Source organism: Strix aluco, chromosome 5, assembly GCF_031877795.1.
Source record: "Strix aluco isolate bStrAlu1 chromosome 5, bStrAlu1.hap1, whole genome shotgun sequence".
NCBI classification, from domain to species: domain Eukaryota; kingdom Metazoa; phylum Chordata; class Aves; order Strigiformes; family Strigidae; genus Strix; species Strix aluco.
Window position 1 is genome coordinate 59,849,240 of NC_133935.1, and position 144,179 is coordinate 59,993,418.

The 144,179-nt window shown below is 36.8% G+C and overlaps 1 protein-coding gene and 3 long non-coding RNA genes across 9 annotated transcripts; 3 read left to right on the forward strand and 1 right to left on the reverse strand.

Annotated features, from left to right (window-relative positions):
* Positions 1 to 28,377: 28,377 nt before the first annotated feature.
* LOC141924659 (uncharacterized) lies at positions 28,378 to 51,584 on the reverse strand. Of its 3 annotated transcripts, XR_012623625.1 has the most exons (5): positions 50,886 to 51,584; positions 46,166 to 46,256; positions 38,409 to 38,531; positions 35,312 to 35,389; positions 28,378 to 33,271 (listed from the first exon to the last, which is right to left on the reverse strand). It is a non-coding gene; the product is annotated as an uncharacterized LOC141924659 (long non-coding RNA). The 3 variants fall into 3 exon arrangements; XR_012623624.1 differs by lacking the exon at positions 28,378 to 33,271 and having other exon boundaries at positions 33,292 to 35,389; XR_012623626.1 differs by lacking the exons at positions 28,378 to 33,271; positions 50,886 to 51,584 and adding an exon at positions 49,411 to 49,647 and having other exon boundaries at positions 33,292 to 35,389.
* Positions 49,725 to 100,761, forward strand: MDFIC (MyoD family inhibitor domain containing). Of its 4 annotated transcripts, XM_074827539.1 has the most exons (7): positions 49,737 to 49,819; positions 50,116 to 50,270; positions 51,915 to 52,070; positions 61,276 to 61,371; positions 63,825 to 63,956; positions 84,091 to 84,366; positions 97,159 to 100,761. In XM_074827539.1, the coding sequence occupies exons 3-7, from the start codon at positions 51,980 to 51,982 to the stop codon at positions 97,404 to 97,406; spliced, it is 843 nt and encodes a 280-aa protein (XP_074683640.1). In that variant the 5' UTR covers positions 49,737 to 49,819; positions 50,116 to 50,270; positions 51,915 to 51,979; the 3' UTR covers positions 97,407 to 100,761. The 4 variants fall into 4 exon arrangements, with proteins under 4 accessions (XP_074683639.1, XP_074683642.1, XP_074683640.1 ...); XM_074827538.1 differs by lacking the exon at positions 50,116 to 50,270 and having other exon boundaries at positions 49,725 to 49,819; XM_074827540.1 differs by lacking the exons at positions 49,737 to 49,819; positions 50,116 to 50,270 and adding an exon at positions 53,755 to 53,794 and having other exon boundaries at positions 52,032 to 52,070.
* Positions 68,270 to 79,698, forward strand: LOC141924660 (uncharacterized). The gene is made up of 2 exons (XR_012623627.1): positions 68,270 to 74,442; positions 79,583 to 79,698. It is a non-coding gene; the product is annotated as an uncharacterized LOC141924660 (long non-coding RNA).
* Positions 100,762 to 113,701: 12,940 nt separating the features above from the next.
* Positions 113,702 to 125,330, forward strand: LOC141923827 (uncharacterized). The gene is made up of 3 exons (XR_012623406.1): positions 113,702 to 113,905; positions 124,130 to 124,276; positions 124,900 to 125,330. It is a non-coding gene; the product is annotated as an uncharacterized LOC141923827 (long non-coding RNA).
* The last annotated feature ends 18,849 nt before the right edge of the window (positions 125,331 to 144,179 follow it).

The following is a 144,179-nucleotide window of genomic DNA, read 5'->3' on the forward strand; positions in this document are numbered from 1 at the left end:
CTGTAGTCTGAAAATATTTTTGGGGAGTTATGTCCAAGGCAGTGGACATTTACCTGGGCTGTTTGTAGCAGTGGGCAGAGCTGCGTGGTGGCTGGGAATGGACCGGACAGCCTGCAGAAGCTGTTGGTACTCACATATGCTGGAAGAGCAAGTGGGATGAGGAACAGCAGCCAAAAAGCTGCAGGGTAGATATCCCTGACACAATTGCACAGCAAACTCATAAATCAAACTTATCTCAGAGCTCATACAAAATGTACTTAGTTCACAGTTTTCAAGATAAATTATTTCAGCTGTTTAATTTTGGTTTTGTTATTTCAAATTAATTTAAGCAAAGGTTTTCATCTGAGGAGCATGCATCATCAAATGAAAGCAAAACTTTAGCTAGGTGGTTCCAGAGGAGATTGAATGTTTTCTATTTTAGAAAAGTACAGTGCTAAAAATGTTTATTTCTTAATACTCTGTTGCCCATAAAGTAACAAATACAACTATGGTATTTCAAAGTTTATTACTCTGGGTAGGCTCGGATAAAAGGCCATATGTTTCTAGCAGGGTCTCTTCAGACCAATAAATCTAGTGTCGCTTTGCTCATTCAGAGCAGTGAGATTCAACTGTATAACCATTTCAGTTTACTACAGAAGCTTTACTACAAAAGCCTTTACTGTAGAAACACACCTTTATCCATGGGGGTACTTGCTTTGTTTCCATAATGCTAATAGTGTCTTCCTTCTTTCTTGGAGTGTTTAAAGATTATTATTACAGCTGTCTGGCACTGCTTCTGAATGCCAAAGCCTTCTCAGCCTTCTTAAAAATTCTGCATTGGGTATTATTCGTTTAGTTTTTAATTATTAGCATTTATATCTGTTTTTATATCTTTTGCATATCACTCAACCATTCAAAGGGAGTATTCCCATGCTGCCAGTCTGAAGAGCTTCTGTTTGAAGACACCAGCAGCCCGGGGAATCCTCCCATACACTGTCTGTGGCCAATCCAAAGAGCTGACGATTGGGTTCTGCCAGTACACATTAAACTGATACCATTTTGGAGTCACTTTATCTGTGATCTTAAAATAATGAGCTCAAAAAGATTATTTCAATGTCTTTCTAACAAATTATGCTTGCTTTGGTCTCTCTGCTGTTTCTTTTTACTCATATATGCTTTATTTTCCATTACATATTTACACTTTATAGCCTGATATTCTATTTTCTAAATAAGCTGAAGGCTGTTGTGATTGCTGTGGCTGAGAAACTCCTGCAGAGGCTGCTAGAGAGATAAAGTGCAATTACCAGCATTAGCTGGATAACATAAGAACTGTGTCAGATGATATCTAGAACATTTTTCAAATAAATTGCTCAGCATTTCCACTACTCCCTCCTCCAGTTTCTTTGTACTTGGAGAAGTAATTTCATCCATAGCTTAAATGGGATGTAAACAAAATGTTTGTGACTTTCTCTTGCTTCCTTGGTTTCAGGGTCAAAATCAAATTCCATTTTTTAAAACTGGCTTTTTGATATACATGTATGCATTTTTAAATCTCCAAGGATAATCACTTTGCCATCTTGATTTCCACTGTTCTAGCGTATGCTACCTTCTTTTGTTCTCATTTTCATATTGTTTTCTAAAGAGTCTGTTTACATTGTACATGTTCATGCAATGTGTATAGCAGATCCTGGAACTTTAAAACCTACTGAACTATTTCAGTGTATATCTGTAAATGCCTACCATCCTCACCAAAATACTTAAGACAGATCCTGGTAATTTCTCTACTGCAGGAACAGTTGCAGTGTTACTTTGTTTTAAACACCAGAGAATCAACTTTTAAGCTGTGGGGAAGAGGGGGAGAACTTCTAAAAATTACTGACTTCTATAAATCTGAAGTTTGCACTGTATTACAAATCAAACAATCAGATCTTCAGTTAGGTTCCTGTCCTGTGTATTTTTTTATTGGAGATCATCTCTTGACTTACATTTTTTTCTATGATTAGGTCTTTTTGTTGTTTTCTCCCCTATGGATTATTTGATATCTAGGCTTGGCTTACACTGCAGCCTTAATATAATTAAGTAAAAAATGTCAACCAACAGAATTTCTTTTGAAAGCAATCTGTCTTAGTTCCACTGTTTACAAATCCTTAGTTCCTTCCATTTGGTTTCCAATTTCCTCTAGCCCAAGAATTGTCTAGCCCTTGGGTATCTTCATATCCTATTATCATCTGCAGACAGAAAACCCTTTCTTTATGATAAATATTTTGTTCTAGATAAGCTATTTGACTTGAAAAGTTGAATAGCTTGTCTGATGTTTAACACAAGGTAAATTTATGCATGGGTGTTAGTTCAGAGGAGTTAATGAACCATAAATGTACACACCTGTATACCAAGTACTCATGTGAACTGAACTTATTCTACCTTGCCCCACTGATTCTGTCTGCACACTTCCCATCCCTCTTCATAATGAAATATATTCAAAACTTAACTTTACATGATTTTTTTTTAAATGTCTTTGTCTTGTCTGGTAGAAAATTTTTTACGAGCTACAACTAGTGACTGAACTTGCAGAATAACATACTGCCTGTGTTTTGCTTCTTGCTTTCTTATAGCTTTTTTACCTAATGATAGAGTGTTCTGTGGGACAGAATAGTACTCTGTGATTTCAGAATTTTTTTTGTGGGTCTTAGTGCCTGCTGCAGTTGCTGTGCCTGCATAATGAACTGCAAAAGCCCTGCTGTGTGGGTGCAGCATAGGTCAGCAGAATTTGATTTTCTGTTGCTGAAGCTTCACCATTTTCCTGAAAATAAGTTGAACTCACTTCAAATCATAAGGCTCTGTCAGCTGTGGGATTTCATTTTACGGATATTTTTACCCCAAGCACACCTGTAACACCAGTATATTCATGTAGTCTTGCCCTTTTTATTTTCCATCATTTAAGTGGATCTATTTATAAAAAGTAAACCTGGCTAGAGTAAACATCAGCCATGGCCAATCTTTGGTGCATTCCTCTGTATTCACAAAGGAAAAATCATTAGAAATGCTTGTAAGACCAAAACTTGAAGTCTTTGTATTCTGTTACAGATATCTCAGGTGGTTTCATGTTGCTCAGAAAATTCACAGGGGTGTTGTGTAGACACAATCCACTTGCTGGGTTGCAGTGAAAGATGCTTGAGTATCTGGCACATGCCAATGAAATGGTGTAGAACCCCATTCTTTCTTTCTTGAGCGACCAAGTGCTATTTTTGTCTTCACAACAGGTAGCTCTGGTTTTTTATATGTCATGGAGATAATTTTTCAAAAGAAAGATCCTAGTCAGATGTTAATTTCATTAATTCCATTTATCATCCTATGACATTTCAATATCAATTTGAAATGTTTTGTAACCTTGAGAGAAGTGACACTGTGTAGTATCTTTCAAAAGAGACAAATTGAAAATTAAGTGTAAGCATTAATTTTGTAAAAATTACTTTGTAAAAATGACATGATATGTTGTTTTAATAGTTTTGGGTACATCCAGTTGTTTTCACCTGGCTGCTTTCAGTGGCTGCAATGTTAAAAAGGGAAAAAATGTTGAAGCCTTTTTTACAAGTCCTTGAAATCTTTGGTAGTCATGCCAAATCAAATGCTATAGCAAAAAAAATGCACATGTATTGCTCTGTATGTTATCTCTGGTACATATAGACATCTAGATATAGTAGAAAAGAATGTACACTTCAAATCCATACAGCAATGGTTTCCTGAATGGGAGAAATGGTACCTACAGAAGCATATGGTACTTTCAAATTTCAACTCTATAACTAATGCCCTTGTGGACATTGATAGAGAGGAAGATGAGGAAAGACAAACTTACATACCACTCAGGGTAGGATATGAAGAATACTGGTATATTGGAGTTTAAGAGAGTGTTTGAGTTCAGGATACTCTAACATGAAAAAGTAGGAGATGTGGTACAAAGTTGGTAGAAAAGTGAAAGCCGGCAACATGTAGAAAAAAAAAAATTCTCTTTAAGGTGAACTGGTTCAGAAACATCATTGACTGCGCCCAGTTAACTTACTAGTGCTTTGAAAATTTGAAACATGTGTGATGCACACCATCAAATAGGGGATTTCTTAAATTACAGTTGTATGCTAATTACTCACTTTAGGCAGTGGTTTGTCTGAAGCAGTAAATGATCCTAGACTTTTTGTCTTAACAAGAAAAAAATCTTACCACTAAAGTGTTGGGGACTGTTAGTCACCAGTGCAGGAACTGCCACTTTTCTAAACCTCAAATAGAAATGAATTCAATAAAAAGAGACATAATGACAGATTTATAAAAGCAACGTTCCTTTACAAAATGGATTTTCTATTCTAATGTTTCTTTGCTGTAATCTTTTAAAATTATGCAAAAAATTTATTATTTAAGTGATAGTAAAGAATTCATTAAAAGATTAATAGTTCTGGTTTACCAATTCGCTTACCAGGTCACTTAATTATTTAGTTCATTAATTCTGTAAATGTCAGACTTACCATGAACTCTCGTGATTTGCATAAGTAAGGTTATAGTTCTATGAGCAATTGTCGTCTAACAACTTCAAACAAGAATTTGGCATTATTTTTACATTTCAAATGAAAGAAGGTGTCTGTGTCTACACACACGCTCATACATATAAAAACGGGAAAACCAATCTAGCTAATTGATCTATCAGCATTTAGAATGGCTTGGAGTGGTGGAGGGGAATATTTTTTTCCAAAGCATCAAGAAGATAGTCTCCAAATTAGACTATATGAGAGGGACTTCTTTTAGGAGCCACATTTCCCATTTTAAAAAAAAAAAAAAAAATCAGTCTTTGAAGGAAATATGAAGTCTTCTAAAGCTTCATTTATTTATTTATTTATTTATTATAAAGTATTATTCACTGAAATGGTGAGATGTGAGATGATAGTTCATTGCAATTATCAAAAGGATTCTAGTACTGAGGTGACATTTCAGACAAAATAAACATTTACACTATGCTAATGTGATCCCAACACTAATACTTACATGTATAGATTTGTATGTATACACACACATATATATATATGTGTAAACAGGCCTAGAGGTACAGAAAAAATACTTGTAAGAACATTGGAATTAGTCTAAGTAGCCATTAGCTGTTATTTAATCTTTAGTAGTAGCCATCAAGGCAAGACACTGTACAGTATGGCACGATGAACCTTCTTTTTGCATACGTGAAGTTTTCCATTCACTTGGCAAGCCTGAGTGGAGAACATCAATAGCTGGTCATTATGCACCATGTAAAATAATTTGATGCCCTATGATGCATACAGGCTAAGTAAGGCCATCTTAAATAATTTTTATTGTGGAATGATTTCTTCCATTACAGATTCTATGCACTGTAAAATAGCATGGGGCTGTAACAGTCACAAGCCAGTGTGTGCCCATGTATCTTGCTGCAGTGAATGGTTAAATGTGAAAATGAATCCTTTCTGGCAGGCTAAACTCACGACCCTCTGTTTTAGTGGCATCTGCTCTGGTGTGTGAATCAGCCTTACTCTTAGTAGGTGCATGCCAAGCAAGTACAGGTTTCTAGGGGATAACACATAATCTGTTCAGACCCACTCCCACAACTTCCATGTATGGATCTATTAAGTAAAATTAGTCTTGTAATTAAGGGCCACAGTAGACCCTTCAAGCATTACTTTTTTTCCTTTTTGACAACACAGAATTAATCTTGTGACAGCTTCCCTGACATACAATCTTAGATCTTGATAAAAAAATGCAAGGATTATAGCTAAAATGATGTGAAAGCCAGTAAAGCATGAGGTGCTCTTACACAAATTAGACTCATTCAAATCTGTGGAGTAAATAGGTATAAATAGAAGGAGAATTGGTCAGTGGTATGTATATGCAAAGGAGGTCTATAGGTGTAAAAATGTAAGCTTTAGGGACAAGTATCTTTGGGTATTTTCACCTAAGGCAACTGCATGTGTTGGATATTTCCTGCTGGAATAAATGGCATCTTTTATAGTGTCAGTAATTTTGGAAGCAGCGATGTGAGTTTTTGTATGGTCTTGGGAAACACTCAGTAGTTGTACTACAAAGAAATGTAGAGTGGAAGTTTTGTGGATTAATCAGCTACTGTGTGTTTTCCTGGGATTGTGTGTGTGTTTATAGACAGAGAGGTAGGGACTGGGTTGATCTCAGTGACTTGGGGACACAAATGAGTCATAAAACTTCTATGTCCCTTAGAAAGTTTTATTACGTTAAAATGGGATCTTTAAAGGGAAATAGCTGAACAGAAAAAAATCAGTGTAATGTCATCTAATGTGAATCACCACAGAGCTGGCTCTGAATAGGACACTGAGTTTATAGACATTCAACAATGTTTGCGGACAACCAACAGTGATCCTCAAAAAATGGCAGATGTCCTATAATCTGATCCTGTTCTACTTCCACCTAAAAGGTCAGGTTTTTGTCTATTTGGTGGTGCACAATAGTTACTTAAATATTTTTCTAGCTCTGAAATTTTTTGAGGTGAATACAAACCCAACCATACTGAAAAGTATTTCAAAGTGTTCAAACATGGTTAGTTATAAAATACTGTAGCCAAAATAGTTTTAAATTTACTTCTATATTTAATAGTTTAATCAATACTTTTATTGCTTAATTGGGCACTTGCCCAGGTAATCCTGGAAACCCAAAGGTCTGATCCAATCCTACCTTAAATCATAGTATAACGAATCTGAAGATCCCATACAAATCGACCACAACAGCACTTTGTAAAAATCACCACAAAATCTGGTACAAGATGACAGCACTAGTGATCTTGCTTGAGCTTCTGGTGCTTCAATTCTTTGTATGCGTTGTACCTGTGTTAGCAAGGAGGCTCTTTATGTAATCATATGAACAGCAATAAAGCTGGTTAATAGGACTGAGTTTATTAATGCCTGATTTACAATTAAACCAGCTGCCTTTTCTCAGTTCCTCAATCATCAATGAAAAGGCAGGTAGAAAGATGGGCTGACAGCAACCTCCCCCATTTAGGTGAGAGGAAACAAGTTAGGTGGGAATGTTGCCTTACCCTACAAAAAGTACTGGCTGATAATCCCCACATGAGTTTATTGGTGAGTAGTGTCTCAGTCAAACTTTATGATTTGTCATTTTCCTATATGCTTTGAACAATGACATGAATACTCCAAACAGAATGACAGAATACAATGCCAAATCCTTTGCAGCTCAAACTAGTTGCTGTGATGTCCTATTGTTAATAAGCATTAATTTTCTGACTTTACAGAGCTCACACATGCAGAAATTCTCTAAATTTTCCTGACCCCTAGGGCACATAAGAACAGCAGTATTGTATTTAAATCTGTAACTGTTTGTGGTATATTGGTTTTAAGCACAGCAAGGACTGAGGCGATACTACACGTTCAAGAATAGAAAAAGTTCAGATACCAAGCTTGTAAGGCAGCCTCCTAGCTGCTTGCAGATGGGGCTGGTTTGGGCTAGAGACTGCAGCTGAAAATGAAGTGTGGCTGGATGCAGCTTCTAAATACTGGGCCAGAGTCCCAGCTGATGTATACTGGCACAGCTCTGCTGAAGTAGTTGTGGTAGTCTATGCCAAGAGCTTTTCTGATGTGCTAACTTGGTGTTGTTGGCATTTGTCATTATTACTCTTCTGATCTAGATAAGATAATCCTGATTTCTTAAAAATGTAGTATTAGCCTTCCCGATGCAGGAGCTGTTTGTACGTGTGACATCAAAGTAGAAAAAGCTGTCAAAACAAAAATGCTACTTCAATGCAGGAGAGAACTCATGCAGTCACTCTATGTTGAATTATCCAGCTGTGTTGCAAAAATAGTAGTGTTAGGATTAAGTGAACTGTCACTTGTAGGGTGCATTTTGAAATATGATGTATTTTGAAGGTAATGGACATCAACGGTTTATCAGCTTTATATTACTGAAAAATTTGGGGATTTCCTAACGACTGTTAATAGCCAATGGATATATATTCTTCACTCCCTACTGGTCAGTAGATTATTACTGAAATATCCTTCCATCTAGTTCAGGAAAATAGACCAGGTCAAAACTCTGTCTCCTCTGTTACTACAGTCAGTATTAGGTGTTTCTGATGAACAACTACTCAGGCTTCCTGATTTTAATACTGTTTTGAAATGTGAAGATTTAATAATGCTTGTAAATTATGCAGTGGACAAACTTCAATGTTATAAATTAAAAACTGACACCATTCACAGTTTTCTAAAGGTCTATATGCTAACTGTTTACCTTTTGTACTATATCGTGTAAAACATGTATTTCCCCATATGTGTTTCAGGTTGTTGGTTGGTATAAAAGGATTCACTTTTTTTTTTTTACTATGAAAACTGAAACTTGAAGCAAAAATATTTGTTCTGAAGAACTGGAAATATCTGAGATATTCAGTTCTATTTGGAATGATAGAGATACAGCATTACAAAATAATTGTAGGATTAGTATTCAGCCTGTGAGTACCCAGACTATTGCTCAAATAAAATGACAAAAACAAATGTGAAAGTTCTATGAAAGAAACATCCAAGGCTGTGAAAGTCTAAGTACAGGGGACATATTCTGTGGTATCTATTCCCCACCTTTCTATGGTTTAATCAAATACCATGTTAATAACTCTGATACTGTAAGACCTTTTACTAGCTTGCTCTGATGTTTTTCTGTCAAGGGCTAACTAATGGTTCTAGCTCTCCAAAGAACAACATAACAAAGATAAGGCAAATGCCAGGAAATGTATTCATTAAATAGTCAAGAGAATGCCAAGGACAAGCTCACTGTATAATGTGTTAGAAGAACATCAATATTTGAGAAAAGGAAGATGCTGCTTTGGTATAACATATTTGTGAAAACTGGAATAAGCATGTTTTAAGCAAGGCTTCTCTTTAATTATTGTCTGAGTTTCACATAAAGTCTGCTTCATCAACTGGATAAATATTTGACTGCTGTTCAGTAAATTGTATTAGTTTACTTTAACTGTATGCTCAGCCTTATTCAGGCATCCTACATTAGGCAATGTAGTGTGTAATGCATCTCTGCAGGTGACCAGAGCTATTCTCTGTATGAGGTAAATTAAAACTCATATTTTAAAAATTAAACATTCTTGCACTTCATGATTTCAATATTTAATTATAACCTGTGTCAGGGCCTAATCTCTGACTGAGTCAGGCATGAAATTAATCAAAAACGAGGCAAAAGCTTAGCAGTTCTACTGCACTGTAAAAATAATTTTTTCAGCGATTCTGTGATTCTTACAGAAGTTTTATGAGAAAGATGCTGGTGAACATGTAGTTAGGGCAGCAGTTAAGAGGTTAGTAAGTAGCCAGAATAATGATGATTTTTGTTAGTTACCTTGAAAAAAACCCAGTAGAACAGTTTACTCCTGAGATGTGAGTACACTGAGGATGTTGTAACATTACAGACGTGATTAGACAAGGAAAAAAATCTTTGACTCTTTCTAAATCTATTTGAGGAAGAAAACCCAACTACATGAACAAAGCACAGCTTTGACTTTCTCATGGAAATTGCATCAGGCTACTAAAATAGGAGTAGATTATTTTATGTGAAGTTAAGTATGCTGCAACTATAGAGAGTGCAACTATGTTTTACATTGCAAACTATATGTGCAAATTAATTTGATATAAAGCAACTATTTGTAGTTATATTTTTTTGACTGATGGAAAAAGCTGGTGCAGAGCAGTGAGCTTCTTTTTCAATGTGCATAATAACCTTATTCCCCCCCCCCCCCCCCTTTTTAATCTGCTCTTTTAAACTCAGTAAATTCAGCACTGAACTTTGTAGCTGAGAAACAAAGGAAATAGTGAGGTGCTGAAAAAGGCTGAAAACTCTTGAGATTTCACAAAGTTCAAGCTTTTATGCAAAGTCATGAGATTGTGCTTTGGTTTTACATGAAAAACATAGGTTTGGTCAGGTTTGGTTTATTTGGATGAATTTGTGTATTTTCTGTGGCCTCAGCACTTCCTGAAAAGAATCATCCATAAAAACAGGAAGTGCAGATGCGGCCAACAATAGTGGGAAAATTCCTAAACTGGCCCCTAATAGCTGACTGAACTACTTTTGGCATAACATTATGAAGTATATAAATATGTTTGAACTTCCAGTGTTAACGGTCACTTTCTCCCATCCCAGCACAAAGGTGACTGTCTTCTGCAGGCAGTCAGGTAGCAGGACTGGCAATTATTTTGTTTAGCTCTATATTCTGCTCAAACACAGGCTGCCTTTGTGGTTTTAGAGTAATCATGTGTAACCTCCTTAGCTTTACCTGTTGTAAAACAGTTCACATTGCTATTGATTTGTCTGAGAATTAGGAAGGTGTTTGGCATATGAAAAATTTCTCATAATTGTGAAGAGAGCAAGTCTAGCCCTTGGCGATTGTTCCAGAACCATAAACTTAAACCCACTTTGTTCTTTAGTTAAGGTTATCCCTTAGCCTTGGAATCACACTGGATCTTATCACCGAGAATATTTTACACCCATTAAAGTAACCTGGCTAGTTGCAACTAGAAATCTACCTGGTTTTGCCTAGCCAAGCTGGCGTTATCAAGGAAAGCTTCTTGCTCCCCAGACATACACAGTATGAGATAACTGGTGTTGGTATTGTGCCACTACCACTGCTTTAAATGCAGGTGGGATCACTGCTTTTGTTCCCCCCAAAATAAAGTGAGTAAATGCAGACTAAATAATTCCCTCCTGTATTCAAAAGCCACTCCAGTTGTCCTTGGGAAGACAAATCTTGAGGGCTGTCATGACTTACCAGGCCTAACTCTGCCTTGTTGCCTGGGCTTAACTGAAACACACCACCTAAACAGGATTTGCAGTCATTAATGTACCTTCTGGTGAATCTACCAATTATTTTAATGCCATGTGCTCATCTTTTATAAGTAATTTAACTTTATGATAACATTTCAAAAATATGCAGAAATACTGCATGAAAAACAACCTATGTCATCTAATGCACTGGCAAAATAAATTATTATAAAGTATATTTGTTTTTAATAATGTTGGACAGCTTCCATTATGTGACATGAATATTACATTTAGTCATTGAGCTGAAGCTGTTGAGAAAGGTTTAGCAGAGTTTCTGAGTATATATTTTTAGTAGACCGGAGTACAGTGTAGAAATTCAGAAGCTTGTTTTTCAGTTGATTTAAGAACATTTTGGTCACGTTAATATATTTTTCCTATTTCCTTCAGGCTTTTTTGGGTTCTCTGAGATCCGGAGTTCCTGTTGTACTTTTGGTTACAGGATAAAATATGGTTCTTTATAGGTTTCTAACATGTAGTGGATGAAAATGATTTAAAACAGTTTGATGAGATCATATTAGCCAGCGTAACTGTTGCTGTCACTCGAGCCTCCCCAGGTTTTCCTTGGAGATGCTTCAGCTGTTGATCAAGCAGAGTCAACAGAAACTCTTCAAAATCAGAGCCATGCATCATGCATGCTGCTCCCTTTTCCATGTGGGAGAGAAAGATTTAGACCCAGGTCTCATCTCAGAGAAAAGATATTTCTTCAACATATTGAATAAAATATCAGCTTAGATCAGGCCTTTTCACTTTTAAGTGAACTTAATTAGTTTATTCTTTTTAAAATAATATATGTTATAATCTGTCTTTAACTTCTTTAGAGTTGAGCTGATATGCTAAAGAGTTATTGCAGAGTGTGTGTGGTTGCATTTGGTGAACCTTACACAGTTACATTTGTTAAAACTTAGTTTAACTTTTTTCTGACTTTGAATAATATAAAATACACTGTACTCTGAATGATAGCTGCTTTGCTTACAAAACAAGATTTATGACAACAAGGATATTGTTGTACGTATTGTTATGTGGTAGAAGAAGATAGTTGAAAAAGTAACCACTTTCTTTTTCATGCAATTCAAAAAGGCTTTTCTTAGCAGCCTGAGGATTATTTGGTGTAACACTCTATTTACTGGGAAACTTCAATAATTTCCCAATATTTTCATTTCTAATAATGGCATAAAACAATTACAGTTTTAGGAGTTCTATAACCCTCACTGCTCTAGAGGTTTTCTAAATATTTTCATTATCCGATAGAGAATGGCTTTCTGCTCAGTATACCATACAAATCTGACCATGAAGTTACTTACTAGGGTAAGTGAAAGGTGTTGGTCTGTGCTTTTATTGCCCTATTTATGGAGCGATTGCTAAACCCAACAGTACCTTATAACCTCATGAATAAATCATGGAATCAGTCACTGTATTTATAAAAATGTCTGATACTTCTTTCCAGTTTCCAGCATTTGAACATCTTTGGGTGACTGAAATATATAATTACTAAATGGCAAGCAAATAAAGTTATCAGGGCTGGCTTTTGTGGCTCAAAATGCTTGCAAGCAAGGGCTCCCCTGAATTAAGGGGCTCTGAATGTCAAAGCTGATTCATCCATGTTTACACATACATACACACGTTCATATTTTTGTGCCTGTCTGGCTAGGAAGGAGTTTATGGTTCCTTTTGAATGCAGAGACAGCCTTGCACTGAGAGGCAAAAATGTGGCATTTGAAGCTGTGTCACAGTGCTGTGCCTCCTACCTAACTCTCCCCTTCCTGCACAGTCTTCTGGGCTGGAGGACGCGAAGCTTATACCCATGAGCAGAACAGGCAGCTCCCTAGGCAGACTGTTGGAGCAGCAAAGCAGTTCCACCATGGGGCAATGACAGAACTGCTGCACACCTGGTCCCACTGCATGCCAGCTCTGCCGCACTCCCCCAGCTCCATCCTGCCCTGTGGCATCAGGGGATGAGAACCAGCAGGGAAAGCAGTGTGGCTGCTGCACGGCAATGCTGCACTGAGTTCATGTTCCTCTTGTGCTGTTGAACCTCTAACCTGGCTCCCTCTGAGCCTCAAGTGAGCAGTGGGATTTTCCTAACATGTAAAGGCAGAATCAGAACCGTGGCATGTGTGTTGGGAAATCTAATGTTGCTGCCAGGTCCTGAAAGCTTTATCGTGCTTCCCTCAACACTTATATTGATATTGCCAGCTATTTCCCATTGTGTGGCTGAATACTGCAAGAAAATGACTACAGTAAGCAAATCTCATTAGATGCCATACAAACATAATGTTGCATTAATATCCCATAGACCCACACACGTGCTCTAAACTGTGTTTTGTGCCTTTCATTTAAAATTCCCTCATCCCTGTGGATGACTTTACTAGTAATCCAGGCAACTGTGGCAATGATTGACAATGTCTCAATTTAAACCAAACTGGCAGCCCTACCTCTTCCTAGAAGACAGCCCCTGAAGGTTCTGTCTTCTAGGAAGTGCTCCCAGTGGTCCTGGGGATCTCACTGAGCCTGAACTTGCTAGTGAGTCCTGCAGGTGGTTGGAAAGATGCTGTAAGTGGTGTCATTGGTACTTGCCCTCAGCACTAATTAAATAACCAGTGGGTCCTGCAGTAGGTATGACAAAGCTATGACCAAGGATCTTCCTCACAGATTGCATACTTCAGGCAATGAGAGCTTATGCTGTCTCTTTGACACCAAAATATGGGAATGTTGCTCCTGATTCAGCTCCTTCACACAACTGGGCCAAAACCCTGTTAACCCTCCTGTACTTAGCTGATTTTATTTATTGAAAGTAAGTAAAAAATCTCATAACAGGGACTATGTCTACATGTTGCTTTTAGTGCAACAGATTCTAGATGGTTAAGTCTTTATTATATCTATGTGTGGTACATACTTGGCTGTAAAAAGTCCAGTACCGTAAATAGCGAAATGATAAATTAGTTTTCATTTCAATGCAGTAAAAAGTAAGTTTAGATGATTTACCTTGAAGGAAGTGTAAACATTTCCATGCAAATTGGGTCAACCTGGGACTCATTTGAAAAGTATATGGGAATGTTGAAGACATCTAATCTAACAAAATGTAGATTCAGTGCTTCTGACAGGCACAAACTGTTCCTTGGAGATCTTGTGAACAGTTTGTGTCTGACTTGCCAAGTATAATTTCTTATCTATGTCCAGCACTTGCTGCATTGTTTCAGTCCTTGTGAAACACTTGCTCTGATCCTGTTTTGAATTGGTTTATGTCTTCTGTACTATTTTATTGTATATTTCAGATGCCTGAAAAGAAATCACCAGGATACATCTTTTAATATATGGAAGGCTGGACATATATATAGATATAAATACATATATAAAGTGCTAAATTAGATACACAGATAGGTAACTGAAACTTGGACTTTCACATCATGACACTTTTTGTGCAACTTCTGGCATATTTTCAGTCTTTTTCAGATCTGACCTTCTGTCTTTGTAAGTAAAACAGGTAGAAATTCAGTGAAAATTCCACATTTGCCAGCTTCTCCCCTGCTCTACACTCTAGTATTAAATGTGTACACTAATATTAAATCTAATGACTGATTGTTTTTGGAAGCATTGGTAGCATTCATCCTCCACCTGCCAGTATTCTTTCGGTGACAATTTTTGTGCCATAAGAATTTTTAAATAGTTCCTGGTACATGAGGACTGAACGGACTCAAAAAGTAGACAGTTTAAAATGTATGAAAAGGGAGTTGTCCTCATATGTAACATTCACTTATCAAAACATCAGGAAAATATAAAAGACACTTCTCAAGTAACTGTAGTAGTATATATAGGTAAAAGTATAATTTTCCATGTAAATGAGGAAAACAAACCTACTGGTAGTCTGAAACTTATTCTTGGATAACTAGAAATCCATTTTCATTTAGATAATTTCAATTACTTGTTAATATTCCATTAATATTTGGAGAGCAGAACAAGTATGAGGGGCAAATACATTTTTCTCAGGGTTCTTCATTATTACTGTCTTTCATCTCATATAAAATATCTGTTGACAAAGGGAAAGGATGATTCAGAAACCAAGAATGATTTATACTGCATTTATCTTAAAAGAAAGAACCATTGGGTGACTCTATGAAATGAATATCAATCTTTGTTATTAGTTTCTTCCTATGCTAGTGTCCACATCATGTGGGCACCCTATTACTGCTTTTTGTCTGATTGCCACCTATATCTGCAGTGTCAGTGCAAAGACATTAAATAGAATGAATTTAGGGGCTTAACAAGTTTCACTCCAGTTCAGATTTAAGGCATATTGGCAAGGTAATGTGGGTGAGCTCCCAGAGGCAAATAGACAGTATTTCTGTCATATCAGGAAAAGAACCCCAGAAATTCTGAGTTTCAGAGCAGCATTTGAGGCAATATTTGGACACTTAGGCATAGCATTGACATCTTTTAGGGGTAATTTTTTTCCCAATGGAAATATTCTCTTCTGAATGTGGATGTACAACTATGTGATTGCATTAGGCTATTAAGATTGTCCAAGACCTCTCAATCTTTCTGATGTTACCAGACATTTGGAATCTTGGATGAAGTAGGATGAATCCTGCCCAAGCAGAACTTATAGTAGGAAAATCACTAAGACCAGGAAAACCCATACAAAGTTGTTTTATCTTCAGAATGTTTCTGGTCAGATACTCTGATAAGAAAAAACATAATCTGAGAGATTAAGTTTGTGGATAACTTGTATTGTTTCAAACTTGTATTATTTAAAAAATCAAATACCTCTCTATACAAAGTTAACATGTGTTGCCTGTATTTTAAACTCCTCTTTATTAGCCATAATTGAAAAATTGTTTTCTCTCAGTTTAACTTTTTTCTCATACTTATGGTCAACAGAAAGCCAAAGTGTAGTTATTTTCCTGCTCTCAAAATTTATAATTCACATTAATTTTAAATAGCAAAAATTAAAGAAATATGCATTTATGTGACTGAAAGAACATTAAAAGTTCCATTACCCATGATTTCTGGGAGACATGGCAATCTACAAGACAAAGTTACTGTGATGTGATGTAGTACTTTATTTCACATATTGAGAACGTTCAATTAATAGCTTCATAAAGAATCACTTTTACATCTCTTCAGCTACATCCTCTTGCAATGAATTTTCATTAATATTTCTGTGGTGACTACAACAATCAAGTTTGAAAAAAAGGCTCTAAGGAAAAGCCTGTAAAGTATGTTTAGCTGTGTTAATGCAGTGACGCTGCAATACATGTGAAGAATGAGACTGGAAAAGTTGGCATGAAATAGTATTTAGCTGTCAATCATATTTGCTTCAATTTAACTTATATTTGGCCCATAATTATTTGAAAATCTCTGTAACTTGCTTGTCTGACACAAATAGTGTCTGGGTTAGAGCAATGAGCCTCTGCTGCTGGACCAGGTGTGGTGGCTGCTGGGGTGGGTGTTGGAGCTGGTGGGTGCTTCCATCCCTCAGCACTGCAGTGCTCACGCACGCAACTGCAGCTGCCCTCTTACCGTGGTGGCGGCTGCCTCCCTTTGCTGCATCATTGCTGGCAGTGGTCTATGCCTTTTATTTTTCTCTGACAAGTCAACAAAGACAGGTTTACAGACTGGACAAAACCTGACTCTACACATAAGACATGTAAAGCAGAATTAGACAGTTTCATCAGTGGCCTCTAACTGGCTCCATTTATCAGCCAAGTAGTAAGCAAGGAACATGCTGTGGGCAACATTTTGCTGTTGGCTTTGGTTTTAGCTTTTTTAATATACACTGGCATGAAGCACGCCAGAAGACCTTACAGGCTGCCAGACTGGGAATTAGTGATCTAATGGTTATAACAGACATTTCAGAAACAGGACATCTGGTGCTTCTTCCTACTATTTTCACTGGCTTTCTTATGACCTTAAGTAGATAATTTCTCTCCTCTCTGCCTTAATTAACTCACCATCTATATTATAAAGATATTCATTCCTATCCATCTTGGCCTAAATATCAATTATTATTATGCTGTGGCTTCATATGAATGTGCATTTAATAAATAAGGGATATTTCATAAATAAAATTATTTGACTGCCTTTCTTTTGTGCTGTGACAGTTAGATACTCTCTTCAAATCTAAAGATGGTTGATTGTCTCCTATATCTTAAATGATTCTTCTGTCTGACTTAATCAAAAAGAGTTGTTTCAATGATGATTAGAACTCCTTCATTTGTCTCTAATAGGACTGTTTTTAAGATTGAAAAAGCTGTTAGTCCCTCTTCTGTGCAATCAAACAACCTTTATCTGCCATTTGGTAGCAGTTTTCTTTATGCCCAGAATGTACCCAGTCTCTTTTGGTACAAGAAAGGAAATTTTATCCTTTTCCTCCATTTTCTGTGCATCATTTTCACTGAATGAATGGGTGGGATATGGCCTTGTTCTCACAGAATGGGATGTTATAATGTCTGAACTTTATTTATTCCTTGTATTTCCAAGTGATTGGATAATTTCTGGCATTCTAGTAAAATTGGACAGTGTACACAGGTTTTCATAATACCATGATACAGACTGGCAAATAAACCACAGGATGCTCCCCCCCCGCCCCCGGCTCCCCCCCCCCCCCCCCCCCGTTTCAAAGTGACAAGATCATCAGAAACTCAGTAAAGAGACTTTACAAGGGGGTTAAGAATATTTTTCAGACTGTTTCTTCAGGAAGATAAAAGTAACACCCATTTTTTTCATTTGACTGTGGGTGGCCAATTATGATGACCTGTCTTTGGATGAAAGAAATAGGGAGAGTGAGGTACCTGCCTACTTGAATCCACTTCATACAGAAATGTTTTGCACTATGTGGATCCTCAGCCCAGCTTTGCTGTTCGCTAGCTCTTCAAGTACCTAAGTCAGTGAGCAGGGTGTGGTGCTGATGCTCCTGAATCCAGACACTCACCACTTGCCTAAATACCAACAAAATTCTCTATCCTGAGTCCAAGACAGGTTCAAATCTCAGAAGTGTTCTCAGACCTTACAGGAATTGGACACTGTAACAGAAAATAGCTGGAAAGAGACACTGACTTGGCATGTGTCTCAACATACAGGGCAGGACCTCCTTAAGATGCTGCAATTAGTGTAATATGAAACAGGAATCTGAAGCCAAATCCTCCACATCTAATGTGGGAACATACTAATGACCAGGCTTCTTGAAAAGGAGGTAGAGCTTCCTCAATATTTCCTGTTAAGGCTATTAAATGTTGTATTAAATAACTAAATGTGAATTAGGAGAAAGGTTAAGGGGGGAGGAAGCAAAGACATTCTCCTGGGACACAGGAAACATATTCATGTACCTGTTCCAAGGAATGCTTAATTATTCATATGAAATGCAGGTCACATGGTAGAGAGATTAAGTTTCACCTAATAATTGTCAGATAAACACCCACTGCCCACTGAAAGTGAGAAGACTGAGCAGGAGACAAATATATTGCTGTTGTCACTTCAGCCCCTGCGATACTGCATCTGCTTGTTTGGTAGGCAATTTCCTTCTGATAAAATAAATGGTGAAAAATAAGTATTTTCATATTACCATTTAAGCTGGAAATTATTTTTCCCCACCCCCTTTTTGAAACAAAGTAGAATGTCATCCTGGTGTTGCATGGAGGGGCAGCAGGAGCTGTGATCTGGTTAACTAATTTCATTCCTCTAATTTAGGTTTAGTTGCAACCTCTTATTGCGGAATCGGCACTCCCAGTGAGTAATCAGGGAAAGATGGTTTACCTTTGAGTTTATACCAGTATGTCTTAGGCTGAGTAAATGCTAGGTGTGCAGAGCATCATCTAATTGTCTAGTTTTCCCTACAGGGGTCTATCCCTGTTAGGCAAACGCTGTGCCAGCCCAGCAATGGCTTGAACCTAACCTGGGTAATAAGTGCACATGAAATTTAGTAGCTCAGCAGAACCCAAAGCTTTTGACAATCAAATGGTTAACCCTTTCACAGATCTGTTTCTTGGGAATTGAATAAATGAGGGTATTGTAATGTAAAGAACATTTGTTGGCTGAAGGCCACCATGAGGGAGATTAGTGGGGGGTATTAAAGATGAAATTATAAAGTCTCAGTGAAAGAGATTCAGTTGAATTCAATGATAAATGACAGTGAAAGGAAGAGAGGGATATTTCTGAGATGAGCTGTATTTCCCTAAAGAAAAATACTTGTGAGATCAGATTTTTAAAGAAGGAGTATTCTTTTTTTATTATTGAAAAGGTTAGATTATATCATTTTTGAGAGCTCTGTTCTACTGAATGTAATAAAAATTGACATGAAGTGTTTTAAGTTTGTTGATAATTCCATACTATTCTGACCCACTTTATCTGAATATCTTAAAATTCAATTTCACTTGTAGAAGGTATTCTCATATTATCCTGCTATATAGGCTACAAAAGGCTGGTAAATCCATAGATGTTCACGACCACTCATGCAGAAATGAAATATTTAACTACAAGGGTATCTTGTATTTCAGAAGTTATTTGCTGACACTTCATTCTCTGATCCTTGTAGTCCATACAAAATGATTTGCACATAGGAAATATAAGTAAATGCTTTACAAATTGACTTTTTGAATATTTTGTTACTACTTCTAATAGATTTTATTAAGTGCTTTCTGCTCAGAAATGTTTCAAATGTTGTGGTTTTTTATCATTTAAAAGCACATTGCATGTATTAATCCTCTTAAAGGATTCCTCGTTTTTCCTCAACAAAAACAATAAGAGGATAGGGGTGTACATTCTCATGACAAGACATATGAAAGCTGATGTGTATTAATTATGCTTATTAATTTAACTTTTGTTAAAAGAAAGATTAATTATAATGCTTTTATATAGGAAAAAATCCTTCCATATTTCACCTAAGTCTGAACAGGTAGAAGTCACTGATTTTTTGCTTAGTTTGAGTGGTTATTAATATAGAAATCTAACTAATCTTCCTCCTTTAACATTTAGAACAAATTACAGTGCACATTTCATCGAGTAAAAATGCAGCCTCATGTCATTCTAAATCACATTAAGAATCAGTTGAAGTTGGGGAGGTGAATGTCGAACTGTCAGATTTTAGAAAGAGTGGAAAAACTTGAGATCAGATTTTCAGCCTACAAATTCAGATGGAAGAATTTAATCAGCCGCTTTCCGTGTGCTTCACTGACTATCAGAAGTTCTGTCTGTCACATACAGATGTGGATGTGAATGTCTGATGTGTGTTTCCCAACTCTACCTAATTGGATAACTACAGAACTGGTATTAGAATAGACAGTTAGTAGTCAGACCTGTAAACTGGACAACAGTCAAATTTGGAACAGGCAGATATATATTTTCAGTGTACCTTCTATGTCAATAAACTGGTAAAAAATATTAGCACTGAATCAGCCTTTTTATATTGGATTTTAGGATATGGTAAATTAGGATATTACAGAAAATAGGTTTCTGTTGTTTGTCTGAAAGCATAACTCTTCAATTTCCATGTGTATTAAAATAGCCCTTATTTTTATTTTGTGCAACCTGGAATGGAAGGAGACTAGAATGACCCTTAGCAAATGCTAAGAAATGCCTATGAACCACTTCACCCCAAAGATTTCCATTCTTAGTCACATGCCCTGGTAACCCATAGGGAATCCCAAAGTGTTACTTGCCACTGTCATGGATGGAAATGAGAACATTACAAATTTTACCACTGTAAGACACTTTCAGAGCCTGCCTCTTGTGCTATGCAAAGGCTATTACCCCATCCAACTTGGCAAACAGACTGTCCTTTATTATGTGTGCGATAGCATTAGCATCAGACAGTGTTCATTTTCTTGCCGTTCCCCACTACAGGACATGTAGAAAAAAGATTCATGATCGGGACAGACACTGTTCAGCAGGATTCAAGCGTTGACAGAGCATGTTGAATAGTAACATACGTTTCAAACATTATATTGTAAAATTCCTGTAACACATCTGGTCAGTGCTGTTGCTAGAAGTCATAGACTGACTCCACTGGGCACACTGTTTTGCCTCAGTTCAGTAACTTGCATTTAAATACAGCCTAGGCAGAATGGAAAGGCAATGAGATTTTTGAATAATTTGCTGGAGGGCTTAAAATATCTTAGTAGAACAAGACAACTATCTAAAAAAAAAAAATTCTCCTGGGTGGCACATTCATGGCTTCATGACTAATTTGAGATGGCATAATTTTAGAGATACTAAGAAATCCTATGACGAGGACAGAGCTGCTGCATCCTAAGATTTCAACCTACTGTCGGAATGTGAGGGTATAAGGACTCTAGAAAGGGCACAATACTTGTCAATTAAATTAAAAGTGCCAGGATGGTTGTCCAGATTGTTGAGTTCCTGAAATGGCAATGTGTCTTGTTTTGTTTCAGATGTTACTGAAATCCACACTTTCATCAGCTCAACTATGGAGCGTTTCAGAGTCTCTATGGGGAGACACACTTTAAATCAAATTCTTAATAAAGCAGGAGATTAACTGGTTTCCGGTTCCTGTTTGATTTTGGGTAGAATTTAAAAGTTTTGGGTTATGCAACATTGAATAGTTTGAAAACAAATTATCTGTGAGGATTTTACCTCTCTGTGAGATGCAGTGCCAAAACTGCAATTGGAAGGATGTTTAAAGTTAAGTTTGTTCATATGAGCAAGGGATCTGGTACGTGGTGTTCTCCAAAGTAGTTCTTCAAACTGGCTTGTTGCTTTGGTCTGAAATAGTCCAGATCAGTTTGCAGGAAACACAGGAAGGTAATCTTATTTAGGTTCTGAGGAAGGCAAATTATGATGTGGAACCACACTTTCATGTACAATACAAAACTGGTAGGATATTTTGGTGGGTTTTTTTCTCAATTTTTTAAAAGTATAGTATCATATATTGACTTCCTTATACCTGTTTTGGAGGAAGCACCTAAAGAATTTTTCTTTCAAGATCAAAACAAAAGAGATAGAGAGATGTCTAAGTTAGGTGAGGCCTTCAAGTTAACATATTTAAAGTGAGTTTATTAAGGGGGGAGGGAGTAAGCAGGTTGTAAGCCTTCTCCCCACATTTAGTGCTCTTAGGTATGACATGTATAGTGGCATGGCTGCTTTGCTGTGATGTCCCAGTGTGTCCCCTCCATCTATGCACTTCTCCTTGTCAAGCACACTCTGCCTGCATCTTGAATGCATTTGGATTTTACTAGTTGTAAAACTAGATAAACAAAGAATGAGGCTTTTTAGGAATTTCCTGGAAATTCAAAGTATTCCAGATACTTAATTGTAATATCATTCGAGAGTAGGGTGTGCCTTATTATACTACAGAGTGTGTCTGAAATCTTGATACTGAGGCCTTCCAAGATGCAGCTATATTTATACTGCATAATAATAATAATGATTTAAAAATAATATTCAGCAGCATTGAAATGCTCTTTCTCTGGCAAAAAAATATTGGGTTTCTGTTGGATTATTACTGTTGTTCTAGGGGCAAAATGGGTTGAATATATTCTTTTACTGTCTTACCAACCACCAGGACACAGCAATGCCAGATGGTTGGGGTTTATAGCCAGCACTTTATGTACATTAAAAAATATTTAATGACACTCTAATAATGCTCAAGAGTAGCCTGGATTTAGAAATAATGTCTCAGCCACCAATCACCTGCAAACAATGAATAACCCCTGAGAAAGAGTGCCAGAAAAAACAAGAGATTGTGTATACCTTCCTGGAATTATGAACAGATTTCTGACTTGATGGAAATTCAAGTAGTGTTGAAAGTTGTGGAAAGGAAAGATGTAGAAGGGCCATATATATAATAACCCAGAAACACAGCTATATTATTAGGACAGAAATGTTTAAGTTTAGCATGACAGGAAGTGTGAAGAAATTGAGTTGAAGTGTAGCTAGATATGGAGATAGTGTCTCATTGAAATTTTTCACCTCATGCCTGGAAAAGGTCTTTAGAAAGTTTAAATGAGAAGAAGATGACACAAATATTATAGTACTTGAATCATGCCAGATTTGAAGATGACATTTTCATGTCTTCTGAAAGTGTTAGAGATCTTGAAATTATAAATAAAGAACTGAGTGAAGAAAAATAAAGACAGTAGAATAAGGATAAGTATGTGTGATGTATAAAATGAGGCAAAGTCAGTTATTTTTAAAAAGTTATTCATGTACAACCTGTTTACATTCAAATAGAGAGAGCTCATCAGTCATTAAAATTGCTTCATGCTTCCCAAAATAAGAGCCTGTTTTCTTTACTTGTAATTTTGCCAAGCCTGAAACATCTGTTCTAAAATTTCCCATATAGACTGAATTTTTGGAAAATTTCAATCCCTATAGGTAAGTTTCTTCCAAGAACAAGATTAGACTGAAAAATGTAATGACTTATCCAGGGTCACAATGGAAAATTGAAAGAGATGAACTAAGACTTGCACCTTAGAAATTGTAGCATAGTGTCCCAGTCATGAGGTAGCTCTTCTTTACAAATCAACAAGATATATATGTTTCATAATTCAACGTGATTTACTAAAAATCTGTGTCTCTGGAGAGAAGCACTTGCCAAAGTTAATTTTTTTATATTAACCCCTCCACACTTTAAACACAGTAGTCATGTAAAATTGCAAGAACCAATTGCAAAAACACATCAAATTGCAAGAACATAGCTAAGTAGCTATGGCATCTCTTGGCTGCAATACATCGCTAGTTATCAGGATGTGATAATGTGGAAGCTAGAAAGGCTGGAATTGATCCTGAAGATTTTTTTCTTCATGTGTAAGTCATTGTTATTAATTACCATAAACAATACAAATGCATTTTTAATTGTACAGTGTTGGAAAAACAGAAACTATGTCAGAACATGATAGAAATGCAGAATTACTATAGGGGAAGGTTTTATTTTTCTCAAAAGAAAGTTAGTTACACCAAGAGATTTCAGTTCAGTTGTCAAAAGAGCCATCTAGAGTTCATTGTTAATAGAATTGGAGAGGAGCCTTATGCAAAAAACGAATTTAGCCCCCTCTATTAGGAGGAAACCTGGATCATGAGCCCAACTTCACACTTTGGGCCCATTTCCATAAATTCAGAGGGGTTCAGTTCAATATACACTGTTTAAGATGCATGTAATTCAAGTAGCCTTCTGTAGAGAATCTTCAGTTCATTCATCCTTCCACAAAGAGGTTCTCCATAAAAGCTCTTTCTTTCAAGCCATATAGCTCCTACACATGAATAACTTTCACCATAGGAACTCACTGAGGCAGCAAACCCTGATCTGAGTGTCTTTTCAGAAATAACAGGCTCTTGGAACAATATTCTCTTAGCTCCTTTCAGAAGCAATTAACTGCTTCAAGTACACCTGGAGCTTATTAAGTCTGGGAGAGGCCTTAAAGCTACAGTTCACATTTCACTTCACTCTGGTAAGAAATCAAATAAAAGGGTGATTTTAAGAAGTCAGGTAATGCTTATTCCATATTTCTGGCAAGCAAAATATTCTATAGAAGGTACTTGCTTCCTTTGGCAAGAGAAACCCTATTTCCAGCCTAGGAAGCTTCATATTGTATGAATATTTCATTTTCCTTCACTTTAACTGGAGAAAATGTACAGTAGGACATTTTAAATGCTTTTCTCAGTTTCCAGCTGTGTGATCTATACAGCCACATAAAGATCTATGGCATCTGCTAAGACTGACTGCTTTCAGAAATTACATAGGTGTAGCTATGGTCACTGGCTTGTCAGGACTCTGAGATGGCTGATTACAGGACCACAGTATCAAGCTATTAAGCGATAATGATACTTGATGATATACATTAATTGAAACTACTAAATTAATGACAGCTGTGTCTCTCTAAAGATTCCCCTTTTGGCTTTGATTCTATTCTCAGCATGAGGATGATTTGGAGAAAAATCTAATAAAATTATTTAGTAACCTCTGTTTGGAAAGTGCATGTGCATTCTCTGCTGAAATTTGTGTCCCTCAGACTATACCAATTCACAGAGGGTGGAATTACCTGGATGTGAATTTCCCCTTCTCTGAGATAGTGAATAAAACTAGAAAATTTTTTTTGAGAAATGAAAAGCAATTAAAGAACATCTAGGGCTCTGGCATTCTTTGAAAACTAGGATAAGATTTTTGGATGGTCCAAAATCCTGATGGTCGAAGAGGACAAGAAATGGCAGGAGTAAGCACATCTGAGTATCTGGCATCAACAGACAGATTTCATACGCTGATCACACCAATAACATCCCTGTCACATTTGATCATGCTCTAGGTAAAATCACAAAGATGTGGATCAGAGAACTCTGAAATAAACTTTTTGCCTTGGTAAAACTGCATAGATCTGAGACTGCTAGAATCAATATAATTGAGATCTAGCAGAAAGAGTAAAATACTGATTTCTGATATTAAAGGGCTAGACTTAAGTGTAGGCATAATGCACTTCAGAATGAATGTGCCAAATCAGTGTGGTTGGCTTTATTAGCCAATAGAGACTATAAACAGCAGATCAACCTCTTCCTGGACGATGGATGAGAACTGACCTGCATTTCACTCTTATTCCATAGCTTGCCTTGCAACAGGCAAGGAGTGTTTATACCTGTTTAAAGACAAGTGATTATTTGTTGGTGATCTAAAGGCTCCACTAAAGGTCCAGAAGTGGAAAATAACGTATGATTGAAGGGCCAAGGACATACAGACATATATGAAATTTGGGTAGATAGCCTTTCATTTGGCATTCCCTAATATGTGAATCTTGTCTGAAACACTGACTATTCAACTTTAATGTTCTTTGAACGTAAATAGGCACAATATAAATGATATTCCCTTCAACTGGCACTTCTCCTGGGACTTCCATGCCTTAGAGCATTTTTAATAACTTACAGACATTATATGAATGTAATGGAAAACTGTCTATTGTTCTTTCACTGGCCAAGAAGTATCTACCTTTATAAGAGTACCCAGATATTTTGTGATGATTTCTCTTCAAAAATCAGCTCCATCACGCTGAGAGCAGAAAGAAAGACTACGCTGACCATGGCATTCTTTTAACCTTAGGTAATCTATCGCTCTGGGCAAAGACAAAGGGACAGCTCACAATACACACATATATATAGACTAAATGAAAATATCAACCTAGCTCAACCTGTGTTCCTATTATCAGTAACTCTTTCAAGGTTGGCAAGGGATTGCTCTGTATGATTTCAGCACATTCAGGAGAAAACAGAGTCAGTTCGGGAACTGGTGAGAGTGAGGACATGGCTCTCAAAGAAAGCAATGGTAAAGTTGGGAGGTTATTCTCAGAGCATGACTGGTAGCTTGAAGAGTAGCATCAGACTTGTATTTAAATGTTTTCTGTTCTCATCTGTTTATCTGGTGTTTTGAAAAATAGGTGAGCACTGCCATAATGAAAGTATCCTGGATGTAGTGCTACACTGACTCTTCAATTCATTACTTCTCAATAGCTATTGCATCCTAAATTTAGAAAGGATTTTTTTTAGTTAACGTGTTTTTTAGAATTTTTTTAGTGGTGGTGGGTGTTGATTGCATTGATACTTGTTACTATTTTTTCTTATTTCAGTTGAATCACTTGTGGCATTAATGGGGGTAACAGTCTGAGGGTTTTTTGCTTGGCTGTATAGTACAGCACCCATTATAATTAGGTAAATTAAACCAAGGTAATAATAATAAGTACATAAAAATGGATAATAATTTCATAGATTTATTTTTTATGATATATGGGGTAGATAATTTTTGAGACTTACTATAGTCTTTTAAAAGTTCATTGTTATAACATAACAGGAAAACAGTCTAATACTTAAAAGTAGGATCTGAAAAGAGAAGTTGTATAGGAAAAAGAATACTATGTGAGTAGCACAAGAGAAATAAGATAAATTAGAAGTAAAATGTTAGAGGTCTGCAAATTAATTTCACTACGGCTTTGTGAAAAGTGTATACTTTTGTGAGATTCTGTATTTTGCAATTGAGGCAGAAAGTGAGAGCCTACATATTTGACAGTTAACTTTATTAACTGCATATATTTGCATTTGTAACTTTGAAGTGAACTTTTCCTTTTGGAAATGTTCAACTACAGTAATTCCCAGAAAGAAGTTGTGAAAGAACTTTATGTTCAACTATAACAATAAGTTTACATTTTCCATGTAATATGTTTATTTCTTTTTTTACTAGGTTTGCTGGAGTCCTCCTCCCCCATTCCCTTAGATTAGTTTATTTCTGTTTTTTAAAGAGACTTTAGCAGAAGAGAGGAAAGCAGTTTAGATCCAGTCTCTGTGAAAGCAGTTTCATTCAGTAAGTTATCTTCTTTTAGCTTGCATTTTTGTACTTATGCCAGGAAGGAAAAGGATGTGGTGTTAGGCTTTGAAGATTATTGCTTTCATTTTGTCTGCTTCATGCGATGTTTTGTAGCTATCTTGAAAAATCATACACAAAATAAAATTGTTTTAGCACTTATTCTGGATATTGGTTTTATATCCAAGAGTGTCTAGCAGACACTCTTTCAGTACCAATGGATTTTTCACCAGTATTAAGCTTTAATGCTTCTGTAAGATGCTCTCCAGATGTCTTTAGGCCCTGCTTCTGCAATTAGATCCAGTTGGCTGAAATCATGTCAAGGCCCATTCACTTCAAATAACTTGCAGGTGCCTAATTTCAGGTAAGTCTTCAAAGCCATTGCTCTACCACTGTTGTATGTGTCCAAGGTGCTGTCTATAAAATACTTGACACACTTTTCTGGATATCATAACCACAGTCCTGGTGGTGCCAAACAGGCCAATGGTTAAATAAATACCTGAAGATTTCACAAATTAATCTTATATCTAATCATGCTGATATCCTTGAATCATACTTACCATATAATTCCTTGCATGAAAGAGATCTATAAGAGGTTGGTTTTGTTCCCAGTCGCTCTAACAACTGCACCATGGGGAATGGTCTCCAAAGACCTGAGAGATGGGAGTTTAAATCCTCAGAGATGGGATTTGACTGTATGTCTCCTGCAGGTAAATGCTCTAGTTGGGTCTAGTGCATTACTTACACTCTCTAACTTACTGTTCCTGGATCTCTGCTGTGATCATGTGGATTAACCTGTCTTAAGTGCCTAAAACCTGAAGAGACTTCACATCTGAGAACCTCAGCAGGGGAAAGAGTCAATCAGTGTCCAGCCAGGAGATGGGTGGGTCCCTGCCTGGGAGTGCTGATAGATATCCTTATTCGCATTTCCTACTTTGGGTCATTTCCCTGTCTTCGGTGGACATTATTCTCACAAGCCTATTTCTTTGGGAGCTTCAAGGCAGCAGGAGCCTGTGTGCCTGTTGCGGGGTTACAGATTCCACCGAGCAGCAGGGTAATTAGGTTCAACATTGCAACAATTTACTTTGAAGTCCATTACGTGGACATAGCCTTGTTAGTTTATCTCTGAAGACTGGAGAATGGAATACAGGGATAATTATCAAGAATGGCAGAAAAGACAGCCCCAACAAATAATGTCAGGAAAATTAGGAGGTCTCAAAATAAAGGAACTGACCTTGTAGTGTATAAATAATGACAAACAGTGGGACAAAGGTTGCGCTTTTATTTTGAGAAATGAGACAAAGGACCTGACAATACTCACAGATAAATAGAAGCATAACATCCACAGCAACCCCAACTGTCAGAGGTCATTCTGGAGTCACATTTTACAAGTCACAGGCTTCAAGCCTTCTTTGGTAATATTTCAGCAAATAAAACAAAACTGAACTTCCAAGATTTCTCGCTAACCATAGCAGCTATTCATCATTCTAAATCTCTACCGGCATTTTTGGAGCTTTTCTGTCACAGTCACCAGAGTGGCAGGAAATTCCTGTACGGAGCTTGTCTTTTCACCCAGCAGTTCCAATTACTTCGGTCCTTGACTGCCGCCTTGACAGCATCACTTCTGAGCCATCCAGGCAGTGTGATAAAAATTAGGAAACAACAAAAACAACACGTGGCTTTTGAATAGGCTATTTCTTTAAAAGTATTTGAATATGTGTCAGTTAATTACCATGTTCTGTGGTCATAAACCAGAGTGGATTTCACCATTTGTATTTCTTTCATCTGTAGTCAAGCATGTCTTTTCCAGGACCTGTCACAATAACTGATGCAGTTTCCCTGTGTCTTCATTGTGAGGCAGAGTTGGCTTTTTTTAACTATTAGTAGAATTATCCTATACTTTATAATGAGTATAAATGGATTTTTAAAAATAACCCAGTATAGTCAGAAATTCCTTGAGGTTTTCATAGACGACACTCTTGTATTTTAAATGTGAACAACTTCAGGTACATTGTCACGTCTCTCACATATGTGTATAAAACTATTTTTAATGTATTAAAAATCTAAAGTAGAAAATAGTATAATTTTAATCAGAAAATACTGTTGCTCTTTCACCACACACTTGCCATTAACTAATAGTCTGTGTTTTGAGTATAGTCATAGCCTTGCTATTTGAAAAAATTCCTTGGGAACAGTTTTTACAATAATAAAATTTATTAACGTACTTGTATCCATTGGGCTTGTAAAGACCAATTTCTAGGAGAGTGAATAAAACAATGACAGTCCTGCTGAATTCTGTGAAGCCTTAAGACTGAGTTTCCCTTTGTTAAAAATCAAAATGTGTCAGAAATCTACTGACTCAGAATAAAATTGCAGGTTACAATTTCACCCTTGGGCTTAATCAAACATGTGGTGTAATATCAAATTTATTGTGTACTTTTGCTTTGAGCTTTGCTGACATTTCAATGCCATCAGCTGTAGAAATGTCGAAAAATGTGATTGTCTTTTTCTGCATTTGGATATGGTGCCACAGTTCACCTTGGCTTTAACAAGTTTCATGATATTGTCCATTTCTTAAGCTGATAGAGGCCATTTTAAAGATCATATTTGTGTATATAAAGAATCTCATATCACTAAGGTTATTATAATGAAAAACTCCTATACCACTTTTCAAATGCTACTATATCACTGATTTTAAAGTCCACAGTTCTTGATTACCATATTTATGAATGCAAAGATTATGTGATGGAATATGATAAATATATAAATAATTTACTGGCTACTTTTTTTCCTTTCAGATATTCGTAATTGTTGTATTTTAGACCCCAAAGCATACATATTTTTTTAATCTTAATCAAACAAAGAAATAAACCTGTACAAAATGTATGCATTCAGTATTGTATTGCAGATACACTTTGTTTTTCAAGCAGATAAAAAGCTTTCAAGTGGCTAGGACACATGCATTATGCCCACGCATGTGTTTAATGTATATATATTAGTGTATATGCATATAAAATGGCATAAAATAAAGTACAGGTCTGAATCTTATTTGCTCTCTGTATTGGTTATGTTGTGAAAAATCTGTTCATCTATATTTGGAATTAGTGTTGGGTTTTCTGCTATTAATTTCTTATTTCATTCAGGCATCTCAATTTTGTGAAAAAAAATTAATAGTGCTTAGAAGAATGCCATCTTTCTTACATTTGATACAAAAATAAAAAAGTAATTCTTACTCAACAACTCCCTTTCTTCAAGTACCTCATATACACTGGAAGTGAATGTTTGCGCACACTGGTGTAGTAGGTAATATTACTGTCTTTTAAAAATACAAAAGGGGAGACATAGGAGGACTACATGGTTAGACCACAGATCTAGGTGTCTAACTGCATCTCTATGCTGAAAGCCCTCTCAGCTCACATTCTCACATACGGAGGCTGTGGCAATAGCAGGTCTCCTCTGTATGGCAGACCCTGCTTGTCCCAGCTGCCACTGGGACAGGGGACACAGGGGTGGCAACTCCTTACATTGGTGGTGTCTATCAAGACCCATTGTCATGAAACCATTCCCTCATCTGCCATCTAATCAGGGTGGTGCTTATACTCTTTTTAATATAAGTTTTCACCTGCTAAGTTACCCAAGCACCTGTTTTCAAGTATGTCCAGATATGTTTGTCTCTATACTGTTGACCTAGTGGACACACATCTGCTCCAGTATCACAACTGAAAAATGTGTTCGAGCACAGCGTTAATATAGAACCGATGCAAAATTTGGTTAAGCTTGCACAGGGTCTTAAGCCATAACTGAGAAAAAGCAGCTCTCCTGAAAGCCAGTGCTAAAACTTCAAAGCTGTTTTCTTCATATTTTGTTCCTGATGCCCTTTAGGAAATCAATTTCTTTATTTTCTTTCTGTAACTATGAAGTCCATATGAAATGCTACTTATTCAGTGCCGTGTGAATATCAGTGATTACCTTTTAACATAAGTGCAACTCAAAAGATTATTACACTCTGATTAGTGCTTGTTATTATTGTTTGTTTCTAGGCTTCTGTTTTTCTGTAGACCCTCATCTGCTGCCTACAGAGAATGCTGGATAGCATATGAAACAGAAATGAGCTTTAAGTGACATTCACACCTCCTAATCTGAGCTATTTGCAATTATTTTATAATCTTACAGGAGAAGCCTTAACATCTGATTGAGACTACAAATGCTGCAGGTAACAGCCACAAGGGTAAATCATGGAGAGCCTACTGTTGCAGGTCTGACGTGATCCTTCAAATTTAAGCCAAACGTTAAACATGCTCCACGACTAAATTCTGAACTGCTCTGTGGCAGTCCTCCTAAATACAGTCACTTTGTGGCAGTGAATATTGAATGCTAGCACATTATCCAAACTTCTGTGTTCAAACTCTGTCTTATCTATTAGGCAAATAAAATTTACCACTCTGTCAACTACTGACCATTAGCATCCCTTACTTTTCTTTAACCATTCTGTACAAAAATCAGTTGCCATCTCTGTCCTATTTAATGTCACTACTGCCAGTGTTATCTCAATTTTCTCTTTCTATTCAGTGTCTCCTTTTGTATTTGATTTAATATTTTGGGCTTCTTCAAATAGTCCAATCTATGGGAGTCAGTCACAATCCCATCTGTGGAGGTCAGAGGCTACATACAGAAAGTTCTAGGCTGGAGGATCATCTTGACATCTGGACTGCAGGTTGGCTGCCATTAAGTACTCATGGAAGGCCCAATACAATGGTTGTGGCCCTAACATGCTGCCCTTTCTTTTTAATAGCCCTGTTTTCTGCACCATGTACAACCCATCACCTCAGAAAGCAGCTCCATACAGGGGTTCCGCCTGTCACTGCTCTTCACCACAGTGACCTGACTGCCTGAGTATACTGTGGCAATACAATACATATCAGAGAAAGGTGTTGGAAAGTGAAACTCTGGGAAAGAGGTGAATGTGTTGTCATGTAAGGCAATATTCCAGTGCTTGCTGTGAGAGCAATCATCTGTTCTGCCTGGGCTGGAGTACTGCAAACTGGTGCTGACAATGGTCCTCAATTCTGGAGCTGATGTCAGGTCCAGAACGTCAGTTTCACTGGGTCATGCTGTTTTTTGGCTACTATCATTCTCTATCTTTGGGATGATCAAGAACAATTTTAAATTCCAAGATGCTATCCTAATAGTCTTGTACCATGATCTACTACCATTTCTTTACTATGAGCATGTCCTTTTCTAGGTACATCAAGAGTTCATTTCATTTCCTCTACACTAAAATAAAAGGTGTTAATGTAAATGTTATTGCAAGCAGAGCTATAGCAGGTTTTAATTTTTTAATCTTGGTTTGCAATCAGCACAGGAAGCTTAGAATGACAGAGTGGCCATAATGTACTTAATTTCAAAATCATTGCCAGAAAAACAAAGCCAAAAATCCCATTAATTTTGAAAAAGGGAACTACAGCTGAATGAAGAAACTTCTTAAAGAAGAAACTGGAAAGGACACTCTTAATATAAATTAACAAGAGTTTATAGAGACATTAGATAATCAAAGTACGCAAAAAAGTTTTAGGGAAGATAAAGATGAAACTATAAGCATTTTTTCTGTATCTGTGTTAACTGTGGAGAAACTTGGGTCCCATGTCTGAAGGCCTTGAAAAACAGATTCTGACATCAGAGCATCTGTTTCAACAAAAGAATTCATGTAAAGAAGTTACAAATTTAAGATTAAAAGATAACTTACCATGTATGAAATCAAGAACTTTAGAGTAATTTAGGTATGAGGATGCCAGATTATTTACTACACCATGTAACCTTTTGCTTTAAACTGCTTTAACACGTATGGAATAGGTGCATATATGATGTTAATTTTTAAAAAGAATTCCCAAGGAGGATCAAGGAAACTCTTTCTTCCTATTTGAACTGGGTAAATATGAACAGAATAGAACAGCAGAATTAGTAGACATGGGAATAAATATGATATATTGTGTGAGGGGAAGCAGTGTGGCTTCTGTAAAGCAAAGTCACATCTAAAACCTTGAGTAGAGTTCACTGGAGGAGTCAGCACTCACACAGGCAAGAGTAATCCAGCTGCCAAAGTCGTCTTGCAATTCCGAAAGGCTTTTTTAAATGTTCCTTGTCCTTTTGACAATGTTCCTGTAAAACAGGATGCCACTGAATAAGAGGGAAGGTCTTTGAATGGATGAGTAATTGCTCAAAATGTAGAGTTTGTATAGTCAGTTTTCTCAGTTGAGGGAGGGTATTAGCAGAAACTTACAAAAGTGTCAGCTAGATCTGTTGTGCTTTTCAACATAGTAGAAAATGAGGTAGAAAGGTGGGTGAAAAGTGAGATGATAAAGTTTGCTGGTATTACAAAGTTATTCAGAACAAAAGGGATGAGGACCAACCAAGAAGAGCTGTAGAACATAATACTTGGTAATAAAAAGGCAAGTGAAATGAAATGTAAATAAATATTAAGTGACGTCCACAGGGAAAAATAACCTCAGCTTTAATTATATATAAATCCTAACTTAACATACACAGCCTGTCACTCAGGAATGTGATGTTGAAGTTATAAATAGTGGATAACTGTAGAGAAACAGTTCTATGAAAATGTCAGCTCAAAACAGAAAATATCATTACGCCTCTCTCTAACTCCACAGTGTGCCCTCATCCTGAACACTGTATATACTTCTGGTTCACTTTTCTGCCCTGCCTCCCCAAGTCAGAAAGATACAGAGAAGGCAACAAGGATGATCAAAAGTACTAAACGGTTTCAATATGATTTTTAATCAAACATCTTAAGACTCTTCAGGCTAGGAAAAAAAGACAAATTAAGAGGGATCTAACAGCAGTTTATAAAATCATCAAGGTTATGGAGGAATTAAACAAGGCATGATTGTGCAATGTTTCTTCTAGAGAGAAAAAGTAGCTATCAGATGAAATTAGAATATGGCAAGTTCAAAACAACAAAAAAACCTTCTCCACGTAATTAAGTTACTACAAGACATTTGTGGTGTTAAAAGTTGATAGAGGCTTGAAAAAGAATTGGAAGAAAAATCCATGAACTACTCAAAAAACCTATTGAATAATAATAAGTATCTAGTTCAGCTAGTTCTGAACTGCAAACATGTGTGGCCTAGAAGAGTAGACTCAGGAAATATAATTGTTCTTGCATAGGCATCTGCTGCACGCTAATGTCAGAGACAAGATAATAAGCTACTTTGAACTTGGTCTTACCTAGTGCAGAGACGAGTGGTCTATTTTTTATATTTCATTAAGCAAACATTCCTTTTCTTATTTCTGCTTCATGTTGTATTTGGTATAGTTTTCTTTGTGGACAAGTTTATTTAAGTTATTAAGACATGCAAATGTACCTCAATTTTCATGCTATGGATAGAGCACAGGACATTGCTACTGTAGACACGAAGAATAGTGACATTTTGGTTTTGAGATGTTCATTGTAAAAATATTATATTGCCATTAGAAATTAGCTTTTGTTGTGCTAATATCTTGCTTAAGACTGATCACGTTTGAGGAGCCAGGGATTTCTAAGCCTTCTTTTGTTTTAAGGAGTCCAGTAGCCCCAGAAATTAGAATTCAATAATCAAGTGGAACGTGATATATGGGCTACACCTATGTAGCCAAGCTGATCATCCCCTGTTTTGCTTGAGGGTAAATTTGTCTGATTAGCAACTCTGCATATATATTAAGCTCCAACCTCAGCTAAAAGCACTTTTGTCAGAGAAGCCCAGGCATGAATGAGAGAGAAATTTATGCAAGGCTCAACACCTGACCTGCTGTAAGGACACGGAAGCAGTCAGCACCAGCTTAGGCTGAGGGCCACAGAGCATTTTCCACTGTGGACTGGAAAGAAAAGCCAGTCACTAAGACCCCTTCCCCTTTCCGTCCTGATGTGTTCTCTGAGGAGTGACAGAGCAAGGAGCTTAAAGTCAACAAAGACAACCAGGCACTTTCTCCTGGACAGCGTGCTAGCAGCACTGTAACTGCCCTTTGCACTTCCACGGTTCAGAACTGTTTCCCAGCACATTTCATATTTCACATGGCATACAAATGAATTAATCTTCAGAGTGTTCCTACACAGTAGGTAGATGTTGCTCTTAAATAAAAACCCCCAACCACCCAACTTGTCAGAAGACAGGAGCCCGGCAGTGACAGGAAGACTTGTGAAATTACCCTGCGGCTGGGCTCAGAATTCAGGAATTCTTTTCATTCCGGCTATTGAGCTGAGGTCATCTTGCTCTTTGATGTGGCCTAGAAAATGAAATGAGCTATTAAAATCTGGATGCGTTTCCCCATTAAATTAGAAACATTTACAAGTCCAGCATTGCACATAAAACATAGATAGCACTTCTCATGATAAAACCATAACCAGATTTTGTTTCTTGTGATTATGTGGCTTGTAGTCTCTCTTTGTCTATTTGGCTTGTGGTTTACTTTGTTACATAATTGTTAAATTTACTTAAAGGTCAGCCAAAGTAAAATTTTATTTTGTTGGAGGCGAGATGTAAACAAATGTTTGATCTTGCCCTGCCATTTTTCTTAGGCCTTCTGCAGAGCTGGGTTACAATGTGCCAGTATTCATAAAAGGAGATATATTTTAGAATCTGTATTGTATTATTCATAAATATTTCAAGGTACCTGCAAACCTAGGTTAAGAGCTATCATGTCTCAGGAAGCTAAAAAGACAGCTATTGTATGCTCATTGAGTTCTGTATAATACAACCATGTTCATGAGCAACTGGACACATATGAATATTTATTTACAATGCCACCTTTCATGACTGCTTCCCCATCGTAGCTTGAAAGTAATCAACTAAACTAAGAAAAGAAAGCAAGGAATTCTTACAAACCTTGTTGCTCTATATCTAAAATCTAAACCCCAAATATAAATTATTGAATACTTTGTTTTAAGAACTTAAGCATTTGTTCACTGCATTTTTACTTTAAACAGATACTGTAGATACAGATGTAGTCTTTCTGCATTTACATAGGGCTGGTGTTATTAAGAATATCCACATGAGAAAAGGTTACAAAGATGATCCCTGTAAGAAGGTGAATCAGATAGCATATATTGTAATATAGAGTACTTTTTGCTGTAGCTGACTGACACGTTTAGAAAAGATGATACTTTGATGAGAAGATCAACTGCACAATATTCTCCCAGAATCTTCTCCAGAGTCTCAATGCAAACTAACATAAGGATGCAACTTACGTGTCAAGAGAAATAAACACACATTAAACCAGACATTCATTTTCCTCAAACTAAGCTCTGAAAGCATATGCAACAAAATACTGGGAAAAGGTATAAATGCCAACTTTACAGCAACAGTCACATTTCAGATAAAGAAAAGCTTTTATATGAAGTTGTATCCACAGTTCCTAGCATAAAATATTAATAGTACCAGCTATGCCACTTTATAACTGAGGAGGAAGTGTTCCTAGGAGAGAATAATTTGATTTAAAAAAACCTGCTGTTCAACAAGTATATAGTATTTGTAATTAAAAATGCTTATCTGTTGGCTAATACATAGGAACATTGGTGATATATGTTTGATGATTTTATTCAGGTGTGTGATCAGAGCATAACATAAAGCAGCCTCATATAAAATTGCAAAGGACTGTTGTTGAGCTTATATACTGAAGCATTAAATGATCCTATTTTTAATAACTTGATTAACCTAAAATGCTCTTCCTGTTTTTCATGTGAGAACAACTCTAGTTAAATGTTGTATTCATTTGGCCTCTTTTCTTAAAATAGCCTGGGAGGAACTGAACTGCATTGTACTTCCCCTCTCTATATGCTGGAGGTCAGGGATTTTTGTTTTGCACAGGGCACCTCTGCTTTACTCTGTCTCACCCCCCTACAATGTCCAGAAGAGGTGACAAGCTGCTTTTGACAATGTGAACCTCTCTACGTTCAATGTGAAAAGGGAGCTGGTTGTGGTCAGATGTGGGCAGCAAGTTGTCATTTAGAAAATAGTTCCCAACTAATGGATTAAGTATTTTTAAGCATGCTGGAATGGTTCCACAGCCAAGCTGTTATAAATGAATAGATCTCTTGTTGTGAGCCTTGATCTCTTCCCTCCTTCCTCCCTTTCTCTCTCCCCCCCCCCTTTGTCAGGATGAGTCAATATCCTTCTAATTGGGTGTCCTTTCTGGACTTTTTTTCCAGGTTTTAGGCATTAAGAAAGTTCAAATCCTTAAACATATAGCCCTGGTGCCCAGAAACCATTTTTACCTTTAACAGATTTATTGCTTCAAGAGGTATTCATTTCAGAAGGCTCAACAGTATTGTTATGGGTTTTTTTCTGCACACAGAAAATGTAAAAGGAACTCCGTTGTACTTCAGTGAAATGGCATTATCATCCCAAGAATGAACAAACTGATTTGTTATGTCCTTAACAAGAAGCCAGTCAACTTCTAAATAGTGTTGTGGGATTGTTCTGAAACCGTGGCCCAGTGTGCTTTCAGAGATAACTACCCTGCTATCCCGGTGGTAGCTCTTATTTTGTCATCACATCCTTTCTGACTGCCTGAGGAAAGCAAAAGCAGGTAAAGCCATCGCTGCCAATAATACCACAGGTGAGATAGGCCAAACTTGAATGCTGATAGTCGGGCAAGACTGAAAATCTGGTAATAGTACCTCCTAATGGAGCCTCCTAACATGACCCTCTGGAAGATGATTGACAGGTGTATTTTCTGATTTTCCAAATTCTTGTCTTGAGACTTTTAACAAATATTTACTGCTTGGAATTTATTAGCACCTGCCATCCCAGGTTCTCAGGTGAATATAACCTTCCTGGGAAGCCATTCTTATTTCATAGGTAATAAAAAGAAGGCATGCAAAGATCAAGGGTTTTACTTTTAGATACAATGAAAGTTTGTGGTAGATTTTAGAAGAGAGTTGAGGTTTCCTGCATAAAAAAAAAAAAAAAAAAAAGAGGCAACGGTAGATGCAGAAGAAAGAATTTAAAGAAACACATCTGGGACTCAAAATTTAGATGCACTGAGACCATATTCAGTTTGAGGCTTGAGTGATTTTTAGAGAAAAAAATGGAATCCCTCATCACATTAGAGTGAGATTTTATACATTTCTTCATGAAGAACAGAATGTAATTATTGAACTGTATAAACCATTTATGCGTAGGGATGGTCTCTTGAATGGCCAAAGTCTGATATCTGAGGTAAAGAAAAAGCAGTTCTTGCAAATTAGTGTAAGATCTCATTGTGTGTAGATGAGAAGAAATTATTCCACACTTTTATTACTCACTTCTTGCACTTTTCCTTGAAACGCCTGGTGTTGCCTGCTCGCTGTGACAGAGTGCTCTAGGAGAGTTTCTGTAGTAACTCAACATGGCAGTTCTTCGGTTCTGCCCTCTCACCACGTGAGACCCTGTGTGTAATGGGAGTTACAGAGCATCTATGAGCAAAGGGGAGTGAAAATCTGTGCCCATCTGCAATGCTGCATTCCTTGGTCTTCCTACCTCTTTCCTCTCTCCCTTTCGAAATTACCAAGGAAGAAGAAACTAGACATTGAAATTAGACATCTAGCAACTGTGAAAGAAGTACTCATGTATTTTACTGTGCAGTAATAGTCCATCTCCTGCCCTTGCTGGGATGCTGTTAAAAAAGACTATTAGGTATGTTCACCAACTCAGATTTCCTCCCTTTTATCTCTGTGAATCATTGCTAGTGGATATGAAGTGACAATGTCTGAAAGCTGAAGACAGAAAACTGTTGGGGCAAATGAGGCCTTCTTTTTTTCCGTAACTGTCAGTGAGGACAAACACATTGTACTTCTTTTCTGACTAACAGTTAAGGAAGTACCAGCTTGCTAGTGGAAGCAAAGTTACTTGCTTTCTGTGCAGTCTGCTTGGACAGACTCTCCAAACCTGACTGCCCAACTCTTCAGAATCTTCCTTCCACCTTCCTTCTTAACTTCCACTAAATGAAAAGAGAGTTGAATTTTATACAGCTTTAGACTGATGCATATGAGTTCAGAGGAATAGGACAAAGAAGAATGATGATCACAAATGTCACCAGGCATGTACAGATTGGTTCCCCCAGTTCTGGAAGTCATCAGATTACAGCCTAACGTTCTTGTGTTTAGTAGTTCAGCTGCAGAAGATGCTACCTCATTTTTACATGAGTACCAGTGATGTCTTCTTTGTAAAAAACTAAAATAACCAAACATGGCTATTTTGTGTATAGCAGACTACTGTATGGGATCTGTGAATGATTTGGGTCTCTTGGTATTCACTGTCTAAATAAATATGAAGTAGTATCCCTGCAATGGCCTTTTACTTGTGACTCATGGAATTAACTAAAAAAAAAGAAAGAAAAAAAAAATCCCCCAAATCCTCAATTCCAACTTCCTCTCCAAGCTCTTATGAGGGTTTTTCCACCACAACCTCCCTTCTCCTAATTCTGTAGTGGCCTCTTGCTAAGGCATCATTCCTTACTTCATTTATATTTTTGGAGGTATAAATGAAACAGGCCTGTTCCTATGAGACCAGAGAATTGAAGCCGCTCTGGACTTGTTTCCAACAGGCTAACAGGACAGTTTGGCAGATGATAATTGTTACTCATTTACAGTAGCAATATGAAAATGAGTCATAAAGCCTTACTCAAATCACATATGTTCACACTTCAGTCCCAGCCCTCAGTAACACAGGTAACTCCCTCCACAATTATTTGTCCTTAGCTCTGCTCTTAGGGAGAGGAACATATTCCTTCTGAATTCTATATATGCTTTACCTATACCTGCCCTTCACGGGACATGAGTGGGGGCTTTCAACTGCAGTTACATACAGAATTTCAAACCTTTATTTACCCAGAAAATCTGTCTTTTTAATATTGTTTGTTAAATGTGTTTCTCTTACCGTCTGATGGGAAAAAGTTCATGTGGCTGGAATATTCCAGCAATAAATAGCTCTTGTGATTATCAGCTGCCTCGGCTCCACTTCAGCATTTAATCACCCTCAAAAGCCATAAATTGCCTCATATACTCCTCCACTATGAACATTGTCTCTTAATCAAACTGGATTAATAAGTTTAAGAGACATTACCCATTTATATGTGAATTTTGGTAGGTCATGAGAATAATGAGTCAGATGTACAGGAGATGTAAAGAGCAATATAAGTTGCAAGTCCATAACTTAAAGCTTATACAACATGCAGACAGCAGAAATACATATTATTATCAGAGAAAGCTACCAACAGGTTCATGCTCACTTATACTTGACAATACATTTATTTATATTCAACATGAAGATGTTTACACTATTTCTTGTCCCTAATGCTGTCAAAGACAAGCTTAGACCTGTTGACAGGGGTAGTTCTCAGTACTGTCTGATATTCAGTACTGCCTGTATTTTTACTTGGAAAGGGTTTTGTGTCCCAAACCAGAGCTAGAAGTTTGCTCTAGCAACCCTTCATGTATTGATTGTATAATACTGTGAAGAAGATTGCTTAAATGGTTTCATTATTGTAATTTCTGAAGTTTAAATTTATGTATCAATTACCATCTATATGTTATCCATACTTAAATAGTCCAAATATTTGCTTATTCTAGGTGCTGTAAGCATTCTTGCTGATAGCTGTCCATAAATGTCTACTGTACACACACCTTACCACTGCTCATTAACTGTGTTAGAAATTAAAGTTTTTAACTGCTCACTTATCCCAAAGTACTAAAATTCAACTATGTGGGCTATCAGAAAGTACAACATAAGCAAACCCCATCTGTGCATGGCAGCATGGAGTGTGTGTTTGTGTTTTGAATCATAAAGTTGTAATGAAAATATTTTATGCTAGGATCCTCTCAGTCCCAGTTCAAGAGCTTCAGATCTGTGACACTAAATATCTAAATATAACACTGACTTGGTACAGTAGTGTATGTATTCACAACTGGAAATAAAAAAGCTAGGTTTTGCTAGGGGATTGCAGGTGTAGCCTATGGTTTGCAAAGATAAGTGAGATATCATAAATTGAGCAAATTTAATCTGATTTTCCACAGAGTATAGCACAGGTGACAATAGTGCAACTTTTCCAGTCTTAATAGATCCACGTTCCCTTTAATTGATTTAGTTATATTATCAATCTCCCAAATTGCACATGGCATTCAGAAAACTGATTATTTCCCAACAGTGATATTTTATGAGATTGACTGTGGATTTATAAATAGCCAGAATGTTTTAAAATGAAACCAAAATCCAAAGACTGAAAGGAAGACTTAAGTAGAAAGAACCTAGTCATAAATTAATGAAATTAAACATTCTTCATACATTAAAAAATAAATTGTAGTATTGATTAATGCAGTGAGCAGCACAATTCCATCCCATTGCTACCATATTATTGTCACTTCAACCTGAACTTGCAATTTTCACAAGTTTCAGCATTTATCTTTGGAACTGTCACCTGTCATGCTTAATGAAACTAAGTGACAATTGTATTTCTTTTAGTACATTAATATAATTAGGGTTTTTTAAAACCCACTTCAGGGTTAAAATAAATCATAAAACTTCATTAACTATCACAAGATAAGAAATCCAGCTTGCTGATATTTTTCTAAAGTACTGTAGGTTTGCCTTACCATTACTTTGTCTTCTTTAATAAATATTGATTAGGATTAAATACTTTATAACATATCTTTTTCCATTCATGAGTTCTAGGCATCCACCTTCACAAATGAGGATAAATGTATAATCTCATGGTCTACTGTAGCATATCCTTTACGCATGCACATCGTGAGTGCAGTTAACTACGGGTGTCTAGACAGATACTGTGACAAACATTAATGTGTATGTACAGAAATCTAAAACCTTCCCTGTATTTTATCAAATTCCCAAATTGTGAATTTCCCTGCAAACTGAAGAGCAAATTAATGCAATATTTTACAGACATGTATCCATGGATCATGGAGATTCTGATTTTGTTTGCATCAATGTGAGGCCAAAGTCACCCCATTGTTCCCAAGTTCGCTCATTTATGTTGAGAAAATGAGATCAAATATTTTCTGCTTTATTTTAAAAAGTATTATACTGCCTCCTTTGTCATGGGAGCTTGTTGGTGCTATTCACCACTTCTCATTCCATAACAAATCTCATAAAGCAGAAGAATGTAAAGTGTGACAAGATATTAGAAGCTGTGGATGTCATAAGAGAGAGTTCTTTTTTGCTATTAAAAAGGAAAAAATAACATACCTTTGTGTTTCTGCTTACCCTCATGTTTTGTCTTTTCCAGCTACAGTTTTATAAAAGGAAAATTAAATGGCTGATAACTTAGCTGTTTCTGAAGATTTAGGTTCTTTGACTAATTCTTCACATATGGCATGAAGATTTTACGGCATGACTTGCATAATTTTCATGTTCTCACAAATTTTTTTTTTTAATTCTTAGCATATCTGATCGCATTACAATGGCAGGCAGAAGGAGATACCTATTGAATATAGGCCTTGAGTGCTCCTTCACATAAATTTCCAGATGTAAATTGCATTTTTTTCCTCAAGAAAATAAGACCTTGGTGATGTTATGGTGTTTTGAGAGAGCACTTCAATAACCCTTTTCTAAATTTTATATGGTTCTTTTTCAGAATTACCCACAAATGGTAATACAAAGAGGCGAGATACAATTCTGGTGAGAAGTATTTATTGTTTTGGGCTGAGTGTGGGGTGACCATAGGAGGAGTGCTCCCATTCCAGCCTCAGAACAGACTGATGCTGAGATAGGGAAAAATGGAGAGGTCTGGGATGCCTCCTGTCTCCGCTGCAAGTGACAAATACATGAGAAAAAATGGCAGTAGCATTTGTGCTACTCCCTTGATTCAATTAATAAAATGAAATAAAATTAAAATAATAATGATAATAACAATGCTAATAATTACGATAATGATAATAATAGAATATACAAACGCATAATGCACAATGCAATTGCTCACCACCTGCTGAACAATGCCCAGCCCGTTCCCAGTGAGCAATCTTGGAAGAGAGAAAATCCTGAAACCACAATCCTGGAAGAGAGCCCCACTAGTTTTCCGGCCAACCCTTATCTATATACAGAGCATGACGTTGTATGGTATTGAATATTCCATTGGCCAATTTGGGTCTGTTGCCCTAGTTATGCTCCCTCCCAGCTTCTTGTGCACCTGCACACTAGCAAGACATGGGAAGTTGAAAAGTCCTTGATTTCCTAGCAACAACTAAAAACATCAGTATATTATCAACATTCTTCTCATACCAAATCCCATACTGAATCCAAAACACGGCATAATTCTAGCTGCTAAGAAGAAAAATTATCTCTATCCCAGCTGAAACCAGGACAACTCCTTAATTATATTTATGGGATAAACTAATTAGAAGTATACCTTTTACCCTAAAAGCCATGTGTAAAATCTTCTTGAAGCCCACAATAAAGGTGTGCTTGAAAGTTTAACTAGACTCTGGGAAGTACTGGATCAAGCTCAGGATTGGTTTATCACTATTACATTAAAAAATATGACTTTTAAAAAAAATTTATTTTATTAACTTAACAAAACTGGGAAAAAAATCAGGGAATTGGTCAGAGATCCAGGGCTGGAACACCAGAGATCTACAGTGAAAGCACCCATGCCACAGTTGCTTAAATTTTACTTGGCTGTAGATCATGGTTATCAGAATTTTACTTTTATTATAATAAAGCGTATTAAATTGAAAATCCAAATAATTTATTGAGATGTAAAGCTCAACTTGGAAAACCACAGAAAAGTATTTAACTTGTTTTTGTTGACCACTGATGATCAAGGTAATTTACAGACTACTGTCATTTATATCTTGAAAAAATCTCTGAGAGAGCAGCTAGTATGTTAGAATTATAAAATAATTGAGTACAAACTATCTTACTTTTATTTATGATCATAACAGAAAAAAAAAAACCAGCTCAGACCTCAAAATAACTGCTAGTATAACTTTACAGGAGCCTGTTTATAGCTCTTACAATGTAAAACAATGTTAAATAAAATTATACTTTGACGTTATGACTTTTACAGCATTTTCATTAATACTTTAAAATGTTTGAAATAAACCACAGGAAGAGGAAAAGAGAAATGAAGGAATATGTACACTGTAATAGGCTTTCTCACTAAACTAAAATGTAACCATTTCTTTTAAACAGAAAACACTAAAACTCCAGTGATTTTATGTCCACATAAACACACACTCTCCCTCTCTGATATGTGGCAGATATTACACATATTAATGGAGAATATCACTGTGTCCATCATTCAGTGGGCAGTACTGCAACCCCATATATGTGATCTAAAAGTACCAGTTATATGGGGGGACCCTTTGAATCTAATTTGTGTTTTCTGATTTTATTAATATTTTAGCTGAGATATTATTATAGTCATGCATAAATATTTGGTTCTTGTATGGTTGGTAGTTTATATTTGTCATTAATTGCCAGAGTGCTTATCTGCTTTTTGGAGTTAATGTCTCTGCGGTCATATCAGAACTATAAAATCCCTTTCAGTACTGCTTATTAAAATAATACAGCTGAAAGTATTTTAAAACCAATAGTTAGTATGGTCACTATGCAGTCCTGGAAATGGTATAGGTTATTTCCTCTTGTGTCTTTCTAGTTATTCCAGCAAGTCTATATGTTGAGGAAGGGAACTGGGCAAAAGCCAAGTTGTCCTTAGCTTTTCTTTTGCTTCCTGGGAAAATCCCCATCCCAGGAGTATAGATAGAATTATATCAGACCTGGACCCAAGATTTGCATAACTCCCATTTAGCTAAGCAAGAAACTGAGGCAGAAGATTATTTTTCTTTATTTCCCTCTTTTAGACAAGTAAGGGTGCTTTTTTCCATGTTTGCTTGCATGGGTTGCCAGGTTGCTCATCTGTCAATGTAGGAAAACAATAACTTTTTGATCCAAAGTTTTGTAATCATGTTATTTTGTAATGTTATTTTGTAATTTTATTTTGTAATGTTATTTTGTAACTTTAGTTCTGTCCAATCTAGAGAATTGTATGTTCCTGGCTGGCAAAACCCCCCATTATTTTAGGCAAATATACAAACAAAATCATGATAGTTAAAAATACTGGTAGAACTGACCGAGGTTTGGTTTTATGTTTGTTTCTCCTATGATCTGCATTTTACATGTAATATACAAATGAGCATTTCATGCTAAGACCTTAGTCCAGTCATTTATATGGATGTCAAAATGAAAAACAGGAGAATATAGTCAGGCAATTAAAGAAAATATTGATTATGAAATAGAACAAAGAGAGTAAAAAAATACCTCATGAAATATTTTATTTTAATTAAACTATAATTCACAGAATTGTTGCAGTACTGTATTTTTTTTTCTTTGTGAGTTGTAAAGATATGGGTGAGAAATGACTGCAAGATGGCACAGTTGTGACTGAGAAGCATGAGAAAATAACTTTTGCTTGTACATATAGCAATGACTTTTTATCAAAGATTTGATTGTGCCTTCAGTATTATGGACTCATAATATGCAAATGCATTCTGCTGTTAATACACATTCACAGCATACATGTTAGTTGTTCCAAAGGAGCTGTTACAATATATGCTCTGAATACGTATTAGGAATAATACACAATATGTAAGTAAGAGCATTCTATATTATGACAATATAGCATAGAATGCACATTATTGTTGATACTCACCCATAGTGTACTCTTGCAGCTCAAAAGGAGCAACTGTACTGTGTATGATGAACTTATATTGAAGATGCACAAAATTAACTAAATTTTTACAGATCTCCGGATGTGATACCATGAACTCACACAGCAATATAACATACAGGCTCTGTTCCACTGCATTATTTATTCTATTTGTAAAATATGCTTGTTTTAGTATTTTTCATTTTAACATTTTTGGGAAGGATTGACTAGGTATTCTTTTCATATGGAAATAGTTTTATTTTCGTGGAATTCTAGATACCGTATTTTTGCAAACACCATTTGATACTAGCAATTAGTTTGATACTGCTGAGAAAAGGTAATGTAAATTTCATGAATACTCACAATTGTAAGGAATGTGCATAAAATACTAATGTAGAATAATGCCAGATCCAGATACTGCTCAGGTTGCAGAAGCAAAAGGAGTCTTCTTAACCTGAAAAACAACAGAAAAGTTTGGCTTAGGGGTTTTTTTGTCTTGCTATAAATACAGCCTCTATGATTATTATGACTAAGTGATTCAGCTAAATTCATTAAGTTATTCTAAATTTACTAAGTCTCTATATAGTTCATGTTACAATATTTTGTGTTGTTAGCCACAATTTTTAATCAATATCCCCTTAAACTTCCTGTCCTGTTAGCTCAAAAGATGCTGCTGTTCATTGCTTATCTTTGCTGAGATGACCTTTAATGTCAAGACAAATTCCAAATAATCTTGAACACAATAAAAAATCAGTACACAGTTCGAAACATTCATTTTTGCTGAATTTCAAGTTTCTTCTGAAGTCCTAAATAAGTTTTTTATTAAGTCCAGTATTAACAGCAAAATGAAAAGCTGAATAACTGAAGGAAATATATGCAAATAAATTAACTCTTGCGATCCAGCACACTTAGTTGTAATTGAATACTGAATATTTCTCTTGACTTATTTGTAGGAATGTAATGAATTACTAGTTGACATTTTGTTGTGATGAAACGTCATTTTGCATGCCTCAATATATGATCTGTTACTTTTTCATGTGAGATCTATTACCTGCTTGAGTGAGCTACTTGCTTGAGCTTGCTAAGGAATAGCTGAAACTACCATAAACCATGCCATGTGATGTATTTCACCCTAAGTAGGATAAAGTTTGTTGAGCTGAATTCATCTTCATGCAAATCCTTGGACTTCATTGGAGTTACATCAGAAATAATTAATCTAAGAATATTTTATTTTGTTTTACATCATAATTTATCAATTTGAATGAAATCTTTGCCACCTGTGTTAGAAAATATTTTACAGAAACAAAATATTTCTTATACTATTATACTTACGATAAACAGAAAAATAAAATGGAGAAAAATATCTTTTCATATTTTAAATTCATGTTTACACTGAGTTTAATTCTCAATTGCCAGCTTGAGCCAGCACAAAGAGTCATTAAGCCTCATGCTCCTTTTCTCCCCACTGTGGAGTCCATCCTGTGTCAGAAAAACCTGGACAAGAATATGGTAGAAAGACTTCTTCTTGCTCCCAGGGCAATGCACAGCATTACTGGAAACAATGGCTTCTCTAAAAGAGAATGCATTTCTTTATTCCATTTCTGGTTATGGAAGGAGTTAATTTTGCATGTCTCTAATTTCATTTTAGGCATCCTGCTGTTTATTTTTTTCTATGTTTGTGCTCTTTAGAGGCAGGTTTCCTTGGACTAGAAGGAGTTGGTTGCCTTGTTAAGACCAGCTGGTGTCTAAAGCACTGTCAATCGCACAGCACTTCAGTGGTTATGTTTTATAGAGTACAAATCCTCATCTACAACACAGCTGCATCCAGCTCCATTCTGGCACATGACAATTTACATGACTTTAAACAGGATGTTTTGGAGAAGGGTAATATACAAGCTAGGCCGTGAACACCAGTAACCCAAAGTACTCCAAACCAGGCATGGTAGTGACCTTCAAATTCCTTTTTACTGTGTTTTTATGCATATACAGCATGTATTTCTGCTTTTGATCTAATTAAAACAAAACAAAACAAAACAAACAAACAACAAGTAGTAAGCTTCACTTGTAATACTCTTATTTTATAATATAATTTGGTTTTAACTCCAAGACTTTTATTTAGCCCTTTTAACTATAACAGTCTTCCCATTTCAGTGTTACCACACTATAAAATATTTAGGACAGTGATCCTGCCATGATCCTAATACTGAAAAGAGCTATGAAGTTTAGAGTAACACACATGTTAAAAAATGCATATTACAAAGTTGAAAATCATGTTCTTAGACATAGCGGAAGGATAACTTGAACTCACAGGTACTAAGGTGCAAGCAATCAATCACAAAAAGATTTACTATATATTTTTGTCCATCTCTCAGAACCATTTAAGTGATCCAGGGTGTTGAGAAAGATGTAAAATGTTTAGTTTCCTCTGTTCCTGCTGATGGAAGGAAGTCAGCATCAGTTAAAGAGTAGCCTTGAGAAGGGAAAGCTAAGTGTTAGGATGGGGAGAAAATTTGTGTACCTACACCTGCACTGGTCCATAAATAATAGCTACTGATCACTTTTTTTTTCACTGTGTAAGCTATAATATTTTTAATAAAATATTATTTATTTGAAGAGCTACGCATGAATTTTCTACAACCATTTTTGAGATGAGCAACTCTGCTCTCCAAAACTTCCTCCACAAGAAACTAACTGATATCCAAAAAACCTCAAAGACTAAAAGTCTGCTTTGGAAAATTCAAGCTAGAAATATATCTCGAGTTTTTAATAACGTAAGTAAATAACCTCTGCAGCAGTTAATTTCAGGGTATTGTGGGTTTACTTTAAATAAACAACTTGTGTCTTTCTAAAACACTTTCATTCAGACATGTCTGTTTTGGCTGGAGGCAATATCTATCATATGATTTGTGTAGGAGCTCAGACTAGAAAATGCTGATGACCAATTTTGTCCTGAAGACATATGATTACATTCTGCATTTTGTGCACTTTTAACAGAAATCTCTTTTACAGAAATTTTTAATCAGGAAAAAAACCTTGGAGTTTTGGGGTTTTTTTTCTTTTTTTTTTTTTTTTTAGGAAAATTTTACCTGCCTGTTTACAAGTGATTTGAGCTTCTATTCACATCCATCCCAAAATCTGCTATTAACTCTCTAGAAGACCATACCTGAATTTTATGATCTAGCAATGGAAGAGTATATTGGAATACATATGTGCAACAGCCTATAACTCAGTTGCTATAGTAAGATACAGCATATCTCATATTTCTAGCCTACTTGAAAGGTGGCTGATGTTACTGTCTGAACTGCCGACTTCCTGAGAATTCTCAATAACATTTTAGATTGATACATCTTTTAAAGGAAAGTAATGAAACAATTATTTTAGATTAGCTGTGTATCTGTTGGAACTATGTTGTACTGCAGGAAGTGCTGTATGGTTGGCTTATGCCAATGAACTTTGCCTACCTGTGGTATCTCATTAACAGTGACCACATCTAGAGCCATCTTTTTACAATCATCACAGTCTTTGGTTTGTAATGTATTATGTATTGCACAATATTTTGAATGTGCTATTTCAGTGAATTGTGCTTTTTTTATATTGAACTATCTTACCTTTTTTTTAATCTGATTTTGCCTAGTTGTAATATCATCTGAAGATCCTCTTCCATTCACTTAGTTGCTTTAAACTCTATATAGGCTGCCATACAGTTGAACCTTGGCAAGGTAGGCTCATCCCATCATCTTTTTTAGGAAGATAAACTGAGCGTCATGGAGTTTACCATGTGGGTTTCACAGATAAGGTTAAAAAAACCCAACCAGACACCAACCCTGGATGGTATCTGCTCTTCGTAGGCATTTATTATCCAATGAAATATTTTGAAGGCAGGGTGTGGTTAGCTAAATTATTGCTCCTCCCACTGTTCTCTGCTATGTTGCCAGTTTCAGAGGGGAAAACACAAGCTTGTACGTTGAGTATGAGTCATAACTTCTCTTCTGCTACTGACTCACTTGGGAGTTTGAGGTAAGTCATTCTACCTTATGTCTGAGTTGCTCTGACCCCAGGACAGCAAGGAGAGAAAGAACTGTGGAAAGTTATGCAATGTTTTCGTAGATAGGAAGTGTAGATATTGAGACCAATATTGTTATTATGCAGTATGATAATAATTTTGTGTGCCCAAGAAGGATTTTTTACAGAGTTTCTTCCCCACATAAAATATTTTTTTTCCATTTTGCCATGAAAAAGTTTAAAGAAAGATTATGTTGTACCAAAGAACATTTTAGGTTACTGAAATACTTAAAAATTATTGTATTTCTCAGAGGAAAGTATATGCATCTTTCATCACACTGTTGTCTTTTGCACCAATAATGACCAATAATAAAGCTATGCAGTGGTGCAAAATTATTGATGACTTCTGAACTACGAGGAGGGCCTGAAATGTGTGGAGTCTCACACAGAACTGGCTTATACTCAGGTACTTACACTCCATCCTGGTTGGTTTGCAAGCATTGCAGGGAAATGCTAAACTTTAAGAAGTGAACTTTTAATACCTGATCACATTCCTTAGCACTTATGATATCACAGTAAATCTCCATCAGTTATAGTCTCTTATGTTAGGATGTAGATAGTCTGTAACTTGGCTATTTTGTATTCTTACTTTTGTTTCCCAAAAAATACCTGGCTGTAAACTGTAATGAGACATACTAGTAAAGTGTATTTACTAAGCAATAATAAAAAATCTGCTTGTAAGTTTAAAGGAAATTACAGTTTAAACATGGACACACTACATGCAAGGTGAAGCATGTAGTTTATGGACACCGGCACATACATGAGCAATAATTGCAGTACTCCATGGTGTGGGCAAGAACAGCGTGTGTGGCCACTGATCAAATCAGTCTGTGCCATGGGAAAGAAATGTATTTCCTATATAGAGAAAGCACAGGTAACACTGCTTGGCAGATGATGGTGGAGGAAGTAGTTTGCACTCTAGGGTTTTACTTTTGAAAAATGCTTGTTCTATCCTTCATGTTCCTTTGAATATTTTTCTATGCCCGTTTTAAAGTCCTTTCTATACACATATCAGTATTACCTGTTAAGGTACACGAGAGGGTTAGGATGCGTTAGAACAGATCTTTCCGAGGGGTGGAAGGACCGGGCGGACCGGCGTGGCGGCCTCCGGCGCTTCACGTGCCCGCGCACCGCGCTGCTGAGGCGCAACTGGTTGAAGGCGCACGGTAACCGCAGCGGACAACTTCTGAGCCAGCGGTTGCGCCATTGAAAGTGCCCCTGCACCGCTGCCAAGCGCTACAGCTGCAAACCCTGTCCAGGCATGAAAGCCTCCCTTTCAGCTTTGCTTTTTTTTTTTTTTTTTTTTTTTTTTCCCCCTTCTTTCCTGTTTCTGCTTGACGGGTTTCGGCCTCCCGGGGGAATTTCGGTGGCTGGAGGCCCGGCTGGGGGCGGGGGGCAGCGGGGGGCAGCGAAGCGCCCCGGCCCCGGCCCCGGCCCAGCCCAGCCCGCGGGCCGGTCGCTGGCGGGCGGCAGGACCTGCACAACCGCCGCCCCGACCCACGGCCGCCGCCAGCCGGGGTGGGATGTTTCATTGTCCGGAAATGATGGAGCAGGAGTGACTGCGGCGGGGGGACCGCGGGTGTGAGTGCCACTGTGTGCGCGCCCCTGCCCGGGGGGAAGGCCCGCGGGCGCGGGGCGGGCGGCGGGAGAGGCGGCGGGCGGCGGGGGAGACGGAGTGGCGGCGGCAGCAGCAGTGGCACGGCGGTCCCGCGGCCCGGGCGCGGAGGGGGGCCGGGCGCCGCGGCGGAGCGGGAGGAAATGCAGAGGTAGGGCGCGCCGCGCTGCCGGCCGGCTCCGCCGCGGCGGACGCGGGGCCCCCCCCAGGCGCCCCCCGCGGCCACCCGGCTCACGGCCCGCGGCCGCCCCCGCCCCGCGGCCGCCGCCCCCCGGCTCCGCGGGTTCTCGCCACGGGGGGCGGGCGGCGCGCCCGCCGCCGCGCCGCGAAGTTGCCGCCGCTTCGTGGCTGTCCCTCCTCAGTCCCTCGCCCCCGAGCCGTGAGTTTCCTGCATAAAATACATTAACGAGCCCGCTCATTTGCTTGTTCCTTCAGGGTGGCGTGTTAGTTTTGTTGGAGGGGGGTGCAGGCTCTGTGTTACTGGGTGAGAGAGCTGGCAGATGTCCCAAGTGAGAGAACCTCTTCCTCCGGGGCCTGAAGGGCCAGAGCAAGCTCCGACTGAAAACCGCGCTTTGATCTCTCTCCCTCGAGGTAAGTTGCTTTAAAGTTTCTCTGTAATTGTTGCGCCTTTTATTTGAATGATACATTTGCTGACTTGTTTCGTGGGTTTTAACCCTTCTTCTCTTTCCCCTCCCCCCCGACCTCCCCTCTTTGGTGTAACTCTGTAACACTTTCACTTCCATCTCTTTATTGTTTTAACCAGAAATGCGAAAAAGAAAAAGGGGGGGGGGGGGGGGGGGAAGATCCACTGATGTCAGCACCGGTTCTCAGTACTTGAAAAACTGCAGTCATTCAGAGGCAGATGCTGGTCCTTAAAAATAGCTTTCTTGTTTCTCAGCTTTGTGTTTAGAATATCTTTCCAGGTCTTGCAATAAATTGAGAAAGGTTTATACAGGAGCAGCAGCGTTGTTCAGGTTGGAGGTCACTTTACTGTTTGTTTTCTTAGATTACTCTGTGATGCTGCAGCTAAAACCAGCTTCTGAGAGTATTAACTTGTTTCGTATCAGCTGAAGGTTGTTTAAAAGTACATTTATCTTAAAGATAAATTCTTTAAGTTATGTCCTTCTGTATTTGCACAAAATAAATTTACATTCTGATCACCTTCATTTAGAGAAGTTTGACAAGGTGCATTGCAGGTTATCCTCAAAATAGGGAGGTATGTTTGCCTCCTGAGTCCTGGTCTGTGAAGATGAGACTTAATTTTTTTTTTTTGTTTACAGCTACAGCTTTGTTTTCCAGAATTATGACAGGATTTTAAAAAGTCTCTGAAGAACAGACAAATAAGCTTGTTCAAAAACTGTAACTTTATTCATAACTGGTTAACTGGAGGAGAGCCTGGTAACAGTTGTGCAACTGTGGATTAAAGATGCAGTCTTGTTTTTGTAACTTGGAAAATCAATAGCTATGTGAAATCAAAGTTGAAGACTCATTTGAGAAACCAGAAAGTATCCGTAGCTAAGTAAAAAATGTTCTGGCAGGAAGACATATTAAATTGGCTTATACTTATCTTATTGTTGGATTGGTTTTTTTTGTCCTAGAGAATGACTCATAACTTCTAAACAGTGAAAAAGAATAATAAAAAAAGATTAGATACAGAAGATCAAGCATGCAGAACTGAACTGTTACAATCACGTTTTTGCCAGAAACATCAGTATCTGTAATGCATGTTTGTTTTCAATGTGTTGTTTTTATCTGTCATGTGATCACAGGTTAAATTCTGCATGTAGGCCATACATCAAAGTTACTGAAGTTGTAAGTCAGTGAACTAACTATCCTGGAAAGTGGTCTCATTATTGCAGTGCCACTTTAAACTGAGTTTTCACTATGAAATAAAGTCTTAAGTGATTCCATTTTGTAAGATTTTCAGTACATGCTCTACTTTTCATGAAAAGTAAGGAAACAAATACTGATCTGTCCACAGACAAGCTATGTGCAGAAAATCTGAATGGCACAATTACAGCTCATAGCTGTTGAAGTGGAGGATTATAAAGTTACTTTCTTAGGGATCAGTAAGGTACAAACAAGTGTAATATATTGATTCAGGTTTGCTCACTGGCCACACCTTTCAAGGCACACGCTCAATTTTAGAGCATATGTATAATTCACAGAAAGACAAGGATGTTTTTTTTACAGAATTCAGCATTCAAATACATATTTTTTATTCTAATGAACTTAGACTTAAGGATAGCTGTGAATATTTGTTGCTTTTTTCTAGCCTAAGTCTGTTGGGGAAATGGGGGTGGAAAGAGGAAGAGGTGAGTTCATAACATTTCCAGTCTATATTCCAGCATTTCTGTTGTCAGCTTTGCAGTGTGTGGTTACAGGGTAAGGTAGTCCAGATATTCCAGGACTGAAGATCTAAGATAGTATGTCTGGAACTTTAAACACCCCCTACTCTTTCTATACTACCCCCAGGAGATCCAAAAGTACAGTGACTTCTCTAGAATTTGGTGGTCATTTAAAAGCTGTGTTTGAAATTCATATTATTTCTGGAAATAGGCTAGAGGTATTTGGAAAAATCTGTAATAATTTGAAATAATTACTAATTTACTTAGAATCACCTCATCATATTTATGTGATGACTCCATATATTGACTGTGAGGTACTTGAAACCTGTGTCCACCTAGGAATAAAGGTTCCTTAATCAGAAAAAAATGGCTTATGTTATATGTATAATAAAGTATTAAGTGCATTCTAGTGAGAAAGAATTTTTGATTGGTAAAAGCATACTTTAATATGCTTTCTATATTTGTTTAACTGGTATAGATGCCTTATATCCTTAGAACAGACTTGTCTTCTCTTCTGTAGTTCTGTGAGGTATTATCAAAATACCCAGAGTACTCCTTTTGCTTGCTATCATATACATTCAGATGCTGAAGCCAAATTGTATTTTTCCATGAATGGAAAAGAAACTTCAACTGAGTTTTAAATATTCAACAAATAGCTATCCCACAATGTAATTAAAAAACAGACAAAAGCAGTAAAGCTGAGGTGGGTTGCAAGGTATTTATCAGTTGTGGACATGGTGAAAACTACGTTGAGACATAGTTTGGCCTACAGATATGGCATGTTCTGGCTTTCACAAATTAAAAGAATATTTGTGTGTTAATTTAACCAACATGCTCTCTCAACATCTTCCCTGTCACTGTTCTTCCTTGTTAGTTCATTTTTTAATTAATGCATAAATATTAGTGAGATTACTGGGCTTTGCCCCTCCACAATTAGTGTGCTATGAGAGAGCAAATTAAATCATAGTCTTCTTTTGTGGCAATGTCAATACTCAGTTTCAGTCTTTAAACCATTTTCTGTGCCAACGGAGTCTGCTGGTCTAACGTACAGACTATAGGATGGAAGGTTTAACCTAATTTCTGCAAACATCTAGTTAATTTTTGCCACATCCTTCCAAAAGAGTACCTCTACTCGTGCACCCTTGTTAAAAGATCCCAGTCATGCACTCTCTTCTTCTGTAGCTCCACAGGCCTTGGAATCAAATTATGACTACTTCTACGTGTGTGCTGTGTAATGTAGTCAGTGAATAGTGTCACCTCTATGCTCAGACCACTTCAGTTTGGCTGTGATCAAATATTTTCTCCACTGGTAGGTAGCAAAATAATGTCCCTAAACAAGGCGTGTGACAATTAGTGACCATTAACCGCTCTGCTTTAAGGAAAATGTTTCATATGTTAGAGGTCATGTTGTGATTACTGCCTGGACTATGGGTAGACTTTTTTATTAAATCCTCTGCATTTGAATAAACCATGGAATACAAGAGAGAAATTCAGTGAACATGGAACTATATTCAGAGAATTAGGACGCGTTTTAGAAAATGTAGGACCGTCATCTATAAAATATTTGGAATGCTTTTACCTTTGCTTGTTGGTAACTAAATGTAACTTAGAATAACAAGTGCATAATATTTAGCTTTCTCAATTTAGAAAGAAAATAAATAAAATAATAATAATAAAAAGCCTATTGTGAAATTGAGATTGATAATTCCACTTCAACTATATGAACTTTCTGATAACTCTTTAGATGATAGAAATCCACTAGAATTTATTTTTTTTATTGGGGTAGGGGAGGAGGATGGAGAAGTTTAGTAGAAGTATTAAGGGACAAGCTCTATAAGTGACCATTCTCTGGTGCAAATCGTCACTGTTGCTGGATGGTGATGCAGTTCTGATTTGGTGTCTGAAGAAACCATATTCAGCAACTACTACTTCTATTCAGAAAAGTACAAAAAGCATGTGCTCCTTTTCAAGAATGTGATTCAAACCTCTTCATGTTTTCTGTGCTTAACTGTTTTCATGATGAGGAGCACTAAAGGAACGTGCTGGCTAGTTGAGACAGGGTGACAGAAGACCTACTGCTGGGAATGTTTGGACATTCTTGAGGCAACAACGATTACTATCACCATAATTACTGCACTTTACCAGCAGTGCCTCAGTGTTATGAGTAATGGATTTTTTATTTTAACGGTTAACCAGTGCACTCAGATTGCTCAAATTTACCAAATACTTCCTCCATATTTGTGTTCCCACTTGTGATCTGACAAGAGTTGAGTGAATCTCTGTAAATTTGTTTCATTGCTTTCAGTACTGAGGCATTTATTGAAAATTACTGACTAAAATACCTAAAACTTTCATGAGTGTCTAACTCTAATTTGTCATAAAAATATACTTCTGCTTTCAGTTTCACATATATGCCATTCCAGTAAAGTGATTCATGTCCACATGGGTGTGATAGACTTGTATTTCATAAAGTTGACTGTAAAGATCTTGCATCAAATTTGAAATACTTTTGTTCCATCTCATAGGCTAATTTTATATCGGAATAATTCTTCTCAGATTCCATTCCAGGCCTTCAGAAGTTAGATTTCTTTTTGTTTTAAACACTTGTTTTTTCCTAATAAGTAGTATCCAGCAATGAGTGTGTTATGCTAGTGTTTTCATTTGGATCAGTAATGCAGTTTTGAAGCGAATCTCCTGTTCACTCCTGCTTTGGTTTGCATTGTGGAGTGATCCTGGGTAGTGACCTGGACTGGATTCCTTTTGGACAAAGTAATCTGAAAGATGCACTACAGGAATGTGCCTAATGCCCTCAAGCCACTAATAAACCATCACTCTTTGAGATTAAATCTGAGAGCTAGGCCAAAGTAGAAAGTCCCTGGAACATGTATAATATGGAATGTGTCCTTAAAATCAACACTTTCACTGTACAGGTCCACTTTTATTGGCACATGCTGTTGCTAATACAGCCATAGCCACCGAGTATTGCCTAGCACTTCGGTGAAATGAGTTTTGTACTCATGTGAAACATTGTTGGATGAATAACATAAATTTATAACTAACTGCATGACAATTACTGTGATTATTTGCAAAAAGAAGTTTTCACGTATTTGAATTTTTTAATGCCTTTAATAGTGCAGAGTACCTATTTGCATGTTGCTGTTAATTTTTAATTTATCATGACTGAAATTTGTCAAGAGCTGTCTAACTTGTAGTACATTCATGGTTGTTTCATAGCTTGCACCTGGAAAATTCTGTGTAAGAGCTTTCCAAGAAGTTCAGTTGATTTGCTCTAATTTTAAGGGACTAATTTTTTCAGTGGCATCTCTGAGGGCCATTGAAAGTTGTAATGAGACATTTAAGTGAAAGCCACTGAAATGAAATAACAACAAATTAGTTATTTTAGTTTTAAAAAAATCAAACATCTAAGTGGAGGCTTCCAACTCCATAATTTGTGGATAATCAATATTAATTAGATTGTGCAATCAGTCATTAATGAAATGAGATCATTTCAGGCAAATCATGACCTGGAATAGGCATTCTGTTACACAAATAGTATAGTTGAACTTACTCGTTACGTGAAATGCCTAAAAGTTTTAGGCTTTTCATGGAGTAGCTCATGGGTGTTACCGTTTATGGTTGCATTGTGAAACCTGGTATTATCGCGGTTCCTTTGTGTTACTGTTGTGAACAGTGGAATTTTTGGTGGGAAATAGTATCCTCACTGGTTCCTTGCCAGGGAGGATATTAGTGAACAAAGGAAGCATTAGAAATGCAGTGTTTGCCACATGCTCTTCAATCCCTCCCCACCACTGCAGGCTTGAGACAGAGAACTGTTTTGTTATCTTTCCTTTTGGAAAGATTCTTCAACTTTTTTGTTCCTCACTTCTGTGTTTGTTTTTTGGTTTTTTTCCATTTTTGTAATTCCTCTTTGCTTTGAAGGACAAAATTCCATTTGGGATGGTTTGAGCTTTGTACATGTATGTTTTAATCTGTGTCTGCTTGTTCAGGGATAACTCAGGCCTTCTGAGGATTCATGTTTACATCCCAGCAGCTGGGTCAAATTTAGGTACATAAATAAGCTTTGCCCTGTGCTTCCATCATTCCTCTGCCCTTAAACAATAAAACTCTTGGACTGTTCCCGACTCTGCATTTTTGGAGGTCACAATGACTCCACTGTGCCAGTCCATTCTGCTTGTGTCTCTCTTCTTGATGAGAATGATGCACTCAGGTTTCCAGAAGCCTTACCCAGCAATTGCTTTTGCTTTACTTGATATTTGGTGCAGCCCACCACATTGTTGGTGAACAGAAAATGAATGTGTCATAGCAACAAAGCCTTCTATTGTTGCAGCGACAGGATTTTTAACTCATTTTACATGCACAGTGTCCCTGTATCAATAGACAAACTCTAAACCTGTTTCTCAAGTCCAGTTTGTCATGTTGCTAGTCAAGCACTCTTACAGTTCACATGCTTGGAAGAGATGGCTGAGTCAGTATATAGGCTTATGTGTCATCTAATGATAGAAATTAGCTGTCAATCACACTCTGAGGACGTGTAACCCACTTAATGTGGCACTTGTTTCCATTTTTTTCACGTGTTCAGAGATTGGATATTACATACTTACTGATGCATTAAGGTATGATGCCATGTTTGAACACACTGAGACCTATTTTTGAGCAAGCTCAAGAGACATAGTGGGGCGCGTGGGGGCAGGTGGAGTATGAATGTACAAATGGACAAGTACTTGGAGAAGTAAAGTTGGTTATTTGTCAAAGACTTGAGCCCTTTGAGGTGTGTCCTGCAAGTGTACATCCCATTACCTATCTCTTTTGTATTTTCTATCAGTTTTGTGTATTAATTCAATGTCCACTCAATATGCTTTACATTATCATAGAGAAAGACAGAATTAATATAGCTCTGAAAAGAGGGATACTTCACTGGGATATTGTAAGAAATTTTCAGAAATTAGTTTGATCTATAACCCAGCAACTTTATAAAGGCATAGAAGACAGGATTGGAGGGAATCTGGAGAGATTGCCTTGTATACCCTTCTTGCCTAACTATACATAAGTCTTTCTTGACAATTCTCGCTATTTGTTAAATTTTGGGTTTAATAGGACTATTGTAATAGTAGCCTTGAGGCTGACCCAGACTGCTGACACTATTCTGTTGATGGTGTCTTGTAAAATGTATTTGTCATGATGCAAAGAAATGTATGTAGCCAGAGACACATACTCCAAACTAAAACAGGAGTTAACAGTCAGTGTTACAGTAGTCTCAACGGTGAAACCAAGTTTTGATTCTATGAAATACATGTATTGCTGTGTAATTTTAAAAATAAATATAACAAGATTATGGTAAAATGAATGTATGTACTATAAAAGGGATTTATATATACTTTAATAATTCCAAATGACAAAAAATTAGTTCACCTTGTTCACTTATTTCATGAAACAGTAATTTTGAGATGTGATTAAAATTTTAAATTTTTTCACAAAGTGGCTTACTAGTTGTCTGTAATATAGATATGATTTGGGCTGTTAACCATCTCAATTCTGTACTTTGCCAACATGTTGTATCTCTTCCTTATTAAAACCTTAAACTTGCATTAATCTCTACACAAGTAGAGTTTGTGTCCATGCTTACCTTCAGGATAAATGACAGGGTACTCTGTGTGGGTGTCACTGTAACTCCTGTGGGGCTTTTGGATAGAAGCTCTTCAGCCCAGAGACTGCTGTTAGTTTAGGAGAAGTAGATAGCCACACAGGTTGTTGGTCTGGTGGTTGAAACGTGTTAGGTAAGATGGCTATGTTGCTTTTGTGACACGATCTAGAGTAACTTACTGTGGTTTTAAAGAGAGGTTGGATTTCTATCTCGGCACTGCCAGAATCAGAACATAATGAGTCTTTCCGTTACTTGAACTGCTAGGAAGAACGTCTCTTTCTCTTCTTGGCTGTCAGTTTTGGAGTTAGTCATGTGAGAATGGAAAGGTGTACTAAAGGAAGCAGAAGCTAAAATATTAAGGAGGTATTACATAAAAATTCTTAAGGTTAACCTTGATTGAAACAGAGAAGTGTTATAAATTTATTTGAAGATGCAGTAGAAAAAAGTCATACTTTTCTATGGCTAGATCCAGCTATTAGTATTTGTGCCAGCTGTAGGCTTTGTTAAAGCTGTTCTGCCACAAACATGGCAACCAGATTAAGGTCTTTGTGTCAATTCTTACTGGACTCATAAATATGTTACCTTTCATGAACTACTCTTATCACTATTCTTATGCACCTAAAAAAATAATGGCATCAGCAAAACACAGACTCAAGAGTTCTGGAGTGAGTCTTCATGTGTGATAGGTTGTAGTTGGTATGTTGTAGTTGCATCTCTAGAATAAAAAGATTAAAATGTTATATCCCATCATCAGCTGCTTATTATAAGGGAATAATCAATAAATTAGTTTGTACTTAAAACTGAGGCCTGGTGCACATTCAGGAAAAAACAATAATTAATCAGGACAACAGTGTTTGTCTATTTGCAGTGTTCTGATGCATCAGAAGGGATGTATGAAAAAATCTTAAATAAACTTAGTTTAACATCTACTTTTTCTAAAGCCCCATTATACTAAGTCTGGCTGGGATGGAGTTAATTTTCTTCACAGCAGCCCCTGTGGTGCTGTGTTTGGGATTTGTGACCAAAACAAGGTCCATAGGATACCAGTGTTTGGCTATTGATGAGCAGCACTTGCATAGTATCAAGGTTTTCTCTTTTCCCTATCTGACACCCAGTGAGTGGGCTGGGGGCAGGCAGGGGGTTGGGAGGGGACATCTGGCTCAGGTTGGCCAGAGGAATATTCCACACCATATAATGTCACGCTCAGCAATAAAAACAAGGGAGGAGGTGTTGGGGGAGGTAGCCATTGCTTAGAGAGTGACTTGTGCATAGCTCTACTTGTGGGAGGTGGCAAGTGATTTTTGCATCACTTGTTTTTTTTTCCTCCTTCCTTCACTCACTAAACTATATCTCAACTGACAAGTTTCCTCACTTGTGCTCTTTCTGTTCTCTCTCTTCATCCCGCTGGGGGCTGGGGAGGGAAGCAGTGGCCGTGTGGTCCTTAGCTGCTGCCCAGGATCAGCCCACCACACCCACAGAGTAGCATCTGCCAGGAGATTTGCTGCTCCAGGGGGTAGTTCTGGAGAGCAAAGTAAGATACCAAATACATGTTTAATGCTGTAGGTTTCTGTTATGCACGTTCATGGGGAAGTCTTCATGTGAATTCAATAGATCAAAGAACAGATACTCAAATAATGTTAACTGTTGTAAACTCCTATCAAAATTGTTCAGTGGTAGTACCTCTTCTTTCTTGTTAACTGTTAATATCATTTACATTGTTCTGACTGGCAGTTTACCATATCCAGCTAGAATAATAAAAGTAAACATGAGAATTGGTTTTTTTCAGCCTTGAGAAAAGAAGCCATGTTCCAGTATTTAAAGGGTGGCTACAAAGAAGATGGAGACTCCCTTTTTACAAGCAGTCACATGGAAAACATAAGGGGTAATGGCTACAGGTTGCTCCTTGTAACAAGTGGAAAATTTTTGACAATGAGAAAAATCAGCCACTGGAATAATCTTCCCAGGGAAGTGGTGGACTCCCCAACATTGGACACTTTTAAGATTCAGCTGGACAGGGTGCTGGGCCATCTTGTCTAGATTCTGCTTTTGCCATGAAAGGTTGGACCAGACGATCCTTGAGGTCCCTTCCAACCTGGTATTCTCTGATTCTATAGTTCGAAAAATACACTTACAACCTACATAGTAAAAAAAAAAAAAAAAAAAAAAGGCAAAAAGATACTGAACCAAAACCAAGCAGAGCAATGTAAACTAAATCCCTGTGGATAATGCTGACTGATTGTATTATGCACTCCTTCAGATTTCTTAGATAAAAACGTAATCTAGAACACTGAGGGCCCCATAATATTAACATTAGTGTTTCTTAGAGCTGTTCATTGTTTACTATATGAAATAGTAGGGCTCTGCAAAGTCTTATCCTGTACAAGAAAATTGTGTACAGTAACTGCAGTTTTGTACTACCACTGCCAGGTAGGTACTGTTGTAATCTTGGTGTTGTTACTGCAGTAAAGTAAATTAAGGGCAAAATCTCTTGAAATAGCTCATTTAAGCTTACTCTGTGTGGGAATCAGAGTGCTTTTACACTAGCTCTCTCCAGGACACTTCTTGTTCTCATTCAGTCTATTTCAGGCCACTTTTGAAACACATTTGCACCTAATACCTAACTGCACAGGCAAAATCATCATACTTCAAAACAGCTGGATTTGTATCTGATACATATCAAGTAGAAATAATTTGTATCTGATGTCTGTCAAAGGGGTTGAAAAAATCTGGGGTTTTTTTTTGGATAGCATGAGTATCTAAGTGAGATTAAGTTATCAGGGCAAGATGCAAAATTAATTGAAGTCAATGGATATCTTCCCAATCAAACTTCCCAGTAACTTTACCATAGTCCCAGTGAAATGATTCATTTTAGGATGGGCTTGAGAAAATGTTGACAAGTTGTTGATGAAATGGTGATGGGAGGGAGAGATGAGGGAGAAGTACCATGGAGGTAGCTGGGTCAGACATTTTGGAAGTGGAAATTAATAGAAGGGGAGCAGCAGTGCTTGAAGGCACGTACTACTTACTATATGTACAATATGGCATATATTATTTTGAGTGATGCTCAGTGCCTCAGTTTAATAGGGTGGCTAACAAAGGCAGAAAGTTACGATTTAAAATCAAACTGCTGTTGGTTACATAAAGAAACTAACCTTTAATATGTCGCAGTAGCAATAAGTGATTTTTCTGTGTCTCAGGACTGGAATCATTGCTTTACTAGAGGATATGGTATCATTACATTGTGATAAGTGGTTTATAAACACATTCTTGTTTGAAACAAATAGAGCTAACAGACTTCTCAACAGTTGCTCGTTTAGATTTACTGTAAATACTAAATGTTGTATGTATACTCAAAAAATACTCAAGACTGAAAATATTTAGTGTTTCAGAGAACCCTTGAGCAAATGATATAAACTGATAATCTGTCACTGTAAATAAAGAATAAAGTAGTTCCAGATTTGAAATGTTTCCTCGAATGCCAGTAGGAAAAACCTGTAGCAATCAAGAATAGAAAGATTTTTGTGTGTGAATTTGACTATTAAAACATTAATGACAGCGAAAATGAACGCTGTCACTTACCTTGGTTTGAGAAAATGCAGGTCTGCATGCAACTGGCAAAATCATCAAAACAACAAGGTCTGCTATCTTGTGAAATAAGCTTAAGAATCCGTCAAATATACTTACCATGGAAATTTCCCTGCATCTTGTATATACTTGGAGAGAAGAAATGATTTTTCCTTTCATCATAAGCTAAACATTTGACTTTTATTTAGGAATGGCTTTTAAAAGGTTTCTTCTTTTCCCAATGAAAATTAAGGAATTGTGTTATAATAAAATTTCTGAATTTCTGTCTGTACTAATAGTTTTTGAAGTTTCAACAATATTTGTCTTTAATTATATGTTCAACTGTAACTAATAGAGAATAGACTTTTGTGGAATTTTTGTGGCTTTTATATGCCAGAGCCACATGTATGCAGGCAAAAAATGATGGTTTTTTGTGTGACGAAACAATTAAAATTTTTATCTGAAAATTTTGTGGAAAGTAACTAAATACAAGCAAAATCAACCTTAACTTGTTACAAAAGCTGCTGAGTATTATTTTGCATGATTAAACACAATATGACCGAGAGACTTTCTTAAAGAGGAATTATTTTGATCTGAACAAGAAAACAAATTGAAAATCAAATTTATTAGGAATTATTTCTAAGGAAACTACATGAGATGCTAAGACAAGTTATATTTTATTCTCTTGTTTTTAATTTTCAAATATGAGTTTTGTTCACATAGAGGAAAAATACCATAGAAACTAATATGTTAAAAATTCTTTTGACTTAGATAAAACTGACCAAGAGAATACTGCGGCAGGAGATAAAGACATAAACCAGCCTTCCAGTAACCAGAGTATACAACCAGAGATACAAGACCAGTCCATCTGGGGAAATCGCACTGATGGTGACCTCATCAGAAGTAAGTATTTCCAGAACATATTGCTGCCATTTAGGCTTGCTTTTGCAGTGTAACGGGATACTGCCTGTTGACTCAGTTAAATGTGTGTCACATGCAATTGTGTTGCAACTATAATGCATGTCTACCGAATTTATTTCCCAGAATGACTCCTGTCAGCGTGCACAATTAATGAGTTTAAAGAAAGGTATGATTTGAGTGGTGCAGTATAGTATAGACCTCTGTGGCATCTACAGTTTAAAGCCTTAATGTTATATTCGTCTCTTATCATTTATAATGGGATCTGTATATTTAGTAGGCACGTGAGCTGCAGTATGCAACTCTGCCAGGTGTCATCGCCCTTGATTTCTCAGGTTATACATTTAAGTGGCAGAGTAAACTGTGCTGAGAGCAGTTGCTTCCAGATGCATTGAGTACTGGTCAGGTGTAAGTTTATAAACAATTTTGAATCCTAAAGTAGTTATTCCTTTCAAAAGTAGAAGAATGCTGTAAGACAAGGGTTTAGACCTATGCTATGGAACTGTGGTTTTTTTATAATTATTTTTCACAAGTCCACATTCCTAGTGTATGTCTTGGATGCTTTAAAACATAAAAAGGTATGCAAGATTATTCCCATTTTTCTGTCTTGAAGATCATATGCTGTCCAAATTGCACCTTCCTGAGGCGAAAACATTTCTGTCAACTGCCAGAGCTAATACTAGTTTAAAATTCTATGAATGCTTGAACGTTAGTTACTCAAGGGAGGGGCAGCATGAGAAACTGTTCTCTAATTATAGGGTGTATTCAGAAAGTAAATGGACCAAATGCTGAGTGGTGCTCCAGCTCTGAGATCGTTGCCTGACCACACACTTCAGGGTCAGTCTGTCTTTACACTGCACATGTACTGCACGATACACAGTGGGGTAAAGTCTTATTTCTGAACCTGCTGTTATCTGTTTCTTTTTAGTTTTGCTTTGTTGGGGTTTTTTTTAATCTTATCTATACAATCAACTTTTCCTGGACTTTGTGTTAGCAGTTGAAGTTCTTTTCAAACCTTAGTTATTACTTTTTTCTAAATAATGAGTCCCAGTCAATATTTACATACTTAATATATTGAATAGTTATCTAGATCATTTACAGGAAAATTTGAATTTAGCATGTCAGATATTTATCTGACAATTTAAAAACAATTCTTAGGGGACTATAAAGAGGAAGAATTTTCCTTCACAGTTTGAGAATTTACCTAATTCCAAAAGATCATTATTTTTAGACCTAATTGTCCCTGGACAAGCAATTGCTTTGTGCTTGTGATGAGGACGTGGGAAGGTGTGTCTGGCATCTGCTGCTTTTGGAGTGGCCTCCTCATTCCCTCTTCCTAGAGGTTTCCTTATTCCCAGACCCATGGGAAAGCAGATTTATTTGGTAGCAGTTAGCAGTGTGCCTAAACTATGGAGGAAAGGACCAAGGACAGTAGGGTGGTGCTGTGCTTCCTCTAATCAGTTCACTGCAAGGACATATTGTAGTGGCTACATTGAGGAAGTGGGAGAGAAGAAGGTAAATTTTTCAACGTGTAGTAGAAATAGCAGCAGATTCTCCAAGTCCCTGGTAAAGTGACTTGACAGTTATATGCAGTTATATGTCTCTGTGATGGGATGGTTATCTGTTGCTGAATTAAAAATGTAACAGGGAAAAGGTCAAAGATAGGATAAAGTTCTGACATAAAATGTACTGCTCCAGTGTGCATAGCTGTGCTTCTCCTGGAATCACTAGTAGTTTTACCTTTGACTTAGTGAAAAGCAAGTTTAGGTAAAAGCTGGAAGTTTCTGAAATTCTTAGTGTTAACTGAGTTTTGTGTCGTAGTGGCTTTATTATGAGACACATTTGAGTAGCTGCTATGATGCAATCCTCTCTTTGTTTCAAATTAATGAATTTTTTTAAGTTTTAATGTTAAAGTCTTTTAGATGGAAGAAACAAAAATTATGACATTCAAGCAGCTTCTTTTTCTTCTTTTTTTGGGGGGCTGTGGCTATGAGTAGGGAAGTCTGTTCTAAAAAAACTTGAGAAACAGTTTGGCTCAATTACAAGTACTTCTTGTAGGTTGCAGAAGTTTTACAACTTGATCTACACAGTAACTAAAGTTTGAAAAATAGAACAAGTAGAGCAAAGAGAAGCTTGTTTATCACAAGGTATTTAATCTTAAATAATAAGTATCATAACTCAGAATGGCTGTGATTCAACCAAATCTGTTACCCCACTAGACTAAAGTTTGCAGAATATTGCAGAAAGAAGCTTGAGGTTAGAAATAAGTGTTTGGATCATTACAGTGTATTTTTAAACTGTTTCTTTAAAATGTTTTAGACAGGACATACCTCAGTTTTCTCAGGTATTAACAACCATTCGCCACTATCCTAATGATTCAGTTTCTTTTTTTCCCATACAGATTGTTTTCCATCCCCACAGTTGATACATACTCCATTTGTATTAACCTTAGTTTTCACTTTATAAATGTTTCCACTGTTTAATTTCCAACATTCTCCTTGTTTGCAGCTGTTTTATCCTGCTGTTATATGGAAGTAGATTAATCAGTCAGTTTTATTGGCACACCAACAATGAAGTCTAGTGTTAGAGACTGTAATGACTTCATTATGTATGATTTCTCATTTGCACTTGTGAACTCAGTTTACCAAGCAACATCAATAAACTAAAATGCTGCCCCCATTTTCCACAGTAAGATGTTTTCAGTTCACCTTGCCCTGCCCTTGCAGTTCTTTTCTTAAGCCCTCTTCTTTAATCTCTAGATGATGAGATTTACCCCACCTCCTTTGGAGCATCCCTTCTGCTCCTGAATGAAAATGTTCATAATATCCCGGGTAAATGGTTAATCTTACGGGAAGCTTCAACCAAGAAATTAATCATTTTTGAAGAGAGCTTGAGAGTCAAAAGGTTACTGTATACTGACATATAAACAGGGAAGAGCTAAATAAGAAGAAAATGGTTATATTACCTTTCTGTATTAATTGTTAATAAGCTTGCATAACTGTTACTGCAATACTGTGTTCAGTTGGAGAAGGGTCAGGGGAGAACCGCAAATATCTCAGGAATGACTGGAGTAGTTGAAAACATGCCTTATTGTGGAAAAACTCCTGGAATTCAATCTGTTTAGTGTTAACAAGGGGGGTAAAGAGGGGCTTGCCTAGTCCCTAAGAAGCATAATACCACAATGAACAGAACTTTTGTAAGACAATTCTTCCACTGTAGCAGACAAAGGGAGAACTAGGTGTAATGTCAGGAAGTTCATTTAGACTAGAAATAAGGTGTACATTTTTTAACAAAGTATTTGAGAACAGGAAGAACTGCCTAATATTTGATAAGTTTAGATGTGTTAAATTGGCTTTATTGTTCACAAGGTGGCCATTGCTATCCATAACCTTCAATTTTAGGACCTGAGTAAGGGAGAAACTCTTTTCCATAGCGGTTTCCCCCAAATTGGAATAACCTTCATATTTTTTTCAGCTCAGGTATTCTTCAAGGCAATGTTAAGACCTATTCCTTTCCCTTCACAGATGCACACATATTTTGTATTTTATTTCAGGCTGTAGAGGTTCTGCTTTTCAAGAGCTTAGCCTTAGAATAGCTCCATCTGCTTTTCTTCCTTCTTCAGCAGTGCATTTTAAATATCTGCAAACACCTTCTGCTTATTTTCATTGTATGATCTGGTGGCCTGTAATGGAGACATTCTGCTTCTGTTACCACTCACCTTTGGCAAGTCAGGAAGAGTGGATGTTAAAGCATGAAGCACAGTAACCTGTAGCTATAGGAATGAAGCCATGGGAATTTTTGCTGCTCCATATTACCATAATGCCTTGCTTTGTTCTTTGGGAAAGGTTGGGGATTTTTTTTTCCCCCTTTAAAAAAAAGCTATAAAGGTGGATTTCGAATATTTAGGCAGAATTTTTACAGAAGGTACTAGGTTGTCATCAATGTGTGCTGTTACGTGGGGGAAGGAATGTTTAGGGGGAAAGAAAATGCCAGTCTTGAACACTATTTGCTTGTGAGGATTTAATCTCCTTTCCAGTTCTCAAGCAGGACCTTAGCTATGTGATATTTAAGAAAACAAAAAACATCTACCATAGATTCAAATTGTCATGAATAATTGATTAATAATAATCCAATTCTCAAGATTAAATACCTAAAATATGCCCATGTTTTACAGATAGAAAGGTCATTGCTATCCATCATTTCCTAGCTTCAATTGCCTCTTTCTCCTCCATGAAACACCTTCCCGATAAGAGTGGTTCTTCAGAGAAAGGGAGGCTTCATTCAGCTCTGTGAGGATTAAACAATTTTACATGTTCTTGTGCCCACTATTTTATTTACTACGTTCTTTATTGCATTTTGTTTTATTGTAATATAAACCTAGATCTTTTTATATTTTTGTTTTCTATGCTTTTATGTTGACATTTTTACTTTACATGACTATTTATTTAATTTTAACATAAGGAGATTCCCTTTTCCTTCTGGCTGAGTGATTTCTGTAGTTTAAATTATGCAGTTTGGGTTTGGGACTTTTTTCCCAACAAGAAGAAGATAATCTGCTGTTAGAACTGTTCTTTTTGTTTGATATTAATCCAAATATCTTTTCTTGGCTAATTTATGGTGCACAGTCACCTTACAATTACTGTGATTTCAGATGATTCTGTTTATTCTGTCTAAAAAATGGTTCAAAGTGCTTGAGATAACGTAAATAGTTCTTTTCAAAGCTAGAAATTATGACACATACAGTCTTCTTGAAGAGTAACCAAGTGTGTGAGTACAGAAATCATGCAGAACAGATTAATGGAAATTGCTCAAAATATATTGCCAAGTCTGAAAGGTATATTCTTTTAGTTAAAGAAGCAATTTATGAACAATGTTCCGAATATACACAGGTATAAAAAAGTGTGAGCCTGTGAATGAACAAAACTTTAATCAATTCAGTACTTAAATACAGGAATGCAGTATTTGATACTTAGATCCTTCTTTAAAGATGACAAATCTTTGAGGAATCTGGCCAGTAGAAGTAATAGAGGTATGAAGGTCCTCCCTGAGAACTCCTCTTCCAGGGAGATTTTCTAATCCTGTCCCCAACAGAGAACTAGCCTGTGTTACTTCTGTTCCTCCCCCGACCTGGCAGATCTCTTACTAATTCTGTTCCAAAAGTCCTCAAAAAACCTAGTCTCATGCCTGTTGAGGAGCCTGATGGGCTTTTAACTTCTTCTCAACGAGCTGTAAGATGGCTGACAACACATGCATTTTTAAAAATATTCTTTAAAAATACAGTGCATCACCTAGTTCCCTTAGCACAACAAAGGAGGTAAAATGTGATTTATTATAATAGTTTTGTACTGGTTTTGGCTGGGAAAGAGTTTATTTTCTACATAGCTGCTTACCGGGGTTACACTGTGACAAGTTTTCAGCCACTAAATAGTGAAATATTACTTTGATTATAGAAACTGGAAGAAAGCTAACTAAGTATGTTGTACAACATATTTGGAGTATTCATATCAGTCAAGATAAAGCATCTCATAAAGGTGGTAGTGAAACTTATGATGTTTAACAAAGTTTTGGAATTTAGTTGGCTTACAGGCAGGCCAGTGTGTTGTGCATCAGAGGTATTAGGTCCTGTGAAGCACCCATGGATTTATTCCTACTGATGACTCACTAGTTGAAGCTGAGAAGAAGAATGAATAATAGTGTTCTTGCAGTAGGCTGAGAAATACAACTGAGAAATTGGAAGCCAGTGCTATCAGGATACCACGAGACCAAAAATTTTCATTATTCCAAATAAACTAATCAGAGTTTGCAGGTGGTGCACACATATGCAACTGGAACTCATGTTCGCTACTATTCACCCAAGTCCTGATGATTCTGAAGTTGTTTAGATTTCCCTCCTCCTTTTTTTAATGGGTAAAGATGATGCACTCCTTCCAGTCTCTACCTGGAAGACTTCTGCAGAAAGTTAGGCCTTTTCTTGCTGAAAATCCATCTTCTCACCATTTTGATTTCCCGTAGGAATTTCTGGGATCAAACCTCTCAGCCAAGAGAATTTTACATCCAGGGAATTTCACACCTCATTGTTGCACAACCATATAATTTTCATTTAATTTTCATTTCACCCTCTCCTGGGCAGAGAGGCATTTTCACAGATAGTTGTATCCTTACAGTCTTCAGAGTTTGAGACTGGGTCTTGGGTGTTTACAGAAGTCACCTATGGAAGGACCTGAGGGTTGCTGAAGTCCCTTACTTGTAAACAGAGCTGCTGTGGGATGCAGATGTGTTCTGTGTAGCCTCTTCCCTTTGACTTTAGGTTGAATGTTTTGAAGCAATGCAGTTAATGATGGACTGCAGTAGGTGAGGGATTTGTATACTCTGTGGTGACTCCATGTGGAGAAATAAACTTCTTGCTGTTGTTGCTCCATTTACAGAACAGTAGTCGAACTTCAAAAACTTCAGTGAGAACTTTAAACTGCACCAGATGACCATAAGATAGATGTATGTATTCTGCATATCACTAGTAGCCAGAATTACCTGGAGCCTTTCATTTTCTGTTTTACCTTACTTCTGACTCTCAGAATATCATCTGAATTTATGGTCTGAGGCTGGGGAAGGTTGGATGGCAGTAATCATCAGTAACAGACAAAGGTGAAATTCTTCAAGTAACGCGAAGATTACTGTGCTTGCTGTGTTTGAGCCTGAAGTAAATTGTATCTTAATTTCAGAATATTTTCCTTTGTTGTATTGGTACTGTCTCAGAATTAATGTGCTGTTATGCCTAGATGGGAAAGAATATTTATATTCTTTTCCTGATTAGTTCCTCGTATAGGAGAAAAAGCGCAATATATTTGTAGTGGTTCCTTAAAGAGGAAGAGTAATAAAACTCTGTGTTCTACATGAAATATTATACTACAAAACCAATGAGTCAGTGTGGTTTCAGTCTGCTATTTTCAGTACTAACGGTATTGAGTTAGCCATTTTTAGCAAAGAAGACACCAAATTACAAAGTGCATGAAAGTATCGTCATTCAAGTTGTACTTTTAGGAACATGTTTTCTGGCAAAAATGTCTTCAACTTAAGCCAGAGCAAAAATTCTCATAGTTTTTCTCTTTTTAAATTATATTTTATATTTGCTTTCATGTGTGTGGAACGCTTGGAGTCAGTTTATCCACCTGAAAAGTAGTACTGTATATCGTGTGTATCTCAAAATAATTCAATGAATTCTTCAAAATTTAGAGAGCTAAAATTGTTTTTAATCTTTTTATTTACTGATAAAAAAGTGAAAGATGAAGAGGGGCTCATGGTCACAGCAGAAGGCTTAGCTAAGTAAATGGTTAAACATTTTTCTTCTTTAAATAGCTATCCAGAGGAAAGAAAGGTCTGAATACTACTTACTTGTTCTGCATTCTGGTAATATCTACAGTGCAAAAGTACCCACAGGTACCTTTCCCTGAAGGTATTATTGTAAAGGACAAGGAAAAACAGCAGTCTATGACCTATTTTCATGTTGCTGTGGTGGTGTTTTTTTGTTTTCCCTTAAAAAAAAATAAAATTCTTCATCATCCAAACCCAAAGGATCCCTTTGAAAAACATTCAAATGTCAAACAGCTGTGGTCACTCAGGCTGTTTCTAATACCTGTTTTTTCACTCATTATACCGATGAGGTAGACCTCCAGAAATATTGAGGCTTGATTTAAGAGAATGATGAATTATTTGCCACCTGAGCCTTAACTTAAATCAACTGTAGTGTTCTGGCATGTGAGAAACATGTTTTTCTATGGAGACTGCTCTTGAAATTTGTGATCATGAAATGCAAACCCATGGCATTCTAACACAAGAGCTTTCAAATTCTGAGTCTAGACCCATGAAAATTAGAGGCTTAACTTTTAAACCTGCTTCCCTCAAATTCTATGCAGTATCTTGGTTATCATGTTTTTACTTTAATCCAAAGCTATAAATATTATGACACTTTATTGGAGAAAATGGTAAGATTTATCAATGCTAACATTAATTACAGCAGAATTTCAACTAAGAGACTATTTCCTGTTGCAGAGATTCCTCAAGTTTAAGTGAGTTTTATTGATTTACAGCTCAGACTTAAGGTTGTATAATGTTTGCATAAAATGTTATGAAGTTTGCTTTTGAGACAAGTCAAGTAGAGCAAACTGTTAGGCAAGCCTATAAAATATGTGGCCTATGAGTCAGATTTGACCTTCAGGGCAGGTTTTTGCCCCTGAGAGACAGCATAAGCCGTTTGCCCATTCTTGGCAGAGCTGGAACAAGCCTGCCTTCAAGTATGGGTAGCTCTGAAATACATCTTTCTTGTAACAAAATGTTTTTAAATGTGAAAATGCACACTTTTCAGTATTGTGAATAAAGCTGACATAGCACAGATTTCACTGCTGTATCTGCACTCCATTAAAAAAATGTAATTAGATTAGAAGGATTTTAATTTTCTCCGCAAATAAAGGGATGTCTTCTAAATAAGACAAAACCAAAAGGTTTTCAGAGGAAAGATCCTTGTTGCAAGAAGCACTGATTCAAAGTGTGGGCCTTGTCCAAATTTAAATACTACTTAAAAGTGTTTTTAAGCAAAAAGTGAACTAAATAAATTTCAGTGGGCCAAATTACATAGTTTTATAAGTTAAAAGAAATAATTTTTATATTTTTAATAGAGAATGCAAATGATTCAATATGTAATGTTGAATGCTTTTAAACATGTTGAAATAAGAATACTCCCTTTCTGTATGTTAGAGATAAAAAATATTATTCTGCTGCTATTCAGTCAGTTCTGCAGTATAAGGACTTGCAGGTGCTACTGGCCTCTACTATATTGAAATAATTTGGGCACAATAATTTCATAGAGATTTATATCTTGTTTCCTGAACAGAGTGGAGAATCAGAATTTTAGCTCAGTTGTGGGATGAATGAAAAAAGTTTTACGAGTAATTTCATCTCATTAAAACAATTTACCTGTTTCTTCAGATAATCTGGTGCTTTCTCCTTTGTGTTAATGCAGTTGTTTCTCTGAATTTTTGTGCTTGTAGCTGTTGGTCACTGATGTGACACTGTATGTTTCTAGCAGGACAGATTTGTAACTGTGTGGTTCAGATATCAGAGATTTCTTGTGAATTGAGTAGCTTACGCTTTGCTTCCTTTCAGGAAACTAAGTGGATCATTTTTAGAGGAAGTTTGATCTTCACCAGGCACAGTCAGCAATCTGACTTACGCAATGCTGTAAGGGATGTGTGCATGAACAGCTGGCAAAAACTCATTTAGCATATTTTTTTATTATTATATTGAATTCATATAATGGAGGTTGTGTATGAAAGCTTGGCCAAGCGGGGTTTGTCAAGCTGAGTCAGAAAGAGGACTTCCTAGATCATTTTGATAGAATACAGTAAATAAGAAGTAAAACCCATTTTCCTTTGTGCTAAGTATTGTGTGTTAAGCACATTCAGCTTTGAATTGAACACACGAATCTCTTAGTTGATAAATTTTTACATTCTGAAATATAACATTGCCTTTCCCTTCAGCATATGAAACTACCATTTTAGTGTAAAACAAAGTTAAACTGCCTGTGGGTTGGGGAAGGGAAAGGGCAGTGAGTTCTGATGCATAGATGCAGCCTTTAGTCCATGGTTGCTTGCGGTTTTGAATCCAGGAGAGGCAAAAGGAGAATTTAGGTTTGTCAAGGACTCTGATAGGAGGATTTTTCAAGGTGTATTCTCAAGAATCTGATTTGTACAGTGTGCACAAAAACATTTTGGGTGAGATTGTGCCATATCTCTTCAAGGCACATGGAAACAGTTCAAAAAAGGAAAAAGAGCTCTCATTTTCTGGGTCATCCTGATGCCAAGCTGGTGCATTAGTGGCATAAAGCAGCCCAAGACCCAGCTTTGGTTATGGTAGCTCTGTCTGGACTTTCTGTGTGTGACTCAGAATCCTTTGGTGACCCGGGGTCCCTGGAGTGCTTTGGGATGGGGAAGTCCTGCTTCTCCAGCCCATGGGCATAGCAGCCAGGTGGATTGGTGACCAGGGACCTTTGCCCATCTCCTAGACCCTGCTGGCCATGAGGGAATTCCCACAGCTGAAGGACATCCATAGCAGAGACTAACCCATCTCAGTGTGTTTAATGTCCATGCAGATACATGTTGCTTCTCTCTCTCCTTGTGCTTTGCTTTTTCAGGATCAGGAAATAGATGGACACTTGTTGCACTCTCTGCTACCTTTCCACATCTTTTTTCTTCTGCTGACAATCACGCTATTAACTATCCAGTCTGTATTAATGACAACCTGGGTCATGAAGAGTTATTGTTGTGGACCTCAAGTCCTCGCCCTACTTGCTGACACAGAATTTCCATTTTCCGTCATGCTGCTATTGCTGAATGTGGCTGATTTTTGGCCTGGGCTCTAGAAGCCTCTCTCACCTCGAGCAGAAGGGGAACTATTGCTTCAATGCTAGATCACTGTATAAGTACGATGTGTTTATCTTCATTTTATTTCATTGCTTATCAACTAGGCTTTATCATTTAATTCTTTTCTTACTTGTAAAATTTGTAGCAAATACTTCAGCTCTAGTGGGATTTTACTTGTGAATTTTTTTTGTTTCTTCTTCCCTATTCTTCTCTGCCCTCACAGACTGAAGTGGCTCAGCTCACTATGTATTTTTTGCCTTTCTGTCTCCTTCCCCTCCAGTGCTGTCTTCTTCTGTGTGGTTGCTATCTGCTCTTTTTTCTTTTGATGTTTTTGCCCTACTATTGTTTTAATAATGTAAAATCCCCAGTTTTAGCCTGTTCCTCATAGTTACTGCCCATTTGCTTCTCCTGTTCCATTTTCCTTGCAGCTGTGCTTTCTCTCTTTCTTCCTTTGGCTTTCTGGTTCTTGATATTAGCTGATGCCAAACTTAGCATCAGCTCTAGGTTGCAAGAAAGAATAGCAGAGAGAAAATAAGTGTGGCAAAGGGATCAGAAACTCAGTAATCAATGTATATATTACTGGTTTTGTACTGATATTCTGTGTTTTCCTGCAACCTTTTTTACATTACCCTCTCTTAGTTGCTTTCATTCTGATTTTACTCCTAGTTTTTATTTCTGCATCTGCTTAGTTTTGTTAATAGTAGCATTGGGTCTGTCACTTATGTGAGTGGAGGTCTAGAAATCAAGGCAGCAGTGAACATTAAGGGAATTGCTCATTCCAGACATTTGTCTTCATTTCTTTTCAAAACCAAGTACAGCCAGTTTTTATGTGTATTTATGAGTTTAACTGAACACTCAGACTCGTCTGAAAACTCAGTATATATGACCAGTGGAGAATAAACCTGACCTTTGAGTATTTTCTCACTCAGAGGCAAATGGTGAACAGGCTGAGCTGAGAAGCTATTTGCCTCACCATCCCACATTCTTTCCTGCAGTGAAACAGTGTCCAGTTTGTCAGTGGTCACTGGGGTTTTGAGGAAGGCAGCAGGAAATGCTGAAGCCAAGAGGACCTGTTTGTGCACTTGCCCAGGTTATGGCGGTTAATGACATTGAGGTTATCTCTCCTGGCTGGTACATCCTGCTGTGCCGCTTACACGGCAATACCCAGCAAGTGATATCCTGTTGTTTGTAGCTTCTCTTTGATGTTTATTATTTGATTTGGGAACAAGTAATACAATGGTGAGGGGCATCAAAACTGTTCCAAATATTTGACTTTAAATTCCATGGGACACCAGTGTGTCTTTATGCAGTGGTATAACGGTATGTTGTAATAAGTATTAATTACATAACTGCTGTAATTGTCACGCCAACAGCTTGGATTACCTTTTTTTGCGTCTAGCGGTTAATTAACCTTCCTTTTAAAATTAGAGCTCCAGAAGCAAAGCTTTCTGTTCCTCAGTGAGATGGGGTTGTATTGGTTTACACCCTTTGTATCCTTTATGGTTTGGGGGACTGTCTTCACATTTATTAAATCACTGATTATTTGTGTTGAAGAAATAGATCACTTTCAGCACTTTAGAAATTAACAAAAAGCCTAATTCTCTGATTCTTAATGCGTTTATTATTTTGTTCTCAAATCCAATTTCTATAAGCCACTGTGCATTATAAAGCAAGATTTAAGAAAAAAACCCAAGTAGGTTAAGATGCCTCTTAATAAGTTACCTATGTAGAAAACATAGGACGAAATAACTAGACATTTCACCTTAAATAGAAAAAAAAAATTAGCTTCAGTAGTAATTAATGAATGTGTAAAAAAAAAAACCAAACCCCAAACCCCAAAAAAACCAAACCAAAAAACAAACAACCCATAAATATGCCCATGGAACGTTGGAATGGTAACCATGAGTTAACCTGCCTTTGCACATGTCTGTGCAATTACCACTGCTGTAAGTAGTTGCAGTGCTATGAAACATAAGAGAACTAGGCTGCAGTTGTTGTCCAGTCCTCTAGCAGAATGTATGAAGAGAAAAATGAATAGATAAATGTATGTGGAAAGCTTGCAGTAAAATTTCCTACTTTTGAACACAGGTTTATATAGAAATTTATCCCACAAGTGTCTGGACGCCTGTTACCTATAATGTCCTGTTTTGTGTGTGTTTGGCTCTTTTCTTGGATTTTTCATGGTGAGCTACTGCTGTTGTTCTCAAGAAGTGAAAAACTGTATGCTACACTAAGAACTTTATTCCACTTCATGTGGCTTAACAATCATTGCATTATGTGAATCATCTTTATTTCTAACTATATTGTGATCTAGCAAGAATTTCCAAATCATATGCAAAGTTTATCATAGATGCCAATATTTGCAGTCTCACAAAAAAAACATCGCTAATGATGGCAAGATTTGTGTATGATAAAGAAGAATTTACTGATAATCTAATGGTAATTAGAACACAAAAGGATATTTGGATTTTGAGATAATTGTTAAAAGATAGATAATGAAAAATGTTAAGGGTTTACTCAGTTCAGCAATGATTAAAAATTTGCTGTTGCTATCATTAAAAAAAATCAGCAAGCATTTCTTCATTTTGCAAAAACACATCAGGAAAGAGGATTTGTAAATAAAGAACTTCACATTTTCAGTGAGCATGCCTATCAACTTTGTAAACCTCTGACTACCAGCCCTATTCATTCTTCCCTGTGGTAACTGCTTCTTTCTGGCTATGTCAAAGACATCTTTTTACAATTCCTGCAACCCTTCAAACACTGTGTAAGGTCCTGCAGTGCCTTCCTTTGGAAGCACTGCAGGTGTCTTTGCACAGATTTAAGAGTACTCTTGGCACTTTCTCGTGCACTTGTTTCGCCTTCTCAGCCCATAAACACACATGCACACATGAGTTTGCCATTCTCGTCAGACCTTCCTCGACTGAGAGCTGATGGGATAAAATGTCTTTTCCCTTTGTCCCCTGCCAGCCCCATTTCTGTTATACCTGGTGTTCCCTGGATGTGTTCTCACACGTATTTTAACAAAGTGTTCTCAGTGTGGGTCCTGTAAAAGTCATACCAGCAATTTTACTACAGTATTTTCATTACAAAGGGCATCCTGTTTCATAATAATATATTGTATTCATTTTGAAGATGTCCTCATGTCTTACAAGAAGCAATTCTAAAAAGGTGGTTGATGCTGTTAGTTGGTACTTTGTTTTCCTTGTAAAGTCAGCATGGTATAAAAAATTCAGTGTAAAAAATTGATTTTAAAAGATAGATTGTACCTTGATGGTACCTTGTTATTTAGTTAATGTATGCTTTCTGTGATATGGAAGCTGCAGTATATGCTATTTATGTCCTAGAAAATATTCAAAAATAATTGCTGACAAAAGCCACTTCACAGGTTGACTCAGAGGTACATCTTGTAATCTGAATGTTAATATTCTGGATAGCTAGGCAGAGAAAACTATTGATGTAGTTTGAAGATCAAGTAGAGACTAGTCAGGATTTTAGTTAGAAAGTGGGGAGGGAGAGAGATTGAAATATTTGAGTTCTCCCAGCTTCACTGAAATTTTGTGCTTATTGAGCATATGAATGCATACAATTTGTAATATTTTTGAAAAGGTAAGATTTTTTGCTAGTCAGTTGGAAATGTTGCCTTTTATATCTCAGGAATTTATGTCTTTTCCAGAAGCAATTTGGAATCACCTTAATTTTACTCTAGAATCCAGGCAGCCCCTGGTTTTACTGTGCAATCTATGACTATCTGTCATCTGCTTTATTTTTCCCCTCAAGCTTAGGTCTATGTTATGAAGGAGCACTGATAAAAAACAGAGGCCTGATTCTTACCTCCCTTGCATGTGGTCTCATCTGTGTGATCCATACAGAGGGAGTGGGAGCAGAGATCAAACAATTTCCCCAGGTCAAATTAGCATGTAGATCTTGGCTTTTCACATTAATGGACCCGAGCAGGACCTCTGTATTTCCTAAAAAGAGCTCATCTTACTGTGGTTGCAGCTGTTTTGGGAGACAGAGAAGTGTTGAGGGTATTTTCAAATGAAATGATATTTGTATTTTCTCAATATGTGAAAATACCAAAGGTTACATTTTTTTACACCCAGGAGTTGCGCATTTTATTCCTCCCTAGTCCACCTGCAAAAATACTGCTTCTGTGGCCTGATCTGATGTCGTAAACTATTGTGTCATGAATGAAGAAAAACAGCATTCTTACCTCTCTGGGTATGCAGTCAGATGACCCAGGCTGTAAACTGGAAAGTATTTTTTCCATCAGTGGCATCGGCCAGCCTAGCAAACTCCACGGGCATCTGTATCAGCTGCCTTGGAATTGCTTTTGATGTGATTAGGCTACTAATTAGCTGTTTCAATTCTTCTCTCCCTCCTGATGTTTTCTTTTGATTCACTTTGACTCCGAGGAGTCTGTATTCTGTCTATGTTTGGTTTTGTGTTTTGTCTAAAATCCCTAATGATAGCTTAGACTGTCCTCTTTTGGTTGAGAGTTTCCCTGTGTTGACATACATTTTTCTGTTAAATGCATGCATCAGGATTTTTCTCTTAGAATAGTTGTTATTTTGCAAGCTGTAAACAATGTATTGTCAGTGTGCATATATACATGCATATTCATTTAAACCGTGCTAAGGATTTTACAGTCTGAATGAGAATGTGCATAGTTACTTCAGAACCGTCAAATCCATAGTAAATGTTTAGTACTCGAATATTTATTCACCAGATAGTAACCTCACAATTAAATTATTATGTAAAGTCAGTTAAATAACAGCAGAAGTTACTGTATTAAGGCCCACTTTGCAAGGAAACCAATGACAAGGAAGCAGTGAAACACGCTAATAGATTATATGCTATAGCAATATATTGCCTTTTTATTGCTTTTCCACAGGCAGCAGATTCATGTATAGTTATTACTAGCTACATTATCTGCTACTTTTCTATCAAAAAAGATTCAGTCTGTTGAATCATTAATCCAATATTTATCATTCTTATTGAAAATCCACTAGTGTTAGCACTGTATAAAATATTGACTTAAATCTACTAGTTTTGCTAAAGATTAAAAACATATTAACCTAAAAAGCACAGTATTTCTTAGGACATTTGAAACTATTCATTGTGGATGTTTGAAATGACAATATTTCTATGTTGTGTGAGGAATGATTTTTTTTTTTTTAAATCTTTAACATATAGTGAGTGACCAGTGCCATCCTGATTTGAAGATGCTGAATGTTCATCCAGCTCATATGTGAAATTTTGATGTGTATTGCATTAGTTACTGAATATCAAGAATAAAATTTTTGCTCATACATAGAGTGTAAAATGGGATCTTTTGTAGCAGCACACGGCCTGTTTAGAATGATATAACAGGCGCTGAATGTTCACATATCAAACAAAATGCCATCTTTCTGTAGAAAAGAGGTGTCAAAAAGTTTCTTTGTACCTTTAACGCATGTGATTATGTAGTACAAAATGCAGAGTTTGTAAAATTTCTTGAATATACAGGCAAAAAATGAATAATTCAAAACAACTCATAAGTTCTACATTCTATTGTATCTTTTATAACGCAGGCAGAAGATAGCATTGTGTTCCCAGTAGAGCTGAATTTGCACAAGTTACACCTCTGAAAATGCCAGATGGTCTATGGTCTACTTTTGAGAGCTGTCACATATGTAAAGATTTGAAAAAAGAAAGACAGCTGAATGAGAGCAGTGGATCATTAAAGAGAGAGTGAGAGTCCCTGGGTATCACTGTGTTTTAAGAAGCATTGTGTCGTTCCCCATATTACACCTTTTTTTTTTAAGATATACACAACCTTTAAAAAATAAGGTAAAAATATTTCTGTTTTAAACTGAGTGGTTGTGGCTTAGTCTTGGAATTGTCAATTGCTTTTGTTCTTTATGCTAGAATGCGGTCATATGGTTCCTAATTGGTTTCAAGTGTGTTTTAACCATAAGATTCAGGTCTCCCTAGTGCAAAATTATCAATAAAGTTAAAATAAATTTAAATTGAGATAACTAATCCATTTGGGGTTTTATTCCATTTTGATTTGACCTGCGTATCGCATGTGAATAGTGTAAAGCCAGTCAGCTAAAAAGTTGTATGTTAATGCTAAAAGGCTGAAGTAAGAGTACTTTGGGAACAGGCGTATTTAATAAAAATTTTTAAAAAAATAAACCAAAACAAAACTCCCAAAACCCATGGTAAAAATAATAAAAGCAAAAACATATAACTGTTTAGATTCCTCAAGACTTCCCATTCACCCACAGTTTGACAGAAACACACCTAATTTTGAAGATTGAATTTCAGAGAATTTGTCAAGTTACTGTGTTGTAGCAAAGCACCAAAAATATACAAACAATTGTAAGCTGCCACCACCAATTTAGCTGGCTTGGAAAAGGTCATAACTGTCAGTTTTAGAAACTTGCATGTCCAGACATACACAATTTTTAGTATAGTCTATTGCTTTTATCTATTGAGGAAGGTTAACCCCTCCCCAGTAATTCTAGGTTACTGGTGCAACTGTACCAGTCCACAGTTGGGAATCATAGGCAGCACAATGCGAGGAAACATCGTTACATGGAATGTGAAAGACACTGTTCGTTAATAGTACAATTTATGTTTGAGTGGGATAATGAAAATAAAGCTATGGGGAGCTATGGCAAAGAACACTGAATTCTAGCGAGTAAAGTTTTGATTCCTGATGTTGCCAAAGATTTTATTTTTGACTGTGGTTAGGTCTACACTGACTGTTTTTAAAATGGAAGAAATACCTTTTGATTTTTAACAAAATTAGTTTTATACATACATGGAAAGATGACCTACACAAAGGGTTCCTGGTAGTATACTTCTAATGAATCCTATTCAGGTAAGAGAAAGCTCCCTAAAAATTTGTTTTGGGGCCTTTACGAAAGTCTGGAAATGTTAACAGGATATATGCTACAAATTTAATTCCAGAGAGTTGAAAGAAGAAGAAAAATTGAAAGAAGAATTTGAAAGTGCCATGTTTATGCTTCTGTTCATAGGTTTTGCAAACACTAATACAAAATTGAAAGGAGAAGCAGTTTCAATATTGCCAGTGAAAAATTTTTTGGGCAACGGTTAGTTGTTCAGGTGTAAGGTATCATTGTTCTAATGCTCTGTTTGCTTGGAGGTTCGTGGGCAGTTACTGCTGGTAATGGAAGGGAATGATCTTTGTCTTCCCTGCAACATCTTTGGGGAGGCTAAAGCATAAATGTTTCCCTCAACCCTCCCTTTTTTTCCTGCAACACAAAATTATCACTTTTGCCAAGCAGGTATAATCAGGGTTACTCTGACATAGACAGATGCAGGCAGTCTAGGTCTTCTTTAAGGTCTTCTTAAAATCTTAGTTGCTGTGAATAAAAAATTCAGATGGCAAGAAAAAACGAACCGGTTCATATCTAAACTGTTATGAAAAATATCCCTTTTTGCCTGTGAATGTGACCAGGACTTAAAGTTTAAGATTTGTCTGAACTTTAATCAGGACAAGTGTTACGGGTTAACCCCAGCTGTCAACTAAGCACCACCCAGCTGCTTGCTCACTCCCCTCCCAGTGGGATGGGGGAAAGAATTGGAAGGGTAAAAGGGAGAAAATTTGTGGGTTGAGATAAAGACAGTTTAATAGGGAAAGCAAAAGCTGTGCATACAAGCAAAGCAAAACAAGGAATTCGTTCACCACTTCCCATCGGCAGGCAGGTGTTCAGCCATCTCCAGGAAAGCAGTGCTTCATCATGCGTAACAGTTACTTGGGAAGACAAACACCATTGCTCCGAACATCCCCCCTTCCTTCTTCCCTCAGCTTTATATGCTGAGCATGACGTCATATGGTATGGAATATCCCTTTGATCAGTTGGGGTCAGCTGTCCTGGCTGTGTCCCCTCCCAACTCCTCCTACTCACTGGTGGGGTGGGGTGAGAGGCAGAAAAGGCCTTGACTCTGTGTAAGCACTGCTCAGCTGTACTGAAAACATCCCTGTGTTATCAACACTGTTTTCAGCACAAATCCAAAACATAGCCCCATACTAGCTACTGTGAAGAAAATTAACCCTATGCTGGTCAAAACCAGCACAGCTATGCTAGTTGGAGGAAGCAATTTGAGCATGGTATCAGTATCCTTGAAAAAGGGAAACACTGAGGGTTTGTTAGGCAAGTTCAGAACTGGGAGTCTTTTTAGAGACCATGTTGGTCTGTGTGTCCCAGTAGTATTTGTCCAAAAGTTTGGTCTGTACCTGAAGTGATCAGCGGAGATGTTTCTTTTGTGGGAAGCTTACTATAATTATTTATACATATTGTTATCTCAGGCACGAAGCTATACCGTGAAATCATCTGAAAATGGATATGAATCATCTGAAAAGAGAATGAACTGCAGCATTGTTTTTCTTTACTGCTGGCAATGTCTAATCTCTCTTCAGTTGAGTGTTCAGTAGAATTTGGGCTTTTTCCTTGACATTAGATTTATAAATAGTTGAAGATTGGACTGTCTGAAAACCTCTTTATGTCCAAGCATGATACAGTAGTGTTTTGATTAGGAGAGGTGATTGGGCTGATGCCTTTTGATTATGAAATCTTGTTGTGTTACTATGTGTGTAGTTTAATTAGTTTTTGAATGAAGTCTGCATTTTTTTTTCTAAATAAGAATCTTTAATTGGAAACCACTTTTTTCATTACAGAGCTTTACATAAAAAAATCCTGCATCTTATCTTTTTTTTAGATACAGACTTTAAATACATAGACAATGTATTTTCCATGTTATTAAAAATATGCTCCTTTATGACACAGTAGCTCAGCAAAGAATGGTCAAGTTTTGTGCCCTCTCATTAGAATGGGTTTATATCATGTACTCTTGGAGTCTTAACCAGGCTACTGCAGATTCCTGCCTTGACAGGTTTTGCATTTTTGTTCTTGTGACAATTTCAGTTTGTTTCCATTAAAGCCCTAACTGGCCCATTACAGCCATTTTAAAAATTGTGATTCTGAATTGAGGAATATGGAACAGGGGGTCTGGCTTGCCACAGCTGTGCAGTATTTGAATGCATGTTCCATCTGGTTGCTGGGTCACCTCCTCCACAAAACCAGAATTGGTTGGTTTTGTTCTTCCCAGCAATCCACGATCTTTATGAATTTAAGCTCAAAGTGTTGTTGGTTACCTGGGTACTCCTATTCTTCTCTAATATACTGGGGTGTGGTGGCTGAGTGTTGGGGGACCCCTACCATGTCACTCAGGTTATTTTCTGAAGACTGGCAGGTTGGCCAACCTGCAGCTTCACACCTGTTACTTCAGTCTGTATCTTCCCTCCCATACCTTTTTCTCTCATTCTGTTATGTTTCTCTCATTCATTTGGCTCCCTTAACCTAAGTTTATATCAGTTTTGCTACTTTTTCTCCCATTCTTGATTTTCTCCTTCTTCACATTGCTTGCTTTATTCTTTCAGAGCCTTGCAAACATTCTGTGCAGTGCCGAATGGGGAATCTAGGCCTCATGCAGACATAAGGCACTTTCTGAATGCCTAATAATTATTTTCGATCTGGAGATATTTTTTTCTTTCTTGTTTTGATGAGGGAATGTTAACTTTTCAGGCTATTCTTTGATCAATAAGAACAATGAAAGTTGCATTCCCAGTCTGGCTTAAAGTGTTCGGTTATCAATTTATAATTTAAATTAACCCTTTCTTTCATTTTAAGCACAACCTCAACGTTTGCCTCAGCCAAATACTTCAGCACTGGAAAGGGGTGAGGAAGAAAGTGGCAAAATCCAAAATGGCCATGCAGGTCTGAGGAATGGAAGTGGAATTCACAATGGGGTCAAGCACGTGCCTGCAGACAACAGAAAACTTTCGGCTCCTGTTTCAGAAAAAATGCACAGAAAAATTCAGTCCACCTTGTCTGTCAACAGCAACAGCAGCAAGAAGAGTAAAATAAGCTCTGCATTTTCTCAAAAGCCAGGTACTTCACCTGAAGGTAAGCAGAAATTCTTATTAAAAACCCCCAAACTGAATAAAGACTAGCCAAACCCCATTCTCACTAATAATTACACAATCAACTGAAAATAATTGAAGGGCATGACTCATGCTCCAGAAGCAAATAGAAATCATTGCGATAAAACACAAGTTACTTCCCCAAAGGAAAATATTAAGTATTTGAAGGAAATTGAAGCAATGGGAGATTTCTTGCTTTCAAACATTTGACCAACAGTCTGATAATGTTTTAGTCTCTCTAGTTAGCATTCTGAACTGATAGAAACTCCTGTCAACATTGTCACGTATAAACCAGAAAACCACGTTAAAGCACTAGTTCAAAGCATAGTAAATACTTAAATCCAGTAATGGCAGGCTCCGTTGAAAATATTCTGATAGCAGATATTCTGACTAGCCATGAGGTCTGAACAGTAGATAATAAAATTTGGCCCTGTGCTTCAATGTTTAATGTGCCTTATGCTACATTTGGGCTGTAAATAATTTGCATGAAAAAGCTTCGTACTCCCTATGCACAGCTTAAATAAGCAAAAGTAAATAATTTCCCTTATGTTTTACCTGTGTGTGTGTTTTTACTGCTTGCAATTACTCTAATGGTCCCAGAGTTCCCAAGCCTCTCCTCAATCCGCTGCCTTCCCATTAGCACTAGTATACTTGATGGGCTTTGCTCCTGCCTGTTACAAGGGTGCAGAGGCTCTATAATTTTTATTGGTTTGAGGCAGGTGTGGATGTGACTGGTTGAAAAAAACTCTGAGGGGTGGATACAGACACAGATTCTTAGAGAAATGTGAGACAGTACTGTTCAGTGAAATGGGGAGGATTCTCAGCCTAGATGAAAGGAAGAGGGATCAGAAGGACCGCACGTAGTGGCCTGAATGAAGCCTACTGATGTCAGTGGAGTGATTTCTCTTGACTTCAACTACTTCAGTCAAACCTACTCAGTGAATCTGTGTAGTAATATCAAGAACAGTTTCACTCGGACTGTGCCATGGGCTGGTCCTCCTTGCTGTGGTTTATTTTCATATTTATCTTCAAGAACCTACTGTTATTTTTCTGTTGCACTTTCAGTCCTCTGACATTTCTTTCCAGAATCACAACTTCATACTTCCTATATTCTCGTTATCTCTTTCTGTTATGTGAAATCCAGTTCACACTCCAGCCTGATATTTTTCTTATATATTGTTCCTTTGTGCAGTATCAAAAAACTAAGTCGAGAGACCTAGATCTCTTCACATGACTGGTGCAAAGCGCAGGCATCTGAATTTAAGAAATTCAACCTCTTAAAAAAAATGACAGAGTTCTAAAGAGACAGTGCCTGCCCTGTTCATGCCCCTTTACAGTTGTTTATGGCAAACATTTCCTTTTTTCTTCTGAAATTATATTGTAGTAAATACAGTCAGTGGGTTTTTTTGTTTAATAACCTTGGCAATGATTATGTCAAATTACTGAATGATTGAGGAGAAAATTAATAAGATACCTTCAGATTTATATATAATCAGAAATGTTGATATTTTTAAAGGCATATCTGGTTAGAATATGGATAATTACATTGTGTTGTCACACTGCCTAACTTACATACTTTCAGAGTTCAGAAATGCAGGGTGATCCTTACTATCACATGTTGTTTCTTGAGTCGTATATATTATTCATTATATATATTCAATGTTACACACCTAACCTTGTAATGTTCTCATTTTGAATATGGGAACTTGGATAAATGCTCTGAATAGCTTTACCCACACTGCTAATGTCTTCTGCTCTGTTTTCTGTTAACCAGTCTGGGTGAAGCACAAGTTTTATTGTGGAATGATTGAAGTATATCTAGGGTGTGATATGCCTACAAGGGAATATTTGTTTTAAAAAATAATTTTATATATTTGAAATTTATTTTGCTTTACAGTTCTCTGGCAGACATATTTTATATTTGTGTCTACACATCTGCATGCACACGTATACAAGCCTTCTGACAGTTTCTTCAGCATTTCAGTAATTTAAGCCATGGGGCTGCATGGGGGAACTATAGGCTATACATAATACTCTAATCAAGTTGTGACCTTGCAGGAATTATCAATATATACTTAATTTGTTCCGTCATCCTTCAGTGTTTTTATAAGATGCAGAATCAGACACTCTGGCAATGGTCAGTTGAAATATCTAAAATAACACAAAGAAGAGATCACTATATCTCTATTACAGCTCTGGCGCCCCCACAAAAGAAGGACATGATCAGGGGGCTGGAGCAGCTCCCATATGAGGACAGGCTGAGAGAGTTGGGGTTGCTCATCGAAGAGAAGAGAAGAGAAGAGAAGAGAAGAGAAGAGAAGAGAAGAGAAGAGAAGAGAAGAGAAGAGAAGAGAAGAGAAGAGAAGAGAAGAGAAGAGAAGAGAAGAGAAGAGAAGAGAAGAGAAGAGAAGAGAAGAGAAGAGAAGAGAAGAGAAGAGAAGAGAAGAGAAGAGAAGAGAAGGCAAGGCTCTGGGGAGACCTTATAGGGGCCTTCCAGTACTTAAAGAGGGCTTATGGGAAAGATGGGGAGGGACTCTTTATCAGGGAGTGTAGTGATAGGATGAGGGGTAATGGCTTTAATCTGAAAGAGGGGAGATTTAGAATAGATATTAGGAAGAAGTTCTTCACTGTGAGGGTGGTGAGCCACTGGAACAGGTTGCCAGAGACGTTGTGGGTGTCCCCTCCCTGGAAGTGTTCAAGGCCAGGTTGGACGGGGCTTTGAGCAACCTGATGTAGTGGAAGGTGTCCCTGCCCATGGCAGGGGAGTTGGAACTAGATGATCTTTAAGGTCCCTTCCAACCCAAACCATTTGATTCTATGATTTAAGGAAAAAATGATTTATCCATAACTTAAAAATAATTGTGTTTATTAACTTAAGAAATGTTAACTCCTTATGACTACTTCTGGAAGGCTACACTTTAAAAACTTGATGTAATTAGCCAGGTTATTTGTTCAAAGGAGTTTAACCGCATTTAAACCAGCAATATATATACTTGATGAATACATCTAACTATACAAAGCCAGAAGAGTACATTAGTAAGCCTTGTGGCTGCGGATTGCATAGACACTCTTTCAAAATGGTATACAGAAATTAATTTGAACACAGAAATTAATTTGAACTTAACTTCTACAGCTTCTTCGTATTACGAATCATACTTTTGTGGGCAAAGGGGCATCTTTGTGAGCAGTTGTCTCTTCTGATTCAGTGGCATTTCTGTAGAAACTATTGAAAAGGTTTACAGGAAGATGGAAAAGATAGGAAATTGTTGGAAATTATTTGCAACATTGCTTAACTACTTGGCTTTGCTTTAACTTGTACTATATTAACCTCATAAGCCATTGGTTACTGCTGAAGAGTTGCTGAGTTTAACTTTACTTGAAGGTATGCCTTTGTGTTTGTGCACATCTATACAGTAATAATGTAACTTGTATGCAGTTTCTTATGCCACCTTATGCAGAAAGACACAAATGATATTAATTTTTGTACTGTATTGCATAAGCAATCAGCTGAATTAACTCAGCTACTTCAATTTACTATATCATCCAGATAATTGTAGTAGAAAGAAATACAGGTAAACTCATATGCTTTCAGATATTCCAATTCACTTTAATTTTGCTATTCCTTATGGACGACCTTGGAGTTTATAATCTAATTTATAGCTTTCTTTTTTTTCTTTAAACCTGAAAATATATGCCATGTATTTTTACTTTATCTGCCTTGTCTTCCACTATGAGTACTCAGCTCTATTGCCAGTCAGGAGAATAACTGGTTTTAAGTGAAGCCAAAGTGGCCAGAGAAAAGAAATAGATTATGTCCTCAGAAGGAAGAAAAGTGAAAATTCTGGTCATCAAGCTGCGTTTAGACTATAGAAAAGAGAAAATATTTTTCACTTTTTCTTATTTCCTCCCAAAAGCTGCATTCTTCTTGTTTCTTCTTAAAAGAAAAGATGTGAACATTTCTGGAGCACCACATCTATTTGTAACGCCAAATAAGTCCTGGTCTGATAGTTATTTTGCTTTAGAACATCTTATCTATTGACAGAACAGAAAACCTGGTAGTGCTGGAGGCGGGATAGAATCAAGAAACTTCCAGGTTTGCCACCCATTCTGCACCAGAGCATATTTGGGTTCATGCTTATTTAAAATGAAGCATGCTGCTTCATATACTACAGACTTCAGTATACATACCAAAAAGCTAAATTTTACTCAGAATAGCACATCTTCCCATGAAGGTTAGTACTGCTCCTGTTAGTCTCCAAAGTACTGGACAGCCCTAATGCAAGCTATAAAGCCCCCCAGTCCCCCACCCCACCAAAATCCCCCCCACCATAGTTAACAACTCTTTTATTGATTGTTCCAGCTGTAAACTCCACTTGTGCTGTAGATCACATCTTGTGAGCTTTTGGAATTGAAGTTGCATTGGAAGTACTTAAAATGTAACAGACATTTTGGTAGCAGTAGTATAAAAGTTTTAAAAACTGCCTTTTTAAATAAGCTTGTAGTGTATGGAGTCACATTCCAGAATATGCTGTTTAGAAACACTTTCACATCCAGTGAGGCTTAGGAAGGTGTGAGTGCACTCACCAGCTCTGCTCTTCCTCTGCATCTATTATTAATCCATATTGTCCCTGAAGAAATCTTACTCAGCTCCGTAACTTACACTGCAAAAAACCCCAAAGGAATTATGAAATAGTAGGAGTGTCTCTCTTAAAAAGCAGTTTTTAAACACTGTTTCAGTTCTAAAGATTTTTCAGAGGGACTGGATAGGTTTCAGTGCATATTGGGAATAAAAGATTTTTTTTATTCAAAGAAATTTTAATAATATTTTAAATTATTGATGTCAGAGGTGTCACAGTTCTTCCAAAACTCTGGTTGGTAAACCACTAGCAAAGAGAATTGTCACTCTCTTGCACCTGTTATGTGTAGTGCAGAGAAACACCTGGAAACCTGAAAAAGCAATTGTAAATGAGTAAAAAGAAGGCAGTCTATCTGATGTAAGCAGTGGTGTCTGTCCAAAGCAACTTAAAGAGGAGAGGAGTTCTAAAGGAGATAGTGATGAGGCAGCTGAATACATCTAAATGTTAGGAAATGAAGAAAAATGGGTAATTGAGTTACATACATATGTGTATCAGAGTAGTGGAAGGTAAGTAATAATGACATATGCAGAGTTGGAGGAGGAAATGGAACAAGAAACTGGGCAGTGTGAGGAATGGAAGAGGAATTTAATTAAGAGGGTGGAGGGGGCAAAATGAAGTAGGCACTAATTACTTTGTAAAAACCAAGTTTTCCTACCAAAACCTTATGAAGCTTGGATGTTATGCCTTTTTTTTTTTTTTTTAATCAAAGCAATTGTTTATAAAAAGTTTATGATGGAGAGAGGAAATAATAGGTTTTAAATACAGTTTCGAAATGGAGCTCTTGCTTCTGGTCAAGTTCTTGTGACCTCACAAGTTACTACATTTGTCAGGGTAGTTCCCACAACTCCATTAGCTTGTGATAATTTGAGTTTAGGGTGGTACTTTACATACGCAAAAGTCTGAGAGCATACACATTTGCTGCATCCATCTGGAAATGGTAACTTGTTAAACTAGGGTGAGCGGATCATGAGCCTGCCTCCTGTAAGTACGGAGAGACTTCACTTTATTCATTCCCAGGCTCTCTAAACCAGAGAGACACTAGAAGGCATCTTCTTTCCAGGGATTCTTTTCAAGCTAGGTTTTAGGAAGTGTAATAAGGCTAGATGCAGGAGTGAGGTGGTTAAAGAAGGCCTGCATCATGGGGGTGAAGCTCTGGGGAAGGACAGGCAACGTAGATTTGCTGCCAGATTTAAGTTACCACTCGTGCTTTTCCCAGAGCAAGGCCTGAAGCAACCTTCCCCAACCTTCTGGACTGTGTATCTTGTGCTACTGAGTTTGGAGATGTGGTGAACAATCTCACCTAAGGTGTGGGTTTTTTTAAAACCCAGTGTTTAAAATCTAACATTTCAGGGTGCATTTGAATGAGACTTTTTTTCCCCTTCTTTTTAGTATAATGCAACTTCATCTGTTCTAGATCTTGAATCCAAGCATGGGGTTGGTGAGCGCTATTTAACTCACGCTGCTGACTACATTAATTCATTAGAGTATCCCAAGTGATATTGATGGCTTAACTGAAGACAAAGCAAGTCTACCAAATAGCCTTTGTGTTAAGCCAGGGTCTTAAGAACCACTAGGTGCATATACATGGAAAGTAATGAGTAGTTCTCTTAGCAGGGTAGCAGACCTCTGAAGCAGGAGCATCTTCCTTTGGTTTAGACAATTTTGTATAAACTGAAAAAATAGTTTTCAAGTCAACTTCACTTTCCTTTTGGGCATATGATTTTGTATAGGATTTTTAATTTTTTTTTTTTCGTCTTGAGTGCCTCAAGAGCAGCAGTAAATTTTCTTTTATATACTGTTCTGTCATTGGATTGGTATTATTTACTGAAATTTGGTGTGAGTGTGCATTATACCATGAATAGCCTAACATTGCAGAAATATCTGCCAGCCATGTGTCTCTCTCTCTTTTTTTTAAACATACATACACTTCTGCAATCTATCCCATATGATTAGTAGCATTTAGGCAGCTACTTAGTTAGTGTCCTGCATATTTCTCTACTTGGGCCAAAATTTCCATTGTTATCTTTCAGAAATTGATTCAAAGTGGATTTGTGTCTGAGCATGAAGTGCTAAACAGAGTTTTTTTTCTTAGACGAGGTTGTATCAGAATGCAGCTGTCAATCAGGCAGTGGGCAAATAACATTATCATATGGTCAAACCTGTGATTTTTAAGAAGGTATTTTTAAGAGTAGTGTGTTTCAAGCATGGTTTATATTTTTGTTTGCGTAGAAGTCTTGGGCGGTGATTTACATGTTACAGAACAGGAGTGGAAAACAGGGCCTGTAATGAAAAAAGTATCCATTTTCTAAGCTCATGGTCTAGCATCACCTAACTAGTCTCAGTATTTGCAGTGATGAGCAGTGGCAATGAAAGCTTCATATTCTAAGGAAGCCTTAGATATTGGAAATTGGCATGTTTCTTAGTATATCTGTATGTTTGAACTGGATCATTTTACTCCTGAGGTTATATCTGTATGGAGAGTTTAGAATATAAGCAGTGTAATTTGCCTGTTCAGGCAATGTTTTAATTTCCTTGTTCAACAGAGATGATAGCTTTCTATTTTAAAATGCTGAAGTATCACACATACTATACTTTGTAACTATTTTCCCCTGTCTAAATAAATGTAGCTGTGTTATCTAGAGATACATATACTCCATGTGACATGTCAGTTTGTTCTTTCTGCATTTCTTATTTTTCCGTATTTTCCTGGGTGCAGCAGGGGCTGCAGACAAACATTGCAGGAGGGGTGGTGTGATGGCGTGTGTGCCGCTGCTCAGTCAGTTTACGCCTCACCTCTGTTGCAATGCACACTTTTAAGAAACTTGTGCTGGGGTGGTTTCTTGCCGGCTGGCTGTGACACTCTGGCCATGGGCTGTCTCTGCTTCTGGTGCTGCGTGTTGCTCCCCATCGCTGCCGGCCCTGTGCCGCCAGACCGTGGGACGCCTGTAGCACCTGCTGGGGCTTCTGTTCAGGGCTCTGCAGGGGCCCGAGTAAACCCCCACAGAGGACCTCAGCTGCCACTTTGATTGAGGTTTTGCCCTTTCTGATTCTCGCTGTGAGACAGCAGAGCGCCTGGAGATTTGTTTTGAGTTGTCTGAACTCAGTGAATATAGTTAGTAAGAAGCTGACCAAGGTCACCATCCTGTAAGTGAGCTTATTTACCATTGCAGACATGAAAACCTTTTATCATATGTGACCTGCCTGCTTGGTATGAAAGCTTATTGGGTCAGTTTGTGACGGGTTAGTGTCAAATATTACAAAAGCATCACAGATCAGCCTGTGTGTGTGTTTCTCTGTACATTTTTCAGTTTAACTTTTGTGTCCCTTCCACAGCTTTGATGGTCGATAGTTCCCTTAAAAGTCTGTTTCTTAAGTAGAGCCACACCTTTTCATAAAAATGAAGAGGAGATGATAAAAAGGGAAGTTAAAATAAAAGAAATATATATTTCAGTATTTAAAAGGAGTTGGATATCAGGGTAATACCTGTATGCCAAGATTTTAGAAATAAAAAGTGGTGTGCATATGCAAGTGTTTAAAGACATGAACAAAAATTAAAGTTGTTTTATTGTTGATACTGTCTCTTTTCCTTAAATGAGCATAGCTGTTACAAGTGGGATAAGGTATAGAGTGGGGCCTTCTGAGCTTTGAATAACAGTGTGTAAACAGTTTCAAGGGATTTTAGGCTATCTCTGCTGGATATTGTCTGTGGTAACATTTATAACCCAGTTAAAGTAGATGTTACATATACTGTATACACTCATAGGTTAAATCAGCACAAAGTAGCTGTATGTGCGTGCATGATATAAGCAGCAAAAACTTGGATGAGTTGGTTGGGTTTCTATTTGCCTTGGCATTGTTTAACAGTTTTGATGAAGTTCCCTAACAAATCTGTAACTTTTGGGGATGTGCCAAAGGACTAAGGAAACAGCTTGACTTACATCGGTATTTAAAAATGCTGCATGGGATGACCCTTTAAACTTCAGGTCTAACTTTCATCCCAGGCAAAATGAAAGGATCATTGAAGAGAAGCTTGGGTGTCTGAAAGCTCATCTTTTTTCCCCAACTGTGAGTTGGTTTAATAAAATACACTGTAACTGCCTACAGACCAAGCCTGTCATAATTTATGCCATTCAGCATAGCTTTTGGGAGCTTGGGTCATAGTCAACAAACATGATACTGTGCTTTGATGAAATCAAATGCATTTCATAAAGGAACTAAGGCAGATGTACTGTTTTGGGGTTTTTTTTTGTATAAAGTATACTTCTGTATAGTGTTTGACATCCCACATCCTCACTTTTGTATACTGCTGGCATTTGTAAATGCACCATTTCTCCTTTGATTAGAGAAAAGTGTAATAGAAGAATTTAAAAGCAATGGAAATTTGAGACTGGTGTGGTGTAGTGTAGAAGTCCTAAGGAAAAGCTTATCTTAATTAATGGTGGGCTTACGTAATGAGACATAGACTAATTTCATCTTTCTTTGTGAAAGTATTTAATGAAAACTTAAATCCCAAGAAACTTGGGAGTTAACTATTTATCAACAGTACTGCATCATGAGCATCAAGGCAGATGGAGTTTGGTCCTTGGTAAAGGCACACCCCTAATTCTTAATTGCATTAGTATATCTAATGGGAAAAGAAGAATGAGAAAATATCTAATTCTCAAACAAAAATAAAGAATGTAAAGAAATAGATCATTTTAAGTTAGCATCTCTTTACAGTAATACGGTGTCATAACTGATACTATTATATAATCTCTTTATCAGAAAAGGCTAAAATATATTCAGAGTTTCCAGAAAACACGTTGTCAGACATTAAGATCATCATATTTACTTTTTTTCCCAAATTCTTCCCAAATGTATAAATTAAGTTTAGTTCCAGCAGGATTAATGCATTCCACTACTCACTCATCTGCAAAATCCCTTAGGATTTTGATATGGTAGGGTCAAAGTGTGGAAGTTAAGTGTAGTCTTTATTCTTATCATGTTAAAATAATTTTGAAATTTAAAATAATCTGTAATTTAAAATAGTCTTTTTGGTCTTGGAAGCAGGAAAGAATTATTAGAGAGTCTTGTGCAAGCAATGAAATATATTTTAGTGGTCTCCAACATGGTAATGAAAAACCTGAGGTCATCTCTTTTGGAGTGAGCTTTATATAGCATCTTCTTCACAGTTGGATTCCACTGATCATGACACCCTGCAACAGCAACCAAAGAAAGTGGGTTTTAGCTGTATAATTTTTTTCTATGGAACTGACAGGTTGCTGTAGGAATATGGGTACGAGAGAAGGAAGTGTGAGTTTTGTGTAGCATGTAGATTTGTTATTATTACAAAAAAGCACTGTGACTGTATCTCTTCCTTTTCCTTATAATTACAACTGTAGATAAGAAACTAAGAAGTAGGAGTCATACATGAAAGAAATTATTCTTCCACCCATTTTATCCAAATGTATCACAGACCTTTAGAACAAGTTAGAGCAATACATTAGAGCAAGTTAGGTAGGACTAGGTAACAGTATGCTTTGTCATGTGTTAAATAATTGCTGCCTGGATAGCTATTAAAAGTCAGTAACAGGAAGAATATAAAAGCATGATTATTTCAGGTTTGTCCTTGAAATGTGGATCAAAGTTTATGTTCATTGTACAAATGAGTCATTGCAAGAATGAAGGGAGCAGTAAAAGGTATCTCTACTTTATGTTAAGTGTTTGTGTAGGTTAAGTAAAATTGTTATATAAAGATTTTCTGAATGGTAAATTAGTTTTGCCATCCTGAGAGAAGGAGATAAAATAAACAGTAGGTAAAAAAATCCTCTTAGCGTTTCAGTTAATGAAGAAGAGATGAAAAGAAAGACCCTCCACAGAGTTTCCATCATAGCACTAATGGCCAAAATTTCTTTCTATGACTTGGACCATTTTTGATAGTTTTTACCTTTGAAATACCTTTATTTAAATCAACACAGCCTCTTCTTGTAAGCATTGATTCAGTATATTTTTAGATTGGGGGGGGGGAAGGTTTTTGTGGGTCCAGAAAGTGCTTTCTGAGTGCAGTCCCTTTTGTTTAACCTATGAGCCCTGTCTCTTGCCAGTCAACAAATATGTATATTATAATTTCTTTGAATTATTATTTCTCTCCCTGCAATTTTACATATCCCTGCATGATGCAGGAAAGATTTGTTTAAGCATCCTTTTTTCAATATTGATACACATAAAGTTTTATTGCAGTGTTTTGTTTAAAAAAACATTTGTAGAACAAAATTTGACGTGGTATTAGGTTCTTGCAGCTGTGTTTTAAAGATGCAAAATAGTAAAAACTTTGGTTCCTCAAATATGAAGGCTTCTTAGAACTCTTGGCTTGGCTTCTTTATCTTTTTCCTTCATATTAAAAGAAAATCTGAAAGGAGATTGTACCTGAACAAATTTGACACCATCTCCATGACAACCAGCTAATTAATCACTATTGGTCTGGCTTTGGTCCTCTTCAGTGAACTGATACTCCCCAGCTTTATTTCACACATCTTCTGGGTCTTCTATGAAGGTCATTTATCTAGCAACAGTATTTCTTTGGGAAAAGCAGCCTTTTAATACAAGCAACAACTTCCTTTAAAAACATCTCAGTCTTACCTGTGATTCCCTCCCAGTTTGCCTTCCTGCACAGTAGTGGGGAGTTTTTGAGGTTTGTTTTTTTCCCTTCTTGTTTTTCCTGATATTTCCATTTTTTCTTTTGGGCATAAGTGTTCATTATGCATATTATGACCACGGTGCAGTACAGGTATTCCCAAGCTAAGTTTGGATCTAAGTAGTGTAATAAGTAGGAGAAATCAATCCCCAGCAGTGTGATGTTTAGAGTGAGCTCAGAGCTCAAGTAGTTACTTTGCTTCTTGGGACAGATTTGCAGGTCTGAACCTCTGTCGCTACATTGCTATAAGTATTTATGCTTGCTCATGTAAAGTCAACACTACACTATCCTGAAAAGTTTCTGCAATGTTAGGTACTTTGAATCAAACAAGATACTTGTCACAGTTACTGCATCATTTTTTACATTTATAAATATGTTTAGGAGGCCTAGCAATGTATTACTGTTGCAAGTAATGGTGAGCTTTCCCCTGTGATAACAGTCTCCAGCCAGTGAACTGTAAGAACATAATGTCTGTAGATGGTCAAACCAATTGCCCATGTAGCTCAATGTCCTGTTTTCCCTACCAGCCTCTCATAGCAGATACCTGTGATAAACTGTAGGGACAGGGAAAGGATGAGATGGTGCAGGATATTTTCCCCAGAACATTTTCCCAATCTTCAAATGTCTGTGGCTGTGGAATAACTGTTTGAAGTTATTCCATATATTTACTCTTTGGGTGCCATATTTTTGCAGACAGTCTGTGGGACACCTCCAATTATCTGATGTAATTTAGTAGTACTTATGGGAGATGAATATTGATGTTCAGGTGTAGGTATGAACTCTGTTGAAGATTAAGTCGTAGACTAAAAGGATTGCCAAGAGATTTGTGCAGAAAAGCAATAGAAAAATCTGTGTTTTGACTGAATGTTTTATATATTGTTGAAAATACGCATATAACATGCTGTTATGCTGGTTTTAAGGTGTGCATAAAACTATAAAGAAAGCAAAAATATGGCAGCTCCCTTATTTTTCTTCATAACTAGCCAGCCAACTAAACAGATTCAGAAGGGCAAGATGCACTGGGAGAGACTGGAAATAGTTTTATATAGTTTCCTTCATAAGCTGATTTTAATTTTTTTTTTTTTAATCACTTTGTGGGCCTGCTGGAAGAAGTTACAATTGAAGATAATGGATATGGATATTTTACATAATAAAATACTGGAGAGATGGATCTAAGCAAACGTTTAGTACTTGGGATTTGCATGAAGTGAAGTGGGGAAAGGAAACTTGCATCAAAACCAATACTGAACTGGAGACAAGTTAGGCTGCAAAAATGACCTTGAAAATGGGAGACATGTTCTTTATGGTGTTAATTATGTCTATTCTGAATCATTGTCTTTCAGCTACTTATTTAACAATGTGATATATTTAGAATAACATATTAATGATTTCTTCTTTCTTCTTTTCTTGTTTGTTTGTTTTGTTTGTTCATACATGACGTGCTACTGAACTGGTATGTATGAAGATTGCTGTGTTCACTGTATCCTGGCTTGCTTGTTCTGTGAATTTCTCACCCTCTGTAACATTGTTTTGGGACAAGCATCCTGTGGCATCTGCACATCGGAGGCCTGCTGCTGTTGCTGTGGGGATGAGATGGGGGATGACTGTAACTGCCCGTGTGATATGGACTGTGGCATAATGGACGCATGTTGTGAATCTTCAGATTGCTTGGAGATCTGCATGGAATGCTGTGGGATCTGCTTCCCATCATGAAATATTTATCCCTTTTTAATAAAACTGGAGAGCTTTTCTTTAAATACATTTGAAGAAAGACAAGGTAGGATTTTCATACAACCAACTGGTATTGCACTGTTAATTCCCTCTAATTTTTTTTTTTAAAAAGAAATCGTCAGATCTGTATTCTAACACAAATTGTGTAGTTTTGTATGTGAAACTCAAGCTACATTCCAGCTTCCTTTTGACTTTGCAAATGGAAGATTTATTGAAACCGAATTATAGGCCTGATACCACAGGCTGTATGAGGGCAAAATTGCCATTTGAACTGAGTAACAGGTTTTGGTCAGAGAAGACACTACAGGACAAAGCCTTAAGTATTTGCCTTTACCTACTTTAATTTTAAACATTTGAATGCTGCCATGCATAACATGCCTTTACAGGCATTCTGAAAAGCAAAATCTCTTTATTTCATTTTCTTTGGCTTGAAAGCAACTTTGCTCTATTATTGTAAACTTAATTCAAAAATCAACATCAGGAATCTACTGTTGGTTTTGCTACAGTGGTTGCATTGGCAATAGTTCTTTTGTTTTGAATATCTCATTGGTTTGAGAGAGATTCCTGTTATTTTCTATTGTCAATATTGATTCTATGGGAAGATTTGGCAAACTAAAGTCAGTTTAAGTTTTGCCATGGACTACAGTACCAAGATTTTGTTGTTATCAATCAAGACAGAATAAAAAACTTATATTTTATTGCAATACTAATATTACTTGAAATGCTTCTTTTTAGAAGGAGACTTTGGAAATCTGTGTAGACATGAAATATATCCTTAGACTAATAGACTTATCTTCAAAATTTGCCTATAAAAGGGAAATTATCAGAAGTTAAGAAGCTAAACCTGTACATTAAGTGGCCCTGTCAGTATTTGTGGCCTTAGAGCCACTGTCACATAACTTACATAATATTCATTTCTTCATAGTGTGAAAAACTTCCACAGAGGATGGCAGAATTTAAACAGGATATAAAGACCAAATTAAAACTCCCTTGTTCAGGGAATTCTGTCATTGAATGCAAAAAGCAAATGCAAAAAAGTTTAGTCTCAGATACATTTTAAGCATTATTTTTAAATAACTGTGTAAAGAAAGAACATTTTAAAAATTTATGCTATCCTTTAAAAATAAAGGGATTGGGATTTAAAATGTTTGAAAAATACAGTTAGGATCCAGTGGGCAACTTTCTTCCTATTATACCATTAAGGTTTTCTGAGAAATATCTCTCTCTGTCATTGTAATTGTGAAATTAATTTGGTCCAGCACATAAAGAGGTCTATGGCATTCCCAGATTTAGGGAATAATAGTACCCATTTTCTTTACCATCTGCTAGTTTCTCTACTCTATGTCTGTAGCTCATTAACTTTCCTGTGTAAACCACCTACACATATTGATCTAACATATTTAAACTTTCCTACCTACTTTCCAGATTTCCCATTTGTAGATTGTTGGATCTTGTAAATTTAGGCCTTGTTACAGGAGTCATTGATAGCCAATAGCATATTTCTGTTGAGTGAATTGACCATAAATGTCTCTTTCCGCTGTAGTGAATTCAGTTTATGCAAATGTGACAAGCTAAAGATCACAGGATTGTGAAGCTGTCAACAAATGGTCTGATATTAACCAAAGCTTCTCCCTGTGAACACTGACTAGTAGTGCCTACTACTGCAAGTTATCACTGAAGGTAACATAGCCGAATCCTCAACTATACTAGACGTTTTGCCTTAACATCTGCAATATTGTGGTCTATTCTGATGCAATGCAGATTTACTCAGAGGGTTTCTTATCTGTTTTTTGATAGTTACTACAAGAATTGACTCTTATCATGTTTTTTTTTTTCTCCATATATTGGGCCAGATTCAGATCTGTGTTGCATAAACTAAATGCATTTAAGTGCATGTCCATTAATGTCAGAATTTTCCGTTGGTTTAGCTCCAGCTAGAGAGCACAAAGATATTATGGTAATAGGCAGGCTAATAAGGAATCATATAGTTAAATTGATAAATTCCCTGAGCTCAGAATCAGGCCCATGGGGCTCAATTATGACTCCTAAAAGTCTGAACCACAATGGGAAGGGGGAAGAGGTGCCTTGGTTGAGTGGCAGTGCCTGGAGGCGTTTTGCCTTTGTAAGGCATAATGCCTCTGGGGAAATTGGGGGCATCACAGTGAGCACTGGGACTTGATGCACCTTGGAAAAAGTCTGGATAGTGCTTCACCCATTGCAGGTCTATGGTTGACACCATGGTGGTGGGGACATGCTCTCTGGGGCTAGGCAGCACCATGAACTATTCTTCCTCATGTCCTTCTGGTCATGGAGTGGTGAATTATGGCTGTTTCTTGTCTGATTGTGCTTTTGGGGACAGGGAAGAGGACTTCTAGTCTCTTGTCCTACCCCAATGTCCGTGCCCTGCCGGAGAAGTTCCAGTTTTGTGCTCGGAAAACTGCACATTTGCATATCAAGCTTTGTGGGAATACTGAATGTTAGTAAAAATTACTTTTACCACAGGATGATATAGTTTTACAAAAAAGAAAATACCAATCTAGGGAGTCCTTTTTGTGTGTAAAAGTTTATATATACAGTTTGCTCTGCACAGACCCTTGTTTCTACTTACAGGAACTCAGAGGTTTTTTTGATTTACTGAAATTATGAAAACCTGGGAAATGTATTTACTATTAAGCATTTACTTCCAGTACTGTTAAAATACAAATAATAATTACAAGAACTTTGTTCATGCATATATGCGTATGTGTACAGACCCTCTCTCATACACATGCACACACACACACATATGCAGATATATTATTTCTTTTCCCATTTCATTTGTGAAATATTAGGAAGTGAAAATAGTGTTTATTAACCCTCATAGTGATTAGAAGTATCAACGTATTACAGACAATTGAAAAAAATAAAAAATTGTGTGATTTGTTTGACATATAAATGTAATCTGCTACTGTTTGTCATAGAGATATTAGCACTTTTGTAAAATGTATCTTTGTAGCAGAGAATATTAGTATGTAGTTTAAGGAATTCCTTTCTATATTTATATTCTTAAATTCTGTTTTGTAATTTTCACTCTATAGGCAATCTTGTAAGCACCTTGTGTAATTAAACCAAGCAGAATTAGGAGGAGTCAAATGTGAAAATATAGTTTAAATAAAATTAAAACATCAGAATTCAACTGTCTATTTTATAATAATTCTTGTGAATTTGTACAGTGTTTCAGTATATAGTTCTGCAAACTGGCCCATTTGAAAAAATGGTAACTTGCTATTTGTATTTTATATCAACTGGATGTGCTATTCTCAAACACTATTTTGAAATAAAGATCTTTATTTTGAAACTTTGGGGTATCTTCTTCTTATAGTCTTGCCCTGTAACTTTTCTGAATGATAATTTCATGTCTGATTTATCATGTTTTTCTGTTACAACATTTCCTGAAGGCCTTGGCCTTGGGGTGGTTTGCACAGGGGGTGAGCCAGTACATGTGAATTGTCTTACAGGTGGAGCTAAACCAATCCAGGCACTAGAAGCTGTGTTAGTATGAATCTCCAACAGTAGAGAAGTTTGTCATTAGGAGGGAAAATTAATTCCTCAGTGAAATTATGTTAATGAGGTGAAATTCTAGTAATCATTAAATTTAGTCAAAATGAAAATTATTTTAATACATATGCAGCAACAGTTTTCAGTTTACTAAAAACAAGGTGAACAAGAGTGTAGTTGATTCGTAGTATTGCAGTAGACGTATTAAGGACTAATGGCCTATGTGGTCAATGAAACGAAGGCTTACACACAGTACCACTATTTTAAAGTAAGGTATGTTTTTAAAATCAGTTAGTTTAAACACAGATAGAGTAGACTGTTTCAACTGTGATTTAAGCAAAGATTTTTTTTCATGTTGGCTTAAGCTTAGTGTGAACATGCTCATGCTACTTTAAAACTGCAGAAACTGCATGTCTACAGTCTTTTGCACGAATTTTTCTATGTACATTTTAAATTTATTGAATGTTCTACCATGTCTGTGTATACATAGGCCCTTAGAGGGTCTAAAAAAATCCTGATATGTCTCTTCTGGGCGTTACAGAAGTAAGATGCTAAAACTGACAGAACTTGTGCTTGAGTGTCTATCATGAAGTCTTGCCGTTGAGACCATGTGCCAAAAGAATTGTGTAAGAGAACTAATAAATGCATATACAGATAGCACCATTTGAGACTTATTATAGGTATTCTATCAGGTATCCATAATACATAATGTTTCTAGAAACAAATGGCTTCTGTGAAGAAGTATCAGGAACATTTGGGAACTTTAGGATTGAATAATGACTCTATTTCAGCCATAGTACTCATGTTAAGAACTGCTTCTTGAGATTAGTGAATAATTATTTTTATAATCTTCTAAATGAGAAACTTTTCTGAGCTATTCACAAGTTTTTAAAATATTGTCTCAATGATCGCAATATTTGATGTATATTCTTGGAGAGCAATGCCAATTGTATTGATGTATTTCCACAGTAAAGCTTTTGTCAGCAGTCTTGTAACTTTCTGAAAGGCAACAGATACATGATAGAATGAATTGTAGAATGAATCATATATCTGAAATCTTACTCTTGGCCCCAAAAATAAATTAAAGATTAGAGAAATCTCTCTCTGGTATCTTCTCTCTGTCTCTCTTGCTGTGTCTATATGTGAGTGTGTACTCCATGTGTTGGAAGACTTCAGGTAGTGTTGATTGGTGACAGTAGTAGCTCTACAATCCTACAGGCATTAGTCTTACTTTTTTTCCAACCTTCTAACCCTTCTGTCAGTTCTTATCACTTCTAAAGAGAGCAGAGGGACCTTAACTTGATTTTAGCATCAGGATATTGAAAGAAGTTCAATAAAAATAATACCCTGCACCCACTTCCATGATGCACTTGTTCACTGTTCTCAGTATACTCAAATGTGAAGTTGATTGCTTGCACAAAATTGAACCTCCTCATAAGCACTTGCTTATGCTATTTACCAGTGATGTGGTGCTAGTGACATGAGGCCTTTCTTTAGAAGTCTTTGATATGATGGGCTATTTCCACTATAGTTGGAAAGAGAGAAATTTCTCTGAATTACCATTAGCAAAACAGGCAGATGTTGAGTTGGAGTAGGTGATCTTAATCTCTATATTTTTTTAGTATATCAGTTCACCTCACTTAATTTAGTAAAACACTACATACAATCCTGCTCGCCTCCTTTATGTATGTATATTATGGCAATTGTTAGTACATTACCATTTAATATTCATAAAAATGGGCTGTTAGATGAAAGATTGTATGCTACCTTTTATACCTTATTTTACTTATTTTTATTCTGATATGCATATGCTATTTTAACTGACAAAATACTCCACTATAATTGAGGCTCTTTATATCATCTCAGTAGGGTATGTAATTGGTGCCCAAGCACTATACAATTCCTCTTCAATCAGTGATGTAGGCTTCTGCAATTTGTCTCATCTCCAAGCTGCACGAAGTGACCACACTGTGAATACGCTGTACTTCAACTTCCCTGTATTTCACATTACAATCTTTTTCCACAGTGCATACCTTTGTTCCTTTAGCATTATCACAAGGTGGTTTGTTTGGTTTTTGTTTTTTTTTTTAATCTTTATTGTTCAAAGACAACAGAAAGGGTTTTTATTATGGAGGTCTAGACAATACCAAGATGTATGTTATATTGTAAGTTATTTCTTCATCTTTTCTGTGTTCACTGCTATATAGAACTCCTAGTTGAACAGACTTGTGGAAGTGATATCTTTGGAACTTTGGAATATATCTAAGTAACTGTAGCTCAACAGTGTTTTATATTTGCATATATGCAGTTCAAAATGTATTGATTCTGTCTTGCTTGTTGAAATAAAGAACCAAAAGTTCTGTCAAGATGGACTCTGCAGAGTCTTGCGAAGTGGCAATCTTCAAAATAGTTCTACTCCAAGAATAAGACCAGTACATTAGTTTCATACATTTCCAGTGGCATATATATGCTAGTTTTTAGATTCAGTGCTCCTTTCAGTTACTGAAGACTAATGAACAAGCTGGAAAAAAGAAATTTATTCAACAACATGGGTTTGCTTTCCTCCCTAGGAAATGCAACTCCATTTGTATGTTTCTTCATGTGAGGAGGAGACACCTTGGTTACATATTTAATGTAGACTAACAGCAGTGGTTTAGAATCCACAACAATGTCAAGGTTATTACAAGTAGTGTGTGAAGGATAAAGGGAAACGCGGTGCAAGGATTTCGCTAGTGTTGACAACTGCTGTCTCTGCATCAGTAATCTGCTTTGCAACTACCAAGTTTTCATGGGGTTAAGTTTAAGAAAATTAAGGTATCCATGACTGAAATTTTATATTCAGTCTTGTTTCTTCAAAAGGAATAATTAGACATATTTACACAATTACATTTTGGTAAACTATTATGCCAGCTTTACTGTAACATATTCTGGTACAAGTACATTAAACAGCAATCCAAAAGCAATTTAGCTGCTGAAGGCATTATTTTCTATCTAATTATTCACAAATTAATGAATAAAATTAAATTCCAATCACTGAAAAAATGAAGCAATGGTAAGAATCAGAACTACAGATTAGTTAAAGCTATGCAATGCATAACAGAATTAAAGCTTTCTTTTATTCAAATTCAATGCTTAAAAAAGAACAAATCCATCATCTTGAAATTTGACTTGTAGCTTGACATTAAAAATAATATGAGTAGAATTTTCAGTGGGGTAAGCACAAAACTAGTTCAAGTAGTGTCACTCTCAATTAATGTACTCAGGTGGTGTGCCCATTAAAATTCCCACTTGTGGGTTCAGCTCTCTATGCAAATGGGGTCATTACCTGGAGAATTTAATTGGGTATGACACTGGGAGTAGGAATTTTTCTTTCAAAATAAACCTACTTGCACACATTTTCACTAGAAATTTGATTGTTGCATATACTTCATATTGTTTGGCTCTATAAATATTTACCAAAATTGAGAATGTCTTCACTTATTTATTTTTTTGCAGGTGATTCATAATGCATCAAAATGATTTTTAAATTGTTCCATGTATTGCATAGGCAAGTCTTGTTACAAAAACCTGTGGTGAAAATGTATTTTTTGGTGTTAAAACGATATTTTTACATGTTTCACATCCTTTTAAAGCCGATACTAATTTTTATAGCATCTGAAATCAGAACTGTAATATTTTTGTAGTATATGTACATGTAAATGAAAAAAGGCTATACTGAACTTGTATCTCACACATTGTTTGGAAAGGACAAAAATATACTGTGTTTCTGAGTAATACTAACTTCCAACTTTTGCTGCAAATTACTTTGTAGAATCATGTGTATAAGTAAGTCTAATACTGAAAGATATTAATTCCAAAATGCGCACACACAAATATTGTGGAAACACAGAAGTACATGGTTGGAAGGAACTTCTAGAGAACTTCTAGTTCAGCAATCAAAGCTGAAACAGTGTCTAAAAACATTTTCTTGAAAACCTCTGATGAAGGGAAGTTTGGACACTCTAGAGATAGTTGGCACTAGTGCTACAGATAGAAAGCTTTTCTCTAATACCCCATTTAATCTTATTTTCATTTCTGCAAGTAATACTGATGTATCCATGTTCTTTTCCCAGTGGATGTGTAGAACAATCACCATTCTCTTGTCATAATCTTCCATATATTGTCCTTTGATATAGCTTGTATACTGCTGCCTAGTTTTCTCTTACCTAATCCAAAGATATCCAGCCTGGTTTCTTCAACCTGTCTTCTTCAGTAGGACATTCATTTCAGGTATTAAGAGTGCATGAGCTGTGCTTCTCATTTCAAAGTATCACAAGACTGTGGGAACACCTTGTGAAGTGACTTTCTCTGCTAGTGAGAAACATAAGTGTTGGATGGTGTATTGAGGTAAGAAATATGTTCATGTCAATAACATGCATGAATTTCTGTGACAAGGAAGTTGACAGTATTTCAGTTGCACCTTAACTTCTATAAACAAAACAGTCCAAAGAATCAACATTATGATCTTCTACATGAACACTTGAAAGATTTTGATGGGATTTGTAGAACACTTTAAAATTTCGAGGATGGAGACCTCCAAGTATTATCTCAGCAAACAAACAGAAAATGAATCTACCATGTCATCACGTCAGCTTATCTCCCTTTGTTACTTCTGTATTTTTGCTCCATCTCAGCTTTCAGCTTCTTGCCATTTCGTTTTATCACTCGGTTTATTAATCCAGCATTCTCCATGTTTTCACTTAACTTCCTGTCCAGTTCTTTTGGCTCTCATTGCTTCTTTGATGCCTAATCCGTATTTATCTATGAAAAGAACTGCTGCTACTGAAAAGTGGTGTTTTGCTTATTAAACTTACCTGCAACTTTGTGGTAGCCTTACAATATCATTTGAAGACCTTAGGCAAGAGTGGATTTTAACATAAATGGAATTCCAAAAAGTTGATGCTGCCTTGCTACTCTTTATGTTCAAAAATGGTAATTAGAATTTGGGGAAAACTAATTTTATTCTCAGGGAAAATCATTGGAAGCTTGATCTGGAAATAATGAGAAATTAAATTATGGAAAAAGTACTAATGCATGTCAGTATAGTTTTATGGGAAATACATCTCGATTATTATTCACTAATGAGAATAAAAGTTCAGTTGATAAAAATAATTGTATAGCCATAATATACTGGAGTTCTTAACACATTTAACTTAGGATTTATATGACATCCTGATTTGCAAGATTATACTTTAATATGTGCAGATGATATAGATTGAAACTGAGTAACTGATAGGTTTCAAACAGTAGTTGTCAAATGAAATAATTTTTAAAAGGGGGATTTTAGGTTCTGCAGCAATTGGTACTCTGCCTGCCACTATTCAACATTTTCATCAATGACCTGGAAGCATTCCTAGCAGAATATGTAGATGAATCAATATCTGATGGAACAGTAAATTAAATATATACCTTGTTACAAGGTGTTTATTTAGAGAAATCTGGACCTGGTAGGATGGACCTCTTCTGAGAAAATTTTTTCCACGCTATGAAAGGGAAAGAAAATATTTAGAATTTACTTCACAGAAAAAGGATTAATTTTAAACACTTTGAAAAGACCTGAGGATCGTGATGAAGAAGGTACCGAAAAATGGTTTTCAGCTGAAATGCTGTGGCCTTTCATGGTGACCTTTCGATTTTTAAATGGGTAATGCAGTGAGTGGAAGCAGGGAAGAGTGTGTACTTATGAAACCAGTTTCAGAACACTGCTTTCTGACCTTTGTGTTTTGAAAAACAGAAATAGTCCAAAGCAGAGCCACAGAAATGACTTAGAGACATACAATTGCTTTAAATTGCAGAGCTTATTCTACTCAGTTTATCCATCAGAAAACTGAGATGTGACTCCATCACACTGTACCAGTATCTTCACAGGCACAAATTACTGTGTTCTGAAGCTTTTCTTATTCCACCAGAGAGATGCAGAAGGAGCTAAAATCTAAAGCCAAACAAAAATTGTTGTCCAATTTCTTACCTGAATGTAACTATGAAGACAGTAATGAGTAGAACAAACTACCAGACCCAGCATTTGATTACCCACCTCCTGATAGTCTTAGCTCACAACTTGATGCTTTTCTGAAAGATAAATTTACCTTTAAAATGCTGTGTGTGTGTATGCATACATACAGCATATATAGAGAAAAAATATATAAAATCAATAAATGAACTGGATGGAATTTTTTTTTCTTTCATATTAGAGAGGTTAGATGAGCTGGTGCAGTTATACCTCATGGATTTGTCTAGTGGCAGTAATAGATTATTTTAATCATTTGAATGGGGTTCATAGAATTCTTGTGTCAAACATTAAAAAGAATAGAAGGAAGTGTTTTTCCATAAAAATTTAATTGGCATAACATCTCTGTATATTCTAGGTGTACAGGAAAAGTGGCAGTATTCTGGGCAGTTTATCTTCTGTGTTTAGAGAGATTATCTAATAAAGAAGTGATGTTTCTCATGCTCAGAAAGTAAGATATGTGTATCAGATAAAGCAGGGACAGGTCTCCTGGATCTACAAGGTGGTTTGCTCCTTGACAGTCTTCCTGTCTGTACAGGTTCTACAACATCTCTGTGGGTTAGGGTTTTGCTTGGCGGGTTGTGTTTTTTTTCCTTACCCTTACTGGTGGGAGCATGAGAAGTACCAGTATATGTGTCTAATCTACTGAAATGGTCTTGAAATGGTGCTTTTTTTTGCTAGTGCAGGATCTCCACAACACAAAGATATATGTCCTCTCTCATGGTAGCTGTCTGGGGTAATGTGGCAATCACAGATGTTTCCCATACCAACATTCAAATATGGTGAATGTAGGTTATAGTTCTGGACTAATAATTCAAATAAAGATTAATTTCTATTGCAAAAATGTAAAACACATTAAATGTTAATTTCAAGGGCAAAGCTAAATTGAAGTCCCTCAGAAAATACTTTAAATTAGATGAATTACCTGTAAAACAAACATCATAGATAAAAAGTGAATTTACTTAATATAAAAAAGTTAATAAAATGGGCTGTGAAAGGAAGATGAGCAGCAGTGTTAAGATAAATAGTCCACTCACACTGAAATAAAGCATGGAAGTTCATCTATGATATAGAAGTCTATGGAAAATTTAAAAGACATAATGCATTCCGGTGTATTAAACAAAGGACCACCGGGAATTATGTGTGGTAAGCTATCAGTAGGCTCATCATAACCATTACAAATCTCTGAAACGTTAAAAGAGCAAAAATACAGAGCTAGGTCCAATTCCTCTGGGCCAGGGAAAAGAAGTGGGTACTGGCTGTTTTTTGTAGACTATCCTTCCACATGTTGCAATGCAGGAAATTATAGAGCAGGTGGAAAGGTCAGGTGTGTGTAGAGACTTTACTGCATATTTCACTTCCCTGCTCCTTAGTTAGAGGTTAATACAATGCTGTGTTACATTGATTCAGCAATAGTTTTGCATCCCCCTACTCCAGGAGATATTTAACTCACAAACTATATCATTAGGTTTATTTATTTATTTATTTCCCTCAGGCTGCTTCCTTGGTTCTGTGGTGTTATTGAGGGACTCAAATGACAAAATGAAAATTGACCCCTGTGGAAATCATAAGTAGTTTGTTAGACTGTATTGTGAGACATACGGGGATTTCTCCAATGACAGAAATGAATTTTCCCCTTTTCTTGGCCTGGTTTCCAGAGAGAAAAGGTCTTAATAATCCACTGTGATATATATGCTTGCATGTGTGTTTGTCCATTTTCTTATTCCCTATTAATAACTTTTAAGCCTGTTGGTCCCATTTAAACCAAGTGAAAAATGAGTGTCATTAAAAATAAAAAAACTAACAAAGGAGAGTGGGTCTATTCTTACCCCACTGAGAGGGCACTTGCAGAACTTGCTCAGCTCTTATAAGTTGTCAGAGAATCCACAGAAGGGAGACTTACTAAAAATGTTTAGTTGTGGAAAAACCTACAGCTGAAGTTCACGTTTTATTGAATGCAAGGGAAACAAGCTGAGAGACTGAAATCACACAAATGAAAATTAATTCTGCTACTCAGGGAATGAGTTGTTTTGCGTTATTTAAGTTTGTCTTCTGTAAATATGAATACTTTAAATGTCTTTCAAAATAAATCCTACTTCTTTGTCTCCTGTTCTGTAATGTTTGCTTTTGGAAAAGTTATGGTATTCCCCTTCAGTGATTCAGGGATTTTTCCTACCAAACAGCTTTCTAAATCTGTTGTTCCAGGGTAGCCTTCAGGAATAAAACTAGAAATGACTGAAAAAATAATTTGATAGTGGCTAAGAAAAAAAGTCTGAAGGGTTGAAAAAGAAACTGTGTTTTATTAGCACATACACTTGTTTATTTTCTTTCTGCCAATAACTTCTGTCTCAAGACTAAATTTTTTAGATTTTAATTCTATCTAACATGCTGAAGCAACATTTTTCAATAAAAAACTTTCTAATGAAAAAATAAATAATATACTGCATAATTATGCTCCAGTTAGCATTAATAAAGTATTATATGTGTAATTTTTACAACTAGAAGTAGCACTGTGGTTGTCACATTTTACTGTACACATAGCTTGATTGTTGCAGAGTAGACATCTGCCAGAAACATTTCAGTTTAGCATGATGAATTTACTGTAACCCTGTCAAAAATCACGTAACAATGCCAAAGTATCGCTTTGAATATAGGTTGGAAAACAGAAATAAGTGTGTTGAAGAAGGATTTCAAATTCTCTCAGAATCCAGTCATTACTGGTGTTACGGCCAGGCACGTAGGAACTCTGCTGCTCCGTGGGGGATTCCCGGGAAGTGAACATTACTTACTTAATCAGGATAGTGAAAAGCAAGATCCTGTTGACTGTAGGTGCCCTGAGTAGGCTATCAGCACCCCAGCGAGGATATCTGGCGCACAAAGGGCAGGTAATTTGCACAAAAGTGTAAAGACTTTTCGAAGCCTTTTGTTGAAATTAAATGGGACGAGCGCAATTTGTTTGCGATGTCTTCTGTGCTACTGTATTTCAGATGCTTGATTTTTTACTAATTATCTGTGAAACACTGTGTGCTGCTTCGGCTAATATGCTTGTTGAAGCCTTGTGTCTGAATTATTTGGGCCCAATTCTGAGCTCAGATAAACAACAGAAGAGACAATCAGGGAAAGCACATGCTGTCTGGAGGCTTAAAGGTAATTCTCTAGGATCCTGACATTTCAAGAAATAGTGTATCAGGAAAGGTAAGTACTCCTACATCTTTGATAAAAGAGTCTTCAGTGTAGTATGTTTAAATAAATGTAGGATATCTCACTTTTTTCTCAGGTTAGACCATTTTGTATTTTCAATTAGAGGCTAAAGGTGTTCTAGCATATTTCAAATAGAAGATATGATATTGGGATGTAACTCAAACACCACATTTGTATATTTTATAAAACTATTATTTATGAAAAAGAATTACAAATGTGCATCTGCATAGGCCTGCTGTCTGCCTATGTGTATGAATATTACCATAGCCTTCAGGTAAATCCTGGAATTAAGTGGATTGTATCAATACACAGTCTTCTTTAATGGACTTTTAAACCATAAACAATGGAACTGATAGCTCACATGTAGGTACAATTAGTGTAAATGATTATTTCCTGGCATTAATATATTAAACAACAGACATGCATTGTTTGTTCTATTATAATTTTCTATTGTTAAACATTTAAAACACTGCATATAAAGATCTGGTGGCAGAGTAGCAGTCTGCTGTGGCATGGGAACTTCTGCCTTAGCTGATTTGTATAAAAAAACTTCACAACTGAAACAAATGTTAAATGGAGGAACCTGCATCTCCCTTTCCCTTCTCAGATATGTCCCTCAGAGTGCTGGGACATATGGTGTCAGGCAGTTTGAGAGCAAAAAAACCCAAACCCAAACGAAACCAAAACTGAAAGAAAGCTCAAAACCTTCTGAGAGGTGATATCCCGGAAAAACTGGAAACTGTGTTAGAAAACAGCCAAAGGGAGAATTTTTTTGTTCCTTCAGAGAGCTTTGATGAGGTATGTGGGAAAGTGCCTGTCCTGTGAACTTTCAGTATCTACAATCACTGAATTTATCTCTATAAAATGTATTGCTGTGTGACTGTGAATGTTAATATTTGTACATGCACGAGAGTTCCTCTCTAACTAAATATTCTTGCTTGAAGTGCTTATGGCTCACATCCCACTCTGCCCTGCTCCTGTGAATAGCCCAATGTGCTGACGGACTGACATGACACCCTATTCTGCTACAGCTGAATTAGGGCCGATACACACGTTACATACAGTGCTGCCTGACAAATTGAATCAGCTACTCTAAGTGATTTTGCCTGTTTCAGAGTACTGGGAAACTCAAAGGGCATCAAGTCAAATTACACATTGATCGCAGTTTGCCCTGTAGCTTTTGCACACAGAGGGAATCACATACAACACTTAGAAGATTAGTGGAAGAGACTGCATCAGAGGAATATCACACATAAGCATGTGGAAGTTGGACTTCTTTGGATGGTAGTAGCGTCGCAAGTCTAGCCATCCAGGAAAGAGCAAAATTTATATTGATGTGCGCTTCCCAAATGACATAGTCATAAGACTTCATCTTCCCTTCTGTAAACCTTGTAATTAGCAGCTTGGCCATACCATAATTCATGTTTGGGTTGGGGTTATTTTGCCTTGTTCAAATATACAAAATGTCAGAATATCACAAATTAGAGTGATGTCTAGATTTGTTTTATATAGAAATACAAATCCATATGTACAAATGTTTATGAATTGCTATATATTAGAATATCTTTAACCATGGAGATCACCGATCTACTGTATGATCCAGCGTTTGGATGACAGACCAGTCGTTGGATGCCTGAAAACACAATTTCTATTTTCAAGCTTTTCTTTGGAACCACAGAGGCTAAATGCTTCCTTAAAAAGCAGCAGCAAAAATAATTTAAAAGAAAAAGTTGGAAAACAAAGATTCTCATATGAACTGTCTATTCCAATAGCTGACATTTAAAAGACAATACAACATACAGAACAACTTACAATGATATGCCAGGCATGAGCACAAAGGCTTATCTTTATTTCATTAGCAATGCTTGTGCTAGCTGAGGCCTCCTCCTTCTCCTTTTTATGCTGATGAGCAAATTTTATACCAACTCACAGCATGCTTCTCAGGAGTGTCCTAAGTATTACTAAAATAATTTAAATAAGTCTCTGTGTACTGGATCTCAGTTTATTGATCAGTACTGTATGTAGAGTAGGATCAGATTTAGCACAATGTCTGTTTCAGCTTTTCTGAATATTGTTCCAAGTCATTTAGTCCACTAAATGATCCTGAAGATTTCTAATTTCTGTCTGTTGTCAAGTAGATTTCTTACTTGTTCCATGTTTTCTTCCAGTTAGTTATTAAAAGCACTAATGCCATTTTTCTCAATTTCATTTCTATTTCTAAGAAACCAGTCACTTGCTTTCTATTCTTGGTGTTCTCTCTTACAGTCATAGACCTAGTAAACACACCAAGAAAACATGTTCTATCACTTCTCTTAACAAAGGTTGCCAGTCAACAAGAAGTGACAGCAAATGAAACAGGGATTTGTATTGTTGTGTATGTACAAACTTAAGGGTTGCTTCCTGTCACATTCTGTGTTTTGGACACAGCCTTTACTTCTCTCAACTAAAGCTTACTACTCAGTCACCATAAATATTTTGGGATGAATATGCTGCTCCAAACTCTTCCTAACACAATTTCTGTTTGTTTGCTTAGGCTGAAAGCTTTTTTGTTTGGCTGATTGTTTCAGTGAATTCCTTCCACAGAAGGAAATAAAATAAGCATTTTTAGTATTATATATTTTAGTTCATGCATTTTCTTCACCAGATATGGAGGTGGTTTGGCTTCAAGGATTGATAGTCTTTTGACTGGACTTAAAAATCTACTGTATCTGTTGTTTAAGGTCAAATGTCTCAATAAAATCTTTCCATGGAAGTGACTTGTTAGCTTGCACTTTTGTCAGATCCCTTCTGCAATTTTTTCCCCCAGCTTTCTTGATTTCAAAAATGACAATGATGGTATTTGAGTTTTCTGGGAATTTCTGCACTGCAATGCATGTTGTGAACACGAGTTTTTTTCAGTTCTGCTTCTGGGCTCCCTCTGATCTTTGTAATATACAGTGCAGTGCTGTCTTCCCTAGGCACTTCTCTTATCATTTTCTTAACTTGTTCTTCTGTTCCTCATACGAGGGTGGCTTGTGGAGCTATGCAAGGGAATCATTCACAATGCTAGCTAAACTGCAGAAAAACATTTCTAAGGATTCCACAGAAATGAAGAATTATGAACATTTGTCTTTTTTAAGCTCAAAATGAGGAAAAATGAAGATCCCACAAGCCTCTGAAAAGCCTTCCACCTTGACCTGTCAATCCAACACATAAGTTTTACCCATTATAAATGCAACACTTTTCTGTAGGAACTGCTTTGCTTAGGACACTATTAAGGTCATAATGAGTAAACAGGAAGACTATTGGACCAAAGCCAAGTATTTGTTAATAAACATGTATTTTAAAAACTTGAACACCTTTTCTTTTCTCCCCCTCCCTGCACGCACCAGCAAATCACCACCCTTCATGCAAAACAAATACAAAGCAGGAATAAATTGCTGTTCTCCCTGGAACAAAATATATTTGAATAAACATCTGATTATGTTTTTTAATTCTGTTTTTCAGTTATTGGTGCTATATGAATTGCTGAATTTGATCCTCTTGTTTAAAGTTGTTTGGAGTTTTGCTCCCTGCCTCAAATCAGAGTTGTGGATGTTGGAGCTCCTGTGGGCCAGGTCACCTGCCTTCTCACAGGACTTACAGCATTCATCCTACCAGCTGGCACTGAGAGGAAACCTACTGCTGCTTGTTTTCTTCTCCCACATTGTCTTCCTTGGTACGTGTGTTTGTAAATATTTACTTTTTATGCTGTTTTGATTTCTTGTAGCTACTTTGGGCTTGAGCCAGTGTTCAGTAGCAAAGCAAGAAAGAGGTGTTCAAAGAGATTACCAAAGAGATAATATTTTGTCTTGAAAATTAACCAGTGCTCATCCTGAAGTATTTGAATCATGTGCTTGGGGACACAAAAGACTGTGTGCAGAAGCAGCTTGTACTTCTACATCTGTCTGTAGGTCTGTCTCCATAAGCTTGATCATAAAGTGATTATTTGTTTTGTGCTTAAAAACTTACCATGAAATTAGTAGATCCTAATACTACACCTGCAACTTTGCTTTGCTGTTTATGTTCTGTAGTGTTGTGTTTACATATTAGACTGGCCTAACTTGGTAGGACCAACTTGGACGATACTTTTAGAAGCATTTTTAACCCGCTACCTGGTGATTTGTTATGTCTCAAGATGGAGATTTACATTATAGAAGTACTGTAGCCAAACTAAGAATCCATCAAAAACTGGGAAATTGTCCCAATTCTCCTTTCATTTTACTGGTGATTTTAACAGGAATGTTGATGCTATTTTTAAACCAGAGAAATTACAAGACTTGTGGGGCAGCCATGTATACCTTTCCCCATCATATGAAAAGCACGTTTACCCACAGATGGTTTAACAGTGATTTTGGTTTTGCTTTTTCCAGTGTAACTTGGCTGTGTCTCTTTATCTTACTTGTCTTTATTTATTTATTTTCCTTTCCTCTTTATCACACTGTGAAGTGTTTTGGCCTGTCTTTTTCATGGCTGTTCATGACAGTGTCTTGTGTATTTGTACAGAGCTTCTGCCCTTATTCTTTTCATCACAGCATGGCCGGTCAGCCAGTCTTGCTGGCAGGAGTTAACTGGAACTTGTGTCCTTTACCAGTTGAAGGGCAAAACTGTTCTTCCTGCAACCTATATTTCAACAATGAGTAGAGAAAAGTTTTGTAGTCAACATTAAATAAAAACACATGGTTTCCTGCAGCTGGAGTATTAATCTTGCATTAGGCTTCCCACAGCCAGTGCTGCAAGTGGCAGCTTTTAAAAGCTGGCGGTACTGCAGCTCTTGGTTTTGCAATTGCAAAACTCTTCTTTCAGTTAAACTTGAATTTATGGCTACTCATCACAAAACTACCAAAAGAGGAAGAGCTTTTGCAGCTTCTTGCTTTTGGAATTGCTGCTGGGAAATTAGCGGAGCCCAGTCCTGTTATTTTACAATAAGCTGCAGTTTCTGTACTGAAGACTTTATTTAGCAGCATTGCTCTCCATTTAATTAGACCTTCCATCCCTCTCTCCTTGGATATCTTCCTTTCTGGAATTAGCTGAGTTCTCTAATAGTGGAGTTATATAGCTTGTAAAAATTATGCTAATCTTGTTGTTTTAACAGCTGCATGTTTTGGTGTTCACTTCCTCTGTTCTTGCAGAAGGTGCCATAATCTTAAATCCTTATCTGAAAATGTTATGAGCCTGTCACTTTTTTTCTCTTGACTCACATTTCAAAGAGATCTGCTTCTTTTTATCATCCTGTCTGCCTTCCCATTACAGTTTTACATTATGATATTGAAGCAGTCTTTTTGATTGTTTTGTAGTTTGTGTAGGTTCTTGTGTAATATGTTCACTTGCTTGTCTAGAACGCTGCATGTCAGTGAGACAACCTGCACAAGCCTAATCTTATCTGCCTTGGTTTTTTGAATAGCTGGCATATTTTGTCTGATGTGCTATATAAATTGTCTGAGTGTTTGGCTGAGCCCTTTTTGCTAATTAATATCTTATTCACCGGGGATTTTTATAAATACATTTCCTCTAACTTTCTTTTCTTTCTTTTTCTGAATAATAAGAATTGCATATGCACAAGGCACTGTCACTACATCTTCCCAGTTGCTCCCCACACCCTTCACTGACATGATTTTACCACATTGGTAGATAATTTCATGGGTTTTATGCTACCAATAATTAGCATATGATAGTGAAAATTATTTTACTGTTGCCAACACTATTCACTCTCTTTAAGCACTTGTGTTAAGATTTGCCATCCTTTAGCAATGACTGTTATAGATCTTTTGAAACAGAAAGTGTGCTTGCCATATCAGCAGAGGTCAATTACACTTCAGTTATAAGTTTCACTGAAATGAAGGCAGCTAACGAGTGAGGAACAAGTGTGAGTGTGAGTGGCAGAATCTATTTCACTGTGTTTATGGGTGACTGCCAAGGATTCTGTCCTCCTTGCACTCATTAAACTGAGTCTCAGGGGTTGAAGACTGGTAAAGTTTATTCTTGATCACAAAGACTGATGATTTTGGAACTTGTTTTTTATCAGGAATATGTGTAAAGTGAATTTAAATGTATTTGCATGGGTATTCAGAAGGAATTTAAGGGTAAAAGAAATAAGAAACAATGTTTCTTGGACAAGCGTCCAGGAATTTTTTTTAAATTTAATTTTATTTTATTTCATTTTATTTATTCTATTCTATTTTTATTTTCCTTTCTTTTTGGTTTTATGGTATTGCCTTAAAAAAGAGAAGGCAGAATTTCCAGTTGCTCTCTAATACTTGGGGCTACTGATGGGAAACAGGGAACAGCCAACAAAGTTCCTGTAGGGAGAGGAAGGGGGAGGAAAGGGACCTAAACTTTCGATTTGGCTGCATTCTGCATAGCCTGAAAGCCTCAGGGAAACTTCCAAGTGTTACTGTAGGTAGGCTACAATGTACTGATCCAGTCTGCAGATAACCAAAGCACAGCTGAGGGTGGGGAGTCTTGAAACTGATTAAAAGTAATCACAACCCTGTGGCCTGAGGCATGCAGAAAACAGAACCACTAATGCTATCCGGGAATCCATATAATGTCCTACATAGCAATTGCCAGTAAAGAGAAGAATAAATTTCTCTAACGCTTCTTCTTGAAGCCAGGGAATTTCTTATTTCTGCCAGTGTGGTGAATAAGAGCGTTATCCTGAAGTGTCTCAAGTGTCAGCCCTGATGCTGGTGGGGAGGTGAGGTCTCTGCCGCACAGAGTGAGCTTTCTATATCCAAGGGGTGCCTTGACTTTTCGTGTTTCTTAATTTACAATCCAATTTATATCCATCTCAATTCATAATCCAATAGAAGCTATACTGAAAGATACCAACATCTTATTTTGTGCTCAATGTATTGTAATATATAGAATAACAGTGGGAGGAAATTGCTGAAAAATAATTGCAGTGAGATATTTCAGTAATGGCTTATATGGAACATGCTGGGAATGCCTCATATACTGTTGATTTCAATAAGGATATTAGCTGTAATAAACACAGTAGAGCTCTATTTTTACTTTAATACAAAGATTTGTGTAAAAAAAAATTAGTCAGTTGTATCTCTTGAATTATCTTAACCATATGTGGTTGCTCTTAAAATTAACTGATTTATTATTTTCTGAAGATGAGCTGGGGAACTATTTAATATATAAAACTGAAAGCAATGTAATTACAGAAGGGCAGAAGTAATATTATGTAGTCACAGTTTAGAAACTGAGCCTTGGGTACCTTAACATATGCCTACATAAGTGATTAGTATTAGTTTGCTTCAGTTCTTATCTCAATGGGATGTTTTTGCCATAGCATGTTTATTCCACTTGTTGGTAAACCAGCAAACCACCTCATTCACATTTCTTCTGTGATTTTTTTCCTTCTCATTTGTACCAGTTTCAGCTTGTTTTAAATAAGTTCCTTATTTTCATGCATGCATAAAAAAGGACCAAATCACAAAGGAGGATGAGAGCATTTGGAACAGAGTTTAAGAAATGTAATAATTAAAAAAAAAAAAAAAAGATGACATTTCAGGAAATTTAAAAGTACAATTGTTTATGTATGCATTTAAAATGATAAAGCTCAGTTAGTCCTTGTGAAAGATGTTTCAACACTGAAAGATGTACGTGTGTACTCTCTGCATAGGTCTATGACTTTTGTGCTTGGTACACAAAGTAATTATGTGCATGCTGGGTAATGATGAAACCATTGCTGCTGGGTCTAACTGACCTCCATAGATGCTGTATATAGTATCTGCCCACGTATTGGTAAGCGTTAAAATTATAGAAAATGATATCTTTTTACCCGAGGTGACCACTGTTTTTAAAAATAATGGTCATAATTTTAGAAGTCAGAGTTTATTCACACTTCTCAGCAGACATAATTCTGTACAAATGTCACAAATTGTTACTCTTTTGCATTATTTAGGGTAGCTCAGATAGGATGCTTTGAACTAGAGGATTTTTTTCTCACTTTCTTAAAAATACTGAATTTTTCTTATTTTTTCAGTGTCGTACATTTTATAGTGCTTCTTTATAAATGCCTTTGTTTTAAAAATGGGGCAGAGAGACTCCTGATCTCAGCAAATATCTTAGTGAGTATACTTTTGCTTTGGGGCAAGCACAACTTAATATTCATAAATCTTGGAATGCAGAGGCGGAACGTGAAGAGAATCAATGTAGATTCTCAAGCATTAGGTATTGGGGCTAAATATCTGATGTGAGCAACTTATCAGAGGATTGGCAACATTATTAAAGTATCATGTAAGGGCCAAGCTATTTCTAAGTTTCAAAAAACCATGGAAAGATCCCTAGTACGAGTTGACATTTCAATAAAATATGGCTAAGAAGAAAATACCTCATATAAAGACATCTCAACAGACTAACATAAAATGAAACAATAAAGTAGAAGCCAGTGCAATAAAATAAAAATAGATCCTTGTAGTGATGCTTAAAATCTGAAAATCAATTAAAGCTAGTTTTAAAATGACAAGCAAGTAGTTCACATTATAAAAGACACAGCAAATCACATGTTGCATATATGGTTTAAAAAAATATTTATTTTTGATTGATGAAAAAGTCTCAATAGGTGCCCATTCCATGCACTGCTTGCTCCATAGCCATATTAACATTAACAGTTATTGTCTCAGTTTGTACCATGGATAAAAATTCGAAGGCAAGTATAATAGGAAATAGTCCATAATAAATATATACCCCTCTAACTGAAGCTCAGGTTTGCACTAAAGATGACCCAAGAGGAAAACAGGCTTTGTTACTTATTGAAGACTAGGAAGTTAAGGCTGTGGCAGATCAACAGCAAAAGCCAGTTCCCTTGTCAACATATCTTTGGAGAAAACATTCTGCCAGCAGTTCTCTCTCTTTGTTACTAAGGGGAGTCTGTTCAGCACTGTGGATGATATAGACACAGGGTGGTATGGAGATGGTGTGGGGCAGCCTGGACACCAGAGCCTGGTCTAGAGTTGTATGTAGAAGACTTGATTATGGGGATGCCTCAATTGCTTCAGAGCCACTAGGATTCTGGCTGGAGAAGGCCAGTGATTACACTTAACTGACTTTGGGAATGTGAACTGATTTTCAGTTCATGATGTGTGTCCCCTTCTATCAGAGAAGATATGTATTGCTTCCAAGTCATTTATGAGGCATCTATCCTGCAAGCCTATATGAAGGCACAGAATCCTGTTTCTTTATCACAGTTCATGCCTGGGAACTTCTACATTTAGTGACCTATGACAAGCAGGCATTTTTTCATTGGCATTTTAAAGAATTCTATTGAAGATGAACAAGCAGGAACAGAATCCGTCTTTCTTGGTTGTGCTGGTTTTGCAGGTCTAGCTGCAATAAAAAGCATTAAAACTTTTTTTTCTCCTTACTGAAGTCAGCAGATCCTGCTCAGAATGCTCAGAAGGACTGGCTCTGTGGAATAAAACCTTGCTATTATTACTCAGACATGGTAACACTTCAGAGTAGGGGGGGGGGGAAAAAGACTTTTGAGAAGTGCAGGACTACTCTATTTTACCTGTGGCTTATGGATGTTAGTTTGTCACGTTCCTATTCCTTTGGTCATCACTAGTGATCTTTTTCTAGAATATCTGGCTTTAATTTCATTTCTTTGTGCAGGTATTTCCTTTTTTTAATTAATTTGAACTTTATAAAATAAAGTGTGAATACACTGATACCAAATAATGGATTTTTTTCATGATACCTGGTGCTCAGTTGTTTATACTTTTAAGATGATAAACTGTAATTACTCTAGTGAAAACTGTAAATCCCTGAAAACAGAGAGGTGAAACATGACACTTAAGTGTGTATAGAGAGCCATTTCACAGCTGTGGTAAAGATCTTTCTGTATTTATCTCAATATAGGGAAGGCAAAACCTACAAAGTCTATGTTCTCGTAGGACACAGCTAGTGATTCTAGAACTATGACTTTATCATGTTTTTGCAGAACTCTAGTAGTATGCCTGTCCCAAACACTTCTAAAGATGAAAGTGTCAGTAGTTTATGTATGTATATTTTGGTTTTTAAAATACTGTCTAATGGAGTGATTACTATAAAATTTGTGAAGGAAGTTATGTATGAGGGACTGGTTGAAGACTTCTGCTTTAAACAGTTTACTGATAACTAAGGTAAAAGTTTGTGCTGTATCTTTATTAAGGTGAAACTTTCCAACCAGAGTGAGAGAAAAAATCTTTACACCACCATTGTGCTCCACTGATTTTGAGACTATGGATGTAGAAACTGAAAGCATTGGAGTTACTGTAGCATGGCAAAGTATTGCCTCTCAGCTAAGCAGTGGTCATGGGCCATATGTATGATCTTCATCCCACCCCAGTAACAACTGAAAACCAGCTAGTATTAATTCTACTACTTCTGATGATACACTGTTTTGTAAATGGTTTTAAGAGCAGGCATGACCTTTAAAGACGGTCCCCACTTCCCTTTGAGTAATGATTGAAGAACAAAATTCCTTCTGGACTTTGTTCCTGCTCCTTCATTAGAGGCCACTGCCCCTACCTTTGGGTCCTCCACCAGCATTTGTGCACGAGAGCAGGAGTTGTCTTGCATCACATGTTTTCCCTTGTAGACTTGTCTAAGGCTATAAATCTCTTCCATGCTGTCCCAACAGAATAAAAAGATGAGAATAGTCTGTGCACATTGAAAATTCCACAGGTGTATTTGAAAGAGAGTATAAAACATACTAATTGTGAGTAAAATTGTCCTCAGTCTATAATTTCTAAACATCACTAGAGTGAGTATAGCCACGTGAGAGTGCTCTGGGAAGAAACAATTTGTTTCTTTGTAAGATAAATTGTATGTAATTTCTATAAATGTATTTTGATTTCACAAATGTTAGAATTATGTGGAGAAGAATTTAGAGAAAGTGTGCAAGGAACATATACTAAAATTCCTGGTATATCTACTGCAACCAAATGAATGTACATGGTAGAAGATTAGTAAACTTCTTAAGTATTCTAGTCAAGATGATGAACACAGACTTCCTGCTTTTTTGCAAGTAATTTGAATAGTCCTTGGGCTGTTTGTTGGTGACTGCTTCTTAAAATAATAATTGCTTATTGAATTTAACCTTTGCAAATCTAACAGAATTAATAGTTCAATAAACATGGTCACACCTCTCCAAACCTCTTAAATTTCCTTGAGAAATCCTTTCTATTTGGTTTGGGGAGTGCAGGAGAAAATGAAGACCTGTCAGTCAACGCCGGACTGCCACCTGGTGCTCACAGGGATAGGAGCTGCCTGCCTGGGCTCTTCAGATCCTTTACTTTTCAAATTAATTGAAATCAGCAAGAGAACTTGCCCATTTACTTAATTGTTCATAACTTTAGGACTGTATGATCAGAATTATTACATTTCTTAGCAATGCAATAATGACAAAATGAAAAATCTGTTAAGATTAAATTGTATCTTTAAATTATTTAGAGGTTTTAACTGTTCATTAAAAAATCACCTTCATAAAATATGTAATTGTGTTTTTATAAAAGAAAATGTGTATATTTTGACTGTGGCAATACTGTAGAAGTTTAGCTAATTAGCTGTTTCTGAACAATTCTTTTGAAAAAGTGTGTGTGAGCATGATTTTACTTAGCATAAGTTGTCTCAAATTGTTTTCTACAAAAGGATTACCTAATACACTAAATCCTGTATATATTCAAGATGCTTCTTTGAGTCTGTCAGAATCCTGTGAGTTGGATGGATACATCAAATCTTACTCCTTTCACATGAGCTGGGGTTCGTGTTGTTTAACTTCAGCCACGCTGGTGAGGCAGCTGGGCTCTTCTATGGTCTGCAGAAGCAGAGAGGCACTTCCAGAGGGCAACGCATCCTGCCCGAGATTGGTCTTCTAAGACAGAAGAAAGATTAAATCAAGTCTAGAAATGGCCTTTTCTCCCCATTGACTATAGCTGTAGAAGTCAGATTAGACAGGTAAAGTTAATGAGAGGAATTTTACTTACACTTTCTTATTTGGAAAATTATACTTTTTTGACACAAAGAGCACATCTCAGCTATGAGCCATGACTAGCTGATGCTGAATATTAATTTTCAATAGATTTCCCTCCATGCTGTGAAGTAATCATTTAATAAAGCTTTCAGGGGCAGTGTGAACCTTAGTAATATAGCTTTAATAGATCTGTTGCCTGGGAACTTAAATCAAGGCTTAGGCCCAATGCCAGTATTAAGGTAAAGACCCCCATAGGTGGCCTTGTCCCTTGTGTAAGTCTTAGACGATCCGAATCAGTTTTGGTAGTATTTTTTTTCTTGGTGGGAATGTTGACAGTAGTGCTCAGTGCAGACCTCTGCCGGAGAAAAAACAACATCTTAGTTTGGAAGATATATAAAAAATGCCAAAAGATGATATTTTCCACTGCTGGAATCTATCTTGTATGATCTGGTCCCAAACCTTAAAGAAATTATGGTAACATACTGTATTAACTATTTAAAATATTTTTTCAAGAATACATTATTTTTTCAAATACTGTCACTATTATATTATGTACACTTTTTTAAAAAAATCTACATATTCACAGCAGAATGCAACCAAAACTAGTTCGTAATAGTTCACTCCTGAAATAAAGGTTTAGTAACAACACAGTGGGCAGAATGAATGGTTATTACACTCTCTCCTGACGAAACATGACAGAGGTACAATAGGGTTGTGTCCTTCACCTTTAAGTAATCTTCTAGCTCTGCTCCTGTTGTTGCGTAATGATTTTGAAAATTTTGTCCATTTATGTAGTCTGTTTTAACCAGGAAATATTAAAGTGGTTTTGTAAGTTGTGACCTTGGTACAGTTTTTAGCAAGGGAACCTGGAGACAGGTCACTCTGTTGGACCTTTGGAGAATATAATGTGAAAACCTCTGTAGCACCATAATGGGAGTTGATAGGGTGTTTTTTCTACCCTGTGCTTACCTAGTACTAAGACCTGTGTAGGAGAGAACCTTCACTTCTCCATTTAGAGACAAGAAAAATAGTTGAATCTTTGGGCTCCAGGAACACTAGCAGTCCCTCTGTGATGAGTTTTCTGTTACTGCAAATAGAGTAGAAAGATGCACAGAATAATTATTATATGCTTTCCAGCATTTCTGCAGTGGAAAGCAGTAGCCAAAAGGTTCATCACAAGTTCTTGATGAAATAAATTCCCTCAGCCTTGAATCAGTAACTGGGTCCACCTCTGCTTAAAATAATATTTTGTATTGCAAGGTAGTAAGCATCTTTAAGGTCTTTAGGTAATATATAGTTTAGTCATTATGTTCTGTGTAACATAAAGTAATAGTAAAATTTCCATGTACACTTTTAAGTTGGTTAAATTCTGATTGGATGAGACTTCATTCTTTATTATGTATAAGCAACACACATATGAAAGTACAAAAGCTTAGAAAATTTTTTGCCATTGATATTTATAGTAGTATATTTTAAAATTTTTGGACAAAACATTTCCTAGTCATACGCATCTATAGTAACATTAGATTTGAGCAGCATGTAAACAAATGAAAGTTCAGCACAGTGTCTAGAGTGCCTAGCCTGAGATTAGTATACAATTAATATAATTAGTCTTGTATTGTTCCTGTAGCAAAACAAATTCAATAGCAGTGGTTGGAAATGTGTAAAACTTGGAAACAGTTTCCAACAGGACAAATTTAAGATCTGATGATGACATCTTGGAAGACTGTGCCATTAGAGGATTAGACATTTGTACTGTCCTATTAGAGGATTAGATGTGTAGGATTGTCCCATAGTTGACAGCCCATCAATTAGTAAATACTTTAATGACACTTTAATCAATGACAAATAAATTTTAAAAATCCTCATGACTTTACTGGTCTTTCAAATCTTGGGAAAAAAAATGCTAATCTCAATCCTTGATTTCCCTTTTGGCAGCTTCTGCAAGTGAGCTGGAAAGTGTCTGTTAAAAAGGAATAGTTCAACTGAAACAAATTCCTCTTGCTTTTGTCTCTAAGTGAACTGCACTGTGAAAGGACATGAAATGTGAATGCGCTGCGTAAGAGGTTTACAGTAAAAGATAAGGTACAGTCTGAGGGTAACTATTAACATCTCCATTGTACAGCAAATACTCAGAGTGGTAAAAGGTCGTTGTTCAAGAAACAAGTAGTAAAACAAAGCTTTTGTGTTTTTTAAAGGTTCTCTGTAGACCATCTAAATTTTTCATGTGAGTTGTCCTTTTAGCCTTGTTAAGAGCTGTTATTAGAGCTGCATGACAAAACTTCTAGTTATTCAGGTATATGAAGTTATATGCAACAAAATTATGTGAGACAAGGGGGAAACGCCCTTATATTCACTAGTGATGATATTAATTAATATATTTTGATTTTAAGAATGATGCTTTAATTTAGCTGGAGAAATTTACTTCTAGCATTTATGCTGATTTGTGTTCTTTTATGGATCAAACTTTTAAATAAATGAGCTTTATGTGGTCACATGAAACACTATAGGTGTGCAGGTAATTATTCCACATAGGGGCCTGGATAGGGGCTTACTCCCGAGTCCATGAAAGTTAACGGTAAAGTAATCCACACTAATTTCAGTGGATGTTAGGTCTGGCCTTATGTACAGATATCATACTTGCAGATTGGAACTTGAACATACAAACATTTAGGTAACTGATATTTTATTTGCTTTTATATATCTAGGCTCCTGCACTGGGCTCCTGAAAATACTGAAAATGGGACTTTACCACAACCTTCATGTTGTGGTAGGCAAAAAGAAAGCTGTAGTATCCTGGGCTGCATCAAAAGAAATGTGACCAGCAGGTCAGGGGAGGTGATTCTCCCCCTCTACCCCGCTCTCATGAGACCCCCACCTGGAGTACTGCATTCAGCTCTGGGGCCCCAACACAAGAAGGACATGGACCTGCTGGAGCGGGTCCAGAGGAGGCCACGAAGGTGGTTAGGGGGCTGGAGCAGCTCCCTTATGAGGACAGTCTGAGAGAGTTGAGGTTGTTCAGCCTGGAGAAGAGAGGGCTCCAGGGAGACCTTATAGACCTTATAGCGGTCTTTCAGCACCTAAAGGGGGCTACAGGAAGGATGGGGAGGGACTCTGTATCAGGGAGTATAGTGATAGGATGAGGGGTAATGGTTTTAAACTGAAAGAGGGTAGATATAGATCAGACATTAGGAAAACATTCTTTACTATGCAGGGTGGTGAGACACTGGAACAGGTTGCCCAGAGAAGCTGTGGCTGCCCCCTCCCTGGAAGTGTTCAAGGCCAGGTTGGACGGGGCTTTGAGCAACCTGGTCTAGTGGAAGGTGTCCCTGCCTGTGGCAGGGGGGTTGGAACTAGATGCTCTTTAAGGTTCCTTCCAAACCAAACCATTCTATGATTCTATGATTGTGTATCTTAGTTAGTCTCCTAAGTGCTGACACCTCCTTTGAGGTAAAAGATAAACTGAGTGATCTCTCCAGATCATTGTAGTGGTTTTCTATTATTTTAATTGTATAGATGTAAGAATAGCTGATTAGTAGTGTTGAAAGGATTTAAGATATACTTGCTGACTTATGCTCATGAAGTTGGATTCATTCATATCTTTTTTCATATTTTGATGGCAAAATATCCCTAAATTCTTTCACTAAGATATCAGTTTAAAGAAAAGAATGCAAAGTTCAAAAGTGGATTTCTGCAGCAAATTTGTATGCCTACACAGTAGTGGGCCATAAAGTACAATTACAGATGGAGCCCTTCTACTATGAGAATTTTAGGGTCAAAGAGTAGACTTTGTTGTTGTTTACACTGGGCTGAATCCATTGACTTCAAAGGAATTAATGTAATTTTGAGGTGTTGTACCTGAGATGTGAATACAGACAACAGGCTGACATTTCTTGAAACTCACATATGATTTTGGTTAAGTTAATTAGAATTGCAGGAATATATGAAAAGGTACATATATAATTCTATTATTTACTTCACTGAGCTGAATATGGAAATTGAACCAAAACCCCTAATCAGAACAAGACTGTTGTGTTGTTTTCTTTTACAAAACATGAGTGTAGCTTTGATTGCTGAAATTTTGTGGGTGGGAGTTACATGCAAGTGCAAAGAAACGGGACTGAAAATTTGTTTCATCAGCCTTCAGAAAATGGTGTGAAAGTCTCCTGAAAGAGATCCAACAATTACCCTATGAAATAGTATCAAGGTGTGGACAAAAAGAGCTTAAAAGAGATAGAAAATGTAACTTCCTAACCCAAGGGAAGGCTTTCTTTCCTTTCTTTTCTCTCCTTCCACTAGAACAGAGTTGGGACTGATCTCACCTATTATTGGAGATCTATATCAGAATTAATTACCCCAACATTTTTGGGAGTCCATGGAGAGAAATAGATGCTTTTGGGTGTAATTTATCTGACCTGTTTTAGAGGAATTGTGGCTCAGAGGTGATTGCTGCTCTCAGTAACTATGAAGAGGGTCTTTGGTCAGTGGAGTGTGAGAAGTTAAATTTCACAGTTTGTTTTTGTTTTCAGTGGTCAGCTGGGTTTGTGACCTAAAACCATCTCTTCATGAAGAGATACAGTTTTTGTATTGAAAACCAGTGTAAAAACCACGTGCCAGAAAACTGGAATGCTGCCACTCTGGTGCTTTTAGTGTGGAGATTAGAAGAATGGTAGGTCATTTTCCCTGCCTCTGCACTAATAAATGGGTGCCTGGACTGACCAGCTACATTACATCTTCTGAGGATTTTCTTTAGTCAGATTAGCTAAGAAAGGCTACTATTGTATGTACAATATCTTGATCATGCAACCCAGCCCCCCACCACCACCCCCGCCCAGCGAAGGAGACTTGGAGCACTCTTTGCAGACAGTATGGCAGGATTTCCAAATAAAAATATTTCAATTTTTTACATTTTTTTTCCTATTTGAAATTTTCCATAGGAGAAGTTTTCTGACTTAATTCTGACCGCAAATATATTTCAATGAATTTGTTACAATATTCTACCTTGTATCCCAGTCCCAAGGGGAAAAATGGTATGTGTTGTAATCTGACTTAAGTAACTGTGATGAATGAAACTTCAAGCCTAATTCATACTTTAATGCTAAATTCAACCAACATAAATGGTTTTATTGTAAACACTGATTGTTTTGTACAAATGTTTTGTTCAAGAAAAGCAATTCATAAATAAAACTGAATATACTTATTCAAAACTCTTATGATGGAAAAAACAAGGCATTGTTTAAATAACTTTATTTTCTGCTTGCTAGACAAAGTTTTGACTTTTCATTGGAAAACCAGAATATTTTAATGAAAGTTGTTCTCCCCAGGGATGAGAATAATTTCTCACTTGTATGTAAATTTCTATTTTTTAAATAAAAGAAGAAGACAAGAGCTTACAAGAAATGTGAAACAGATCTTAACTACCCCTCCTGGTTATCACAGAACTGTAACAAATTTGCAAGTATTATTTCTTTCAGAAGGCCTGGTCTCTCTGTCTTACCACCTCAGAAAAACAGAGTCATGTGGATGTTACATACACATTTATGACTTTGGGTGATGCCTCCCTGCTACTGGCTGCTTGTGTCTACATTCTTCCTGGCACCTCAGGCCATGTTTTGCCATAAAGGCGTTGCAGACTGAAGGTCTTTAGAGGCCCTGTGCTACTCAAGTCAATGGGTCTCTTTAGCACAAACACTGCACTTTCTATGCATCAATAAAGTGCCTACTGTACTTTGGCACTGAACAAGTGGGTGATGATAAAACCACAAATTTCACTGGTCTCAGCAAAGAAGGAAAAAGGCAGATCTATAGTATAAGAATGAAGGGTACACTAGAAATATACAAAAGACATGCTCTAAGAAATACAGAGAACAATGAGAAGATAACCATGGGTTTCAATTTCTTTTGGATATGGTTCAGGCGGATAACATAAGATAAATGCTATGTAGTGCATGTTTTATTGTGCTAAACACGTATTTTAATATAGAGAACATAAAAGTAAAAATGTGTATCATATTGCTTGACTTTGCTTTAATTCTTTTCACTTTGGGGTGACTGCACTATTGCCATCTTCCTTTAAAGCTAAGATGACTTATAATCACTAATGCATATATATTTTAAACAGAACTGAAGTACATATCAAATCTAGTTACACATGGAATCCAAAAAGCCCCCGTAGTACTTTGATCATGAGGGTAGGGTTTGCGGGAAGTTTCTATTGTCAAAGAATTGTGCAAGCAAACACAGTTGTTCAAAAAAGCCTTTGAATAAAAATGCTATAGATAATGCTTTAAATTTTTAAATAGTTTGGGGTTTTTTTTCTGTGACAGATCTATTCTTTTTGATGTTAGTAATAACACACATTCCATCGATCTGTCTCCCCAGTGACCTGCTGAAGTTTGGTGGTATATCTATTAAAATGTTGCTTAAGTTCATCCACCTTGTTTTTTTCTACACTAAGTTATTCCTTCACAAATTATCCCTTGTTAGGAAGCAGGGGGAAAAAACCCACTGTGTGTGTAAGGAATATTTTCCACTGGTCTTGAAAAAGCAATTAAGGAATGTTCCATTTATTCTTCCAAAGCCAATGTTTACCTTTTTGAATACTTTTGATTATTTTTCCCTCTCAACTCATAGTATTTTTCAATTTTTGCTTATTGCTTTTAAAGTAATTCTATGCCTGCTTGTGTTAGATATTTATTACTTGCAGTGAATGCTAGATTATACCTGAGATTGAGACAAATCACTGGAAAACAGAAGAAAAATCAGAATCTTTGCAATATCTTTCACCTTTTCACAGTATGCCATCTATTTTTTTTAAGGAATACTTTTAGGAAAAGTACACCTATGACACTATATTGATGTTTTAAAAGTCAAAGTATTATGAACGAGTTTTTACTGAAATAAATTATATAGTCCTGAATAAATTTTTATAACATCAAAGAAAAATTAGTACAATCTTTGTTGTATTGTTATTGTATATTTAATTGTGCTGTAGTAGGCCACAAACCTCCAAATCTCTTGTTGTAAAAATGTTGCAAAATTCAAAATACATGAAAATTATTTCATTTGGCATTTGCCATTCTGAATACACAACCACTTACTCTCACTATGTAATATTCAGATGGATTTTTGCATGCTGTACTCAGATTTATACAAGGTGAGCATGTTTATTGTATTGCAAAAGAAAAATTCCATTGCAGGTTAATCAGCATTGGAAATATTTTAAAGATTCATTGCATGAAAAATGAATTTCCACTGTAATTTAGGCAATGAAAATTTGCATTTTAAATTATATTTATGTAGCTGTGAATAACTTCTGTAAAATCTTTTTGTACAGCTGTATTACAATAGAAAATATCTAAAGCTTTAGTGACAGATTGTGTATAGTAGATATTTCTTAGAAATTATGATTATTAAGAAAAAACCCCCAAACATAAAATGCATGCGTAAGAAACCTTTAGTATTATAAGCATTGTAATAACTAAATTCTGGAAATTCAAAGTCTCAAACAGTTCTATAACTCATCCTATTCAAACCTAATGCAGCACAATGCAATTTTTACAGTGCCCTTTGTGCTAGTATCCTGGAGCACTTTAAAATGAATAAAGTTAAAATTAGCAATGTAGCACTCAATTTCCTAAAGGAGTTACTTTAGAAAAACTAAGTAAAATCAATGCCTTAAATGTTTGGATTTAAAACCCTGCCAATTGAAGCTCTTTTTATTTCAAGTAGCAAAGTGTTCTAAATCTCCTGAACAAAATGTCTGAAGGCTCGGTTTAGGATATCAAAAAAGTATTTAAGAATTATAAAACCATCATCTATCAATCTCTGAGTGCATACTGATAGGCATGGAAAGTAAATGTAATGGCTAGGTTGAGCTATACAGCAGCCTCTGCATCAAATGATAAGCTAGTAGTTTATTTGCATTTCTATAATACATTTCACCTGAAGATCTCAAAGCGGTCCCTCTGTTAATTCCAGCAGAACAATATAAAACACTTACAAAATAGAACAGTGAACTGCAGTAGTATGCTGAAAAGAAGGAGTTTTGTATGAACAGCAGGAGAGGTGCAATCCTCTAATAGACCATGGGGTCAATTGCACATCAGGTGGCATCACTTGTGTAATGGGGCTATTCGTAAGTGATTTTATTGAACTGTAGTTTTCAAGTTGATTACTTCAGGTCCTGTATTTACATATGCAACCATCATTTGCAAGAAGCAGTTTTGTAGGAAGTCAGCAACTGCAGGTGTAGCAGCAAGCAGTATAGAAGCACACAATGGTTGTGTTCTCTCCTCTCTGTTGCAAAAGCATGTGAATGAATACCAGAATCCCTAGATGGAAAAGAAAGGAAATCCACAATAGTATGAGATACTGATAAGCAAACAGAACTCTTGCTATTTCTGCTAACCAGCCGATAATATCAAAAGAAACAAATAAACTTTATTTTCAATCTTGGGATTACAGAAAAATAGTTACAATTCATTTTGATAGTGTTTAGAAGACATGTAACAGGAATGTAAGAGTCACATACACATGACAGGAATTTATGAGCAGCTGGTGGTGCTCATGATGAGGAATCTGGTCATGAATGAGTCCTGGAAGTGGGGCCGTGATGATTCTTAGACGTCATCGACCACTGGCCAGCAGAAAAGTGACAGTGGGTGTCCGTTAGCACAACTCATTCAGTTACCTATGTTGTAAGGCAGCATGGGAGCAAGACGCAGGATGTGTAGTCTGCCTCATTTTTGTAGCCACTTCTGAGTTTCCCTTCCCTTTCCTTCCCTATCACTACAATTCACTCTGTAACAACCTACTAGCCTCCTTCCTTGTCTAGCTATCTCTAATGTCCATTGCACCCCAGTGAACTAATCATTCACCACAAGTGCAGCCTGATCCAATGGACCTGCTTTGAGCAGGAGGTCAAACTAGATGGCTTGTGGAGCTCCCCTCCAACCTGTGTGGTTTTGTCATTCTATAATTAATGCTGAGTTGGGTCACTTTTTCCTTTATATGGTTTCTACTTTAATTTAGTGTTGTAATTGAGGCCAAGGTGCTGCTTAGTTATCATTTAAAAGTCTTGCTATCATTGCCCTCCTTTTCTTTAAATAATCTCTTTCTGCGCTCTGTGAGTAAATGAATGCTATTTGTATAAGCTTGCAGTTTTATGAGTGTATCCACATCTTTCTCTCTAGTGATACCTGCACTGATTTTGTCCATGATAACATGAACTGCCAGAAAGACATTTGTGCTGGCTCTGCATCCAGCTGTGGCTAAGAAGGATGCAGCTATTTTGAACAGCACTGTTGTCTGAAACCACTGAGACTAGGATTGGTTTGGGAATCTCTATAATCTGTAAAATCTTTCTCTGTTTCCTTTGAGAGAGGAAGGAAGATGCTGCTTCCAGTGGGGATCTTCTCCAAAATTACACCCTGGTCGGCTGTCACTTTTTTTTTTTTTTTTTAAATAAATTTATGGGCTGACAACGGCCCATATGTCCTATTGGCATAACAGGACAGATTTTGTATGTCAGAAAATACTGTAGAGGCACTGATTACACATATAATCTGAATTGTGAGTGTGATTTTAAATACGTATTTCTGCTTTCATAAAAAGCCTTTCTTCATTTGTTGAGTGATGCAAGACCACTAAAATCTTGTCAGTCTGAAAAGGGAGATGTGAAACCCTTTGCTGATGGACCTTTGCCAGAGAGTTGGCAGGAGGGCATGGGAAGGGGAAGAAGTGAGACAAAGACATTCCAGGTGTGGAGAAAGGAGTTGTCTTTGTGTTGGAAAGAAATGGTGTGTCAGAACATGTCAGGTGTCAGGAGGAATGACAAAATACATTGGCATTGGGAAAGTTACAGATCCAGAAATTGTCGTCTACAGGTGTTTAGTGTAACAAGAGACTGCAGACAAACTCTTGGGCTGTTGAAGTTCATCGCAGTATTGCCATTTGCTGCTGTGCGGCTCAAGATTTCCATACATTTCTGTGGTACAAGAGGGTGTTTGAAACTTGATTTCTTTTGTCATATTCTGAATGACCAGAAGAGAACCTAATGAAATAACTAGCAGAAAAGCATCTGCCTCCATGGAAAGAAGAAGATTTTAAAGTGAGGCATTTGTTAGGTGGCACAACCAGGAAGAAGCAGAGGGAAAGTACAATACCCTTCCTCCCTGCCTTCCTTGTGTAGCTGGGCTCTACAGGAGGGTAGATTGGAGAAGGAAGGAGCAAACACAGTCAAAGTTCTGTTACAAATGGAGTCTCTAATGAATATCCTTCATTCCAGAGTTCCTTATCACCAGCCTTCCCTCTCCAAGGGTGTTTTGGAGCTGTGTTTTATTTAAAGTTTCTAAAGTAACACAAAAGATAGCCACATCTAGCAGAAGCAAAGATATTAGTTTAACAAGAAAGTAAACATGAGCACTTTAAAACATTCATTCCAATGAGGCATTCCTAGACTTTTTCCTATTCAGTATATCAGTAGTGTGACATCTTTACAGTGCAAACTGTCTCTCACCAGTTCTATATAGTTAGTGTATTAGATGATTTTCACTGTTAGGTTGACCAGAAGAGGCTATTTAAACTTCTCCATATAGGCAATGATGCAGACTACTCGTAGGAAAAAAGGATTGAGAGATGGAAAAAGTTATGCATATTTTCAGGCAAGTAGACTTTCAAAACTCTTGCGTTTGCTGCCAGGAAGAATTTTCTGATACTGTCATAAGGTCTTTTCTTCCTGATTCTGGGGTTTTCTACATTGATTGTTACTCCTTTGCATAGTTGACCCCTTTTTCTGAATCATTAATAAAACAGCCATCATGTTTACATGATATGGTCAGCCACACATGCTCCCATCCTTGAAAGGGATGCCCATATTCTGTCCCCTTGTCCAGAATGTCCACATAATGCAGTCTGAAAATGAAGCTCCTACTTAAGGGGAAAACTCAGCCATTATCCCTGTTGACTTTGATAGGATTTAAGACATGATTAACATTAAGTGTAGGCTTTATATTTTCCGGAGTGGAGAAATCAAAGAAGAAAATGAGGAAAACAATTTCAAATTCTAAATGTCATAAGCAATTAAACAACTGTTTTCCAAGAAACAAGGACTGGATAATTAATTCTTTGTCAAGCTTTTGTGTGCTTGCTAGGAATGAAGAGATTGAAAAATGATGGTAGAAAACTATGAAGTACTTGACAGATGCTTTTAAGTGATAATAATAGCTACAGTAAGTGTAAGATGGTATATTACTCAGAGACGTTTACTGAACTACCAGGTATTCATTTGGCTATAGGCAAACACAGCTCAATGGCAACTGACTGAAAAGGAGTAGGGGTAATATTTTTTTTCTCATCAGTTCTTCTAAAATTAATTTCTTTAAATTTGTGACGCAGTCGGTCAAGTGCATCATATTATGGCAGGCTACCTCACATGAGTTTATGTAGCCTGCTGGTAACGTCACTTTGCATTATACATTTAAAGAAATATCACTTCTTTTCACATAGGGTAGAAGACAGTAATCACCTGACAAGTATCCTCCCGCTACCCATGAGAAGAAGGCAAGTATAAGATCTAATACTTTCCACCCCCAACAAATAATTTTCTGTAAATGCTTGTGCATGACAAAATGCTAGCAGATAGTGGGTATTTCACAGCTGGTGACTCTCTTATTGTTTAACTGTGATGTCTGCATCTTATCACTTTGTGCAAATTATTTAGCAACTGCCATATTATTTATAGGTATGAATTGCACAAATTAATCTCATAAATAATTCATTTTTTGATGTGAATTAACATTCTGCCACAGTTAAAAATAAATTTTTGTGAAAGAGTATCAATTGATATGGGCAAGTTGTGCTTGATTTTTCAAGCCAATGGATTTTGAAAAACATAGGTTTCAGTGAAAAGAAAGAAGGCTTTTTTTCCTTGAACTTCACACACACTTGGAGGAAGCTTTCAGGTTGTGAAAAGTACTGCCATGGTCTTTAATAAGAATTATGCCTTTTTCAGGCATTTACAGGAAGAGGAAAAACATTGGAACTCATCCTAACAGTATGGCAGTCTGTCACAACATGACACCAGTTTGTAAACAAAAAACTAACTTATATGAATAATGATCCATTTTTATAACTGAAACCAGGAAATAATAACATTATTTTTCTTTCCACAGTAAGACATAAAAATGTCATTGTGGACCTAACAGAAAGACAGTCGCAAGTTTGTTTGCTAGTAGACTCCTAGGGAGCTGAACACAAAAATCCAATAAATAATTAGCTCTCCTGTGACAGGCTTCTGAATTACTGTGATACATTAATTGGACAAAATTAGCATGAATTAAGGCAAATAAGTATAACATGTAATTTATTACTTACTAAGCATGGTGCTGCAGTGGAAGCCTCAGATTTCCCTTAAGATTGCTTTAACAGCTATAATGCATTCCTTAATTTACTCTGTGGAAAATCAATTTTTTCAGAGTTCATTAAGCACCAATATGTTACAATGCAACTCCCTAGAGCATAGAACCACAATACGTTATGCAAATTCATACCAGCATGTTACCAATATGTAAATAGTAATAATACTATTGTCAGCTTCCTATTGATAGCCATGCTGAAACGGATAATACTCAAAACTTCTTTAACTCTTATGACTTGTTTCTGATATTAATCAGTACTCCTTTTAAATGTAATTTCTTAGAAGAGCTGTTATTTTAAAAAAATCTTTTTTCTTTTATGGTTCATTAATGAGAGTATTCTGAAGTCCCTGTTTGCAAAGAAGTGGTACATAAAGCTTTCATACATGTTCATAAGCATCAGCCTTTTAACAACGAAAATTCAATATTTCCATAGATGCATAAATGGACAATGCTGACTGATAGTTATGGATATACCATACAATAAATGAAAGAGAAGGCATTCCTAAATTGCAAGCCCTATGCATAAATTTATTTAAGTCTTTTTCTTCCCTTTCTTAGCACAAAAAAATTAAAATAAAATGATAGATTACGTTAATTCCAGCCAATCAAATGTGAGTCATAGGAACTAGCATTAAGAAAATGAAGTCCCAGACTGTTCGATATTCACCTAATCATATGACAGACTCCAAAGCTATCACAATAACTGCCTCCGGAGCTCTTTGGGGAGACAGATGTCACCAGTGGAAGGATGATTTCCACATCTTGGCACTCTGCAATTGTCAAACTGAGGGAGGGAGAAGGAGAGGAGGATTCCGCTCGCAAGGAAGCATCCTTTGTGGAAGGAGGAGGAGCCATGTCTCACTCCTGTCATTCTCTCTTTTATCAGATTTGTTTTGAATAAAACCCTTTCTGGCTAAATCATGCTCTGAGAAGCAAGGAATGGCATTGCCCTAAACTATAAACGCCTGCACTTAAGTCCACATTTTGGCCCTGATCTGTATCTATCATTAAAGGCAGCAGGTCAGAAGAGTTGGCTTGGAAGGTTTGGACCTGTGAGGGCAAGGTTTTTTTGAATATATGTAACTGGTTTATTTTTCCTTTGAGTTATGGTGAGACTGGCAGAAGAGGAAGGCATTTGGTCATTATCTTTTCAGCCTCAGATGAAACAACAATTGATAAACCTACTGAGCCTCTAACTACTGCAGAATTTAGCCCACAGAAGGACATTTGTTTGAAGATTTGGTAGTGTTGTTTAGGTTTAATGAAGCATAAAAGATTTAATTTGTTAGGACATCCTTGCATATGCAAACAGAAAAGTCCATGTAAAGTGAGGCTTGTATGTCATTTTGTTTTACTACCATGTTTCCATGTTTGTAGTATTTCTTACTATAAATACAGGAAAGACTGTGCTAGAGATAAGTAATATTGTGTAATAAATGCCCACTAATGCCCAGTGGTAAAATATATTCTGGACATTACTCAGTCCAGCATTTCCTAGCCTGCAATTATGGCACTCCACGCTTTGCAACTATAATCAGAATGGTGACTCATGGTCTCCAAGCTCCCGTCTGCTGAAGAGCGCTATCAAAGTCTTCAGAATACAGCTAAAACAAAACCAATGCATCATAAATGTTTTCAGTGTATATGTACTCTGGAACCTTTTTTACAATAAATATATATTTGAACCTGAGTGTGTGTTAGAGATGAACTCAGTCTGCAAATTCAGATTCACTGCAGGCTTAATCTCACCCCTTGACATCCTCAGTCATTCAACATATTGCAGTGCCTGTGCTTGATGCTGTAGTTGTGTGCTAGTGGAGAGTCGATCTCTCTGGAATTGAATCAGGTACTTGCAGACTGTCAACCTCTAAGGATAGAAGGGATACGTAGTAATTTGAAAATATTTACCTTTTGTTTATGTTAATGGCAACTTTAAATAGGGAGCAGGGAGCTATATCTGGCTCCATCTATGCAGGGGTTGTGTACAACAGACATTTTGAATTTGTGTTTTCAAGTTCTCTGAGATAATTTGCAGTAGTATCATATATATTCTGGTAAAAAATACTTTTCAAATAACTTGATGTACCAAAGTGAGTGGGCATTTTAAAAATCAGATTAGTGGATTTGTATTTTCTATGGGCCATTAAATATCATGCTTAAAACCAGTCCCTCAGAGACGCTTAAAGAATCTGGAATGGGTGTGAAAGGTGAAAAAGCTGTGGAAATTCTATTACCCTTATTGCCCATGTAAACTAGTAGCAGAGAACACATGCAGAGAAATTTTGTGGTCCATCTATGTCACATGTATATATCAATTTCACTTTCTTTTCAACTGAGATGGTGTACAATATTGTAAGATAGTGAAAAAAGAAGCTTGGTGAAGTACATTTTGTGGTTACACACCCCCCCCCCCCCCCCCCCAATTAATAGTTTTTTCTAATTTGAAAAAATGTGTGGGGTTTTTTTGTTTGGGTTTTTTTTTTAAAACAAGAACCTGCTAAATGCACAGGGCACATTTGTTTACAGAGAGTGTGAGAAAGAGCAGCAGCTGCAGCGTTTGTTGGCTCTGAGTCAGACCAAGTTACAGTGACAGAAGTGGGAGAGTTTAAACCTCTGAGGGCTTCTCTTGCACTGGTGCTGTGCTCCACCCCTCATTTAGTCTCCCGGAGGCCTGCCCTGACTCACTACTGTGTGTTATGGACTGGAGTGGTAATGTTTGTGACATCTTCTGATTGGGTTTGGAAGTTCGTTGTCTTAACACATTGCATAGGGGCAGCAGTGGCTCAAAAATAATGCATGTCAAGGATTATTACTGCTGTACTGACTGTGAATCTGTGCAAAATCTTCCACATTTTACTTGCAGTGCCACTATTCGTGCTGGAAATCTTTCTGTCAAAACCAGCTCTCAGACATCGCGGCATTTTCTTATTCTGTTCATTCTTCTTGACTACCTCCATACTCTTGTCTAGAGTTGAGAGTGAGGGCATTTTTGTGCCTACCCATTGTTTATAAAATGAAAATAATAATAAGAAAATAATGTACTGATAGCATACTGCAATTTTATGTAATTTTATACAATTTAAAATCTTTTAGTTACAGAATACTATGAATTTGTAATACAATCAAGTTAATTTTTCAGAAGAATTTGTCCAAAACTCTGGGCATTAACATGTCAGATGTTGGTTTCTATCATCTCTTATGACTTAAAAAATATAAAAAAATGTCAGGTTGGATAATTTTCTAATCATATACGTTTCTTTCTGTCATCTTCCATTTTGCAGAATATTGAAAGCTACAAGAATGGTCATTAATTGGGTAAAAAGAGGTTTTCAAGGTGTTTCTATCTTTATCCACTATGTTCCATAAATAAATTTAAAAAAACTGCTACAAATGGCTAGGAAGTGGACTCCACTTATCTACCCACAGGTGGACTCCACTTATCTCCATCTATCCACAGATCTCAAAGTTAGAGTCTCAATTCTGTGTTGGCTTTTGACTTCAAGATTTTTGCCCTTTTGACTGTACAGTGGCCCAGCCTGGAAAGAAAGGTTAGACAGCATCTTCTCGATAGTCTCTTTTACTCTTGCAGTTAGCTCTAGTTTGATGGTAGGGCACTGTTGTTTGGTATGCATTTTGGGGATCAAATCTCTTTAAGCTGAGGAGAAGCTGAAACATAGGTATCTCTTATCTGAGTGCTCTGGTCACTAGGATATTTTGCAAAAAGCCCATGATTAGTTATGCATCAGGCCTTAGGAGGCAGCTGTGGGGCTGGAGTCTGAAGGCAGAGCCATACCTGAGCTTTTGCGAGGGACCTGTTCCTGGCCAACTCTAGCCAATCTTGGGTTTTTCTGATCCCTCTTCAAAGTAGTTTCATTCTGTCTGCCGATTGTAGACATTGTTGGTGCCAGCGTAACACATTCTGGATCTCCTGATTGGGGTCAGGTGCCTGCTTTTTGTAGCACTTAAAAGTAAGTGGTATAGTCTTACCCTTAAGTCATTGCCATCTGGATGAATCCAGCTCTTATTGGTTACGTAGCAGCTGTCTCAGGAAACTACCAAAATACCAAAATACTTGCTTTTTATGTAATACTCATTTGTCACTTCTCTTGTCAAACTTAGATATTTAATAACTGGCTACAGTGCTAGGAAATTTGACAGAACTGTGCCAGGAATTTATTCAGTATGGCTTCATGTGGAAATCAAAAGAGGAGTCTGGGGTGAAACACCCCTATTGTCTGTAGAAGGTCTGATTCTTTGCTCCCTGTTGGAATTACAGGTCATTATTTTCCTGCTTTCTTTTAGCATTGAGAGAATAGTCACACATACCTGAATTTATCCTTTAACTTTCAATCACATTCTCTCCAAATGTAACAATTCCCTTCTGGTCTTTGTTGTTACTAAAATTGCTATATGTCTGCCCATATGTGTGTCTTATGGTCCCCACTTAACCTGCATCTTTACAAATGGCTTACTAATATATGTTTGTGTTAAGAGATAAATGTCACCTCCATTCTTCTCAACAAAGTCAAAACCAGTGAGAGATAAGGCAAACAATTCAAATGCTACTGAACAGTGGGGGAAGTTGACTACCCACGGGTACGGCAGGGTAATTATCTATCTGCCCACAATCTGCCCACAGCTGGAAATTGAGTTAATTTTATTTACTTTTCCAAAGAGAAATTGAAACCCCAAGAACAGAATAATCTCATAAACCTCTCCAAATAATTAAAGTTAAGACCCTGCTTCAGAGTTCTCTGCCTTTATTATGCGGTATACTGTTCTGCATCTAACTCATTAGGTCATGATAATTTACATTTCCAAGAGAAATAACCCATGTCCAAAGGCATCAGTCCAGTGGCCCTCGCTTCTCTGTGAAACCTGTCTTTTTCTTTAAGAACTCCACCTAAAGGTATTTCAATAGACTTAAATAAAAGGGATAAAAATATTAAAGTAATCTTGTGTGGGTAGATGTGTTTAGAGGAGTGTTTACCTGGTACTTTTGGAGAGAGGATTTTTTTCTGACTCTGAGAATATTTCAGGTTCCTCACTGTAGGTGTCAGGTGCCATTTGATACATTCTAAGGTATTCCACTTGGCTTCACAAGGGTGTGAGTCTTCTGTGGGTCCTGTGTTATATCTGTGCCCTGTGTGTATGTCCTAGATATTCTAATGCATTGTCAGTATTTAGGGTACTGAAATTGCCTTTAGTGTTTTGTTTCAGTTATTCTGTTTTCTACCTTTGCACACTGAAAAGATGCATCAGATGAATTAAACAAAATGAAAGGATCTTCCTTATATAACTTTGTCATTCTAGCACATGTACTTGCTATGCTATAATATACTCTTAGGTTCCCTTTGACTCCATCCTCCAATATTTTCACATTTTGCTTAGGCCTATGTAATTCTGCTTCTATTCAGCTATTGTCATTAACATGTATTTGGCCATTTTACCTGTTCTACTGATTAATTCAGCCTTCATGCCACATTTGACCACTGTTATGGAATACTTTCAGCTTGGCAAAGCACTGCCATCTCTGAATTTAGATTGAGATACCTACCAGAAATCTCCACGTGGAAATTTACATCCCCGCACAAATTGCCACTGTTTTGATTTGCAGATAATTTCTAAGTTTGAGGAAGAAAACAAGATGCAAAACATTGCATAATCAGGTCCAAACATATTTTAAATCTGCAAAATATACATCTGTGTTTCAATTTTGTTGTTAAACTTTTAATCATTGCAAGGACTTTGTTTCTGAACAAATTTTATTCTGTCACTTGTTCCTGCCTTTGGCCAATCTCATTTTGGCATCTGTCCCTGTTTGTAACCAATATTCCCCCTTTGCCTGCCTCCCCTGCCCGGAGGCTGATACGCAGATGGTGTCAAGCTCTAAGGAGGTAGGGAGAGTGTTATCTGCTCAACACTGTCAATCCATTTACTCTTTTGTCTTTCAGACCTTGTTCCATTTTGAGTCTGTCTTTCTGATGACTGCCTGTGCTTATGTTCCTTCTCTCCTATTGTAAACAATTTTGAGCAAGAATTTTGGGGTTTGGTGTTCTGTACTCCATCTACCCCTTTTAGGTACAACTCTAACATCGAAAATATCTGTAAGGCTGCCAACAAGGTTTGCAAGTTCTGAATCTCAGCTGCTTTCATTCCTTTTTTTAAAATGGGGCATTTCTGTTCCAAATAGACTATCATTACAGAAGTCACTTTAATGCTTCATAAAGCGCAAATCCTCTTCTTTGCCTTCTCTGCATGGTCTCCAATATCAAACACTTCCTTTCTTGTATTTTTGTCCCCAAAAGGTCTTTAAGTATGAGACCTGTCTGGATCCCACATGAATTTCCTTTTTCAACACCCAGAGTTGGTTAATAATCTGGTCAAGTCTTTCTTTTGTGGCTACTGTTTATTTGCTCCCACATATTCTATATATTGATGGGAACCTCGATATAATTCAGGCTGTGCAGCATCTGATTGTAACAGATTGTTTTTCACTCCCAGAAAGCAGCACATCAAAGCAGAAACAGATCAATAATACTTTCCCCTTCCAGTCTGGGGATAGTGTTGCAGGTTTCTGTTCAACAGCCATGAGAAAATGCCTACAAAAATCCAGATAGTGATCACTAAGTAGCAAATACAGAATCAAACAGCTGGCACAGTACCTGGCACATGAAGTATCACTTGAAGTACAAGTTGTTGGTTCTTAGTAAAAGAAACTTGAAGTGTGTATCCTTAAGAGCTGTTTTCTTTCCCCTTCTCATTTCTTGCCTTTTACTCGGGCTACTTCACATGGTGCTATTCTCCCTTTTTATACTGTAGCTCTGATAGTGAATGCTTCCAGTCCCAGCTAGTCATCACAGGATGTAAACGTTAAATGAAAACTTTTTCAATTAAATTTTAGGTTGGTTGATCAGCCAGAAGTGGGAAATACTTAGGTGAAATTGAGTAGTGGATATCTGGATGGCAATTAGTGTCTACTTCCAATACCCCGAGGCAGGGACTCAAATATTTCACCTGTGGAGGAGGGGGTCACGGCTTTTTCATCCATTCTTTTATTTTCCTTTTAATTCCCTAACTCCCATAATCTGGCAATGTATTATGCAGCACAGACCAGGAAGGTGGGCTGCAGTAAATGCTGCTTTATGGATCAAGCAGTAGGAAGTGCTATACTCTTCCCCCCAGAGACTGAAAGCTTTACATCAATCAGCATACTGACAATGACTGCTTTTGAACTTACCTGTAGTATAGCGGTGTGGCAAATCATTATCCAGCATCCAATTTTTTTAAAGAACATACATAATTTGAACACTGAAGCACCATACGGCCATTTTGTCTGACTCTGAGCACCTTTTTGATTGATCACCTCTCTCTGTGCCACAGGGAGGAGACAGGATATATTCTTTGCCTTTTGAGTATGGTGCCCAAATAATCTCACATACTATAATGAAGTGTGTGAAATTTTGTGCCATCAACAGTTGTGTAAATTTAAATGTGTGTGAGACATTTCAGTTCTCCTTAAACACAAAACAATGAAGTTGGGTTCTCTGTACCAGGCAAACTCAATGGATGGCGAACACAAAATATAGTGCTGCGGTATGAATTCAGGTATAATCTTATTTTGCTGTGCATGATGAGATGGGATATGGCCTTGTGAATGATTCAAGGGAACAGATATGGAACCTAGTGATTATTAATCAGGAGCTTTCATACCAGCTAGTTAGTTGCAGATCCAAGAATGTGCTCTTTTTTCTGAACTCATTTCACTGCAGGATCAAGACTGTTGTAAGTAGGATGAGTGGCATAGAGAGCTCTGTTTAGCTTCAGTTTCTTAACGTGAAATAACTACTGCATGGGCTGAAAACAATGTCAAGAATCCAAAGGCAGTTACACACTGTTCTGATTAGGGAAAATCCAGCTTCAATCTTCATAGCAAGTAGGCACAGTTTCATCATCTTTGAAAGACAGATTATTTCACATCTACTATTTAAAGTAGTTTGTCTCTTGCTAGTCACCTGGATCTGTATTCTAGATAATGGGAGTGCTGGCAGTAATCACTCTTGGTCCTCTTCTGGCTCCCAGATGAAAAAAAAAAGCTCTTAATGTCATATCTTCTTTCAGGGATAGTCATTGCATTTCCTTTTCTATTTTTGTTTGAAAGCATTTGTTAACATAGCTCTATATTGTTGAATTTCTCTGTATTTCTCTACTTAATTCATTGCTAAGTTTGATTCTTCTTTTTAAGCACATAGGTGGACTTAAATGTGAAGAGAGAAGAAATGCTTAGGTTTGGAAAATAAGACACCCTGGAAGCATGCTTTCTTTATTAATTCAGTTTATTTGTGTGGTAGGAGTTAATGGCTTTTTCAAAGTATCTTACTTTGGTAGTCCAGGACTACTCCTTCTTCTTAGTATTTTGTGTATCTCTGGTCTAAAGCTGTACTTTAAACAAGCCATTATTTCTGAGACAAATCTAGTGGCAAATCTTCTAGTGACAAATCTTCTAGTGGTCTGCATTGTTCTTTGAACTTCACCTAGGCAACTGTTCAGATCAAACTGCAAAGCCTACCTCATTACTGATACTTGCCCCACTCATCACATAATTGTTCCTTGGCTCTGCTAGAAATAGGAAGGCCAAGGGGAAAAAGTGGAAAGGAAGGAAAGAAAGGGTGAAATATTACAGGGTAGTGAGTTGTGAACTGCTTGTATCTTAGAAGGTGCTGTTTGTAAGTTTTTGCATTGTACTTCAGTACTACAGAAGCAAGTGATAGAAAGAAAGCTTCACAGGCTAAGCTTTCCCCAATTTAGAACCAGTTCCTTACCGTCCTGCAAACACCCTTAAAGGTCTACATCTCAGTGACCCTCCTTTTGACTGAGGAGGCCTGGAAATGATTCCCTTTGCAGTTGTCTGTCATCATTGTTCTGTATTTCAGCCAGAAGGGATCATCTCAGAGTGACAATAGACATTGCCTATTTGAATTCTTCTTCTGTTGTCTTCTTTGAAGTCAGTGGTAGTGTCTGCCTAAGGATTGCAAGATTTTGCATTCCTGAAGTCTATGAGTATTACTGAGTTTTAACTGTCTTTATCACAGTAAATCAAACATCTGATCAAATATAAAGTGCCAGAAAATATCAGATACGCTTTCTACATACGATAGAAGACTGTTGGTTGGCATGTAAAAGTTAGGTCTACCTCTTTCTGTTCTCACGTTAATGCTTTTTATCCCAGAGCTGAATGTGTACACAGTTGACATTAGTAGGTATTCTCCTCTGTCTTTACATAGCAGAATAATGACAATGGTTTTATTTAGTGCTTTCACTTTGTACACAGTGATGCTGAGAAACTAAAATAACAGAAACTTGTTAACAAATGCCTTTCTGTAAAATGACAGACATGATGCTTCCCATCCCATTTTGCCAGATAGGAATAATACCAGTTTTTTACAAGGCATATGTGTTCTGTGTGTGTTGCTCTGTGGGTTAATATTGTTTGGCTTCATTTGAATGCATGAGCACTGAAGCTACAGGAAACAGAAGAAGGGCTGTTCTGCCCTCAGCCTTCTTTCTTT

What these genes read in the sequence shown, in the direction of transcription:
- MDFIC (XM_074827538.1), top strand. Translation starts at nt 51,980, where the DNA reads ATGTCCCAAGTGAGAGAACCTCTTCCTCCGGGGCCTGAAGGGCCAGAG. An exon ending in TCACATGGAAAACATAAGGG is followed by an intron (nt 61,372 to 63,824) that starts GTAATGGCTACA and finishes CTTTTGACTTAG; the next exon opens with ATAAAACTGACCAAGAGAAT. An exon ending in GCCAGGTACTTCACCTGAAG is followed by an intron (nt 84,367 to 97,158) that starts GTAAGCAGAAAT and finishes GTATGTATGAAG; the next exon opens with ATTGCTGTGTTCACTGTATC.